Source organism: Adiantum capillus-veneris, chromosome 24, assembly GCF_014529385.1.
Source record: "Adiantum capillus-veneris isolate H3 chromosome 24, ASM1452938v2, whole genome shotgun sequence".
In the NCBI taxonomy this organism is placed as follows: domain Eukaryota; kingdom Viridiplantae; phylum Streptophyta; class Polypodiopsida; order Polypodiales; family Pteridaceae; genus Adiantum; species Adiantum capillus-veneris.
Window position 1 is genome coordinate 65,340,347 of NC_140954.1, and position 144,179 is coordinate 65,484,525.

The 144,179-nt window shown below is 42.3% G+C and overlaps 1 protein-coding gene across 1 annotated transcript; it reads right to left on the reverse strand.

Annotated features, from left to right (window-relative positions):
- Nucleotides 1–23,251: 23,251 nt before the first annotated feature.
- Nucleotides 23,252–74,310, reverse strand: PTAC7 (plastid transcriptionally active7). The gene is made up of 3 exons (XM_086498741.1): nt 74,153–74,310; nt 73,902–73,997; nt 23,252–23,774 (listed from the first exon to the last, which is right to left on the reverse strand). Exons 1-3 carry the CDS (start codon nt 74,198–74,200, stop codon nt 23,442–23,444), a joined length of 477 nt encoding a protein of 158 aa, XP_086354867.1. The 5' UTR covers nt 74,201–74,310; the 3' UTR covers nt 23,252–23,441.
- Nucleotides 74,311–144,179: the final 69,869 nt, after the last annotated feature.

Sequence of the window (144,179 nt, forward strand, 5' to 3'; positions counted from 1 at the left end):
GATAACTTGGACAAATCTTGATCAAACTCAACCAAACTTCTCCAGAGACCACAACAAGGTAATTACTTGGCAAAACAAGCCTAAAATGTGTAGAAACTGAGAAAAGTAAATAATCGGGATCATTTACTTTTGAGCCCCAGAAACAAGATTTTGGACTTTCGAGCTTGTACACTGCTAGAACAACATACTACAAGGCCACTGGTCAATTTTGGATTCCATCATATCCAAATTGGTATATGTTAACTCAGTTTCAAGTTGCAGATTAGTCCTTTAGCTCCTTGCAAGGATATAATTTGGAAATCTCATTTGCTGACTCACTTAGCTCAGATTGAAGAACCAGGTTGCAGGCAAAGAATTGGGAGCTTGACAAGAGTTGAATTCAAGTCAAGTGGAAAAAACGGATAACAAGCTAATGTGCAAAGTTAGGTTATTCAAGGTCTAGATTTTCATCATTTCAAAGGCTGCAATCAATTCTGACACTTTCGAGCTAGAGTTAATCAACTCTTGTGAGTCTAAGAGAAATCAACTACCAAAAGTACTTTGGCAAAAGCACTCTTATCAAACCCGAGTAGAAATGTTTCTGCTACATTTCTGCTAATCAATACCAAAATCTTCTAGGAGACAGTTTTTACAAAACCAGTCGACATGGACTCATCTCGAGCTGAGAGTTGAAGTACCGTAGAGCAAGCCAGTAGCAGTGGTAACACATGTACAAGTGCAACAGAGTAGATTTTACAACTATATGGCTACAATGGAGATAAAGTCTTGTATACAGATTCAAAAGTCCATAGATATTTGATGAACAACAAAAGCAACACAAGAGCCAAGATCCTACTGATCAAAGTGAACCCAAATTTAGAGAACTCCCAAATGTTCACAGACTTCATTGGAGCCAGGTATTGCAAGCTCAAAGATGAAGTGCAGATAGAGGTGCAAAAAATCAACCCAAGTGTTTATTCAGAAATCTGCACAAGCCACCAAAACATACAATTGGTGCATATGCAATCAGGGTCATTGTGCATGGATTACAGTGGTCAAATCTATAGTCGAGAGCCAGAATTGTAAGATCCAACAGATCAACCAATAGAAGCAAATCTAATTGGAGAACCAAGCCAAAGACAGTACAAAGGTCAAGATGGAGCATTCTACAGCTTGATGCTTAGTGTTTTAAAAGAAGATGCCGACAACCTGGCCAGCATAGAAGCAGAAACTTCTCAACTAGAGCTTGACATGACAGAACCAAATGAAATACCACCAGTCATGGTGTATTGCCCAGATTGTGGATGAAAAGGTGGACATTTTTCTTAAGATTGTCCAAGAAATCCAGACAACACGGACATATCAACCACCAAGCAAGGTACAAAGAAAATTGGAAATGTGAATCTCGATGTAACTGCATCTAGCTTGTCACTTTTAATGCAATCATATGATTTTGCATTACCATTAGAAGCACAATTCAAAACACTGCAAGTTCAAAATCAGCATAAAGATGCACAGGCAAGTGAAAAGCTTAAAATTGATTCTTTGAACAACAAATTCTTGCATGAATTTAGTAAAGGTGTCGCGATATCACCAAAGGTAGGAAAAACTGTTAAGTTTGCAAATGATTTTGCATCCACTGGCACAAGTGTGCAATCATTCATGAGTCTAAGAGACACATCAAACAGAAAGATGTTAGCATTGTATGGCCCCCATAATTCATATGCACACTATGTAGACCAAAAAGGAAAACTGTACAAAAAGAATCAACCAGTATCTGAATGGCCCACATACCAACTCATAGAAGTGCGTCCAATGATAGATCAGAAAGGATGGTTCATTTCAGAGGAAATAATCTATTATAGCCCATCATCTCTAGAGCTGAAGGATATTACCCGAGTGAATCCAAAAATTTGTTTAGACCAAACGAGCATATAATTTGACCAAAACAATCGTAGATATAGACGAGAGTCTAGCATCTTTGATGCCTTGGGTCATGAAACCACAGAAGCCCATATCATAGGAGACCCATGGGATAGAAAATATCATGGCAAAGATAATGCTATCTACAGCTTGACTTGGGGAATAATTTGTCATGTTTCATGGAGATACATAGGAAACTATGCAGAAGGTTTACATATGCCAAACATCAACAATGCTACCCAAAGTGTACCTTCACAATCCCAAAAGGTGAGACTCAACCAGAGCCAAACAGTTTTGAGCTCTCACAATGAAGCAAGCTAAAGTGATCACCCTAGGAAGGGGAAAGCTGCAAATTCATCACTTGCTCAGCTCTAGTACCAAAAAATGCTACACCAGTTAGAAGCCCAAGAACTTCTAGCCAGGAGACCCTTTCAAAGCAAAAACCATTAGAAAACCATATGGTTGTTGGAAGTTTTCCATTGACCCAGAAACCATCAAAATTTGCAAAAAAATTCTTCTATGAAGATCATCGGGGACAAAAGTTTCAGTTGATCTCCACAAGTCAAGTCAAAAGCCGAGAAATCCCATAGTGTTCAAACAGTTGCATGAGACCAAGCTCACATATGCGTATCAAGATACATATGGTAACGAATATCAGCAAGATCCTGACCTTGTACAAACCCATGTGGATCGTACGACTGAAGTCAAAGACTATCTGAAGATGATGTAAACCCTCAAGTTGCCAGAACAAGTGATAGAAAAATCAAGATCAATGAAAGCTAAAGTCTAGAAAGATACACAAAGGTCACCACCAAAATCTCCTCGGAAGAGACAGATTCTACCAGAAAGTACAGTGGATCTTCTAAGATCAAAAGTTACTCAAATGCAGGCACACAATGCTCAACAATTGCAAGAAAAAGGTGCGGTATTACAACAAAATGATCCGACATCAACGGAAGCAGGTGATCAAAGCAAAGAAAATGCAAATAAAGCTCAACCAAAGGACGCTGCCACAGCAAAAGCACTCAATTCAGACATGAATCCTAAGACAATCAAGTGCAACATTGTTGGTGAAAACGAAGAAAGGTAGTCAGGAGAAGTAAAGCTAGATTTTCAACTAGACAAATACCTCATGTCTTTTCGCACTTGGAAAAGATGTGGAAAACCACAATTGGAAGATGCTCCTGAATTTGTGAGCATATCAAGAAAAAAACAAGCAGAATGCTGGGGAATCATCTCCACTACCATTGAAGTAGGTTCACAGATCATCTTAGCTCAATTCTATGTGATCATAGCAAAAGATATGCCAGACGACATCATAATGGGAATCCCAATGTCCCGAAAGATGTTAGAGATACAGGATGTAAACAGGATTCAGTCTTCAGAGACAACAAAGAATGAAGAATCCTTGACTTAGGAATCCAAATCCTTGATGTCTCAAAGAATGAATTCTCATCAACAAATTCAAAGACAAATGCAGACAATCAGCCCATCAACAACCAGTCAAAACCTTCCACAGCCTCCATGGACACTTTTCAACAGTTCCCGAGGACGGGCACTAAAATCAGAAGGGGGGAATGTTAACTGAGTCAACGTTAGTTAACAGGAGCTGCTCAAGATCAAAGCCTTGTGAATGCACATCAAAGATGAATATGAAGAAGCAGTGAAGATTGAGCCGATGTCAATTAACAGGAGCTGCTAAAGATCAAAGCCTTATAAATGCACATCGAAGATGAATATGAAGAAGCAGTGAAGATTGGAGTTACACACTTTTCACATTTTTCCCAAATGGCCATGTATTGTAATTTCCCGATTTATTTAGCCATTGTGATAATTGTAACATGTTACGGGCTCAATAAGAGTTCCAAGATGTAGAGCATAGGTCACTTAGTGTACTTGGGTTGCAGATATAATAAGTGTGGAGCCTCAAAGGTCTTGGGCGCCAGACATTACACATTTTAGACCTTGGCTAAGATATAAAAGCCAACTTTGTAAACATTTTATTAACTTTTTGGATAAAAAATACACAGCATGAGCTAACGGCACTCACTCCTCTCCTTCTCGCACTTCCTACTCCCTCCCTGGTTATCACATTGCAATCGCGTTTGTTGCATTGCAACCATAGGTAAGAGCTCTACGCATTGACGTAAGCAGTTCACAATACTTCGTAGCTTTTAACGTCGCCGACCCGTGGCCTAATTTCATCATAACAAGGAATTTATACTTTCAAATCAAAAACTAAGCATAGGCGGGGTATTGGGACATCATTGCTAAGCATTTAGATGCATTCTGGGTCGAAAACGACTAGGTCAAAATCCCACTGCTGTTACTAATCGTGATTTTGGAACTTGACCTAAAGTGGGATTTGAGACCATAAGTATGTGTGCTTAGGTCTTGTAAACTTGTCTAGAAGTTTCATTACGTTTGAATGTCATTTGATGCTATAACGGATGTGATTTGTTTGTCGATGAGCGATTGGCTTTTGGTGATTTCAGCCACTTGAGTGTAGCTTGAGTTAGATGCGAGTTGTTAGTTGTTTTCTGAGAGATTGACAATCTCTTTTAGCCTCTATGCACTAGTCGAGTCAGCTTCGTCCCATGGATTGACAATTTAATTGTCGTTCTCGCTAATACTGCAATAAGATAGGATGGGATTAGACATGCGTCCCACAATGATGCACGGGGGAGAAAACCTCCTAAAGAAGGAAAAAATGCCCCGGAGGTCCTAATGTGTTCACACACATCACTACCACATGTATAAGGTAACATATGAAACAAAAACATTGGTCATTTGAAAAAAAAAATGTACATTTGCTTACTCTAATGTAGCATTGTAAGCATTGACAAGGTTCATACTATCCTTAAGTTGTATTCCTTGCATCCATCTAGCATCTTCAAAAGGATAATTCTTGAACTTAATAAGATATCGTAGGATAATCTTACCATGTCGTAGCACCTTGTCTTCATGCTGAAGAATAGCTTCTGGTTGTAGCACCTCTTCTTGGTCTTCGATTTTGGGAGAGTCTTCAATAATTGATTTACTTGGTGTCTCTCCTTTGTAGGGCTTAAGTAAAAAGCATTGTGTATGAGCCAATGGTTGGGCAACTTGAGTTGATAAACCATCTCATTGGTTGGCTTCAAGATTTGAAAAGGACCATGCTATCTTTTTGCTAGTTTAGCATAATACTTTTGATGGCCCGTAGGATTTTCCGTCGTCATTTTCCTCAATCAAGCCTTGGGAAACTTAAGGAAGATCCAACCATTTTCTTTGAACGTTAAGGATCTTCTATGCTTGTCAGCAGTAGCTTTTTGCCTTTGTTGAGAGATGGATATAGCCTCCTTAATCTTTTGAAAAGATTCTTGTAGGTCACGGCTATACTCATCGGCAGTGAAGATCTTCGCATGTACTTTTAATAACAAGGTACTTTTAGGTCTTGTCTCAATGATTTCAAAAGGTGAATTTCCCGTAGAAGTATGTACATTATTATTGTACGCATACTCTACAAGAGGTAAGTACTTTTCCCATTGTGAATGTTGATCTATTTCAGTAACATGAGCCTTTAGTAGATCGCGTATCATAAGATTGGCTATCTCACTTTGGCCATCCATTTTTGGGTGATAGGCCAAAGAGATTCAATCTTGTACCTAGATTTTCAAAGAGACCTTTCCAAAAATTATTGGTCAATCTAGGATCTCTATCTGACACAATGGATGTTGGTAATCCATGGTGTTTGAAAATTTGTGATATGAAGAGAGTTTCCATTTGGTGTTCCTTAATAGTCTTTTTGACAAGAATAAAGTGGGATTGCTTGCTAAACCTATCGACCATTGTCCATATTCTTGTATTTTCATGGATAGACTTGGGTAATCCAAAGATAAAATCCATGGATATACTCTCCCATGGTAAATTTGGAATAGGCAAAGGGTGGAGTAATCCAGGTTGCTTCCCTCTATCATACTTGGTCTTTTGGCATACCACATTTTGGAACATACTCTTGTATGTCCACTTTCATGGTAGGCCAATATAAATATGTCTCTACTCCTCGGAGAGTAGGTTGAATGCCTCTATGCACCGCATAAGGAGGAGCATGGGATTCATACATAACTTTCTTACGAAGGGAGTGGGCAATGCATAGCCTATTTTCATGGAGAAGATAACCATCCTGCAAGGTGAATGGTTCCTCTTTCTTCCCCAAAGCAAGGGCTTACATTATGTCTCTAAAGTCAGGGTCAGTAGCACACTCATCTATTATAGAAGATAGATCATTGTGAGTTGCTATAGACACTGCATAAACTTTTGGTCGTCATGAAAGTGCATTAGCCACTTGATTATGCTTACCAGCAATGTGAGCAATATGAAAATTAAATTGCGAAATAAAATTTTCCCACCTCATTTGTTTGTCGGAAAGCTTGGTTTGTGTCATGAAGTACTTGAGACTTTGTGATCGGTTCGTAGAATAAATAGAGTCCCTAATAAGTAGTGCTTCCATGTATCTAGGGCATGTAGAACAGCTAAAAACTCTTTTTCATAAATGCCTAAGACCCGTTCATCCGTATTGAGCCTTCGGCTCTCATATGCTATGGCATGCCCTTCTTGAAGCAAGACTACTCCAAGGCAATCACCACAAGCATCACATTGGACCTCAAATGGCTTTGAGAGATCCGAAAGCATGAGGACCGGTTGGGAGGTAAGCTTCTCTTTGAGCTTGTCAAAAACATTTTGCTCCTTAGCAGTCCATGCATACTTAACGTCCTTCTTTGTTAAGTCATGTAATGGTCCTGCTATTTGAGAAAAGTTTGCTATGAAGCATCTATAGTATGCACACATACCAATAAAGCTTCTTAGCTCATGTAAATTCCTTGGATTCGGCCATGCTTTTATTACCTCTAACTTTGATGGATCCATACGAATACCATCTTGAGAGATAATATGACCTAAGTATTGAATCTCTTGAAGGAAAATTCGCTTTTCTTTTGATTGAGAAAAAACTTGTTCTCCCTCAATGCTTGAAAAATCACTTGGAGATGTTGCTTGTGTTCCTCCAAGGACTTGGAGTAGATGATGATATCATCAAAAAACACTCCAATGAATTTTCGGTAGGGTCAAAATGTTTTCTCCATTAGACGATTGAACATGATTGGTGCATTAGTCAAGCCAAAAGGCATGACTAGGTATTCATAAAGGCCAAACGTTGTAAAAAACGCAGTCTTTAGGATATCTTATCCAATATCCTTATTTGATGATAGCCACTTTTAAGGTCAATCCTATTGAAGTAGGTAGAGCCTTGTAGCTTATCAAACATATCATCTACCCGAGGCATGAGAAATCTGTTTTGAATAGTGATATGGTTTAGTGCTCGATAGTCCACACACATACGGTATGTACCATGTTTCTTTTGCACTAAAAGGATTGGAGAACAAAAGGGAGAGGAGCTAGGCCTCACCATTCCTTTTTCTACCAATTCTTATACTTTCCTCATGATCTCCTCTTGTTGATCTTGGGAAACTCGATAAGGAGGCTTGTTAGGCGTTGAGCTTCCTGGTAGGAGCTCAATTTGATGGTCATTATCCCCTCCTTTTGGAGGTAGGTACATAGGGATATCATCGATGAACACATCTTGGAATCCTTTTAGAAAATTAGACAAGTCTAACTCTTCTTGGTTCCTACTATTTACATTTGATGAAACATTAGGACCTTTTAGGGACTCTTTGACAAAAATAATGTACACAAAAACTGAGCTCTTCATTGATTTATCAAAAGCATGAGGATTTACAAGTGGTATAGTACGACCAGACTCACTAGCATATATATACATGTTCTTTTCCCTGTGGGTGAAGTAGATTCTCCTTTCAAGAAACTTCATGTTGGCAACCATGGCGAAGCAACCATGGTGTGGTGAATTACTTTGGTGATAGAACCAAGCCGTTGAGAGTTGACGTACTCGGTCATCTCTTCAAGTAATCTCGCACAAAATTGTTGCTTTTGGTTGGCAAAGTCTATCTTTTGAAAGACAGTAGCCTTGAGATGTAAATCCCAAAACATGTCTACATATTTATTGATAGACTCGTGGGAGAGAAGCTTCAAACTGTGCCATTTGGTAAGCACGTTTTCCTTTGCATCGCTTGCAAGGAATTACTCATGATGGAAACTCCTAGAGTGTCCCATGTCATTGGGGCTTTGCCATTGCCACAAAGGCTAGTGCACCATTGGCGAGCCAATTTCTAGAAGTGCATACCTACATGATGTAGCCTGGAGGACTCCATGAATCCCTAGTCTCCAAAGGCCTCATCAAATTGATATGAAGGACAATACTTTGTCGGTAGCACCAAAGGCGCCATCATAGGTGAGAAAAGAGATACTCTTTCCTCCCTCTTTGAACTTCTTGAGATTTTGTGACCTTCGCCATGCAAGGTAAGATTTGTGATGTCTTCCCCTCTTGTATTTTCTAAGGGAATAGCCATAGCTTTCATCAGAAGAGGAGGAAGGTGAAGAAGAAGGAGAAGAGGGTGACCTCTTTCTTGTCCTTTTCTTCCTTTGTTTCCTCTCTTTCCTTTTGGACTGACAAGGAGAAGGACTGTGGGTTGACCGTCTCCTCTCGGGAGGAGTTGGCGACCGTTTAGACCACCGTCTTCGTGGAGCCACATCTTCAGAGGAACTTAGGGATTCATTACTTTCTTGTTCTTTGGATTCCTCCTCTTGTATGGGAGAGAGTCTTCTTTTGGGGTTCTCATCAAGAGGCCTCCTAAACTCTCTCTCCTCTTGGAGAGAAACGGAAATCCCATAAGCACGAAGTTATTGAGTAACTTTGGCTTGCAAAGCAAGGTTGCCCATAGCTTGCTGCAACCTAGTAACAAGATAATTGACAAACATGGGAGCATCATCATTAGCACCTTCATGTGCAAAATCAAAGTTATCAATGTTCATTATACTCTCTAGGTTATTGTCAGCTATGCTAATTAAACTTATGTGTTTACTTAGTGTATTCTTTGGCAATTCAAAACCTTAGTTGCTACACCTCTTAGCCTTTGAAATTCGGCACTTAAGTATCTACACTCACGGCTCAATTTGGTTAATTATAGAGAGTAGTGGAGTGGATCTAATATTGCTAAGTTGCCAAGGGATATCTCCTTTTGAACTTCTTATGGCTTAATAATGGTAAATCCATAGGCAAGTCTAAAAAGACCCCATTATTAAGACCAAAGCTCCCAAGGTGTGCACCATATCCCACATAGTGGGCTCAACAAAACCGATAATAGATCCCAGTTCCACTTACCCTAATATAATTAACAAAATCATCCATTTACAGGCTACTTAAGAACCTCTCTTCTTAAGCAAGAAAAGAGAAACCAAATGCTCTGATACCAATGTAATGGAATTGGCTATTAACTTGAGAGTAGCGGAAATTAGAGAGAGTACTTTTGTGAAATTACTTTGTGAGCATAGCGGGTGAACATAATTGATGGTAGCAACATAAACATAGCATTTAGTTAACTTGGCATGAACAATACTTTTGCAAGAGAGAGAATTTAGAGAACATGACAACAATTGAGGACCGAATTTATGTGGATCCGGTCCCCGCTCCAATAGGCATTTGTATTATGATTTCTCCCATCAAGAGAGACTTGTTACAATACAATCTTTGTGTTCCTTGTGACCTAGGTGATGCAATGAATATGGAAAACTTCATGCATCACGAGCATAATATAAACTTTTAAGAAAGCGTTAACTATCCCAAGCCTCAGTCCCAAGACCTCAAACACCTTCGAAGGTGGAGAGAGCTAGCAGGGAATGAGGGTAGGGAAGAGGAAGAAGAAACATTTCATAGGAGAAAGAATTAGTTCCTCACTTATCATCACTCTTCTTGCTAGCATACATAATAGCATAGTAATGAAGATGGAGAAGATGGCAAGCTTAGGCATTGAAGCATGGCTCTTGGTTGGATTAGCATTCCATAGCCAAGAGTGTTGTGTAGGCTCTCAACCTCTCTACTTGCTTGCAGAAGGAGAGGGAGCTCTTGCACTTTGCACTTCACACAATGAGAGAGTGTGTGAGTGTGTGTGGGAGATTATACCCCCTAAACAAGCCCCCTACTTGCTTTGGTCGACCCCCCCTTGTGGCTCATGCTTGAAGCTCATTGGACCCCTCCAAGCCTAGCTAATCACAAGCAGGAGGTAAATCAAGTAAAAAGAGTAGCCTTGGGACAAGTGTCCCCCTTTCCCCTTTGCAAGAGGACTTGATAAATGTAAAAACAATTAATTAAATCTTCTAAATTATCATTGGACCCCTTGGAAGGCCAACCAATAGGCTTTAGGCACACCATGAGGGTAACCTAGCTAGGGGCTTGACATGTGTCCTACTTGCCCCTTGGGCAAGGGATGCCCTTTGGGGGAGAGAGTGGTCAAGCAACCACCCCCCCTTCTTGCATGGATCGCCCCCTCCTTGTAGGAATTCACTTTGACTTTTGTGCCACCTCAAGCCCCTCAACCTTGGGCCTAGTTCTCACCACAAGCTTGGCTCTTAAGCCCCTCAAGCTTGGGTTGGGTTCTCACTTCAAGTACGGCCCTAGCATCTCAAACATGACAAGCACCTCAAGCATCACAATCATCAAGCATTTCAAGCATGTCAAGCACCTTAAGCTTGGGCCGGGTTCCCACCTCAAGCACAGCCCTAGCTTACCTAAGGTCAAAGGACTTTTAACAGTAACTATTGGAGGTCTTCAATGAAATTAACCCTAAACTCCCTAAGGTCTTTATGCTCCATTGGTTAGCATTGCTCTTTGATAGACCATCTCTCATTTGGGCCCATTACCATTGACCCCGGGTTGAGATAGTCCTATAAGCACATGTCTATATCCTAACCCTTGTTCCCATTTATTCTCCCACATTAAATGATCAGTTTAATACGAAGAAATCATTTGGGTTGGTTAGATATTAGATTTTATCACACACACACACACACACACACACACACACACACACACAAGCTCTTGTGGTCTTGATATTGTGGTCGCAATATCACTGGTGCTTGTATTTCTTGTGGTCTTAGGCTATGGTCATGCGAGGCTTAGTTATCATTTATTTGAACAAATAGCTAAGCCGCATTCTTGCTCACACGCAAAAAGGAGCATTAAATGAATAACTACGCCTACCCTTTGTAACTATGCCGATTTTGGCATAGTTGTGAAGTTCAAGGCGTAGTTGGGAGGATGAATGAAAAAGTAAGCTTCGCTTGACCATGCAAGAGGCTTAGTTATTCATTTAATACTCTGTCTAGGCATAGAACTGCCATAGTTATCTATAACTAATAACTAAGCCTCGCATGACCATAGCCTTAATATTGATTATGCTTGCACTTCTATCCAAGCTCACTTGACATACAATCATTCAAAAATTGTCGATATCACTCTAGCTTGCGATGCACAACTGAAGAGAGGAATTGCTCTATCACAAGAATAGGAAATCTTAAAAGATCCTAAGAGCCAGACATACTAGAAGAAGATTCGAACCCCAATCATTTTCCTACAAACTAGAAAGCTTAGTTCTGCTTTTTTTTTTTTTGCTTTGCATGGATTTCACCTGGATACTTATCACTCAATTAGTTTTCAACGATTAAACGAAGTAAAATAACATTATAACATGTCATCTTTGCGTGTAATTTCTTGACGTAACAATCCTAGATGAAACTTATTAATTATGATGTTTCTCGAGGAACATAACCACACTGGATTGAAAAGAGATTGTTATTTTAACTCTGAATTTGTCTAAATTAACTTTTCAGGTTCCTGGAATCATCATAAGACTTTGTTGAAATTAACTATATTGTATTGGCTACTTTTAATAATATGGATGAAGACTGATCAATCTTATGAATCCCGCTCACACTCATACGAGTTTGTTTTCTTGACAACTCATTGGCATAAGTCACTACTTTTAAGTGTATAGGGTTTTCCTTTTGCAAGTATTCTCTTGACTTAGCAATCCTAAATGAAAACTTTTTAATTATTGTTAGTCTTGATTGACCTAAACAGACGAGCTATAAACAAACTAGCTATAAATAGACCTAAATTATTATTAGTCTTGATTGACCTAAAAAGACTAGCTATAAAGATACTCTTGTTTTTACTCAAAGTTCAATCCTTTTGCCCCATCTAAATATATTTCTATGATTTGTGGCACATCATAAAATTAACTTTAGTTTTTTTGCCACTTTGATAATGGAAAAATATAGTGGACTCCATAATGGATAACTCACATGTTAACTTAGTAAGATCCCCTTAATGCCTTAGTGATTTTCATAAACAAATTTATACTTAAGCCACTAATTAGTTAAGTAACACAACAACTACTCAATTTTGTTGTCACTCAAAATCTGGTACTTCCCATCAATAACTACACCTACAAACTAGTAACTTTGTCTAAAAATGTACATAGGCATGCCATCATTCAAAATTGGATTATTGATAGCTTGCCCGGAGCATAGAAATACAAAGAGTTGTGAAATAAACATGAATGTGGAGATAATAGAGACATGGATGACAACTGCCAAGTCTGCTCTACACCTGCATTCCATGCTTAAACAAGCATGCCAATGATTTTTTTGTTTGCAGGACAATTTCATGTAAGGATTTTGCTATTTCTAGATTCAAAATTTGTTCATTTTTGCAAAAGACATTTGCTACAAATACAATACCTTTTTTATTGTTCAGATGTAGCTAAAACATCAAAATTCATTTCCATATGTATATATATTTATATAAAAATATATGCACCCATCTATACTTACCTCTATCAATTCTCTTTTTAAATCTTCTGATTCAAGTTGTGAATAATGTATATAAATTTATACTCCAACACACACATAGGCACACAGTTCTAAATTGACTTGTTAATTTGGCACCAAGAGGTTGACAAAGGCACATTGTTATTAGAAATTTAAGTTCTTTGATCTAGATATCTAATAGGGGTATCGACTCACAGTCATGAAATCCGTGGATTGACTGGTTTGAAGGGAGTAGGTTTTACCATTTAACTCTTTTTGTTACCATATACATGTGGTAGTGATGTGTGTGAACACACTAGGACCGCCAAGGCATTTTTTCCCTCTTTAGGAGGTTTTTTTCCCCGTGCATTGTATATAAGCCCATCACTCTAGGGCTACCCATCTTTTCCATTGCACACCAAGTAACACACTCTCTATTGTGTGCCTTAAGCTTCCTTCATCTTCTCCAAGCTGTGTGTGTTTCTCTGCAACCCTAATTCCAACAATTGGTATCAGAGCAGGTTACGTCCTCCCGGGCTTAGTCGCTAGCTGCTCCAACACACGCCTGCTCACTTTCTCCAATTACAATGAGGTTTGGTGAGCGTTCTCGGGTCGATAAATATTTCAGGAAGACTCGTAGAGCTCAGTCTGCTCAGATTTCTGATTCGGGCTCATTTCGGCCTCCGTTTCCACTACAGGCAGGCAATTTCGTCATTTTGTGCAAAATTTCTGTCAGTGTCGTTTTCTGCATAACAGGTGCCTTACAGTCTTCTACGGTTTGTGCTATATAGCACGTGTTGTTCCCACTCCGTTTCTCCTATTTTCGTGCAGTTTTCACATCAAGTGCCGCATTTACCATGCCTGACAACAACACAGATGTCTTCAAAATGTTTTCTGCTGAGGACAGGTTGGATGAGGACAATTACCCTATGTGGGCTTATATGATGCAACACATTCTTGTGTCAAAGGGTGTCTAGAATATTGTGCAGGGCTTTGATGTACGTCCTGGTTCTGAGGATGTAGGCGATGTTGAGAATGTTGCGGGTCTTGCTGCAAGGATTGCTGCTATTAGAGTTGTTTTGCCTACGGCAGAACAAGCTCGTTGGGATGTAAAGGATGCACAGGCTCATGCATTGATTGCATTGTCTGTGAAGCGCACCATTGTTCCTCACATTCGTTTAGCAAAATTTGCAAAACAGGCTTAGGATATTTTGGTTGGTCTTTATGCAAGTCGCAATGAGGCTAAAATTGCTTTGCTACGTAAAGAGTTGGAGTCGAAGATTATGCATGAGGAAGATGATATGGACAATTTCCTTGTTAGTGTCAAGGATATCAATGAGCAGCTTATTTTTGCAAGTGAAGTAATTTCAGACAATTCCCTTGTGCAGACTGTTCTTGATGCCTTACCAGATTCATACCCGACTTTTGCTAGTACTTGGAGACTGATGACCCAAGGCAATCCTGAAGTTGTCAAGTTTGATGCATTATGCACATTGTTGTTGCAAGAGTCACTTTCCAAAAAAAATAGGACTAGGAAGCGTGCAGTTGAAAAGGCTTTTATTTCTTCTCAAAGAAAGGGTGGTAACAGCAATACAACCACTTCTTATGGTTCTGCTGTGAGTGGGGAAAATTCTGTTCCTAATGCTTCTGCTAGTAGCAATTCGTCTGGAAATTCTGGTGATGAGGGCAAAAAGAAAATGCATTTCCATTATTGTAAATCTAATGATCACTTGATCAAGTCGTGTCCTAAGTTGAAGGCTAAAGAGGCTAAGAAGAAAGAGGGCGGTTCCACTGCAAATTTTGGTTCCACTACAAATGGAGCCATTGTTGAGTCTTCTGTGAAAGAAGACTGTGTTGCTGATCTTGATGCAAAATGGGCTTTCAGTGCAGAGTGCACTTACAATCCTGTTGTTCATGATGCATGCTTGTCAGTTGCTGTAGATTCACATGTGTGGTATTTTGACAGTGGTGCTACAAAGCACATTACATCACATCGTGAACTGTTTACCTCTTTCGAGTCTGTCCCTCTTGGAAATTCAGTCACTTGTGCCAACAATGCCTCTTATCCGGTTCAGGGAGTTGGAAAGATTGTGCTCACTGCTGCAAATGGCAGTTCCTTCACACTTGTTGATGCACTTTATGTACCTGGGATCAAGAAGAATCTCTTGTCTGTATCTGCACTTTCTAGACTTGGACTTATAGTCAAATTTGTGAATGACAGATGTACAGTTCATGATCTCAGCTTCGGTGATGAAATTGTTGCATCTGGCCTTTTGTGTCATGGGCTATATAAGATCACTTTGTATGACAAGTGTGGACAAAATTTTGCAAATGTTGTTGCAGATTCAAGGGCTATTTCAGATGCAAAACTTTGGCATGCACGTTTCGATCATCTAAATTTTGCCAGTTTGCTGCATTTGCAGAAATCTGATATGGTTGCTTCTTTGCTGCCTCTTGAAGCACCTATCAAACATGTTTGTGAAGGTTGTAATCTGGGTAAAATGCAACGTTCTAAGTTTCCAAAGGATGGTTCGGTTAGGGCCACATGCAGGTTGCAGCTTGTGCATAGTAATGTTTGTGGGCCCATGCAAACTCCGTCCTTGGGAAATTACCTGTACTTTGTGACTTTCATTGATGATTACTCCAAGCATGAATGAGTATTTCCGCTTAAAACAAAGTCCGAAGTTTTTATGTGCTTCAAACAATTTCTGGTTGTGGCTGAAAATGTCTCGAAATGTACTATGGGCACCCTCCGTTCCGATCGAGGGGGGGAGTATATGTCTCATGAATTCAATGCATTCCTGGCTAGTCATGGGATAAAACACCAATGTACAGTGCCTTATACACCTCAGCAAAATGGTGTTGCTAAGAGAAAAAATAGGTCACTTACGAAAATGGCACGATGTATGGTCAAAAGTCAAGCTTTGCCGCATTCTTTTTGGCTTGAGGCCATCATGTGTGCCACTTATGTACTAAACAGGTGTCCTACAAAAGCTTTGCAGTCTATTACTCCATATGAAGCATGGCATGATAGAAAGCCTTCTATTGAGCACATGCGTGTTTTTGGATGTTTGGCATATGCTTTCGTGCCACAAATACAGTGCAAAAAATTGGATGATAAGGCTGTCAAATGTATTTTTGTTGGTTATAGTACTGAAAGCAAAGGTTATAGGTCGTATCATCTGCAAACAAAACGTATTCTGGTTTCACGGGATATAGTGTTTGTAGAAGATTCTGTTCAACCCTTGCTGTCATGTACTAGAGATAGTAATGTAAGCTCACATGACATTTATGACACTTTGTTGCCTCTTTTCAGTGGTGGAAATATGAATGTAAGTTCCAATGAGGTAAATGTACAGCCTATAGGGGTTTCTGAAAATGTTAGAGATCAGCCTATTACTGATGCAGATGTACATGATGTACTTGATGAGGAAAGGGCCGAAAATGAGCAGGCTAGAGGATTGTCAAAATGGCTGGTGCACACTTTGCGTGACAGTAAATTGGATGCACCTTTGTCTAGTCGTACTCGTTCAGGCTCTCGCCATGCATCTTATGCATCAGATTGTTATGCTTTGGCTGTGTCTAGCTTACATGATGTTGAGGAGCCTCTGTCTTTCGATGAAGCACAGAATTCAAAAAATTGGATGGCTGCCATGCAATCAGAATATGATGCACTTATAGAAAATGACACATGGACTTTATGTGATTTGCCTCCTGGCAAAAAGGCCATTGGTATGAAGTGGGTTTACAAGTTGAAATGCAAGCCGGATGATGAGATCGATCGCCATAAGGCTCAACTTGTTGCAAAGGGTTATGCACAGCAAAAAGGCCTAGATTATGAGAGACCTTTGCTCCCACTTGTCGTATGAATACTGTGCGTTTTCTATGTGCATTGGCAACTCGTTTTGGTTGGGATGTACATCAATCAGACATTGTTACTCCTTTCTTGAATGGTGACATATTTGAGGAAGTTTATGTAACGCAGCCTCGCGGTTTTGTCAAGAAAGGACAAGAGGACAAAGTGTGCAAATGTAACAAGGCTTTGTATGGGTTGAAGCAATCTCCTCGTGCCTGGTATGAGAAAGCTGACACTCATTTCGTCAAAAAAGGCTTTCGTAATAGTCCAACAGAAAGCAGATTGTATGTAAAGCATGAGGGTGATGTACTTCTCATTGTGGTTCTTTATGTAGATGATTTGCTGATCACTGGACCAAATGAGAGACATATTGTTGAATTTAAGGCTGATTTGAATGCTACTTTCAAAATGAAAGATTTGGGGTTGTTGCATCATTATTTGGGTATACAGTTTAAGCAGTGTGATGGTGGTATTGCCTTGTGTCAGAAAAGTTACATAGAGATATGTAGGTTTGGACTTGAGGACTGCAAACCTATTGCCACTCCCATGGAAACATGTTTGAAGTTGAGTCTACATGATGTTGGCGATCCTGCTGATGTCACTCTTTACCAAACTGCTGTTGGCTGCCTCATTCATGTATGCAACACGAGGCCGGATATTCAGTTTGCAGTCTCACAGGTCAGCAGATTTATGCATAGCCCAAGGTCTAAGCATTGGCAAGCTATCAAGAGTATTTTCCTCTACCTTAGTGGCACTTTACATCTTGGCTTGTTTTATCCCAAGGGGGGATCATTGTGCCGCCAGACTTACATGCCTTTTCGGACTCAGATTGGGCTAGTTGTTTTGCAACGCGAGTGTCCACAAGTGATTTTTGTTTCATGCTTGGCAGTTCATGTATATCATGGTTGAGCAAGAAGCAACCTACTGTGGCCACTTTGAGTTGTGAGGCTGAGTACAGGGCAGTCTTCACAGCTACGGTTGAGTGTGTATGGCTCAGACGCCTTATGGCTGATTTGGGTGTTGGACATGACACTGCCAACACTATCTACACTAACAATCAGAGCGCATTGGCAGTTGCGAGGAACCTAGTTTTTCATGCTCGCGCAAAGCACATTGAGGTGCATTACCACTATGTCAGGGAGAGGCTCTCAGCAGGAGAGATCAGCTTGGCTTATGTGCCAACACAGGACAACCTTGCAGATCTTTTCACAAAGGCATTGTCTGGTGAGAAGCTCGAAGCTTTCCGCAAAGCTTTAGGCTTAGTCCCCTTTGTGGACAGATCATGTCCTTAGGTCATGGCACCTCCCTTTACTCATGTGCCAGCTCTTGTCCAGTGCATCACTCCAGGGGGGATTTGTTACCATATACATGTGGTAGTGATGTGTGTGAACACACTAGGACCGCCATGGCATTTTTTCCCTCTTTAGGAGGTTTTTTTCCCCCATGCATGGTACATACGCCCATCACTCTAGGGCTATCCATCTTTTCCATTGCACACCAAGTAACGCACTCTCTATTGTGTGCCTTAAGCTTCCTTCGTCTTCTCCAAGCTGTGTGTGTTTCTCTGCAACCCTAATTCCAACACTTTCTCTTGTTTCTCAGGTACCTTGCAATGGCAGGTATACTGGCCGAATTTGAATCAAAATATTGGACGCCATTGGCTCGTGCCAAGACTCACAAACAAAACTTTAATAGACTTCTTCCTTACCTATAAATCAAAATAGACCTTTTCTCCTCCCTAGGGCTGCTAAGAAAATTTGAATTGAATTTTGTAAACCTTTTACTCTAATATAAGTTGATCTTTTGACTTTCAAGGTAACTTCTTAGCCCTTGGAATGGAATTCTTTGTCGAACTTACTTCTTCTAAAGCAAGCATCTATGTCTTACGTTGCATTGAAGATGCAACTACTTCTAACCTTATTATCAATTCTACTGATGTAGAATTGTATCCTCAAGGTTCACTACTCCAACTTATTTCATTTAATGACTGGATTAAACTCTTAGAAGCTCTTGTAAAGAATAAGAAAGAAAGACTCAAACTTTTGGATGATGAATTGAAGGAACTCTCTCTTCTCCAAAAAATTCACACCGAATCACTAGTCACTCTCTTCCTCAAGTGCAGAGTTAACAAATTTCCTAAAAAAGCTATGTGGAACTAACCGTGCCTTTCTTACTACACCTACAGCTCCTTCTATCAATTTCTCACACAATATTTTTTGGTGCGCAATCTTGTAGTACTAGAAGCTATTAAGAACTTTCAACAGGATTTATGCTCTCTTAGTGTTCCACACTCCTAGAAATGGCACCTAAAGTTTCCAAATGCTTTCCCTTTCTTCCTCCAAAACAAGTTGAGGTCGAAGTAGCCAATGTTAACAATCAAACTTTGGACCCTCCCCAATAAAGGATTTTTGGCACCCATCTCACTTGAAAGGTGGATTTTTTTGGCTAACTTACCTGCTGCCTCCATGGATGAATGTCGGGTTAAAATTCTTAAAGGAACCCAATTTTTAGATAAGGAGAGCTAATCATATTCCCTTTGCCATGAACTTCATAGATCCATCCAAATGCTCCACCAATGCTGGAATGTATAGACACAAAAAAGGTATTATGGCCTTCTCTAAGTCAAATACAGATTATTACTCTGACTCTATATCAAATGTGCCTATAAATTTCTCGATAACATAGAAATATGTAATTCGAGTATCATCTAGTTTGATCATGTAGTTTGGTACATATTAAATCACTTGAAATTTCCTAGCAAAATTGTAGAGTTGTCAAATTTGATTATTAGAGGCTACAATATTCAAGCTAGTGCCACGATAGAATTTGGCCAAAGAGGGGAAGTAAAATAGGGTATTTGCTAATGGAAGGGGAGTACTTTAAGTTGCCCATCTAATTTAGAGAACACACACATGCTATATCTTTGAAAATGGGAAAGTAGTAAGTAAAATAAAAGTATGTTCTAGTCTTCATGTATCTCCATAAAGGTGGGTTTGAACGGGATCGTGGAAGGATTTTGTATCCATGTTAGGTGTTTCTCATTGGGCGAAAAAAGAAGGAAAATTCTCTAGACCCACCACGACATGGGCGATCCCCCCCCCCCCCCCCACCACATAAACAAGCACTATAGGGCTCTTTTTAGCGTCAATTGCAAAGAGCAAAACTTGAACAAAGATCGCAAGATCTCAAAACAATGATTGAATCGCTGCATCATCGCCCATTGGATGCCCATATGTGTTACTTATTGAGCACATTCTCCCTCGGCTTCCTGTGTACAGCAATCACAACGATAGCTTACATGCAAGCATCCTTCTGTCGGGGCTCGTTTGAACCCGGCCTAAGTGTAACCGAGAATGTTTTCACCTACACAAAAGCTTATAAATAGAAATTCTACTAATTTTACTCACCAAATGCATAGCCTTCTTATGTTCTACACCAAACATGTTGCTTCATTACAAAAATTGACTTGTAATTTTGTGATATTCCGTCATTAGATGTTTAAAATGAAATTGTGATATTCACATGTCTACAAAGTTAAACATTTCATCATATAGGTCATCCCCTATCTTGTTTCGAAAGGGCGCCTTATCTGAATGGCACCCTTCCACTGCTAAATTTGAGAAGTCTACAGTTATGAGGTCCACACACAAGCATGATGTTGGTTGTCCTTTTATTGTCATTATGCAAATAACATTGAATTCCTCTAGCACCTCCAATCCCATAGCCTTTATATCCTCTCGTTTTTGGATGGCCGTAGCCAACTCATTTGCTGGCATGCTAAGGACATAAATTGTCCCTACAAAGCAATCAGATATCTATAGTTACATTTGAAGTTGTAAATTCATCTAATGGAGTCAACTCCCTCAAAGGGACACAAAAGTAGCCATGGGTCCCAAGCTATCGTTTATCATGTTGACGTCGTCCCTTTCACCACCACTATTGGTACGTGTGTGTGTGTGTGTGTGTGTGTAAACACACACACACACAGGTATATACATACATACACCGCTAGTGCATAGTTGATGAGACTCCTCAATGGTGCCCTAACGCCCTGCCTTGCATCGTAGAGGATGAGAGCTTCACCAGATGGAAGCAATGGCACAGATCACACTCAAGAAGATAGGCAACATGTACAAGTGGGGGTGGTTCCCTTGTTGGTATGAAGCATGACCCCTCGAATTTCGCCTAATCTGTGATACATTGGCGCTGTAGAAAATTCTCGTTCACTTTGGAGAGGCACCATGAAGCAAGTATAATGCATACATCGTCCATACCACTTCTTGATGTCTTGCATCCATCCTGAATTTAAGATTTTTCTTGTGTGCATATTTTGGACTTTTTTACTTGCTTCCAATGTAATTCTTAGAAGTCAATGAGAAGCATTTTACTGCATCTTAACCATGCACTCCACAACTATCCATGCCCATGACCTCAATCAGAAGCGATCAAACCTCAAGAAGTAAGAGCGTGTATGGTGTTCGTGTCTTGACTTGGAGAAAGTTTGTGACAAATTGCTTTTGGACATTCTCAAACTCTTTCCAAGTAGACATAGAGATGTTATTGCCCCATACTTCAACTCCATAAAGAAGCACCAATGTCAAAGAGGTATTTCTTACCAACCCAACATTTATACTCTCCCGCATTGCACACGTTCTCAAATGCACAATTGGATCTCTTCACAGCTTCTTAGCGTCGCATAACGCAAATATTCCATTTTTGATTGGTCAGATCCTCCTTTTTTTTGTTTTCTTTTATTTGTGGAGAGAGAGAGAGAGAGAGAGAGAGAGAGAGAGAGAGAGAGAGAGAAGATGAACCCCTATATGTGTATTTCAATTATACCCCAATGAAAAAAGAGTATCGACTTATGTAGTGAAGCCACAAAATATCTAAGGATCAACGTGATGATCTGATCCACATCCCAATGGGCAAGCAAAATCTCACTTCACTAGGAGCAAGCCATTACACCGTCTATCCAAGCTAAATAATAGAGCCTACTTCCCTTCCCTCCATGACCTTAGCCTTGAAAGGATACCATGTATCCATCAATGCTAGGAATCAACACTAGCTGATGAGTTTAGCCTCGTGAAGGGTCATGTCATGTGTACATCACATCTAGCAAAAGCCCCCTAGCCGCACGAATCATCCCTTAGTCTTTTTAACTCAATCAACGAAATACCCCCATATCACTAACTCAATAATCCAAGATCCCGTTTCAGAGAGGAAAGCTATCACTAACAAAAAAAATCGAGTATCGGCGGGTACTAGCCCAAACCATGTGTCACCAACATATATGAGCATGACAATCAATCCAAATAGAACAACTATTACTGGCATCATAACAACCATACCATATCAGCCAATCCAAACCAATCAACAGCTCATTTTATTTGTGATTTACATTGTACCTATATAGCCATATCTGGAACTCCCAAAATAACAAGTCAACCATATCAGCCAATCTAAAGCTAATAAATAGCTCTTACAAAGAGCTTGCAGCATAACAAACTAATTAATAGTCCATCACCTAAAGTTGTAGCACAAAAACAAAACCATGTCAAGCAATCCAAAGATGTTCATCAATAGATTATCATCTGCAATCTGCAACATCAAAACCAAACCGTATCATTCCATCAACCTCTCATCATCTTCAACTTACATCATGACAATCAAACAATATCAACTAATTCAAACCAACCAATAGTCCATCTTCTAGCGTAACATTCGAACCTTATCAACTAATGCAAACCAATGAATAGCCCATCATGTGCAATCTAACCTTTGTCCAAAACATGTTAACTGTAACTTGATAAACCACCATCATCTCATCAGAACACTAAGATGCAATAATCAAATGAAAGACCTAATCATACACTGGTTCTTAGCATAACCACACTAGCCAATCCAACCACCGGCATAACATAAAGAGCACAAATTGAGAAGAAAAAAATCCAACTTTAATTAATCTAAACATAACAAGAATTCTCTCCCAACCTACTAAAGCTTTCATAATTGATCAAACAAGTTTTCATAATAGTAATTGAATATTATGCAATACTATACATTCACAATCATATCATCTAGTGATCCTCGACTAGCATCATATATAGCACAAAAATGAAAGCATACCCTAAGTTTTTATGCAAGATAAGCATAGTATGCTCAATACTGAATCTTGATAAAAACGGAGAGAATTGTGCATACGGTCCATGCATGGAATCAATGAAGCGAAACAAGATTGTGAGACAAGAGTTTGTGAGATTAATTGTGAAATTTGAAGTTCGAATAAAAGTACTTGCTCACCATAGCTGACGCTCAAGCAATCAATCATACCTCTTATCAAAATCTTTCAAAAGTAGACACAGCTACATAATTTCTGAATCATCTCAAAATTGGGGTGCAATCACAAAATCAAGGCAAGACAATGAAATAAGTTATAGAATTTTTTTACTTCACTTTCTAATAAAAATAATCATTAAAGTTGAGAGTTATTTGAAATGAACTCTATCCACCAACAAAGACTCGTTCACTTTCCACTAGTCAGACTTGTCATATACTACTATGACAGACGAAGACTCTGGGCTTCCCTAATCATACCCTCGTCATGCTGCCTTGACAGATCCCTTAAAAGACAACTTTGCCCATGACAGATGCCTGCATCAAGTGCTCTTTGCAAGCTTTCTTTGTTATAACCATCTCAAAGCTCCGTCTTTAAGAATGCTTGCAAGAGCTGACCCATGAGGATTAAACAGACTCTGAAATATATTCACAATGATGTAGCTACATAATACACAGACAAGTTGCAATTATCAGTAAAATTAAAGGAAGGTCCATTGAAAGTACAACATTTGCGAAGACGAGTGTATCCCTACTCTCATTCTAAACAAGAGGCAACAGCCTATCCATTGATGGGTACATGCCTTTCTACTCAGAACATGCCCAAGTCCTCAAGAAACTCAAATGTTGCATCACTATATGCGTCTGGTCTTTGTATGGTTCCTGACTGGTTCACCGCATCAGAAATTACCTTTAAAGCCGGCTTCTTATGGATTGCTTCCTCTGGATGATTAACCAGGAATTCATTGGCTTCCTCTGCTAGCTCTAATATCAGCTCAAACTTGTTCTCTCTTTGTAGCTTGAGCCGTTCCACATCATCATTGAGGTCTATGCCCTGGTCCCTCACTCTCCGTATGTGTCGCTCTATGAAAGGCTCCCAATAATTCTCCCTAATGTGGACCTTTGCCACTGAATCTTCTTGTTTCTGAAATAAGCAATCAATAAATACCTAATACCTTCACAAGGTAACACAGCCTCTTGATTTGCAGAATGCGGCAAAGAAGCAATAAAATCAATTAGATCCGCTCACCACAAAATATCAATACCAAAGTCTATCTGGAGTTTTAAAAAAGGAAATTAAAAAAGCTTCGGCTGAGCACTTGATAAGAAGGTGATAACTCAATGCAAGTGAATAAAGACAAAGAGGTATAAGTATGTCACTTCCTTTCATTCTTAATAGAAAACCAACCAGAAAACTGTGTTTGGGAAAGATAAGTTCACCTTACTCTAAAATTGTTAAGTGGTGGAATATCTAGCAGTTGCGTATATGGTCAATGTAGTCTAAAATTGTCAAGTGCAGCAGAATTGAAATGGTGATTTATACTTCCACAAATCCTTTACTTCTTTTCCTTGCGTTAGTGATTGCTTTTAGCTTGACTAATGGTTCCTTTTACTTTTCCCCGAAGAGAGGGAATGAGTGTAACCAGGACGGGCACCACGTGGAACAGACTTTTAGCACTTCAATAACAACTGAACTGAAAGAGATGCACGACACACAAGATGTGGAGTGGCAAAATTGCACCCCAAGAGAGCACTGGCCCCAAACCTCGGTGCCCCTTTCGGTTGTATTACTTGAACTCGGTACAATGCAGGTACTCATGCTCTACACCTTCACCCAGAAGAGTGCCAAAGGCGCTGAAAACTGTCCAGTGCAAATCACGGAAATCCGTACAAGCTGCCACATCATCAGGTCAGTGTGAAACGCAGAATTTCATACAAGCTGACACGTCAGCAGGTCAGCGCGTTTTGCGGGAGTTCTGTATAATAGTGCCACGTCATCACTTTTTACGCTATCTTTTGCGCGTGCGAGGGTCTAGCTTTATTTTAATGCCTTTATGTCATTTGGGCCCCATCAGACGGGTCCCATAAGTTGGTGGGAACTCTTCTTTAAAAATAGGCCACTCGGAGTCTGTAAAACTCTTTTTGCTTCTTCAGCTTCTTCACTTAGGGTTTGGGCCTTTGAGCCGGGATCTACAGGTTGGCTCTGTTCTTCAATGGCTTGACACGTCAGTAATTTGTGACATCCCCCCTTCTTGAAAGAAAGTAATCGTCCGCGATTGCAGCATATCAAGGTAGTATTTGTACGGTACGATACGTTCGTACTGTACGGTACCGTACCGTACGGATATGTACTGCACAATCTTTTTTTGGTTGGATAAAAACCCCAACAGATCGACAGATTTGGCTTCACATTTCTTAAAGCTATTCTAGCGCCTAGTTTTTGCAGGTATTCTCTGCAACAGTGAACAGTCACTATAGTTCTCATCTGCAAAAGCCTGCACAGGGACTACTCACGCGGTACGTGACCTCGTCTCAACCCTCTCTCGTCTCTCTCTCTCTTTCCCTCTCTCGCAGAGGTGTTCTCTCGCAAAAACATGAGCGTTTTTCTATCGTTGCTTGCCAATGTGTAAATGCACCATGCCTCACAAACCCAACCCAATCTAGAATGAACACACGAATGTCACTGCGGTGGTGAATACACAAGGGCAAGCAGGATCACAAACACGCACTTGGACTTGCAAGTATTATGGAAAGCAAAAGACAAATTCCGTGACGCGTGTGTTGAGGCACCTTTCTGGCGTCGATACTACTCGGCATTGCGGAGGATGTAAGCTTATTCCACCGGAGATTAAGAATGCTTTAAAACTAGAGCACTTCCCAGCAGGGGGCCTTCCCTCGTCCAAGGGTAAGAGATGCAACACAAGATTCCTTGCAGGATGCACTGTTTGCAGATTTGACAAATGCACATACACAGCAGGAAAAGGATACTAGTAGGAAAAGGGCTCGTTACTCTCAAGATGTAGATGAGGGTACAGATCAGAGGACTCGGTGTCCTCAACGGCCCTGTTAATCCTGTAAAACGGGAGCTTAAACTCCTAGTTAGCATATTATCCAAGTGACGGTGTTGTTAACAACCCGCCTTGGCTAAGGATTAAATTGTACTCAAAGTATTATTCAATTGATTGATGATTATGGTGATTTCCAGATCTACCAGTGTCTCTTGTTCTCTCTCGACACAGCCAGAGGCCCGGCGCTTCCCCGGCTCACGTTTCGAGCACATATTTCCCGACACCTGGTGACCCGACATGAAACCGAGCCGGGGTGGGAGGTAAAGATGGAGAATTTAGAGCAGATGATGACGAATGATTGCAGAGTTAAGTGCAAACGGTGCGCCTATGCACAGTCTACTTTCCCTCACGTGTCCATGCACAATCCTGGGTAAAAGAGCGGCAAAAGATTGCAGAGACAGAGATTGCTCGCACTCTCATAGAGTGCAATATTGCATTTAATGTCTTGCGGACAGAGCAATGGAAGAGAATGATCCAAGCCAGCACAAGTTGGCGCCACAGACTCCTGGAGTGGCTTGGACTATCAGAAGATGCGCACGTCCATGTTAGATGAGCAGCCAGAGATCATTGACAGAACATTGGTCCCGGTGAAAGCCGGGTGGCAGCAGTTTGGTTCTACCAATCATCTCTGACAGGTGGAGCGACATTCGTAGACGCCACATTATCAACATCCTTGTGTCCTCTTGTCTTGGTACATACTTCCTACGAGCCGTGGACGCGGGCAAGGCTGGTGAGCGAATTTCAGGGGCGTTTATTTTTTGGGCATATCAAGCAGACCAACAAGGAGGTCGGCAAGGAGAATGTGATGCAGGTATTCCACATTCCTTTGCTCCCTTAAAATCCCTTTCACTTCTAAGTTCTGATGATATCAATGATCATTTGATAGTTGTAAGTTATAACTAATAAGGTAAAGGTCATATGGTTTTGCAGGTTGTCACGGACAATGCGTCCAACTGCAAGGCCATGGGGGAGATGGTTGAGGCGGAGTTCCCTCACATAGTTTGGACTCCATGCGCTACACATTGTCTCGACTTGCTCATGGAGGATATTGGCAAGTTGTCTTTGGTACAGCCTGTTGTTTCTGATGCAACAAAGATAACTACTTTTTTCTGCAAGAAACATCAGGCACTTGCCATATTCAGGAGTCACAGTACACTAGACATGGTGCATCCCTTGAAGACTAGGTTTGCATACATGTCCCTAGTACTTCAGAGGCTTTGCAGGTTGAGGGATCCATTGTTGCAGACAGTTGTGGACCCTAAGTGGCGGTTGATGCACCATGCTTCGATTGAACCTACGAAGTACATACAAAGGAAAGTGCTCGATGCGAGCTTTTGGGCAGAGGTGCACTCCTTGGCATGGGCTCTCCAACCTGTCTACGTACTCTTGCGTGTGACAGACATGGAGGGGTCCACTCTTGGTCTTGTATATCATCTGTTCATGCAAATGCGGCGTCACATAGCAGCATGTACCTCTTTGACATCGGAGCGATAAGTCCACAGAGCCCTTGATCCTTGCCAGTTAGATGTTTTATTTTGTTTTAAGTCTTGAATTCAGTGTTTTGAACTGTAGACGGGAGGACATTCTGGCTATTGTGGAGAGCCGATGGACGTTTATGCGTCGTTCCATTCATAGGATGGCTGCTATACTCCATCCTCTCTACAAGACTCCAGAGCTTTTTGCGGAGAGCAGTTTGCTCACCTTGCGATCAGAGTACCTCGACATCATGTTTACTGAGGATGAGCAGCTGCAGATCGACAATGAGATGCGTGCCTACATGAACAATTTGGGACAGACCTTCTTGAGAAGTGTGGCCTTGAGGCAGGAAGCTACCAAGCTTCCCCTCAATTGGTGACAAAACTACGGAAGAGTTGGTCTTTCAAACTTGTGCAATCTTGCACGCATTCTCTCACAAGTATTTACTATTCTCTCGCTTACGCTACGTAGTACATAGTACGTACTACGCTTGGATGATTCATTGATTCCTATATATCGTGTAAATGTCCATATTACGATTAGCTGGTGCTTGTGAGCACAATTGGAGTGCCTACTCTCTTGTACACACGAAGATTCGAAACCGCCCGAGTACTATGCAATTGGAGAAGTTGGTGTACTATCGTGCGAACATGAAGCTCGTGCATAGTTTTCATGCTTTGGGGTCACCCAAGCAAGTAAGTCTTAAAAGAATCAAGATCATTGCTAGTAGTTGCAAGATTAGGAGACTCAAGTTTGTAGTTAATGCTTGGCTACTTATCCTCTTGTACAGGTAGATCCGACTCAAGTGAAGATGGTTCCTGACCCTACTGCAGAGGAGATAAGAGTGTCGAATCAGAGATAAGCAGGAGGAGACTCTGCGAGAGCTTCATAGAGAGCTGGAGAGCGTGGATCAGCAGGTCACTCGATCACGAGCACAATCTCACATCTTGTCGCCAAGAGGTTGCGGATCTAGAGAGAGCACGACGGGAGAGCATTCGGCGAGGCAAGCTACCTATGCGTAGTAGTCGTGGTCGAGCGAATGAGGCACTGCATCTCGTTCACACTTCGGAGGAGGATGACCCATTTGAGCAGGAGGCAAGTGCTTCAGGAGGTCCGACCATTCTTGAGCCAGAGTTTGACAAGGAAGGCAATGTCTTGACTGAGAGAGACATGGCCTCCTCATCTTCAGAGTCAGATGATGATGTTTGAGTTTCACGATTGTTCATTCTCATGTAGACAGTAGTATGTACTTTGCAGCTTCTACTAGCTAGCATGCTTTCTAGTTTTGTTGACTATTGAGGTCCAAGGATTATAAATTATTAGATGTCCTTTTTTTGTATGGTTTCTAGATTCTATCATCTTGGTATTTTGATGGATCAATGACCATAGGTTTACGATTTACCATCAATTTTTTTCGTGCAAATTGGCAAATCATGATCAATATGAACTTTGAAGTTCTTGAATCTCTGTAGTTACTAGTTTGTTATGAAATTTCAAATTTCAAGTTGCATATAATAGTTGAATTGTATCTCTTCTTGTCACTGACTCACTCGAATGTTGATTCGTGGAATGTCGAGCAAGGAGTCATGACTTGCTGGTATTCGTATGAAAGCTAAGAGCTTTGCCTTGGTTAAAAGGTTTGTAGAATAATGAACTAACATGCTTGAAGTGATACTTGTGAAACTTTTATCAAGTACAAACCATATTGTAGGTTTTTGGCTTTTAGGAAAAAAATTGTATTTACGTACCTAACAACTCTATCCATTTGGTACTACGTACAGGACGTACCATATACGTACCGTACCTTACCACCTTGCAACATATCTGCAAAACAACGATCAAAAATTTCCGAGGGTCATTCCGAGGGACAACCAATTCTCATTCCAAATCGGAGCTCTTAATTCCCTCGATCGTTGACTTCCTAGAAGAATTTCATCCAATAAGGAGTCTCATTCCAGATCAGAACTCTTGGGTCGTTGGTTTCTCAGAAGTATCTCATCCAATAAGGAATATTCAGTGGTTAGCACATCACAATGCAACACAAATGCTCACATATTCATGTTACAAGACACAACGAACAGCGCCGTTGAGCACTCACCCAAGATAAATGGCCTACGGTATGAAGCTACTCAACAACTACCTCGTCACTCCCCTGCAAATAGCCTAAAAAGGTCCGGGTCATGAGATCAGAGGATTGGTACAACCAACGCTCCCCAGACCACAACTTGCGTCGCTTGGAGGTTCAAACATACAACCAAACACTCCCCAAACATCCCGCCTGCGTCGTTCACAGGTTTTCCAGCATACAACGAAACGCTCCCCAAACATCCCGTCTGCGTCGTTTCGAGGTTTTCAAGCATACAACGAAATGCTCCCCAGACATCCCGTCTACGTCGTTCCGAGATTTTCAAGACGTACCAAAACAGCATTTCTCACTACTCCACCCAGGAGTAAAATCACCAAGCATTGAAACCAATATTGAAACCAGAGTCAAACAATTCAAATCGGCACAAGATAGGTTCAAAACAGATACCATCCATTTCAAAGAAATTCCAAACACAATCACCAAACAAGTTCTCACACAAATTCTCAGAAAAAATTCAAACTTAGAAAAATCAATCTCGACATCAGTTGAGCTCAAAAGTTGACTTGCTTTCCATCTTGAAATCTGCACCAAGACTAGGGTTAAATTTCTTCCATAAGGTTGTAGCCGACTGCAGCATGGTCCATAAGCTCTCGAATAGTCGAAACGGGCTACAACAAACAGTGTGCCTATGGCGGTGATGGCATCCCCAAGATATACCAATCACTCTAGGACTCCAAGGTTTTCGGTTTGAGAAGAGACACCTGCGTTATAATCTGCTAGGATTTTCATAGCAAGCATTTCACGATACCCCACTCTGCCAAAAGCTGCACTTTGAAGGAAGATGTCAGAAGGCATGTAACTTCGAGTAAGAAAAATTTCTTAAAAGCTTGCCGAGTCCTTGGAGTGTGTGGCTTGGTAGCTATATACATCCACCAATTCATGGCACTACCTCTGAGAAAAAAAACAGTTTGAAAAATCTTTATTCTTCTCTTGCAAGTGATCTTTATGGCTTATGCCCTGTAAGACAAAGCAATGAAGACGAGAGCACACCCGATGCACGATGAAGTAAGGGTGGGAGCGGCTAATAAGTTTGGGGTCAGGACACAAAGGTTCTTTAATAACAATTTTCAAAGTGCCCAAGTGCTCTATCTGCTCTTTGGTAGGACCGGTATGCTTTCAGAAAAGCACACGCCTAAAGCTCTGATACCACTGTAACCGGGACGGGCAAAGAAAAGAACAGACTGAACAGACTTTTAGCACTTTAATAACGACTAAAATGAAAGAGATGCACGACACGATACGTGGAGTGGAGAAATTCCACCCCAAGAGAGCACTGGCCCCAAACCTTGGCGCCCCTTTCGGTATTTCTTTATATTACTTGAACTCGGTACAATGCCGGTACTCACGCTTTGCACCTTCATGCAAAAGAGTGCCAAAGGCTGAGCCCTTTGCACATATTTAAAGGCCCTTGGCTTTGAAAAGCAATTACATGAAAAGCCCTCATACTCAAAAGCATATGGCCTCAAAAGCTGGCATTGAAAACTGCCCAACGTGAAACGCGGAATTTCGTACAAGCTACCACGTCATCAAGTCAATGTGAAACGCGGAATTCCGTACAAGTTGTAACAGACTTGGACACTCCAAGTCGAGATTCTACCGCGACACCATAAGAAGGCACTTCAAAACAGTTCACAGTTCACAATTGATTCGACACTAGCCCGGCGGAATTCCGTGCCTAGAGATATTGGTGGCGCCCCTTTCCGTATTTCTTTTTGTATTAATCTGCAACTCGAAGTACAAGCGAGTAGTCGGGACTCACTCTCAGACTTTGCGTCCAGATGCTCTAAGAAGTAAGAGCCCAAACTACTAATTTAAAGATTTACAAGGGATGCCAAAAGCAGAGCCCCAAAAGCTGAAAATCAAAAGCCTTGCCAAATAAAGCAAAAGCTCTCTAGCTCTCACAAGCTCTCTCTCTTTTTAGTAAAAATAAAGCAGAGCTTCTCTCTCTCTCTCTCTCTCTCTCTCTCTCTCTCTCTCTCTCTCTCTCTCTCTCTCTCTCTTTCCTCTTTTGCGTAGCCAAAATAAAGCAAAGCCACCAAAAAGCTGTCACTTTTTTGTACGTAAAATCTGCCACGTCAACATTACGGAATCCTGTGATATGTGTCGCAATTTCCGGGACTGCCCGTACGGACCTGCCATGTCAGCAAAACAGTGCAATTTTCGGTGCTGCATTTTTCAACCGGGCTGCATTCCATGCGAGGAGAGGTTGTGTGTGTGTGTGTGTGTACTAGGCAGCCACGTCACCAGTTTGTGACATACCCCCCTCTTGAAAGCATTGTAATCACCCTCGATTACGCCTGCAAAATAGACAGAGGCCATAAACTGTCTTAGCAGACACTGACTGTTAGTACCGACACACTAGGAACACACATCTAGCACGTGTACCAATCGACAGTCACATCACACGACATCACTTGACATCACAGGACTAATCACATTCAACATTCATTTGGACCTCAGATCATGATTTATCGGCAATGTAATTAGCAATCGCATATAGATCCACTCAGGACCTCGTAGATGTCCGATTGACTGATCCCTATTGCAACCATGTCTATCAAAATCATTCAGACCAAAATGCTACAATCATTTCGTCTATCAGTTCCTGCACTTAAACAAGTCAAGAACAAGTCAATTTCATATTTTCCGAAATTCCATTTCATAAAGTCATACAGCAGAATACTGTCAGCTCTCAGTATCCTTGAAGCTCAAAGAGACATCAATGACTCTAGTATTCAAAAATCGAGGCATCTGTTGACAAAGGAGCGGAGTAACTCCCCTCTTGTGCAAACCCACTACACCAGATCTCCGGCCAAAAGCTGAGTTCGAGGTTCTATGCTAAACCAAAAGCTTCAAGGTAAAGATTCACATTCCGAGGAGTTTCTGCCAAGTCCTCCTCCTCCATTCGCTTCGCATCCAATGCGGAGTAGGTCTTGAATTTAACCAAGAACCGTCATTTCGCTTTACCTTCTTTCTTCCTGTGCCAATTTCTGTTCTCGAACGAGTATCTGCTCGTTTTTTTCCATTTCGAGTTGCTCATCATCAGGCACATCGCCTTCAAAAGGCTTCAAGAGGCTCACATGAAAAACATTGTGAATCCTCCAAGTATTCTGGTAGCTTCAATCGGAAGGAGACATCATTGATCTTTTCAGAGATCTGGAAAGGTCCGTAGTATCGCATACTGAGCTTTGGAAAAAGCCTCTCCTTTCACTTTTTTTTTTCTCAGGCGTACCTTCTCAAAACGTAAGAGCACCCAATCATTCTCCTTCAACTTCAAATCGCGACGATGGCGATCTGCTGCCTTTTTCTGTCTTTCCTGAGATTTCTGCAAAGCCTTGCGGACTTTGGCAAAAGCTGTGTCCAAGTCGCGCGTGTACTCATCGGCTTCAAAAATCTTATCTTTCGTGTTAAGGAAGGGTGGAACCTTCGTAGCAAATTCAATAATCTCAGATGGCACCTTCCCCATCAAAGAGTTAGTCGTGTTTCTGTAGGCATATTCCACCGATCCCACAAAGAAAACTTCAACAAATCCAGTACCACTGAATTAGCAATCTCTGATTGCCCGTCGGTCTGCGGGTGGAACGATGACGAGAACTGCAACCGTGTGCCTATGTTCTCCCAAATAGCCGTCCAAAACAAACTCGTGAACCTGGGGTCCCTATCAGAGACAATCGTCTAAGGCATGCCATGTAATCTTTAGATCTGAGCAATAAACAATCGTGCCCATGCTGTGTTCTCGGGAGATCAAAAATGAAATCCATTGCAATACTTTCCCAGGGGCGGGTGGGTATGGGTAAAGACTGTAACAATCCCTATGCTTTATGCCTGTCAAACTTGACCTTCCGGCATACCAAGCAACTGCGCACAAACTCGTCCACATCCTTCTTGAGTCTCGGCCAAAAGAAGTATCTCTCTACCCCTTTCAAGGTGGTAGCATTGCCGCGGTGACCTGTAAAAGGAGGACAGTGGCATTCGGTTAAAACCTTTTCCCTCAACGGCTGTGTAACGCACAACATGGTTTTCTTCATCAAGTAGCCATCCCGAATGGAATAGTCCGCTACTATCTCCCCTTTCTGTATTCAACTGAATACATCTACAAAATTTGTATCTGTGGCGTACTGATCGACCATATCCTCGAAGTTTCTATGGTGTATCACGGAAATAGCCAAAACCAACGGCTTTCGGGACAAAGTATTTGCCACCAATTTCTTTTGTCCCTGCACATGGACAATTCGGAAGTAAACTGTGACAAGATGTTTGCCCACCACATCTGCTTTTCCAATAGCTGCTTCTGTGACAAGAAGTAGCGTAAACTCCAACCATCTGTGAAAGTCGTAAAATCGGCTCCGAGTAGGTAATTTCGCCACTGAGTAAGAGCATGGATAGCCGCCAAAAGCTCTCTCTCACATATCTGTACTGTCAATTCCGGCCTTGAAAACAATCGGCTCTCATAGGCAATGACACTGGCCTTCTTGCATTAAGAACGCATCCAAACGATGACCACAAGTATCACAATATACTTCAACGACTGCTGCAAATCCGGCAAGGTCAAAAACTGGTCCTGTAGTCAAAGTCTGTTTCAAGGCAGTCACTTTTGTGGATCCCCACGAGAAAAGGACTCCTTTCTATGTCGACGAATGCAAAGGGGTAAACAACCTCTGCAAACTTTCTGATGAACTGCCGGTAATAAGAACATAAGCCCAAGAAGGTTCAACTTCATGGACATTCTTCTATTCACGTCAATCACGGATAGTCTCTATCTTGGCCGGGTCCATCTGCACTCCTGTTGCTGAGACAATGTGTCCCGGACAGGTGTATCTCTCGGCTCAGCTCACACGATAAGGTGGCTGGTTCGGTGGTTTGATTCCAAGTATCAGATCAATGGTATGATCCTTAGGACGAGCTGGTGGCAACTCGCCTGGCAGGCCCTCTGAAAAGCAATTAGCATGAGAGTGGAGAAAAAAAATCTTGGCGTTCTTTGTTCAGGTCAAAACATATTCGACCTTCATTCATCGTTCAGTTCTCTCCCAAAAAAAAAGTAAGTAAAGAAACTGAAGTTCATCAAGTACAATCTCTGAGCCCTTCTTTTGTCAAAGTCGTTTTCTCGGCCCGATAGTCAACCACGGCGCTGTTCTTGTGGTACCAAGGGATTTCGAGTAGGACATCACAATCTCCCAAGGAAATTACGTAGAAATCCTCGTGCCTTAAACACCCTTGTCATTGCAAACGAAGTTTGCCAATGATCGGTGTAATGGCAACATCCCGTCTGGGTGCCACTCAAACTACCTCCACCTGTGGCCTTAGTCTGTCGGGCGTAATTCCAAATCGAGCCGCCAATTCCAAGTGAAAAGAAGTTGGCCTTGGCTCCTTCATCAAAGAAGAAAAGGGATTCCTGATCCTTCACTTTGCCCTAAAAGAGGCAAAGTTTGTACTTTCATTCATTTGATTCGGTTCAGGCCCCACGGAATGTAGTACCAGTTCTGCTTTTTATCTGCCTTTTCTGCCACGTCCCTCAGCTGCTTTGGAACTTTCTGGCCTTTCTTCATCCTGTTTATTCGGTGCCTTGTTAGGGCACTTCGCAGAGATATGCCCAGTTTCCCCACATTCAAAACACTTCCCCTCTTTGATATAGTTGATCCTCTCTCGACGAGTGAGCTGGGGTCGTGCATCCTTTTCTTTCGTTTCTGGGGTGCTCTTCTTCTTTCTACTTTCATTTCCCGAAGTCTGTTCAGTTCTCTGCGTCATGATCTCATCCAGGGCCGAAAATTGCAACCCTGCCCGCCCCTCCCAAGGCGTTTCGCCCTGCACATGCAAGGCAAAAATTTGTAAGCCCTTCACTCAGAAGAGCATGTTGGTCAAGTATCCCTTCCTCAATGAAGGGTCCTTGCATAGTAAACCTTCCCCGGGAAGGGCAAGCTCCCAAATTGCCCTACAGGGGTTACTTCATGCTAGCCACTATCCAACATGTACAACTAGGTGCCCACTTTGGAAATTGGGTGTCGACTCTAGAGTCGAGAGTGGAGACTCCCTTATTGAGACTTTCCTTTTCTGTTATTCAGAATACTACATTTTTATCATATATTACTTGGACTGATAACACGGCTACACATCACTACTTCTGAGCTTGGTCTTAGAAGGTTTATGATAATTGCCTAAAATTTCATTTGCTCTCGAGTCTACTGTGCTTTTGCAAACCTGAGATTTTTCACTAATGCACTGTTGTGCGCTCAACTCGAAGCGATTGGAGATGCTCATTGGGAGCCACTATTTAGTATAAAGCATGATAGCCAATCTGCCTTCTTTGCATGCAATCAATGAATGGATGGTGCGTTTTTGTCCTTAGCGGACAACCACTATTACTAAATAGCCCATTTAAATCTTCGGACAAGTTTTACCTCTTTGATGCCTGGCATATAAATTGGCATTGTGTTTTTTGTTTCAAGAATGGTTTGCCTACATTTAAATTGATTGGTCCCGACCTCCCAATGCAACAACACCAACCCACCGTCTACATCTCATTTTATATGTTTGATTGTACTAGGACAACACATTTGTGCTTAAGGCTAAGCTAATCGTAACTTGACATTCTATAATGCCAAGATTCGCAATCACAACTTTATTGTGTTTAGATTGGAAGGGTGGAAAATTTTTAACGTTGCATCGTGAAGGTTGGACCACAAGATTACCCTTCCCATGGGGCTCGCAACCATAAAAGTTCCCCTTCCCTAGGAAGAGCAAGGGTGCCCTGCAATTTCTAGCCCTGATCTCATCTGTGGGGTAGGTCAAACTGCCTGAGTGAATGGCAAAACCCCGTTTCGGATGACTGAATGGAAGTTGATTTTTGTTCTAAGCAGTGATCTCGGATCTCTGTAGGAAGACCCAAGGTAAACCGCTCAATCTGTTCTTTGAACGAGATCTTCTTAAATGAAGAGGTTGGTAGAAAAGAGCTCCAGAATCTCTCGCAATACGCGTCCACTGTATCCTTCTTGGTCATCAGAAGATGGTTCCAAGCAGTTCATACATCGCGTTCATACTCTCGAGTCAGCAAAGAAGAAATAAAAAGCCTTTTAAATTTCAGCCATTTAACTAGCGCTGTCTTGTTTAATAGAAGCGTGGACCACCAAGTTCGAGCATTCCCCTTTAAGTAAGAGGCAACCCTCCAAATCTTAGAGTGCTCTGAGTAACGCCCTCCTGAGAAAGCTATGTCAAGCTGTTGTATAAAAGACAAAGCCTTCAAAGCATCTCTATAACCAAAAAACGTGTCAAATTTAATTGACTGTCCACATTCCTCCAACTCTCCGACTTTCTTGCTTTTATCTTTCAGAAAGTCATACTGGTTGGCTTTATAAAAATTCTTCTTCTTTGCGTAAAATCTGTTGTCATCAGAGTCCGAACTATCTGAAGACGAGTCCTCTGTAGAACTGTCAACCACGAGGCGAGATTTAGGCTTCTTTGCCTTTTTCTTGCCCTTTCCGAAGCTTTGCTTTTTGCTTCACTTTTTGCCTTTTTTGTCTTCTTTGCTCGAGTCAGAGGAGCTAGAAGAACTCCCAGAAGAAGAAGAAAAAGAAGAATTGGGTACTCCTTCAAATCGAACACGCTTCTTTTGCTTTCTTGCCGATTCAAATGTAGACTGACGACCCAAATAACCCGAGAAGTCAGCGCTTTTCTTTTGCTTTTTGTCGTGCTTTTTAGCTTTGTTCTGCGCGTCAAAAAGCTGAGCAATTCGTGCACCAACCACCTCTTCTGATTCTTGCTCTCTGTACATCCTTGAAGTAGGAGGTTTTGTCACAAAGTGATGACGTGGCGGACAGCAGAAACCCTAATTTCTGCCAGAAACCCTAAAATTCCTGCAAACCCTAATTTTTGAAAATCGCGGAGGCTGAAAAAAATATATATATTTTTTGGAAAATGATGAGCGACACGAATTTTGCTTTTTTTTAATAAACAAAGAGAAAAGACTCTCTAAGAGAGAGAGAACTGATGCTTTTTATGTTAAAGGCTTTTGGGGCTCTGCTTTTGGGCATCCCTTGTAACCTTTAAATTAGTGGTGAGGGCCTCACTTCTCAGAGCATCTGGACGCAGAGTCTGACAGTGAAACCCTAGCCGCTCTCTTGTACTTTGATGATTGATTAATACAAAAAGAAATACCGAAAGGGGCGCCAGTCTTTGGGGCCAATATCTCTAGGCACGGAACTCCGCTGGGCCAATGCAAATCTATTGTGATCTGTGAATTGTTTTGAAGTGGTTATTTGTTGCTGTCGCGGTTGATTCTTGACTTGGAGTGTCCAAGTCTGTTAACAAGTTTCTTCAGGGCCGGTTTGAGGGGTGGTTCTGTGGTCTACCGCCACTGTGAGTGCACCTCGTTGAAGGAGGTATGGCTCTGCAAATTTCGGATCCTTGGCAAAATTTAGCATCATCTTTGTTGCATCGCCAATCAATCGTCGACGCTCCATCTCTTCGATCTCCGCCCGAGTAGGCCGAGGCGGGCCGTACTCCTCGCGTGCATCTTCGTTGTGATCTCTTCCCGCATCTCCGGATGCAGAGGAAGTCGATTGATCTCTGTCTGAAGCCATATAAGTGCCACGTAAAAAGGATCGGATTTCCCGTAGAAGAGACCACTGTAATAGACTTGGACACTCCAAGTCGAGATTCTATCGCGACACCACAAGAAGACACTTCAAAACAGTTCACAGTTCACAATAGATTCAACACTGGCCCGCCGGCGGAATTCCGTGCCTAGAGATAATGGCCCCAAAGACTGGCGCCCCTTTCGGTATTTCTTTTTGTATTAATCTGCAACAAAGTACAAGCGAGTAGTCGGGACTCACTCTCAGACTCTGCGTCCAGATGCTCTGAGAAGTAAGAGCCCAAACTACTAATTTAAAGATTTACAAGGGATGCCAAAAGCAGAGCCCCAAAAGTTGAAAATCAAAAGCCTTGCCAAATAAAGCAAAAGCTCTTTGTCTCTCACAATCTCTCTCTCTCTCTCTCTTTTTAGTAAAAATAAAGGAGAGCTTTTCTCTCTCTCTCCCCTCTTTTGCGTAGCCAAAATAAAGCAAAGCCGCCAAAAAGTTGTCCGTTTTTTTGTACGTAAAATCTGCCACGTCAGCAATACAGAATCCCGTGATATACGCCGCAATTTTCGGGATTGTCCGTACGGACCTGCCACGTCAGTAAAACAGCGCAATTTCCGGTGCTGCATTTTTCAACCAGGCTACATTCCATGCCAGGAGAGGATGTGTGTGTGTGTGTGTGTCTATTGTTTGTGACACAAGCTGCCACATCAGCAGGTCAAAGTGTTTTGTTGCCACATCATCACTTTTTACGCTATCTTTTGTGTGTGTGAGGGTCCAGCTTTATTTTAATGCCTTTATGTCACTTGGGCCTGCTGCTTCAACTTCTTCACTTAGGGTTTAGGCCTTTGAGCCGGGATCTACAGGTTGGCTCCGTTCTTCAGTGGCTTGACACGTCATCAATTTGTAACAATGACAGAATAGATGTGGAGGGAGAGAGAAGAGGAGAGCGACACTCGATGGGGTCCAACCAACCCTCTCAAGGGCCCCCTACACTGTCACAAACTGGTGACGTGGCTGGCCCTCGAATACAACCTTACTGATGTGGCAAAAGCCCGGATATTTTTCCGACAAGCTGACGTGACATTGTACGGACAGCCGGAAATTACATTGGCCTGCTGACGTGGCAACGTACAGACGTCCGTGAATTCCGCTGACAGCTGTATAGATTCTCCGTATATTGTGCTAGCTGTTTTTCGCACCTTTTGGAAGTTCAATTGCTTTTGGGAAACTTTGCTTTTAATTTTAAAAGATTTTGGGGCCTTGCTTTTGGGTATCCCTTGTACCAATAAACAAGTGGGTTGGGCCTTATTACTTAGAGCATCTCGACGCAAAGTCTGAGAGTGAGCGCCTGTCGACTCTCTTGTACTTTGAACACAGATTAATATAAAAAGAAATACCGAAAGGGGCACCAGTCTTTGGGGCCAATACCTTTGGGCACGGAACTATGTGGGGCCGTGTCGTTTGTTGGGTTAAAGGCCTAAATAACCCCTTTTTGTACATTTTTATACTTTGTCCAAGTTCATATTGAACCTAGACACATTTTTTAAAGATCACTTATAATAAACCCAAAACTCACTTATTGAGTTTTCCCCAAAAACGTGAGCTCTCTCTCTCCCTCTTCTTCTGCTAGCGCTTCCTCTCCTGCTGCTCTTCGCCTCCCCTCTCTGCACACACACTGCACTTCCTCGCATGCTCTTTCACTTGCACACACCGCCGCGCGCTCATCAACTGGTATCAGAGCCCGATTAGGGTTTGCCCACAAACCTGCAAACGCTGAATTTCAACCAAGAAGGTCAACTTTCTCGCGAGATTTTGCAATTTCGTCGCCAAAGGACTCGTCCCCGGACACTAGAGAGCTCCCGGCAACCCAAATTGACCTAAAACACGTTGAAATTAGGTCAAAAACAAAAATTACAGGTTATGACAACAAAAATACAGGTTTTGCAAATGATGTATTAAGGTGTGGGAATACTTTTGCTAAGTCCCCACTACCCGAAAACCCTGAAATTGCCGAAAAACAAGCCCTAAAACAGGTGTTTTAAGCAAATTTCATATTTATGCCAGTTTTTGCAAGTGTTTTTATGGTGCAATTACATTGGGGAAAGTGCAAATAGATGCAATCCATGCACATTTGACAAATTTTGTCGATGTATGACCATCTGTGGCTCAATTTCGTGCAATTTTGATGCTACAAATTGGGACTTTTGCACTTACATGCTTCTAAAGGCTGTGTATTAGCCTTATGTATGTCTTCTGAGGTTAAAAACAACTAAATTTGTTGTTTTCGAGCACAAATTTGCTCGTTGGAATTTCCTGTGCATAAATTTCAGAAATTGAATTTTGTGCCCAAATCGTCTTATTTTGCCCCAAATTGCTCCTGTGACCATTTGGAGCTGTAGTGCACATCTCTATGAGGCTATACTCCGATTTTTGCGCATTTTGCCCAAAAATTCAGCGTATTACCCCTCTTATTTCGTGCAACTATGGCCTCATCTTCTTCGGATGTGAAGAACCTCTTCGAGATTAGAAGGTTCGATGGAACAGGTTTTGATCTTTGGAAAGACAGGATTCAAGGAATCCTATTTCTTAAAGATTGCGAAGGGGCACTTGAACAGGTGAAGCCGCAGAATATGACGGATGAAGCATGGGTTAGCATGAACAGGAAGGCCGTTACATACATTAAAATGGCCATGACCGATGAGACCGTCATTGATGTGGTGCACTTGATGCGAAAGCTTGTTGGCATGCAACTAGATGAGTCCAAGAGCGCAACAGAGCACTTGTCATTGTTCGCAGGTACTTTGTCGCAGTTACAGGATTCTGGCTTGCCCCCTTTTGATGATAAGTTGAAAGCTATCTTCTTGCTTATGACCTTACCTGAGTCATGGGAAACTTTGGTGGTTTCGTTGTCCAATAACCCCAATTTGACCTTTGATGGTGTTAGGGGTTCTATCTTGAATGAAGAAATCAGGAGGAAAGCAAGTGGAGAGGGAGGCAGCTCTGCCAACATGGTTAGAGGCAGGACAAAAAAGAAGAATGCTTATGCACAAAGGAGTAAGAGTAAGAGTAAAGAAAGGGAAAATGCAAGCAAAGGCAAGGGTGATGTGACTTGCTATCAATGTGGCAAGAAAGGTCACAAGAAACCTGATTGCAGGTACTATAAAGCTGAGTTAGAAAGGAAAAAGAATAGCAGGACAAAAAGAAAGAGAAGAAGGAAGTCAAGGCACATACACAGGATAGCTCAAAGGACAAAGAGAAGGCCAATATGGCTTCTAGTGTCGTGATTGAGGAGCTGTCAAATGTAGAGGACATCTTGTGTGCCACTTTGTCAAATAATGATGCTTATGACTTTGATGCCTCTCTAAATGTTCTGTCACAGGACATGCAGATCACTAAGAGTGATCTTATTGATGCTTTGTTGATTGTCAATGATGCATTGTCCCACACTTGGATTGTTGATTCCGGTGCTTCATTTCATGTGACTCCTATCAAGGAGTGTTTCTCTACTTTTGATGTAGGCAAGCGTGGCCATGTATACCTTGGAAACAATCATGCATGTTCCATTGAGGGTATTGGCACTGTGCATCTCTCCATAGATGGCACAAATAAGCTTGTCTTGCATGATGTTAGATATGTGCCGGGAATCAAGAAGAGTCTGCTTTCTGTTGGTCAGATGGATATGCATGGTTACAGCATCTTGTTTGAGAGAGGATCATGGAAAATGACCAAAGGCTCAAGGCTGATTGTAAAGGGCACAAAGAAAGGAACACTTTACTGCATGCATGGAAAGGCCGTGTTGGGCAAGTTTATTGCATTGGCTGAAATTAACTCTCACATGGAGTTGTGGCACAAGAGGCTTGGCCATATGAGCCAAAAGGGCCTTTCTAAGCTTTGTACTTTGAACAAGCTTGATGCTAAAGGCACAAAGCTTGACTTTTGTAATGAATGTCAATATGGCAAGCAAGTAAAGCGTTCTTATTACTCTGGTGTCTCTCGTAAATCTTGTGTGCTTGATCTTGTACATTCTGATGTATGTAGCATGCCTACTAAGTCTATGGGTGGTGCATGTTATTTTCTCTCCTTTGTTGATGATCATTCTAGGAAAATTTGGGTTTATTTGCTTAAGTCTAAGGATGAAGCCTTTGCTTCGTTTAAGAGATTTCATGCATTTGTGACCACCCAAACAGGTAGAAAGCTAAAATGCTTGCGTACAGACAATGGGGGGAGTACACAAGTGCTGAATTTAACAAGTTTTGTGAAAATTTGGGCATTAAGAGGGAGCTTACTGTGCCATACAGCCCCTCTTCTAATGGTGTGGTTGAAAGATTCAATAGGACACTTTGTGAGAGGGTGAGATGCATACTGTCCACAGCTAATCTCTCTCATGGATTTTAGGGAGAAGCTTTGAAAACTGCACTGCATATATGCAATCGATCCCCTCACATGTCTTTGAAAGGTGACATCCCAGAAGAGGTTTGGTCTGGCAAGCCTGCTTCATATGATCACTTACACATTTTTGATTGCAAAGCTTTTGTGCATGTTAGACCTGAGTTGAGGAGTAAACTAGATGCGAAGTCCATTAAAGGCCTCTTCATGGGATATGGTGAAGAAGGCGAAATGGGTTACAGGATTTGGTTACCTCAGCTCAAAAGGGTTGTACGCAGCCGGGATGTTGTTTTTAATGAGACAAGGCTGCTTCAAAACAATTGTGCCTCAAAGCATGACCATAGAAGGGTGAAATTTCAGCATGATCAGCCACCTGTTAGGCCTATTTTTGACCCTCAGGATGCACCACAATGGCTGAAAATGTAGATGATCCAGTGGTGTTTGAGCCAGATTATGTTGGACAGCAAATTGAGGCTCCTGAAGAGCATTTGCAGCCAAGAAACAATGCTGAAAAAGGTGCTGAAAATGATGTACAGCAGCCCATTGTTGATGATTTTGTAGTGCCACCTGATGTAAACCCATTGCCGGATAATGTGGATCATTGGGTGAGGCGGTCTACTCGTCAAAGACGGCCTGTGAGTCGATATGACCCCTCTTTGCATTACATTATGTTGACAGATGAGGGAGAGCCTTTTACGTACAAAGAGGCAAAGACATGCGAGCACAGCGACAAGTGGGAGCTTGCTATGCAAGAAGAGATTAAAGCTTTGCATGCTAATCATACTTGGGATTTGGTTGAATTGCCCAAAGGAAGGAAGGCTATTCCTAACAAATGGGTGTACAAAATCAAAACTGTTGATGCAAAACCCAAGTATAAGGCAAGGCTTGTGGCAAAGGGATATGTTCAAACCAAGGGCATAGACTTTCAGGAAGTGTTCTCTCCTGTTGTGAAGATGACCACTTTGCGTGTATTGTTTGCCATCGTGGCTGCTCTTGATTTGGAAATGGACCAAATGGATGTACATACCGCTTTCTTGCATGGTGATGTGGAAGAAGAGCTTTACATGAAGCAACCCGAGGGTTTTGTCATCCCTGGCAAGGAACATTTGGTATGTATGCTCAATAGAAGCTTGTATGGGCTGAAACAATCATGTAGACAGTGGTACAAGAAGTTTGATCGCTTCATGATTAAACATGGTTACAAAAGAAGCCATGCAGACCATTGTTTGTATACCAAACGGGGATGGTAGCCCTATTATTCTTGTGCTCTATGTAGACGATATGTTGATAGCTCAAAAGAAAAGAAGCACTGTGGATGCTCTTAAAGGGCAGCTAAAATCTGCGTTTTCAATGAAAGACTGTCACCAGGAGGTGTATTTTTCCTGTTGCCTTCCGTAAATAAGTATTAGATATATTTATTTTATTTTTACTTGTTTGTCCCAAAACCCTTGAAAAGGTGCAAGTGGACATTGCATGGCCAGTGTGAAACGGCTGCAGCCAAATGGGTTTCTCACATCGGGGATCTAGGTTGGTCAGACAAGGACTGCCCGGGCCAGTTAGCACTGAATTCTGATGAGTATGGAAGCTCGTGTGCGCCAAACTGAAATTTGGGCCACTCGTCAAGTCACTGCAACTTTATAAGTTGAAAGGGCCTAGTAAATTAACCCACATTGTAGATGTTGGTCAAATGGTAGTCTTCAATGATGGTCAGGAGACCGATAGGGACGCCATGGAAGCATCTCCTAAAATTTAGGGAACTGCTATTTTTGACCAAAAAATGTGTTCGCGTCATTAGCTCTGGAATGACAAGGGGAACATTTTATTGCTCTACTGCCAAGTCAACTGACGCACTAGTTGAGATATTTTTAGCAGGGAAAGCCCAAACTCGGAAACTGGGCGACGTGTCAGCCTGTGAGCGATTCTGCCACTCTGGGAGGCAAAAACGAGCTGCATATCAACAAAGGGGGCGCCATTTTCAGCCTCAGGTGGATTGTAGCATGTACAGAAGCTATGGAATGCTTACCTTGCCCTCTATGCACAGTATGGTGACGGGAGTGATGCCCCGCACGCTACATACTGCTCTCTTTCTCCCCTACGTACAGTATGTTATGCCCCACTAGTGGGCTTCTCATTTGACCTATGTACAGTTCTGGGGGTTTATGCGCGTTTGCCAAGGCAATAGCCTTCTGAACAGGAACCGGATTAGCTAATTGCTGATCCCCCACAAGTACGCACAGTTCCATCACGAAAGATTGCGAGTTTGGAGAGTTTTCTCGCATGAAAACTCGTCCAATTCATAGGGGACTGTCCCATTGCGTGCAGGAGTCCTTGGGACACGCGTAGGCATGTTCGCTCCGCTAAAAACGATCCGAAACAGGGAATTACAGCCTGCTGTGTTTTTCTGCAGGTTTAGGGTTTCGCACCTAAACTGCAAGGGAACATCGGGGGAGCCTCGTGAGAGCCTTGGGATGCGTGTACAGGCTTTTGGGCTCCCGGCAGTGAAAAACAGAGAATTACAGCCCGCTGAATTTCTGTGACAGCTCACCAGAAAGCTTCCAGATATCGAGGGAATCCATCCTAGACAGGTGTTTTTGACCTACAGAGGTTTTTGCACCGTTATGCTGTCGAAATCCGGTCGAAAACCTGCGTTTTCAGCCCTCGCCAGGTTTGGACAGCTTTGTGAAAGCTTGTGCTAAGTGGTCGGATCGTCTACCTTAATTTGAATAAAGAAATACCGAAAGGGGCGCCAGTCTTTGGGGCCTACAGGGTGTTGGTCTCGTGTGCGCAGTGACATTCTAGTCGCTGGATGCAACTGTGTTCTCTTCCCTTCTCAGTGCTCTGTGTAAAGTTAACAGGTAATTGAAATAGTACCGCCCTCTACGTTGTATAGGCCGGTTATATGGTTCCATCGACGGGATAGTCACTTTTTCTTCAAAAAGTGCAGCGTGGATTGTTGTGGGTGAAAGCAACACAGAGCTTGTCGATATGGCAGAGAAGAGAGATCAAGTACCTGAAGAGGGATCTTCCTCACATGGCACAGAGAAAATTCCTTCAACTCTTCAAGAAGAGGACACGTTGTTTAGAACTCAACTGCGTTGCTGCATGGACATGTTTCAGCAGTTGGCTAACAACCCAAGGATGCACGAATTCTTACAGGCTTCGACACAGGGTTTTCAGCCTCCTACACAGGGCATGACCGAGCCGTTGCAGGAAAAGGAGATTTCCAATGCGCAGAGGACTCATGATGCTCGAGGGAAAGCCCATGTGGTTGAGCAACTAGCAGTGTCCAATGATCCAAAGCAACTTGCTTTAGCTTGACAGGAACCGTTTGTGAATGGTCAAGGGAGCAATGAACAGGCTATGCGTCAGACCCTTCCATTACCTAATACTTATCCTGGTTATTTTGGAGGTGGTTCAGTGTTTCAAGCTATGGCTGGACCTTTCACAGGTTATATGCCAGACAATGCAAAAATGCATGGGTAACCCTATGTACGCGAACATGGGTGTCCAACCAGGTTTTCAGGGTGCCTATGGTCAGTTTCGAGTGCCTGGAACACAATTTGGTATGGCTGGTTTTTCGCAACCATACGTACAAAATGCAGATATGACAGGGAAAACAGTTGATGCGAGTGCTGGAATGAACACTCATGGAGCACCACTGTTACAGGCACCTGTTTATGATAATGTGGCTCCTTTGAGTCAGCCTAAGGATTACAAGGAAGGTGGGCAGGGAGTGAAGTTTGAAACTTTCAGAGGAACTGAGGACCAATTAAAGGCTTTGACCTTCATACAGCAGTTCGATGCAGCTTATGCTGGAGGCAACTTCACTGAATCTTCAAAGATACGCAAGGCTGCCACTTTCTTGAAAGGGAATGCGCTCCAATGGTGGACCGCATTGTTGAGCCAGGGTCAAGCCCCAACAACGTGGGTCCAATTCAAACAGCTTTTTGCACCTGCATGGTTGACAAACACTTTTGAAGTGGATGTGATGACAGAATGGCACGAGTTGAATACTAAACAGTGTGCGAATTTGGAAGAGTACAATAAACAGTTTTGGGCCGCACTGTTGCCAGTCACCTCTTACAGGTTTGTGCCATTGTCAGAACAGATTGAGAAGGACTGTTGCGGATTGCCCAAGAAAATCAGGGACTACTACACAAACACTACTATCATGAATATGTTTCAGTTGATAGAGAATGCAAGAGTGGCCAGCAATCTTTCGAAGGGAGATTCCGATGGATTTAATAGCCACAAGAAAGGGTCCCAGGGCAAACAGTTTTCAGCCAAGGGCAATGTTGCAGCAAAGCCTTCTGAGCCTCCCACAAACAAGCCCTCCACTAAAGAAGCTGATACGTCCAAGAAGCAGTCTAAATCTTCTTCGGAACGAGGACAAGGACAAAAAAGGCATTTTTCTGGCAAAACTTTTCAAGAAAGGAAAGCTCTTAGGGAGGACAAGAAATGCTACATTTGTGAACAAAAAGGACACTTTGCAAATGAGTGCCCACAGAAGAAGTCACAGGATAAGGATGACAAGTCAGACCATAAAGGGAAGAAGCCAAAGCCGAGTGCAGGACTTGTTCCAGATTTGGTTGGAGACCAGCCAAACACATATGCCACGCAGCTGTGCAGAGCTTGGGGCAAAGTTAGAGACCAGACAGTGCTGGTTTTCTTTGATCCAGGAGCCCGTGCAAATTTCATATCACCAGAATTGGCATCAAAGTTGGGCATTCGTTCAGAGGAGATGGGTATGACAGGCGAAGCAGGTTTGGCATGCCCAGGACATTCAGAGCCTGTTACTCCCATTCTGGGAAAGCTTCGTCTGCACATTCAGAGTTATGTCGATGCGGAAGAGTTTCCTATTATGCCACTTGAGGGTTGTGATGTGTTATTGGGTATCCCATGGTGTTACAGGTTGCATGCTATGATGGATACTTACAACAAAAAGATTACCCTTGTACATAGAGGAAAGACTCATGTCCTTTATGTAAAGCTTAAAGACGAGTCTGTTCCAGTTGTTTCTGCTTCTGCTATTTCATCTGTAATAAAGAATCATCTTTCTGCGTACTTGATCTTTGCAAAAGAAGTACCTCAAGTTGTATCTAATTTGTCTACCTTAGATAAAGACAGGTCAACTTTTTTGAGTGGTTTCAATGATTGTTTTTCGGACTCTTTGCCAGGGGAGTTACCTCCTGAGAGACCTGAGGATCATACTATAGATCTTGTGCCAGGTTCTAGTCCACCGAATAGACCACCATACAGGGTTAGTGCAGCCCAGCAAAAAGAGATTATGGGTCAGGTCAATGAGCTTTTAGAGAAGGGGCTGATTCAGCCCAGTTCATCCCCTTTTTGTTCACCTGTACTCTTAATGCAAAAGAAGGATGGTTCATGGCACATGTGCATTGACTATCGCGCCTTGAATAAGAATACCATCAAGAACAGGTTCCCCATACCGAGGATAGATGACATTCTTGATCGGCTTGAGGGAGCGTCATTGTTTACAAGAATAGACCTAAAGAGCGGGTATCATCAGATACGCATTAGACCAGAAGATGTCCATAAGACTGCGTTCAGGACATCATTTGATCTCTATGAGTTTCTTGTCATGCCATTTGGTCTCACAAATGCTCCTGCCACATTTAATAGAATGATGGTCAGAATTTTTAGACCGCATAGAAACTTCGTGGGTACCTTCTTTGATGACATGATTGTCTACTCAAAGTCTGAAGAGGAGCACAGGAATCACTTGACTGCAGTTTTCAATGAGTTACGTAAGAACAGGCTACTCATTAATGCGAAGAAGAGTGAATTCTTTTTGCAAGAGATTCACTTCCTTGGGCACATTGTTTCAAAGGATGGGGTATGTATGGATCCCGCTAAAGTGGAAGCAATTAGGTCATGGCCAGACTTGAAGTCCGTACATGACATTTGAAGCTTTCTAGGCTTATGTTCCTATTACAGGAGGTTCATCCGAAATTTTGCTGAGATTGCTTCTCCACTCCATGCACTGCAAGGAAAAGGAGTTACTTTCAAGTGGGCAGCCAAGGAAATTTTAGCGTTCAAACACTTGAAAGAGAAGCTGACTTCAGATCCGGTAATTATTTTGCCAGATCTTCCTAAACCTTTTGCAGTTCAATGTGATGCGTGTGGCCATAGTCTTGGTGCAGTTTTAATGCAGAATGGCCGAGTAGTCGCATATGAGAGCAGAATTCTTTTGAAGACTGAAAGAAACTTGCAAGTCTATGAGAAAGAATTGCTGGCAGTAATTCATGCTCTCACTACTTGGAAACACTATTTGCTAGGGGCTGATTTTGTTGTCCAAACGGATCATCAAACCTTGCGATATTTTCTTACACAGACGAAGTTGTCTGAGAAGCACATGCGATGGGCAAACATCTTGTCAATGTTCCATTTTCAGATTGTGCATGTGCAAGGGAAAAAGAATGTGGTGGCTGATGCGTTGTCACGAAAGCCCCAAATTTCAGCAGTGTCAATTCCGTACCATTGTGAACTAGACGAAATGAAGACACAATATGCTGAAGATTCAGATTTTGCAAGGATCTATGACCAGCTTGTTGATGGGCAACATCATGAGCACTATATGCTTAAGAATGACTTTCTCATGATGCATGGAAAGTTATGCGTTACTAAACAATTACGGCCAAAGATTTTGATGGAAAGTCATGCTCCACCTTATGCTGGGCATCGTGGAATTGATGCGACAGTGAAAGGGGTTGAGGCATTCTTCTATTGGCCAGCTTTGCGTCAAGATGTTGACACATTTGTAAGATCATGCTTAGTATGCCAAAAAGTCAAATTTGACAGACAAAAGCAGCCGGGATTGTTGCAGCCATTGCCAATCCCTGATAGGCCATGGGAAAGTATAGCAATGGACTTTATCTTTGATCTTCCAAGGACGCAAACAGGAAATGATGGGATTTGGACTATCATTTGTAGGTTCAGTAAGCAGGCCCATTTCATTCATGTTAGGAAGAAGATAAAGCCAGAACACATAGTCAAGATATTCATGAGCAATATCTTTAAATATCATGGAATGCCTCAGTCAATTGTCAGTGACAGGGATCCACGTATGACGAGTCTTTTCTGGAAGGCATTGTTTGAGAACATGGGCACTACGCTCAAGTTCTCTTCTTCGTTTCATCCGCAAACTGATGGACAGTCAGAAGAGGAAAATTCTACTGTCTTGGACCTACTCAAATGTTATGTCTCAGAGCACAAGGCAACTTGGGAACACCATCTCCCATTGGTTGAATATGCTTACAATAACACTGTGCATACATCAACAGGTAAGGCACCATTTGAGATAGTGGAAGGAGGAAAGAAAGTCCCACCCATTTTGCAGACTAAGGACAAGATATTTGAGGCAGACAAGTATGTGCAAGATATGGATGAAACATACAGGAAGATAAAGATTGCTCTTGAGAAGACTCAGGCTAAGCAAAAGAAAGCTGCTGATCGTCACCGTCGTGAACTTGTATTTTCACTTGGTGATTTGGTACTTTTGCGCTTTGAAAAGGCCAGGTTAAGGAAAAGGAAAGGCAAGGAACGCTTGTTTCCTAAGCTCAGTATGCGATATTATGGTCCTTTTCAGATTTCAGAAAAGATCAGCGATGTAGCTTACAGGTTAAAGCTACCAGAAGGCTGGAAAATACATAATGCTTTTCATGTCAGCCTTCTGAGGCCCTTTGTTGGTGATGTGCCAAAGAATATGCTTGATGACGAACAACCCGAAGTGGAAGAATTGGATGAAATCCTTGTTCCTGAACAGATATTGGCACATAAAGAAAGAAAGGTTAGAGGAAAGGTTGCAAGACGCTATTTGGTGAAGTTCAAGAACTATCCATCATTAGATGCCAAATGGATGGAAGAGTCTGAATTGCTTGATTCACCTCAGCTATTGCAATTGTATCTTGAAGCCTTTCAAATGGACCCACAGTGACTTGATGCAGCCTTTTTGGAGCAAGACAAGAGCATGGTTCATGATGCTCAAGAGAGTAGTTAAGCAATTGTATCTACTCTTTCCATACAGAATTTAGCTAGAGAAGTTTGTGCTCAAGAGTACACTAGAAGACTTCTATGCTTGATATATGTGTCGTAGCCAGGTTGGTGGGATTGTTTAATCGTCCAATGCTACATTTCCGGAAGCATGTATATCTTGGATTTCCCATCATAGAATATATGTGATATCAGGAGATATCTGCATGTATTATTGGCATGCAAGCAAGGTCGCTTGCAATATTTCAAGGGTGGGGTGTGTCACCAGGAGGTGTATTTTTCCTGTTGCCTTCCGTAAATAAGTATTAGATATATTTATTTTATTTTTACTTGTTTGTCCCAAAACCCTTGAAAAGGTGCAAGTGGACATTGCATGGCCAGTGTGAAACGGCTGCAGCCAAATGGGTTTCTCACATCGGGGATCTAGGTCGGTCAGACAAGGACTGCCCGGGCCAGTTAGCACTGAATTCTGATGAGTATGGAAGCTCGTGTGCGCCAAACTGAAATTTGGGCCACTCGTCAAGTCACTGCAACTTTATAAGTTGAAAGGGGCTAGTAAATTAACCCACATTGTAGATGTTGGTCAAATGGTAGTCTTCAATGATGGTCAGGAGACCGATAGGGATGCCATGGAAGCATCTCCTAAAATTTAGGGAACTGCTATTTTTGACCAGAAAATGTGTTCGCGTCATTAGCTCTGGAATGACAAGAGGAACATTTTATTGCTCTGCTGCCAAGTCAACTGACGCACTAGTTGAGATATTTTTAGCAGGGAAAGCCCAAACTCGGAAACGTGTGAGCGATTCTGCCACTCTCGGAGGCAAAAACGAGCTGCATATCAACAAAGGGGACGCCATTTTTAGCCTCGGGTGGATTGTAGCATGTACAGAAGCTATGGAATGCTTACCTTGCCCTCTATGCACAGTATGGTGACGGGAGTGATGCCCCGCACGCTACATACTGCTCTCTTTCTCCCCTACGTACAGTATGTTATGCCCCACTAGTGGGCTTCTCATTTGACCTATGTACAGTTCTGGGGGTTTATGCGCGTTTGCCAAGGCAAGAGCCTTCTGAACAGGAACCGGATTAGCTAATTGCTGATCCCCCACAGGTACGCACAGTTCCATCACGAAAGATTGCGAGTTTGGAGAGTTTTCTCGCGTGAAAACTCGTCCAATTCACAGGGGAACTGTCCCATTGCGTGCGGGAGCCCTTGGGACACGCGTAGGCGTGTTCGCTCCGCTAAAAACGATCCGAAACAGGGAATTACAGCCTGCTGTGTTTTTCTGCAGGTTTAGGGTTTCGCACCTAAACTGCAAGGGAACATCGGGGGAGCCTCGTGAGAGCCTTGGGATGCGTGTACAGGCTTTTGGGCTCCCGGCAGTGAAAAACAGAAAATTACAGCCCGCTGAATTTCTGTGACAGCTCACCAGAAAGCTTCCAGATATCGAGGGAATCCGTCCTAGACAGGTGTTTTTGACCTACAGGGGTTTTTGCGCCGTTATGCTGTCGAAATCCGGTCGAAAACATGCGTTTTCAGCCCTCGCCAGGTTTGGACAGCTTTGTGAAAGCTTGTGCTAAGTGGTCGGATCGTCTACCTTAATTTGAATAAAGAAATACCGAAAGGGGCGCCAGTCTTTGGGGCCTACAGGGTGTTGGTCTCGTGTGCGCAGTGACATTCTAGTCGCTGGATGCAACTGTGTTCTCTTCCCTTCTCAGTGCTCTGTGTAAAGTTAACAGGTAATTGAAATAGTACCGCCCTCTACGTTGTATAGGCCGGTTATATGGTTCCATCGACGGGATAGTCACTTTTTCTTCAAAAAGTGCAGCGTGGATTGTTGTGGGTGAAAGCAACACAGAGCTTGTCGATATGGCAGAGAAGAGAGACCAAGTACCTGAAGAGGGATCTTCCTCACATGGCACAGAGAAAATTCCTTCAACTCTTCAAGAAGAGGACAGGTTGTTTAGAACTCAACTGCGTTGTTGCATGGACATGTTTCAGCAGTTGGCTAACAACCCAAGGATGCACGAATTCTTACAGGCTCCGACACAGGGTTTTCAGCCTCCTACACAGGGCATGACTAAGCCGTTGCAGGAAAAAGAGATTTCCAATGCGCAGAGGACTCATGATGCTCGAGGAAAAGCCCATGTGGTTGAGCAACTAGCGGTGTCCAATGATCCAAATCCAGGGTGTCGGTCTCGTGTGCGCAGTGACATTCTAGTCGCTGGACGCAACTGTGTTCTCTTCCCTTCTCAATGCTCTGTGTAAAGTTAACAGGTAATTGAAATAGTACCGCCCTCTACGTTGTATAGGCCGGTTATAAAGACCTTGGGACAGCGAAACATATACTTGGAGTTCGTGTTACACGGCAAAGAGACAAGCACCTATTGTATTTGTCGCAAGAAAAGTACATTGAAAAGGTGCTGGACAGATTTAACAAGGCTGAAGAAAAGCCTCTTGGTGTGCCGTTACAACCATATGTTAAAATCTCCAAGGATGATTGTCCCAAGTCAAAGGAAGAAGCCAATGACATGCAAAGTGTGCCTTATGCTTCAGTTTGTGGTTCACTTATGTATGCTATGGTTGCTACTAGGACTGACATGGAGTTGTGAGCCGGTTTATGGCTAATCCAGGCAGGTTGCATTGGGATGCAGTGAAGTCCATTATGAGGTACTTGAAAGGGACTAAAAACAAATGCCTCTGCTATGGTAAAGGACCAATGGAATTGAAGGGATTTTGTGACTCTGACATGGTTGGTGATGTGGATACACGGAAATCCACAAGTGGCTATGTATTTACTCTTGCGGGAGATGCTGTTTCATGGTGTTCTAGATTGTAAAAGATTGTTGCATTGTCTACTACAGAGGCTGAATATATTTCAGCCACTGAGGCTTCCAAAGAAGCTATTTGGTTAGCACGCCTATGCAGTGAGTTTGGTTTGCCTGCCAAGGCACCTATGCTTGGTTGTGATAGCCAGAGTGCCATATGTCTAGCAAAGAACGCCATGTTTCATGCACGCACAAAGCATATTGATGTGCGGTATCACTTCATACGAGAAGTGCTCGAGGATGGCCTTATTACATTGGTTAAGGTCCATACATCACAAAATCCAGCCGATGCTCTCACTAAGTGCTTACCCAAAGCACGACCTCATCTATGCATAGAGATGGTGGGAGTCACGTAGCTTAAAGGCGCCATTTATGCCTTTAAGTGGGAGGTTGTTGGGTTAAAGGCCTAAATAACCCCTTTTTGTACATTTTTATACTTTGTCCAAGTTCATATTGAACCTGAACACATTTTTTAAAGGTCACTTATAATAAAAGTGGGAAAACCCAAAACTCACTTATTGAGTTTTCCCCAAAAACGTGAGCTCTCTCTCTCTCCCTCTTCTTCTGCTAGCGCTTCCTCTCCTATTGCTCTTCGCCTCCCCTCTCTGCACACACACTGCACTTCCTCGCGTGCTCTTTCACTTGCACACACCGCCGCGCGCTAATCATCGTCTTTGTGAACTGTTTTGAAGTGAATCTCGGTTGTGTCACAGTAGAATCTTGACTTGGGGTGTCCAAGTTTGTTATAGTGGTATCAGAGCGCGGCCGATTTTCTTCTACCAGGAAATCCGATCCTTTTTTCGCGATACCTATGGATTCCAACAAGAATCAATCGACTTCTTTTGCATCTGCTAATGCGGGAGGAGATCACGAAGATGATCAAACAGAGGAAGAGTACGGGCCACCTCGGCCTACTCAGTACGAACTTGAAGAGATGGAACGTCGACAACAGGTTGACGAGTGCACAAAGCAGATGATTAAAATTGCGAAGGATCTGAAATTTGCAAAATTTTTGTCTCAGCAATCCATCGACGACACACCAAGTGGCAGAAAGCGACAAAACCACCCATCAAACTGATAATCAAAAAACCTCCCTCTCCGAGGATGTTTACAGAGCAAGAATTACAAGAGGTGGTTCATACACAGATCAGCCAGCTTTTGGACGCAAACAACAAATCCAAAAGGCAAGAGAAAAAGCACAAGAAAGGGACTGACTTCCCGGGTTATTTGGGTCGTCAATCTTCTTTTGCATCAGCAAGAAAGTAGAAGAAGTGTGTACGATTTGAAGGACTACCCAGTTCTTCTTCTTCTTCTTCTTCTTCTTCTGACAGCTCTTTTAGCTCTTCTGACTCAAGCGAGGAAGACAGAAAAGGCAAAAAGCGAAGCAAAAAGCAAAGCTTCGGAAAGGGCAAGAAAAAGGCAAAGAAACCCAGTTTTCGCCCAGTTTCCAACAGTTCTACAGAGGAGTCGTCCTCTGACAGTTCGGACTCCAACGACCACATGTTTTATGCAAAGAAGAAGCATTATTACAGAGCCAACCAATATGACTTTCTCGAAGACAAAAGCAAGAAAGTAAAAGAATTCAAAGAAGGGGGACAGTCGATTAAATTCAAATCCTTTTCTAGGTTCCGAGATGCTCCAAGGGCTTTGGCCTTCATTCAGCAATTTGACATAGCCTTCTTTGGAGGGCATTACTTAGAGCACTCCAAGATTAGGAGGGCTACATCTTTCTTCAAAGGAAATGCTTGAACATGCTGGTCCACTCTTCTTTTGAGGAAGGAAGCTCCACTTAAATGGTTGAAATTCAAAAGGCTCTTTATTTCTTCTTGGCTGACTCAGGAGTACGAACGGGATATACGAACCGCTTGGAATCATCTTCAGATTCTTTGGACGCTTATTGCGAGATATTTTGGAACTCTTTTCTACCAACCTCTTCATTTAAGGTCTCTTTTAAGGAACAAATTGAGCGGTTTTGTTGCGGACTCCCTACAGAGATCCGAGACTACTGCCTGGAACAAAAGTCTAATTCTATTCAAGAATTGATGGGTCATGCGAAACGGGGTTTTGCGATACGTTCGGGAAACTTGACTTACCCCACTGATGAGATCTCGACTCAGAGAACCCAACAGACCTCTCAGAATGAGAGTAGAAAGAGAAAGTTTGTAATAAACTTGGACACTCCAAGTCAAGATTCTACCGCGACACGATAGGAATTCACTTCAAAACAATTCACACTTCACAATTGATTCGACACGGCCCAGCGGAGTTCCGAGCCTAGAGATATTGGCCCCAAAGACTGGCGCCCCTTTCGGTATTTCTTTTTGTATTAATCTGCAACTCAAAGTACAAGGGAGTGGGAGGGTCTCACTCTCAGACTCTGAGAAGTGGGAGCCCTACCCACACATATAAAGGTTACAAGTGATGCCAAAAGCAGAGCCCCAAAAGCTTCAAAATCAAAAGCATTCTAAAAATAAAGCAACTTGTTCCCAAAAACTGCCCAATAATTTGTGTAGATTTTCAACCTTGCATTGCGTAGCCAAAAAGCAGCAATATTCCGTACGCTGTTGCCTTCGTGTAACGCGACGTAAAATGCAGAATTCCGTACAACGTGTCCGTACGATGTTGCCACGTCAACCACTACCAGTGCGTTCTGCGGTGGAATTTTCGAGACCAGCCAGCATTTCTGGGAGTCCTTGCTACGGGAGGGGGTGTGTGTGTGTGTGTGTGTGTACGTCACTGAGTTGTGACATACCCCCCTCTTGAAAGCATTGTAATCGCCCTCGATTACGCCTGCAAAACAGACAGAAGCCATAAATTGTCTTAGCAGATACTAATTGTTAGTACCAACGCACTAGGAAAACACATCTAGCACAAGTACGAATCGACAGTCACCTCACACAACATCACAGGACATCACATGACAAATCACATTCAAAATTGATTCGGATATCAGACCATGATTTATTGGCAACATATTTAGCAATCGCATTTAGATCCACTCGGGACCTCACAGATGCCCGATTGACTAATCCTTATTGCAACCATGTCTATCGAGATCATTCAAATCGAAATACTACAGTCATTTCGTCTATCAGTTCCTGCACTCAAACAAGTCAAGAACAAATCAGTATCACGTTCTGGGCTCGGCTCACATGGTAAGGTGGCCGGTTCGTTGGTGTGCTTCCAGGTATCATATCAATGGTATGATCCTCAGGACGAGCGGGTGGTAACTCGCCTGGCTGGTCCTCTGAAAAGCAATCGGCATGAGTGTGGAGAAAATCTTGGCGTTCTTTATCAAGTTCGGACATATTTGTCCTATTCTCATCATTCAACTCTTTCAAAAAGATTGAGTAAACAAGCAGACTGGATTTCATTAATTTGGAAACGGCCGAAGCCGATACAATAGGGACAGACTCGCCCTTAAGTTTCACATCAAGTACAATAGTTCGGCCCTTCTCTATAGTTAGAGTCGCTTTTCTTGCCCGATAGTCAACCACGGCGTTGTTCTTATGGTACCAGGGAATTCCCAGGAGGACATCACAACCTTCCAAGGACATTATGTAGAAGTCCTCATGCCCCAAATACCTCTGACAATGCAACCGAAGTTTGCCAATGACAGGTGTAATGGCTACGTCCCAACCGGGTGCCGCTAGAGCTGCCTCTGCTAGTGGTCCCATCCGATCGGGTGTGATCTCGAACCGCACCGCCAATTCAGGTGAAATGAAGTTGGCCTTGGCTGCTCCATCAAAGAAGATCAGGGCTTCTTGGTCTTTCACTTTGCCCCAAGCTCGGCAAAGTTATGTACTCTCGTCAATCGTGCTTGGGTCAGTGCCCATGCAATCTGGAACCAGTCTTGCTTTCATCTTGCCTTTTCGTCCACGTCCCTCAGCTGCTTTTGAAGCCTCAAGCCGGTCTTTCGGTGCCTTTTTTGGGCACTTCGAGGAGATGTGCCCCATTTCCCTGTATCCAAAGCACTTCTCCTCTTTGATGTAGAGAGCTCTCTCTCGAAGAGTGAGCTTGGGCCATACATCCTTTTGTTTCTTTTCTAGGTTGCTCTTCTTCTTTCTACTTTCATTGTTCGAAGTTTGTTCGGTCCTTTGCGTCATGATTTCATCTGTGGGGTAGGTCAAACTGCCTGAATGAATGGCAAAACCCCGTTTCGCATGACTCATCAGTTCCTGAATGGAATCTTACTTTTGCTCTAAGCAATGATCACAGATCTCTGTACAAAGTCACAAGGTAAACCCCTCAATCTGATCTTTGAACGAGATCTTAAATAAAGAGGCTGGTAGAAAAGAGCTCCAGAATCTCTTGCAATATGCGTCCAATGAATCTTTCTTGGTCATCCTGTTAGGTGCAGCGGAATGAATGTTTGCGCTTTGCTCAAGATGAGTGCTCCGAACTGTGCTCAAGGTTCCTTTTGTTCTTATGGAAGGGAGAGCCTTCCGTTCTTAATGAGAGAATGCTATGATCACAAACAAAGTGAATGAACACTGTGCGTGCAAGTGTATGAGACTGAGAAATAGAGAGAGAAGAGAGATACGACACCAGAGACGTTGTAAAACCCTCCTCCGAAGGCCCCACTCTCGTCGGCGAGAGTGGTCTATTTATGATTGCACAATCTGGTACAAATGGAATGCATGAGACTGATGCAAGTCTAGGCTATGTCGGTGATAACGACGAGGATGACGACGACGACTCTAGGGGTGAAATCTGCGGTCTTCTATCTGTTGTCCATAAAAACGTTATGGCTGAAATCTGGGACTGTTTCGGGGCGGCTGAAAACGCTGATTTGGCTGCATTTTAAGGTGCTGAAAATGATGATCTTCTGCAATGTCTAGGGCTGAATCCGCTGCTATCCATGAATGCTGAAAACGCTGACTATCTGCTGCAGAAATGGACTGAAAACAGAAAACGCTGGTTGGCTGGTAGCGTTAGTGAAAAACGCTGGGTCTATGGGTATGCTGGCGATGAGCAAAACTGAAAACGCCAGGGTTAGGGGGAGGTGTGGTTGATGAAGCAAAACGCTAGGCTGATGCTTGAGGAAACGCCAAGGCTTGTGGGTGCTGAGGGATTCTTGCTGAGAGAGAGGGAGTACTTGCTGCCTGAGGGCCTGTTGTGCTCCTTGCTCATCTGCCAAAGAGTGCTAGCTTTGGTTTGCTTATATATTTTCTTAGCAAAATTGCCCTACCTACTTTTGTTGGAAAGTCACTTAAATTAATAAGTGAAAAAATGTCAAAAATAGGGAAAATAGGCTAAAATCACTCGAAAATTCCCCTGATGGAATCGGATGGATTCTGATGGGAATGCTTATGATCATGCTGTGTGCAACCAGAGGATATGCATCTACACTAAGTGACTGGGCATGCACGGTCAATGAATAGACCCACAAAAAGTGCCAGATCACTTCTAAATCTAGACTGACTGGACTGACTGAGCCCTGTTCATGTTGTAGCTTGTCCACGGACAACTGTGTATGCAATGTAGATGAACATAGAGACGGAGTGACAACCCGTTCATCAAACACCTGCAAACAATGAGATCGAATCTTTCTCTTATGATCTAGAGCAATCAATTGTGGCAAAACACAATGGAAATGCCCATGCTTGGTGCTGATATTTTCATGTGCTCGTTCGGAAACAGTGTCATGCCAAGGAAGAGACATGGAATGTGACTTCCTTATATACATACTTTTCAGCTTTTCATGAAAAATCCGCATACATTCGTGCTCATCCATGAGAGAAGCGTGCTCAACATACAATATGTCATGCCTAGGAAAAGGGATCACATAAAGATGCTGACTAAAATACAGGAAATGATCATCCGAACACATAATACTTCCTGTGAGGGTTCTTTGGACCTAGGCTCGAGAGCCAAGATCGACCCTTCGTGATTGATCGAATCTGCAATGAGGTTAGCTTCGCTAGAAAAAGCATCAACTAACACATCATCCTTGTGAACAATCACATCTTCTTCATGCAACTCATCATGCTTGTGAGAAATCACATCTTGATCATGCAAATCATCATGCTTGTCTTTGTCATCCAAATCATCATGCTGCTCACAATCATGCAAATCCGGTGTCATGCTTTGGAGAAAAAGAGACTGAGAGAGTCTCCTTCTCCTGAATCAGTGCAATCTTGTCCTGCATATTAGCAATGAGAGATGGAGAATGAACAATGTCCTCTCCATGAATGAAAATATCTGCCAAAGAGTGCTAGCTTTGGTTTGCTTATATATTTTCTTAGCAAAATTGCCCTACCTACTTTTGTTGGAAAGTCAATTAAATTAATAAGTGAAAAATGTCAAAATTAGGGAAAATAGGCTAAAAGCACTGGAAAATTCCCCTGATGGAATCTGATGGATTCCGATGGGAATGCTTCTGATCATGCTGTGTGCAACCAAAGGATATGCATCTACACTAAGTGACTGGGCATGCATGGTCTACGAATAGACTCACAAAAAGTGTCAGATCACTTCTAAATCTAGATTGACTGGACTGACTGAACCCTGTTCATGATGTAGCTTGTCCACGGACACATAGGGTTGGATGTGTCACGTGACACATCCGAAGATGGTTCCAAGCAGTTCGTATGTCACGTTCGTACTCCCGAGTCAACCAAGAAGAAATAAAAAGCCTTTTAAATTCCAATCATTTAACTGGCGCTTTCTTGTTCAACACAAGAGTGGACCACCAAGTTCGAGCATTTCCCTTGAAGTAAGAGGTAGCCCTCCAAATCTTGGCGTGCTATTTGTAAGGTCCTCCAGAGTAATGTCCTCCAAATCTTGGAATGCTCTGAGTAATGTCCTCCAGAGATGTATAAAGGCCAAAGCCTTCGAAGCATCTCGAAATCCAGAAAACGTGTCAAATTTAATCAACTGTCCACCTTCTTTAAACTCTCGGACTTTCTTGCTTTTGTCCTCCAGAAAGTCATACTGGTTGGCTTTATAGAAATTCTTCTTCTTTGCATAGAATATGTGATCATCGGAGTCCGAATTGTCTGAAGACAAGTCCTCTGCAGAACTGTCAGAAACTGTGCGAAATGTAGGCTTCTTTGCCTTTTCCAAAGCTTTGCTTTTTGCTTCGCTTTTTCCTTGTCTGTCTTCTTCGCTCGAGTCAGAAGAGCTAGAAGAATTGTCAAAAGAAGAAGAAGAAGAATTGGATACTCCTTCAAATCTGACATGCTTTTTCTGCTTTCTTGCCAAGGCAAAAGCAGATTGACGACCCAAACATCACGAGAAGTCAGTTCCTTTCTTCTGCTTTTTGTCGTGCTTTTCAGCTTTGTTCTGCGCGTCAAAAAGCTGAGAAATCCGTGTATCAACCACCTCTTCTAATTCTTGCTTTGTAAACATCCTTGGAGTAGGAGGTTTCCTAAGTGCCGGTTTGAGGGATGGTTCTATGGTTTGCCGCCACTATGAGTGCACCTCGTCGAAGCCTGAAGGAGGTCTGGGTCATAAAATTTGCAAATTTCGAGTCCTTCGCAAAATTTATCATCATCTTTGTTGCATCATCAATCAATCGTCGACCCTCCATCTCTTCAATCTCCGCCTCAGTAGGCCGAGGCCATACTCCTCGTGAGAATCTTCTTCGTGATCTCTTCCCGCATCTCCAGATGCAGAGGAAGTCGATTGATCTCTGTCTAAATCCATAAGTGTCGCTAGAAAAAGGATCGGATTTCCCGGTAGAAGAGAAATCGGTCATGCTTTGATACCACGGTAACAAACTTGGACACTCCAAGTCAAAATTCTACCGCGACAAGACAGGAATTCACTTCAAAAGAGTTCACAGTTCAGAATTGATTCGACACGGCCCGGCAGAGTTCCGTGCCTAGAGATATTGGTCCCAAAGACTAGCGTCCCTTTTCGGTATTTCTTTTTGTATTAATTTGTAGCTCAAAGTACAAGGGAGTGGGAGGGTCTCACTCTCAGACTCTGCGTCCAGATGCTCTAAGATGTGGGAGCCCTGCCCACACTTATAAAGGTTACAAGGGATGCCAAAAGCAGGGCCCCAAAAGCTTCAAAATCAAAAGCATTCCAAAAATAAAGCAACTTGTTCCCAAAAGCTGCCCAATAATTTGTGTAGATTTTTAGCCTTGCATTGCGTAGCCAAAAAGCAGCAAAATTCCGTACGTTGCTGCCTCTGTGAAACTCGCTGTAAAATGCGGAAATCCATACAACGTGTCCGTACACTGTTGCCACATCAGCCACTGCCAGTGCGTTTTGCGGCGAAATTTCTAGGACCACAGCCAACATTTCCGGGGTCCTTGCCAAGGGAGGGTGTGTGTGTGTGTGTACGTCACTGAGTTGTGACAAAGTTCCCAAGAAAAGAAAGACAAGGATACACGACCACGGCTCACTCTTCGAGAGAGGGCTGTTGCTACGTCAGCCACTGCCAGTGCGTTCTGCGGCGGAATTTCTAGACCAGCCAACATTTCCGGGAGTCCTTGCCAAGGGAGGATGCGTGTGTGTGTGCGCGTCACTGAGTTGTGACAAAGTTCCCAAGAAAAGAAAGACAAGGATACACGACCATGGCTCACTCTTCGAGAGAGGGCCAACTATATCAAAGAAGGGAAGTGTTTTGGATGCGGGGAACATGGCCACGTCTCTGCAAAGTGCCCCAAAAGGGCACAGCAAGCACAACATGAAGACAGAGTTCGACAACAGTAGAGGAACGTGGCAGAAAAGGAAAGATAAAAGCAGGACTGGTTCCAGATTGCATGGGTATTGACCCAAGCATGATTGATGAAAGTACAGAACTTTGCCAAGCTTGGGACAAAGTGGAAGATCAAGAAGCCCTGATTTTCTTTGATGGAGGAGCCAAGGCCAACTTCATTTCACCTGAATTGGCGGCGCGGCTCGAGATTACACCCAATAGGATGGGACCACCAGCAGAGGCAGTTCTAGCGGCACCTGGACCGGACATAGCCAATACACCTGTCATTGGCAAACTTCAGCTGCATTGTCAGGGGTATTTGGGGCACAAGGACTTTTACATAATGCCCTTGGAAGGTTGTGACATTCTCCTAGGAGTCCCTCGGTACCATAAGAACAACGCTGTGGTCGATTATCGGGCAAAGAAAGCAACTTTGACAAATGAAAAGGGCCGAAAAATTGTACTTGATGTAAAATTGAAGAGCGAGTCTGTCCCTTTTGTATCGGCTTCGGCCGTTTCCAAATTAATGAAATCCGGTCTGTTTGTTTACTTGATCTACTTGAAAGAGTTAAATCATGAACACAGAACGAATAAATATTGAACGCCAAGATTTTCTCCACACTCATGCCGATGCTTCTCTGAGGGCCTGCCAGGCGAGTTGCCACCATCTCATCTTGAGGATTGACACTATTGATCTGATACCTGGAAGCACACCACTGAACCGGCCACCTTACCGTGTTAGCCGAGCCTAGAATGAAGAGATTATGAACCAAGAGAAAGACCTTTTGGAAAAGGGTCTTATCCAGTCGAGTACTTCACCCTACTGCTCTCCGGTGTTGTTGGTTTCAAAGAAAGACGGATCTTGGAGAATGTGCATTGATTACAAAGCTCTCAATAAAATCACCATCAAGAACAGATTCACGATTCCAAGGGTCGATGATATTCTTGACCGACTAAAGGAATCCTCTTGTTTCAGCAGGATTGATTTGAAAGCGGATATCATCATAGCAGAATCGCGCTGGGAGATGTCTACAAGACAGCTTTTCAGACGAGTTTCGGTTTATATGAAATTTTGGTGATGCCTTTTGCCCTTACCAATGCTCCAGCGACTTTCAACCAAATGATGGATAGGATTTTCAGAGAGTACACATCTTTTGTCGGCACTTTCTTTGATGACATTATAGTCTTCTCCAAGGATGAGGTAGAACATAGACACCATCTGCTTCAAGTCTTTTAGGCATTGCGAGATCACAAGTTAGATCTCAATGCCAAAAAGAGTGAATTTTTCTTGTCGAAGATACACTTTTTGGGACACACCATCTCAACAGCATGGGTACAGATGGACCCGGCTAAGATTGACACTACACGTGATTGGCCCGATTTGAAGAATGTTCATGAAGTTAGAAGCTTCTTGGGCTTATGTTCTTACTATCAGCGGTTCATTAGAAAGTTTGCAAAGGTAGCTTCCCCTTTGCACATTCTGAAACAGAAAGGAGTCCCTTTCTTGTGGGGACCCACAGAGGTGACTGCCTCAAGCCTGGAAATAGACCAAAATCGATAAGTCTGCCTCCTCCTCGAGCACGTCTGTAGTAGGGTCAAAACCGTGATGCCAACGTCGGAAGTAAGCTCGAGCTGCTCTGATGCCGAGTGGGCTCATCGAAATCACCTTGGTCGTCATATCTGCAGACTCGAACTCGACATGGTAGTACCCTCTCCCGAGGATCTAGACATTGGTGATCTTGCCCACATCGGAGAGAAGACTGGCCTGTAGTAAGTCCCGAACCTCGCCCCGACCGGGTTGAGTGCCAATGATCTTACAGATAACCAAAGTGGCTTGCAAGCACTCCACTTCAGCCATCAAGCTCGCTTGCTCTTCTTGCAAAAGAGCAAGTCGAAGGGTCGGCTCCGCGGTGTCACGAGGGGGCTTCAGTGGAGTCCCTCTGACGTGGAGCAGGAGCCGCCATTTTGTGTCTACTGCTGAAGAAAGGACGAGGCAGACGATGTCGGCGAAGAGACAGCAGTCGTAGGCCAAACCCAGCCGAGCCAAGTAGGGCCGAAGCTACTTAAATTACGAAGGCAAGGGGAAACACAGGTAGGAGGAAAGAGAGCGAGGCTAAACCGAGGCCGGGGGGAGGAGGGTTGAGTACAAAGTGCAGGGCTGAAGGGGGCGGCCTCTGGCGGTGGGCTGAGGATTGCACACAGCAGGTGGGCAGCTCGTAGGACACGCTGGGCAGAGATGGGGTTAGGGACTAGCGGGCGGACTGTGCGTGGGACAGCGCACGTAGGACAAGCAGGGGGGCAGCGGTAGCGGGAGGGGCTTGGGGGGGCGGGGTGGGGCAAGAGCAGGAGGGTGATTGAGAGCAACAGCGGCAACGAGCTCGCGTTTCGGTTTCCGAGTTCACGCTTTTACGTTTAGAGAAGGCACGCCTAAGAAAGAAAAAGGAAAAAAAGTGGCTTTTTCAAAAGCTTAGCATGAGATACTATGGACTATCCAAATTAAAAAAAAAGATAAATGATGTCTCCTTTAGACTGAAGCTGCCCGATTCACAATGCTTTTCATGTGAGTATATTGAAGCCTTTTAAAGGCGATGTGTCCGATGATGGGGAGCTAGATGAGCAACCCGAAGTGGAGGAAAGCGAGGAGATACTCATTCCGGAACAGATATTGGCACACAAGGATAGGAAGATTAAAGGTAAAGTGATTAGGCGGTTCTTGGTTAAATTCAAGAACTATCCTGCATTGGATGCGAAGTGGATGGAGGAGGGACCTAGCAAATACTCCTCAAATTGTGGAACTTTATGTAACAAACTGTTGAAGTGTCAAAGCCTAAAGAACGGAGCCAACTTATATATGTGGCCGAGGGACCTAAACCCTAAGAAGAACAAGTAACAGAAGAAGTCCTACCAACTTATGGGGACCCTGTTCGATGGGGCCCTAAGTAACATAAAGGAAGAAAATAAAGCAGGATCCGGACACACGCCAAAAACTGATGACGTGGCAAATTTCTGAAAATTGCGCCGACATGATGACGTGGCAGGCTGTACAGATTTCCGCGTTTTGCGTTGGCTGATGACGTGGCAGGCTGTACGGATTTTTGTAAATTACGCTGGCAGCTTTTGGCATTGCTTTTTGGACCAGAAGTTTTAAAAGCTTTTTACTGTAACTGCTTTTCAGGCCAAGGGCCTTTAAATATGAGAGTAGGGCTCATTCTCTGGCATGCTTCCTGGAGAAGGTGCAGAGTCTGGAGTACCGGCTTGTACTGTGTTGATGCAATATAAAAGGGGCGCCAAGGTTTGGAGCCAATACTCTCTGGGGTGGAATTCCGCCACTCCGTGTCGCGTGTCGTCTCTCTCTCTCTTTCAGTTCAGCTATTATAGAAGTGCTAAAAGTATGTTCAGTCTGTTCTTTTCTATTGGCACGTGGTGCCCGTCTTGTGACACTTTACCTTGAAGCATTCGGTTTAGCATAGTCTACTCCTATAGAACCCCGATTTCAGCATGGGTGAATCTAGTGCAGCGGGCTTGCACAAGAGGGGAGTCACTCTGCCCCTGTGACAACGGATTACCCCGATTTTGGAATAGTCACTGATGTCCCTTTGGGTTTCAGGGATATTAATGGGCTGAAAGTATTCTGCTATATGACTTTATGAACTGGAATTCCCGAACATGAAAATGAAACTGATTGATTTGTACTTGACTTGTTTGAGTGCAAGAACTGAAAGACAAAATGACTGCAGCATTTCGGCCTCATAAATCTCTAAAGACATGATTGCAATAAGGATTAGTTAATCGGGCATCTGTGAGGTCCCAACTGGTGGATCTAGATGCGATTACTAAATACGCTGCCGATTAATCATGGTCTGAGATTTGGAATAAATTTGTATGTGATTTGTCATGTGATGTCCTATGATGTCCGGTGATGTGACTGTTGATTTGTACAAGTGTTAGATGTGTCGTATCTAGTGCGTCCGTACTAACAATCAATGTCTACTAAGACGGTTTATGGCCTCTGTCTATTTTGCGAGCGTAATCAACGGCGATTACAATTCTTTTAAAGAGGGGGGTATGTCACAAACTTGTGACATGGCTCGCCCCCGAATACAACCCTGCTGGCGTGGCAGCAACCCAGATATTGCACCGACGAGACAGGCTGACGTGGCACTCTACGAACAACCGAAAATTACACTGACATGCTGACATGGCAACGTACAGACGTCTGTGAATTCCGCTGACAGTTGCACGGATTTTCTGTAAATTGCGTTGGCTGTTTTTAGCAGCTTTTGGAAGTTCAATTGCTTTTGGGGAACTTTGCTTTTAATTTTAAAAGATTTTGGGGCCCTGCTTTTGGGCATCCCTTGTACCAATAAATAAGTGGGTTGGGCCTCATTAGACAGAGCATCTAGACGCAGAGTCTGAGAGTGAGCGCCTGCCGACTCTCTTGTACTTTGAACACAGATTAATATGAAAAGAAATACCGAAAGGGGCGCCAATCTTTGGGGCCAATACCTCTGGGCACGAACTACGTCGGGCCGTGTCGTCTTTGTGAATTGTATTGAAGTGAATCTCTGTTGTGTCGCAGTAGAATCTTGACTTGGGGTGTCCAAGTTTGTTACACACACCGTTGCCGATGTGGTATTTGATTTTGATTGCCTAAATGGAATGTACACACGATGCAATACCTCAAGTGCAGACTCTACTAATTCAAATGATGACTGCTACCATGGTAACTCCTCAACACGAGGCACCTTCGGGGCTCATTTGATGTACCTTCGGATCCTTCTCGATGTGGGATTGCATATGGCCACCAAGGGGTAGATCTGGGGCTGATTTGCACTCCCGATGTGAGAGGAATGAAGGGCTAAAAGCTAGCTGCAAAAATGCAGATCTGCAACGTAAAACGCACAAGATCTCTCGCCTAAAGCAAGGCTGAAAACGCAGATCTCAATAACGGCGATGATGGGCAGCAATGGAGCACTCGATGCTAGCGAGGGAATGGCCGAGGGGAGGCTCGATGGGTTGCCAAAGTACCGGACCGCAACGAAGATGCAAGCGAGGTCAAATCCAACCGATTCCGCGAGGGAGATCGGCTGAAAACTGAAAACGTTGGCTGATCTGCTGCTGTGGAAGTAGAAATAGGGCTGAAGGCTAAAGATGGAGATTGCAAAGCTGAGGATGGCAAAAACGCTAGGCACATCTGCAATCGCCAAAAATTGCCACGCTTTGCAAAACCCTGGGGCTGCTCAGCTCTGATGACTAGCGCTAGGTTCTTCTATGGAGAAATGCTGGCTGCCTGGTTTCCTTTTTAGGTGAGGAATAGGGCTTATAAATTTATTAAGGCCTAGGTAGGGCAAGCTGTCCACCAGACCCAACAAATAAATGAATTTATAAGTTCAGCCAGGGAATTCCAATCTGGGTGAAATTGTCACACATCTACTCACCTCGGAATCCAATCGACACAGGGAATGGCTCGTTGGATTCCTCTAACCTAAAACTACATGCACGCCGTGCCAGATGCCCACCGTACTATAACAACATCTGTCAAAACGCATGTACAAACATTTATGCAAGAGGGTTCCCGAACTTGAAAACCTAATCTGATGGACTCGTCCAGACATGCAGGTCCTGCAAACAGACTCAAAAAATTGCCGGTACTAATCCTCCTAGGATTCTAGACACTCCTATCTAAGAAGAAGGGCTATAGGGCTATAGAAGTCGATGAAGCATGTCCACATGGCACAAAGAGCCATGTGCACGTGACATCCCCTCCTGCTTAAGGTGAGGTACGGGTATTGATCTGCATGGCCTCCTTGTATGAGGCTAGCAAATTTGGGTAGTCGGTAAAGAACTCCTCATCCACCCAAACTGCTTCATGTGTCCCTCAATCCTTGAACTAAATGAAGTATTGTCTTACTTGCTTCGGTGTTCCTGCTTGAATCGATGAAAAACGATCTGCTTCGGGCTCCATAACTTCGGCTTCATCAATTATCTCCGGTTGCTCCTCGTCAGGGACGCTCCTTGGAGGTTCACCCTTGTGGTAGCAATGTCATAAACTGCTGAAGTGTCAAGCCACTGAAGAATGGAGCCAACCTTCAAATCCCGGCCAAGGGGCCAAAACCCTAAGAAGAAGCAGCTGAAGAGGAAGAAGAAGTTTTACAAACTTACAAAGTCTTGAAGAGTGGCCTATTTTTAAAGAAGAGTTCCCACCAACTTACGAGACCCCGTTTGATGGGGCCCACGTGACATGAAGGCATTAAAAATAAAGCAGAACACACTCAGAAGACTTTGCACAGCAAAATATGATGACGTGGCACCTGTATGGACGTTCTGCAATTCGCGGCGGATTTAGGAAAATCCTGAAATTTTAGAAAAGTGTTTTTTTGGGATCAGCTTTTCATATTTGATGCTTTTAGGCTTTGGGCCTAAATATGAGCCTTGGGGGCTCTGTCTGGCACTCTTCAGCACGCAGATTGTAGAGGAGGTGCTCCCTGGCTGTTGTACTTTGCGAATAATAAAGAAATACCAAAAGGGGCACCAGCATTTGGGGCCAATGCTCTCTTCACGTGGAGCTTCGCCACTCCCCGTGTCGTGTTGTGCATCTTTTTCATTTCAATTGTTATTAAAGTGCGTAAAGTTGTTCAGTCTGTTCTTTTGTAGAACCGGTATGCTTTTAGAAAAGCACACGCCTGATGCTTTGATACCAATGTCACAAGTCGGACACGATTACGCCTCCAAAATCAGACATAAGCCATAAACAGTTCAGTAGACACTGACTCTTAAGTACCGACGCACTAGACGACACAAATTCAGCACTTGTACAAAGACGACAGCCACATCACATCACATTCATATCACATAGAATCCATCCAAATCTAGGACCATGATTCTTGGCAACGTATTTAGTAATCGCATCTAGATCAACATCAGACCTCACTGATGTCGGATAATTCTTATTGCAATCATGTCCATCGATTTCTCAAGACCGAAATGCTGCACTCATTTCATCAATCATTCCATCTTTCAATCCTGCACTCAAAACACAATCACATGTGTGAGTAATCATTTCTGAGAATTCCATTTCATCAATCGAACACTGAGTTCATACTAAACAGAGTGTTTCAATCATTCAGTTCTAGTAATCATATCGCTGTGTAGCCATCTCATCCCTCGCGAACTCTTGATGCGCTCACCACAATTTCATTCAATCATTCATCACCAGTCATCATTATCATTCAAATTCATGATTCTTATCTCGAATCCTGATCGGGTTCATTTTGGAGCTATCATTGCTCCCAATTCGTTATCATCTCATTCTCAAATTCACCTGTTATCTGTTTCCAAATAGCAGTATCTTCCTAAAAACATTAATTTCATACATAAATCAAAGTCATCTTCGGAAACTCCTATTTTCAAAATCATTCATTCATAAAATCATAAAAAAAAATATTGTAAGCTTATCTATATCTTTTTCAATTTTCTATCCAATATCTGTTTTAGAGCGAGTATCTCCTCGTCCAGATCGATTTCAGTCTATTAGTTGTTCTCATTCTTGTGCCTTTTGAAGGGACCATGCAGATATATATCCTTGTTCCCCACAATCAAAGCACTTCTCCGTTTTGAGGTATTCGTCTTTCTGTTCCTCTGTCACTCAGGGACATGTGACATGTATCTTTCTTTCTTCCGCTTCTGTTATCACTTGTCGAAGGTTGATCTGTTGGATAAGTCAAGTTACCTGAATGCATAGCAAACCCTTGCTTAGCATGTCCTATCAAAACTGTTGCATTGACTCAAATTTCTGTAACAAGCAATAGTCTCGTATCTCTTTGGGCAGTCCACAGCAAAATCGCTCGATTTGCTGCTTTAAAATGATCTTCTTAAAGGATGAAGCAAGTAGAAAAACATCCCAAAATCTCTCGCAATAAGTATTTAGGGTATCTACCTTCACCATCCGAAGATGATTCCAAGCGGTAATCACATCACGTTCGTACTCTTGAGTGAGCCACGAGGAAATAAAGTCTCTTGAACTTTAGCCACTTTGTCGGTGCTTCTTTTCTTAAGAGAAGAGTGGACCACCATGCTCATGCATTTCCTTTCAAATAGGATGCTTCCCTTCTAATCCTGGAGTGCTCTGAGTAGCGCCCACCAGAAAAGGCTATGTCAACCTGTTGAATAAAAGCGAAGGCTCTGTTATCATCTCTAAACCCTAAAAAGGTATCAGATTTAATTGCTTGTCCACCCTCCTTGAATTCTTAGATCTTCTTGCTCTTTATCTTTGAGAAAGTCGTATTGATTGGCTCTATAAAAGTGCTTCCTCTTTGATTAAAACATTTGATCATCAGAGTGCGAGCTCTCAGAAGAGGATGAATCCTCCTCAGAACTATCAAAAAAAAATTTGAAATCTGCTTTTCTTGGTCTTGTTCTTGTTTTTTCCTTGTCTGTGAGTCTTTCGTCGTTTCTTGTCCTTTTTGTCCTCATCAATAGAAACAGAAGAGACCTGACGGAACTGTCAGAAGAGGATGAGAACGAATTGTACACACCCTCGAAGCGTACACGCTTCTTCTGTTTTTCCTGCATTTGCAAGAGAAGATTATCGACCCAAATAACCGGGGTAACCTGTGATCACATCATCAAATTCATCTTCAGTGTACATTCGCTAGGCAAGTGGTTTCTTCAGTGCGGACTTTAATGGTGAATCGATGGTTGTACGCCATCGGGAATGCACCTCATCAATCGAATGCCGAGTCAAAAAATTTGTGTACTCGGGATCCTTCGAATGCTGTGGCATCTGCTTGGCACAAGCATCAACCTACTATTGACGTTACATCTCCATTCGTTCATACACCATAGGCCGCGGAGGCCCGTACTCTTGTTCGTATTGCCCCTTTGAATTTTTCGTATTTTCACCGGATCCGGAGTTGTTGGGTGGGTTTGTCTAATTCTTGTGGGATTCGTCACTTGAATCCATGTGTAATCTGGGGTTCTTTATGGCTTATGTCCTGTGAGACAGAGCGATGCAGACGGGAACACGTCCAATGCGCGATGAAGTAAGGGTGGAGTGGCTAATAAGGCCGAGGTCAGGACATGAAGATTCTTCAATGGAATTTACAGAAAACTTTGGAGGACCGGTATGCTTTGAGAAAAGCACACGTTCAATTCTCTGATACCACTGCTACAGTCTTGAACACCCCAAGTCAGAAATTTGGAACGACATACGTGAGAAACACTTAAAATACTTCACAACTTTATCACACTTCAAAAATTAGAGTCGACACTGCCCGGCGTAGTTCCGTGCCTAGGTCCCAAAATCTAGCGTCCCCTTTGGTATTTATTTTTATATTAATGCTTGAGCAAAGTTACAACTCCCTTGGCCCTCTCTGCTCATATGCTCATCAGCACACTGAGAAAAAGAGGGGCCTTGGGTTCTTATTTAAAGGCCATTGGCCATCAAACTCAAAAGCAATTTTACATGAAAAGCTTCTAACTCAAAAGCTGTTGGCCCAAAAGCAACCAATGTGATTCACATAAATCTGTACAACCAGCCATGTGGCACAACCCATGAAACCGGCCTGTAGGGCAGTAGACTTTGGCTTTCACCTGAAACTTTACTTTAGACTTTAGGACACAAAGAAACTTCACAATTAAACATGTGACTGGAATTTTCAATTAACACTTCAAATGAACACGGCCTGGAAGCTAGAGCGCTCCAAGCGGCACGCCTTTCGGTATTTCTTTATTCTTTTCAAAGAGGGAATAAAACCTACAATTTCCTACGAGTTGTCCCGCATAATCCGGGCTAAAAAAGACATGTTATGGCCCGATTTCGGCAACATAACCGTACTAGGAAACTTCACAAACAAAATCCCCACGCATTGAATGACTTTCACGGCACATACGGGCACTTTCCCAAACCTGACGAGAATCTGCAACTAGCTGAATTCTTTGTTTTCCGCCCCGAAAATGCACCAGATCACATGTACAGCGATCCCCTCGCTTCCCCAGACCTCCTGAAGTATTAGGGATCGTCGACCGATTAGGGTCAAAACCCTAAACCTCCAAAAATACACAGCAGGCTGTAATTCACAGTTTCGGACTCCATTTCGCGTGTTGGTTGCATCCATAGCAAGCCCTCAAGCTCCCGCACCTGTAGGGCTACTTGAACTTTGAACCATACGAGATTTCTCGCGTGAAATCTCTCCGAATCCACTTGTACCTATGGGGGGATTAGCAACTAGCTAATTTAGTACCTGTGGAAGAGGCTCTTGCCTCGGCAATCGCGCATGAACCCACACAACTGTACATACAAATTAAAAGCCCTTGAGCGGGGCATCACGTTTCTGTATTCAAAGGGGGAAAGAGATGCACGAGAGCGGAATTATCGCGCTACATAAGACAAGGGAGAAGGCAAGCTTTCCATTAAAGCTGTGAAACTTGCACCCACACTCTGTAGTCACTTATCGGTAAAAATCAGTCCCCCTCTCTCATTTTGGACTTGGCAAAATCATCGGTAGCCGCCAAGTCTCCACTTTGCCTATTTTGAGTTAATTTCCTACCCACCAACTTATAAGTGTAGCGAGGGGGCCTAAATGACTTTGAACTCAGCCTAGACACCCTTTTACTCCTCGGATTCCAATGCCAGTCGGCCCAACCAACTTGTGGCGACAAGGCCTCCCCGTCTGCGGGTGAAACTCTCGGCCATTGGCAGTTTCACACTGGCCATACAATGCCCATTTGCAACTTCAAAAAGAAGGTCCCAAAAATTAAATAAAAATCATCGAAAAGAAACCAACAACTAAGGTTGCCAGTTGCAAAATTCTCGTGACAATAATAAGCAGTTGCCACGTCCTTGTGACAACGCAAATCGTGAAAGTCCATACTACTGCCACGTCAACATTGTCAACGCAAAATGCGGGTCTGCCGTACGGTTCTACCACGTCATCAGCTCATACGTCTGCCACGTCATCAATTTGTGACAGGGGACTCTATACGAGTAAGCTGAGGTTGAGCTGCTATGCAAGAACAGCGAGGTCTGAGGACGAAGGATGCTACAGGCTGAATGTGATGAAATGGTAATACTGTATGATTGGGTTGGGCTGCGATGAGCGTAGGGCAAGAAGACTGCCAGCAATGGGAAAATGGGTAGGGAAGCTGCAAGCCAAGTAGTAGTACAGGGCAAGGAAGGAGTGACTAGATTAGTATGGTAATAGATTGTGTGTCATGTGTATTATCCATTGTCTCACACCCCGAGCCGATCAACTTTCCAACGAGAAGGATCTTCCATAGAAATGTTTGGTTCCCCATGCTTGCGACTTTGACATATAAGAAATATAATGGGCAAAAGTCGCTCATGCTTTGAAACCAAGCAATCCACGTAGACTTTGAACTCATCATCATCTTTATGCAATTGAGCACTTGTGTACAATTCAATATGATGGAGGATTGAATAACAACATTGACATGTTCACATCAAGCTTTCTCAGCCTTCAATTTGGCTATTGCAGCTCTTGCTTCGTGTAGAAGTCACAAAGCACACCATGGTTTTTCCATCCAACTCGCAATCAACTAAACCAGTGGAAGAGTAGGAATCTTCACAGTTTTTCCACCATACGCCATATAGTTTTGCCAAGACTCTGGCTCCAAACCGTGGATTACGATCAAGGTTTTTCCTTAATATTCTCCATCCATACGTAAAAATTGGTTGTGCAAAGAGGCCAAATATTAAAACTGGAAGAGATGGTATACTCCAAATCAGCCCGGAACATACCCAATCAGCACCAAAGGAAGAAAAAGCAGCAGAAACTAGGCATATTGTCCTCTCCGACGGGAGAAATCTGCACAAAAATCAGGAACTCCTCTAACAATGGAATAGGGGCTTCAATAATTTGTCAGAGTGGCGTCGGAAGAAGCACTTCAATGACACACAGCAACCACACTCTCAAAACAAAAAACGGTATTGGGCCAACTATGCATTGTACTAACGAAAATTCTATGACATGCATATCCATCATATAACATTCAAGAGACAAGCAAACCAATCAAATCCAACACTGGACAACGCCTGGAGGATGGTGATAAGGAAAATATTTGGTATTGCTGTTAAATGATAATTTAACACAAGCAAGAGCCTTACCAGGCGTCTCCTCCTCTGGGGCTGTCGCCTGCGAGGCTGTGGCCTGGAACCACCAGGAGGCTTGCACGCAAACACTCTCAGGTTGGGCGTGTATCCCTACCATCAACAATGCCCAGTTAAAAAGGGAATCTCTATTTATGTGCATGCAGAATACACATGTGCCCCTCTGTGTGTGTGTGTGTGTGTGTGTGTGTGTGTGTGTGTGAGAGAGAGAGAGAGAGAGAGAGAGAGAGAGAGAGAGAGACGCTCACATGAGGGAGCGTCGCCGCAGAGAATGCCACTGACGAAGCAAGAGCCATGATCTTTACTGATTAGCGTGTGTATCCATAGTGGCTTGCAGTAGGTCTTAGGATTTTAGGATGAAGGTCTCTCTATGGAGGTACTCTGGGGGCCTTGCCAACTGGGGTGAGTCCTAGCTAGAGTTATTGGTCTAGAAAGATGCTAGCAATGCAAGTCAGCAAGTGAGAACCTCTCCCACCTTTTCAAGGAGTGTCCAGGGATTTGTGGCATGGCATGAAAGACATGCAAGTGGGTCCAAAAAACATGGGAGATTGGGTTATGCAAGAACGATCTCTTTTTGGGTGGGAAGGTGTTCATGAGCCAACCACTTCTAATCATTACACAAATTGTCAGATCTTGTTACTTTAAACACGTATGGAAGGCCAAGAACTATCGACTTTTTGAGAATGTCATGGAAATGGCAAGATTCACGGAGATCATACAAGAAAGCAAGGAAGTGATTGTTTCCATTGGGAAACGGAGGAACTCTGAAGAGTGGAACAAGGTTGTGCATGCAGTAATATCAGACTTGCATGGGTAAGAGTCTCATCCTTAGACAGACAAGTGTTTTACCTCTACGGCGCGGTGGCACCCCTATTAACTGATGTACTGATGTATACTAGAAGAGGTCATGGCTCATCACGAGCATGACTAGTAATAATTGTAATTCTATTCGGTTGCTACTATAATCCACTCACAATTGTGAGTTTCACAAAAAAAGAAGGGGGATTTCAAGGCCCCGAGAAATAGTACCCGAAAACAATTTCCTTCTAAGGACATGGCGGTCTTGTGGACATTTGTAACACAATCGAGGAGAGGGTGAGAGTGGATCATGTCATGCTAAACAATGGAGGAGAGTGTGAGAGTGGATCATGCCATGCCAAACAAAAAGGGTTTGTTGTTCACCAAAGTCAGGTGATCCAATGGAAACAACTTGGACCCCATTGTCACTTAGATACACTCTACTTATTGTATTGTTTCAGAATAGGGGAGAATAAGTTCTTAATTTGTGGTTTCATCTAAAATATATTGTGTAACTTGATGGTATCTGCTTTCATGTGCTCAATGTCCTGCAACTCCTTTCAACTACTCTATGACCAACAACCTTGAGTTTGGAGAAGACCTTATCATTGACATGTGAGTGGACTTACAATGTTCTTTGTTAATTTTTTTGTCACAATATCCATGAGAGCATTTGAATCCCTATTTTAGAGTGCCTGAAGAAGATCCACTTACAAGGAAGGGAAAACCATGGAGGGGTGATTTTCCCTTCATAATTAAGTTATTTGATTGTTCTCAAGAGGATGTTGTTGCTATCATGCAACTGACTTTATAGATCAACATGTTGTCATATTTGAGAGATATGAGCACATTTGTGACAAATTGCTCAAGCCATTTGTTGCTCAGATATGGGGATTTCTGTTCGGGTCACTTGACATAGAGTACTGCCTTATTACATTCTCACCCAATGTGAGTGTTGTCTGCTTTTCACTCCACCTTTTTTATGCACACACAGAGAGCACAAAGTTCTCAAAAAGCAAGGGCATGCAGGGGGGCGGGGGGGCGGGACTCTGACATGAATCACTGCACATTTTGGGCTGCAAAGTAGTTTGAGTGGGGCAGACGAGTCGGCATGAAACATTATTTGTGCTTACAACACTATTTAACTTTAAGCTTATGCATTTCTTCCTTGTTTAACCTTGTTTCTTTTGGGCTTTTATGGTTTCATCGCCTAATTTTCTAGCCACTCCTCAACACTAGACTTATATGCCTTCTTTTTCTTGCTACCCTTATTTGAATCTACCTTTGCATTTTGAAATCGACTCTTTTTTGGCTTCTTGAGACTTGTCCTCTAGTTTTTAGTTTTCTTAACCCTTCTTATGTTTCATCCATGCATTGAGGAGTCTTTTCTCATTTGTGCTTAAGCTCTGACCTTGCATGGATAGCCTCTTCTATTTCCAAGGAGGATATGGAAGGAAACACGTTTAATAAGGCTAAAAGAACCTTTGATGTATTGGAATACTCATTGATCATGTTGGGTGGACTTTCTAGGCCAGCCAATGCATGGTCTTGTAGGCACGTGAAAGACGACGTTTGGGGCTTGTTCTCATTCGAAAGTCTTTTAAAAAAAAAAAAAAAATTAAGGTTGCCTTGTGAATCATGATGAAAGTTTGAGGGTTCTTGATTCTTGAAGTGAATTATGCCATAGTCACACTCCTCGTAGGATATGCATTTGATTCACGGTCATCATTGTAGTGGTTCAATATCGGCACTATCTCCTTGTCCAGGTCATCCTCTTAACATCCTCATACCTAAGCCACTAGTTCCTAGCAATGGAGCCCACAATATTAGCTGTGGATTTTTAGGGTTTGTCAACCATAAGAGACTGCTTGAACACTAATGTCAGATTATCGGTGCCACTAGTGGGTGTCCTATTCTATGGATAACTTGGAGGGAAGTTTCAAAAGAAATTGATCTATAAAATATTAATGCAAATATCAATGTTTATAGTATCGGTAGTATTGACACCCATACGGATGCATGTACCAGTGCACAAATCGACTCCTTGCTCTACAAACCCTCTGGCTCATTTTCTACAAAACATCTTGCTTATCATCGTATCTCTCCTCCTTATCTTACCCTCTCCAAATGTGCACCTCCTATTAGGAATGGACAACCATGGAAGCCGAGGAGGGGAAGTGTAGAGAAGGAAAGTGAAGCAGACTCTTGCATGTACAAAGGATTCAAGCCAAAAACTTGAGAGAGCTTTTGATTAAAAAACATTGCATATAAAGTGAATCAAACCCCTACATCCTTGCCTAGAAGGACTCTTGAAGGACTCCTCTTCTCTTGCATGTGTCCCTAACAACTCATCTCAAGAACCAATTTCCACACCTAAAGAATAGATCCTTGTTCTACTAGTTGTGTTACAAGACCCAACAATTTTCCCCCATCTCACAACTCCCAATGGTGTACCCAACCCACATAGTAGATCAATCATCACAACAATTGGCAGTATAATGAGTTCACCATGCATCACCATAGACTAATAAACTTCCATATGGGGGGTCTTACAAAAAATGGTAGTGTCTAGAACCTATAAAATTAGAGTTTATTGACCATAAATGGCTAATGTCTGACTCTAACTCAAGGTGGCATGGTCTTATTGATAGATTAACTCCTAATCAACAGTTGTCTGCAAGAAGGTTGAAAATACATCCCCTATAGATGTCAAATCTAACTTTGACAAGCAAAACCATCCATTGAGAGAGAAATCATATAGCTTTGATTATAATTTTTTAGAAGACCTATTGAAGAAAATACAGCCATAAAGCTCGTTAACATCTTTACCTTTTTAGCACAAGCACATGCAATCTTTATGTCCCAAAAGAATTCTCCAACACCAATTTTAATCTCAAAATGTTTTTGGCAATAATCATGAATAATTTGCAAGACAAATCAAATAACCAAAAAGAATTTGCTAGAATAAATCATGACATAAGACTGTCAAGTCATTACCTTAAAGCAAAGAATAAAATTTCAAAATTTTGTTGCGAGTTGGGGTTTGGAGCAAGCTTTTGGAGCGAGCGTTTTTTGGTTATTACTTTTATTACCATTTTTAGCAAGAAAAACTCGCTTCATAAGAGTATGGAGCGATCTTTTTTTGGTTATTACCTTAATTACCATTTTTAGCAAAAAAAAAAGTTGCTCCATACCCTTCTCTCTATTTCTATTCTCTTGTCTCTCTCTCTCTCTCTCTCTCTCTCTCTCTCTCTCTCTCTCTCTCTCTCTCTCTCTCTCTCTCTCTCTCTCTCTCTCTCTCTCTCTCTCTCTCTCTCTCTCTCTCTCTCCCTCTCCACCTCCACAGAACATATAAAGCCCTTGGTTTTTTGGCTTCGAATAAAGTAACAAAAATAATGAAATTCAAACACTCTAAAACATTGCACATCTCGGAGGAACAAAAGCAACTCCAACACATGCCTGCTCACTTTCTTCGATTTCAGTGAGCTTTGGCTAGTGTTCGCAGGTCGACTAAAATTTTTGATTTTTGATTTGGGCTCATTTTGGCTTCTGCTTCCACTACAGGTAGTATTGCACAAGGTATTTTGTCATTTTGTGCAAATTTTTTATCACTTACGTTTTCTGCATAACGAGTGTCCTACAGTCTTCTACGGTTTGTGCTATATAGAATGTGTTATTCTCGCTTCATTTCTCTTCTTTTTGAGCAGTTTTCACATCAGGTGCAACATTTACCATGGCTGACAACAACACAAATGTGTTCAAGATGTTTGCTAATGAGGAAAGATTGGATGGGGACAATTACCCTATGTGGGCTTACAAGATGTAACATGTTCATGTGTCAAAAGACATTTGGAATATTGTGCACAGTATTGATGTATGCCCTGGTTCTGAGGATGTAGGCGATGTTGAGAATGTTGCAGGTCTTGCTGCTATAAGAGTTGTTTTGCAGAACAAGCTCGTTGGGATATAAAGGATGCGCAGGCTCATGCACTGATTGTGTTGTTTGTGAAGCGCACCATTACTCCTCACATTCGTTTAGCGAAATCTGCAAAACATGCTTGGGATATTATGGCTGGTCTTTATGCAAGTCGCAATGAGGCTAAAAATTGCATTGTTGCGTAAAGAGATGGAGTCGAAGATCATGAGGAAGATGATATGGAAACTTTCCTTGTTGGTGTCAAGGATATCAATGAGTAACTTATTTCTTCAGGTGAAGTCATTCAGACAGTTCCCTTGTGCAGATTGTTTTTGATGCCTTAACAGATTCTTACTAGACTTTTGCTAGTACTTGGAGACTTATGCATTGTGCACATTGCTGTTGCAAGAGTCACTTTCTGAAAAAAAACAGACTAGAGAGCGTACAGTTGAATAGGCTTTTATTGCTTCTCAAAGAAAGGGTGGTAACATCAATGCAGCCACTTCTTATTGTTCTTCTATGAGTGAAAAATCACATGTTCCTAATGCTTCTGCTAGCAAAAATTCGTTTGGAAATTCTGGTGATAAGGGCAAAAAGAAGATGCGTTGCTATTATTGTAAAGCTAATGATCACTTGATCAAGCAGTGTCCTAAGTTGGAGGCCAAAGAGGCTAAGAAGAAAGAGGGTGGTTCCACTGCAAATGTTGGTTCCACTACAAATGCAGCCATTGTTGAGTCTTTGTGAAAGGAGACTGTGATGTTGATGTTGATGCAAAATGGGCTTTTAGTGCAGAGTGCACTTACAATCCTACTATCCATGATGCATGCATGTCAATTGCTACAGATTCACATGTGTGGTATTTCGACACTGGTGCTACAAAGAACATTACCTCACATCATGAATTGTTCACCTCTCTCAAGTCTGTCCCTCATGGGAATTCAATCACTTGTGCCAACAATGCCTCTTATCAGGTTCAGGGGGTTGGAAAGATTGTGCTTACTGCTGCAAATGGCAGTTCTTTCACACTTGTTGATGCACTTTATGTACCTGGGATCAAGAAGAATCTTTTGTTTGTATCTGCACTTGCTAGACTTGGATTTGTGGTGAAATTTGCGGATGACACATGTACAATTCATGATCTCAGTTTTGGTGATGAAATTGTTGCATGTGGTCTTTTGTGCCGTGGGCTGTAAAAGCACCCTTTGTATGAAAAGTGTGGACAAAATTATGCAAATGCAATTGCAGATTCAAGGGCAATTTTAGATGCAAAACTGTGGCATGCATGTTTTGGGCATCTGAATTTTACCAGTTTGATGCGTTTGCAAAAATCTGATATGGTTGCTTCTTTGCCGGCTCTTGAAGCACCTGCCAAATATTTTTGTGAAGGCTGTATTTTGGGTAAGATGCAGCATTCGAAGTTTCCAAAGGATAGTTCAGTTAGGGCCATGTGCAGGTTGCAGCTTGTGCATAGTGATGTTTGTGGGCCCATGCAAACTCCGTCCTTGGGCAGTTACCTTTACTACATGACTTTCATTGATGATTACTCTAGGTATGCATGGGTATTTCCGCTTAAAGCGAAGTCCGAAGTTTTTATGTGCTTCAAACAATTTTGGCTATGACTGAAAATGTATCGAAATGTACTATGGGCACCCTCCGTTCCGATCGAGGGGGGGAGTATATGTCTCATGAATTTAATGCATTTTTGGCTAGTCGTGGGATAAAACACCAATGTACAGTGCCTTATACACCTCAAAAAAATGGTGTTGGTGAGAGGAAAAATAGGTGACTTATGGAAATGGCATGATGTATGGTCAAAAGTCAAGCTTTGCTGCATTCTTTTTGGCTTGAGTCCATCATGTGTGCCACTTATGTACTTAACAGGTGTCCTAAAAAAGCTTTGCAGTCTATTACTCCACATGAAGCATGGCATGATAGAAAGCTTTCTATGGAGCACATGCATGTTTTTGGTTGTTTGGCATATCCTTATAAACTTAGCGCAAAAAATTGGATGATAAGGCTGTCAAATATATTTTTGTTGGTTATAGTGCTGAATGCAAAGGTTACACGTTTATCATCCACAAACAAAGCGTATTCCAGTTTCATGGGTTGTAGTGTTTGTGGAAGTTTCTTTTCAACCCTTGCTGTCATGTACTAGAGATAATAATGTAAGCTCACATGACATTTATGACACTTTTTTGCCTCTTCTTAGTGGTGGAAGTTCGAATGTAAATTCCAATGAGGGAAATGTACAGCCTATGGGGTTTTCCAAAATGTTACAGATCAGCTTATTACTGATGCATATGGACAAGATGTACTTGATGAGGAAAGGACTAAAAATGAGTAGGCTAGAGGTATGCCGAAATGGCTGGTGCATACATCACGTGACAGTAAATTGGATGCACCTTTGTCTGGTTGTACTCGTTCAGGCTCTGGCCATGCATCTTATGCATCAGATTGTTATGCTTTGGCTGTGTCTAGCTTACATGATGTTGAGGAACCTCTATCTTTTGATGAAGCACATAATTTAGAAAATTGAATGGCTGCCATGCAATTAGAATATGATGCTCTTATAGAAAATGGCACATGGACTTTATGTGATCTGCATCCTGGAAAAAAGGCCATTGGTACGAAGTGGGTTTACAAGTTGAAACGCAAGCCGGATGGTGAGATCGATCGCCATTATGCTCGACTTGTTGTAAAGGGTTATGCACAGCAAAAAGGCATAGATTATGAAGATACTTTTGCTCCCACTTGTCATATGACTATTGTGTGTTTTCTATGTGCATTGGCAGCTCATTTTAGTTGGGATGTACATCAATTAGACATTGTTACTGCTTTCTTGAATGGTAACATATTTGTGGAAGTTTATGTAACTCGCGGTTTTGTCAAGAAAGGACAAGAGCACAAAGTGTGCAGATGTAAGAAGGCTTTGTATGGGTTGAAGCAATCTCCTTGTGCTTTGTATGAGAAAGCTGACACTCGTTTGGTCAAACAAGGCTTTCGTAACAGTCCAATAGAAAGCACATTGTTTGTAAAGTGTGAGGGTGATGTACTTCTCATTGTGGTTCTTTATGTAGATGATTTGCTGATCACTGGACCAAATGAGAGACATATTGCTGAATTTAAGGCTGATTTGACTTTCAAGATGAAAGATTTGGGATTGTTGCGTCATTACTTGGGCATACAGTTTAAGCAGTGTGATGGTGGTATTGCCTTGTGTCAGAAAAGTTACATAGAGACATTGCTGTTGCTACTCCCATGGAAACAGGTTTAAAATTGAGTCTTCATGATGCTGGTGATCCTGTAGATGTCACTCTTTACCAAACTGCTATTGGATGGCTCCTTTATGTATGAAACACGAGGCCGGATATTCAGTTTGCAGTCTCAAAGGTCAGCAGATTTATGCATAGCCCAAGGTCTAAGCATTGGCAATCTATCAAGAGTATTTTCCTCTACCTTAGTGGCACTTTACATCTTGGCTTGTTTTATCCCAAGGGGGGATCATTGTGCCGCCAGACTTACATGCCTTTTCGGACTCAGATTGGGCTAGTTGTTTTGCAACGCAAGTGTCCACAAGTGATTTTTGTTTCATGCTTGGCAGTTCATGTATATCATGGTTGAACAAGAAGTGTGAGGCTGAGTACAGGGCAGTCTTCACAGCTACGGTTGAGTGTGTATGGCTAAGACGCCTTATGGCTGATTTGGGTGTTGGACATGACACTGCCAACACTATCTACACTAACAATCAGAGCGCATTGGCAGTTGCGAGGAACCTAGTTTTTCATGCTCGCGCAAAGCACATTGAGGTGCATTACCACTATGTTAGGGAGAGGAGGAGAGATCAGCTTGGCTTATGTGCCAACACAGGACAACCTTGCAGATCTTTTCATAAAGGCATTTCTGGTGAGAAGCTCGAAGCTTTCCGCAAAGCTTTAGGCTTACTCCCCTTTGTGGACTGATCATGTCCTTAGGGCATGGCACCTACCTTTACTCATGTGCCAGCTCTTGTCCACTGCATCACTCCAGGGGGGATTTGTTACCATATACATGTGGTAGTGATGTGTGTAAACACACTAGGACCACCATGGCATTTTTTCCCTCTTTAGGAGGTTTTTCCCCCGTGCATTGTATATATGCCCATCACTCTAGGGCTATCTATCTTTCCATTGCACACTAAGTAATACACTCTCTATTGTGTGCCTTGAGATTCCTTTGTCTTCTCCAAGCTATGTGTGTTTTCCTGCAACCCTAAGTCCAACATCATAAGACTAGTTCTCTACTTGTTGTGCACAATAAGTAGTATGCATGCTTAGAATCATGTTTGTGATGATGATGGATCTCAAACACCAAATAGAATTTGTCACTCTACTTGGGAGAATGAAATGGACTAAAGAGTAGACATGCTTGTCGCAACTATGTCTCCCAAGCACCAAATGGATTAGTCATCCATCTTAGAAAGATGCCGTAAGGTAAAAAGAGATCCTCTACCCGCTAAGAAAATGGACTAATGACTAAGGCTTTATCTCTTCTACCTCATAGTCCAGAACGATTATGATTTCAAGAGAGAGGTAATGTCAACCAACCCAAATGATTTTTTCATATTATTAAACTAATCATTTAATATGGGAGAATAAACGAGAACAAGGGTTAGAATATAGATATGTGCTTACGAGCCTATCTCAACATAGGGCCAATGGTAAAGGGGTCCAAATGAGAGATGATCTGTCAAAGAGCAAGGCTAGCCAATGGAGCTTAAATACCTTAGGGTTAGCTTCATTGAAGACCTCCAAAGGTTAGTGTTAAAATTCCTTTGACCTTAGGTAATCTAGGTTTGAGCTTGAGGTGGGAACCTTGCCCAAGCTTGAGGTGCTCGTCGTGCTTGATGACTAAGGTGCTTGAGGTGCTTGTCGTGCTTGCTGACTAAGATGCTTGAGGTGCTTGTCATGCTTGCCGACTAGGGAGCTTGAGGTGCTTGTGGGAACACTACCCAAGCTTGAGGTGCTTTGTCGTGCTTGTTGACTAAGGTACTTGTGTTCCAAAAGTCAACAACATCCCTACGAAGGAGGGAGTGAGCCCTAAAGCTAGGAAGATGAGAGAGAGTGCGCACACTCACGTGCACACACACACACACACACACAAGGTAAGCCAAGCCTCAAGAGGAAGCAAGGACACATGTCAAGCCCCTACCCATGTTGCCCTCAAGGTGTGCTTGAATCCTATTGGATAGCCTTCCAAGGGGTCCAATGATAATTTAGTTGATTTAATTAATTGATTTTGCATTTATCAAGTCCTCTCTCTCAAAGGGGAAAGGGGGACACTTCTCCCAAGACTACCCTTGTTGCTTGATATGCCACTTGCATGAGATTGGCTAGGCCTGGAGGTGTCCAATGAGCTTCAAGCATGAGCTACAAGGGGGGGTCGACCAAAGAAGGAAGGTGGGTTGCTTGGGTGGTATACTCTGCCACACTGTAACATTTAATGGTCCAATAACTTGTGTGTAGCAGAAAATAGCATGAACGTAGTGAGCATTTCATTAGAATAGATTCCTAATGAGAATAACAAGAGTGCTTGAGTGGAGAGAGCAACAAAAAGTATAACACCTAATTAGATAGCATGAACAATAATTCAAAAGAGAGAGAAATCAAGCAATTGACAAGAGTTGAGGACCGGATTTGCATGGAGCCGGTCCCCCCTCCAAAGGCTTTGTATTATGATTTCTCCCATCAAGAGAGACATTTTACAATGCAATTCTTTGTGTTCCTTCAATACTAGCTAGAGCAATGAAGATGGAAAGTTCAAGCACTAAGCAAAACACTTATAAAACACAACATCAATTCCCTCACAGTGTTAGACCCAAGACCTCACACACCTTCAAAGATGGCGAGAGCTAGCGGGGTATGAGAGTAGATTGAGAGGAAGAAGGAGTAGTCTTATGAGAAAGATGTACATCTCCTCACATAATCACTCATATTAGCATAGATTAGCTTAGTAATTAGCATGATAGAGGAGATGAGCATGCATTGAAGCTTGGCTCTTGGTTGGATTTGCATCACAAAGCCAAGAGTTGTTGGTGTAGGCCTCCCTTCTCACAAGCTTGGAGTAAGTGTAAGCTTTCCATTAAAGCTTGAGAAGGAAAGAGAGAGTCTTCTTGCTTCACACATAGATTGTGTGAGTGTGTAAGTCAATCATGCCTTCGAAAAATCAGCCCCCTCTCCCTCTTGGTCGACCCCTCTTGCTATTTTCTCATGCTCACATCCTATTGGACCTCCCCAGCCTCAGCCAATGGAAATTAAGCATCATAAGTGATAGCCTTCCGACATGTGTGTCCCTTTCCCGTTTTGTGAGAGCTTTAAGTAATTTAATAAATGCAACTAAACTCTCATTGGACCCCTTGCCTCCTGGCCAATAGGAATCAGGCAAGCCATTGGGCTACTGAATGCTCATTGGACCCCTTGGGAGACTGTCCAATAGTATTCTAGAGAGCTTAATTCTTATTGGTTCTTTTATTAAGTGTTTTAAAATTGATTAAACTAGATTTACTCTAGCCTAATTCTCATTGGTCCACCTCCAAGGTCATCCAATAGGATTTGAGTACACCTTGTGGGCATCTTGGTTAGGGAACGGACATGTGTCCCTCATTCCCTTTGTGTAAAGGGAGCTTGTGTGTGTGTGTGTGTGTGTGTGTGTGTGTGTGTGTGTGTGTAGGGATGCATGAAGAATTTTGGGACACACACAAAGCATCCAATTTCCCTAATGTTTGACCTTTGGACACAACCTTTGAATTTTGGAACCTTAACATTTTGGAAGTCTTAATGGGCTGAACCTTAGGGTCTTTTAAGCCCATTGTTGCACATTTCTCTTTTGCAGATGGCGCCCCCTTTGGATCCCTATTTTCCCTCCTTTGGATCCCTACTGTGGCCAGTCTGCCAGCTTAACCAATATTCTAGCTTTTTCTCCCCTGGCACTTCCCCATATTAAAGGATCAGTTTAACATGAGAAAATCATTTAGGAGAATTAGATATTATGGCATTACCTCTCTCTTGAAATCATAGTTGTCCTCGACTATGGGGTAGAGAAGATAAAGCATATTCATTAGTCCTTTTTCTAGCGGTAGAGTATCCCTATGTTACCCTACAACATCGTTCCAGAATGGATGACTAGTCCATTTGCTGCTTGAGAGCCTAAGCTGCCGCAAGCATGTCTGCACATTAGTCCTATCAATCTTCCATAGTAGAGTGACAAGCTCTACTTGGTGTTTGGGAGAAGTCGTCTCCGCAAACTTGATCTAAGCATGCATACTACTTCATTTTTGTGCACAATAAAGAAAAAGAGAGTCTTATAAGGCAAAAACTTTGTTCATTTTTAACATTTGTACATTTGCTTACTCTAGGGAAGCATTGTAAGCATTGACAAGGTTTAGGTTATCCTTTAATTGTATGCCTTGTATCCATCTAGCATCTTCAAAAGGATAATTCTTACACTTAATAAGATATCATCAGATAGTCTTACCGCCTCTTAGTACCTTGTCTTCATGTCGGAGAATGGACTCAGGTTGCAGTACCTCTTCTTGGTCCTCGATCTCCGGTGGGTCTTCAATAGTTGGTTCTTGAGGTGGCTCTCCTTTGTAAGGCTTTAATAGGCTCACATGGAAAGCATTGTGTATAAGCCAATGGTTGGGCAACTTGAGTTGATAGGACATCTCATTGATTGGCGTAAGAATCTGGAAGGGACCATAGTACCTTTTTGCTAACTTAGCATAGTACTTTTGGTGTTGCGTAGGATTCTTGCCCATCGTGTGCCTTAATTGAGCCTTGGGAAATTTGAGTAAGACCCAATCATTTTCTTTACAGGCTTGGGCTCTTCTATGCTTGTCAGCAGCAGCCTTTTGCCTTTGCTGTGAAATAGAGATAGCATCCTTAATCTTTTGGAAAGATTCTTGTAGGTCTCGGCTATACTCATCTAAAGCAAAGATCTTCCCGTGTACCTTAAGTAGCAGGGGACTTTTTGATCTTCCCTCAATTACCTCAAAAGGCGCTTTTCTCGTGAAAGTATGTACAATGTTATTGTAGGCATACTCCACTAAGGGTAAGTACTCCTCCCATTTGGATCTTTGATCTACTTCCGTTACATAGGCTTTTAGTAGATCGAGAATTGTTAGGCTAGCTATTTCACTTTGGCCATCCGTTTGCGGGTAATAGGCCGAAGAGAAATTTAGCCTTGTTCCTAAATTCTCAAAGAGACCCTTCCAAAAATTACTAGTCATTCTAGGATCTCTATCCGACACTATAGACATTAGCAAGCCATGGTACTTGAAGATTTGTGAAATGAAGAGGGTTGCCATTTGATGGCTTTGGTAGTCTTTTTCACAGGTATAAAACGAGCTTGTTTACTAAACCTGTCGACTATCATCCATATTCCCATATTCCCATGGATAGACTTAGGCAATCCAAAGATAAAATCCATGGATATGCTCTCCCATGGTGAATTAGGGATTGACAAAGGTTGAAGCAATCCATGTTGCTTCCCTCTATCAAACTTCGTCTTTTGGCATACCACACATTTAGAAACATACTCTTGTATGTTTGCATTATGTTCTCTTACCTTTCCCCAAGCACGGCATAGAGCAGATCCTTTGTGGTGAGTTTCCTCCTCTTGGATTTCAACCAAGGTAGCTCTAGGAGGCTCATGGCAGGTGTTCTTTTGGGGACAAGCACGGTACGCATGTCCTTGCTTGCTGCACTTGAAACAACGGTTATCCTTGCGATAACGCTCAAGATTTTCAGGAGAGAGTTTATTTTTGCCTTTATAAAGTCCCTTCTCTTTAGCTTTGTTGGAATTGCCCTTAGGAGACTTTTGGACATTGTCCTTCCCCTTAGGCTCATTGGAACCCTTGTTTTCCATGGGCTTAAAATTTCTTTTAGCCCCCGTTGGAAATTGATTCGAGAAAACCACCATAGTATGGTGTATAACCGCCCGATACGGTGCGTGGCCTTTGGGAGTTGACATAATCCGCCATTTCTTCAGTTAAGAATTGTTGCTTTTGCTCTCCAACTTCTTGAAGACAGTGGCTTTGAGTTGTAAGTCCCAAAACTTGTCTACATATTTGTGAATGGATTCGTAGGGAGAGAGCTTCAAGCTTCACCATTCGGTGAGTACTTTGTCTTTGGCATCAGTGGCCAAAAAACGTATCATAATGGAAGCTCTTAATGCTTTCCATGTTTGTGGAGCTTCACCGTTGGCCCATAGGCTAGACCACCATTGTCTGACGGACTTTTGAAAGTGCATAGCTACATGGCATAGCTTAGAGGACTCCATGAAGCCCTCATCTCCAAACGCCACATCAAACTGTTGGATAAAGGCTAAGACTTTGTTCGTAGCACCAAAGGTGCCATTGTAGGTAAGGAAAGAGATGCTCTTCCCTCCCTCTTTGAACTTCTTGAGTTTGGACGACCTCTTCCATGCGGCATAGGATTTCCTATGGCCTCTTCTTTTTGATGTTCAAAGGTTGAACCATCACTTTCTTCAGAAGGTGAAGAATTTGAGGAAGATGGAGAAGAGGGTGACCTCTTTCTCGCCTTTTTCTTGCCTTGATCTTCTTTGTCTTCACCATCACTTTCATAAGAGGAAGAGGATGAAGAAGATGGAGAAGAGGGTGTCCTCTTTCTCGCCTTTTTCTTCTCTTGGTTTTTGTCATCCCTCTTTGAAGTAGGGTATGGAAAAGTATGCAATGGTCTTCTCCGTTCTGTAGGTAATGGAGAGCATTTAGCCCACCGTCTTTGTGGAGCCATCTCCACCGAGGTGGCAGGAGACTCACTTCTTTCTCGTTCCTTTGGTGGAGGCTCTTGAATTCTCCTTTGAAAAGGAGATGCGTCATCAAGGAGAAAATTTTTGAGCCCTTCGTATGGATCCTCTTCTTCTTCCCAAATTGGAGAGAGGCCTCTTTTGGAAGTCTTGCAAGGAGGCTTTCTAGGTGCTCTCTCATCATGGTGGGAAGCTTGGAGAATCCCATGAGCACGAAGCTGCCGTTGCACTTCACTTTGGAGAGATGGATTGCCCATGGCTTGTTGAGCCTAGAAACAAGATAGTTAACAAGCATCGGGGCATCATTAGTAGCCTGCTCATTAGCAAAATCAAAGTTATCAAGATTAATTTCACTCTCTTTACTATTTTCAGCCATTCTAACAACCTTTAGGTGTAAACGTTTTAGGTGTACTTTGACACTTCAAGCCCTAGTTGCTACTCCTCTTTATTCGTTTAGAAAAAGCACTCAAGCTACTGTACCCGTGGCTAGAATAGCATTAATTGCAAGGAATAGAAGAGAGGGTCGTTCAACATCAAAACAACACCGGCTCGTGTCAAGCTTCTAATAGCTCAAAAGTGGTTAAGCCATAGGCAAGTCCCGTAGGACTCCACTATTAAGACCATAGCTCTCGACGATAATGCGCCATTAACTGCACGAAGGCAGACACACTGCAAGGCTCAAAAATCCCTATTCTACTTACTCACATGCAATTAATAATACCAACCATTCTACTTACTCACATGCAATTAATAATACCAACCATTTATATCTAGCTTGAGGACCTCCCTTCTTGAGCAAGAAAAGAGAAACCTTGTGCTCTGATACCAATGTAACATTTAATGGTCTAGTAACTTGTGTGTAGCGGAAAATAGGATGAACATAGTGGGCATTTCATTAGAATAGATTCCTAATGAGAATAACAAGAGTGCTTGGGTGGAGAGAGCAACAAAAAGTATAACACCTAGTTAGATAGCATGAACAATAATTCAAAAGAGAGAGAAATTAAGCAATTGACAACAGTTGAGGACCGGATTTGCACGGAGCCGGTCACCCCTCCAAAAGGCTTTGTATTATGGTTTCTCCCATCAAGAGAGTCATTTCACAATACAATTCTTTGTGTTCCTTCAATACTAGCTAGTGCAATGAAGATGGAAACTTCAAGCACTAAGCAAAATACTTATCAAACACAACATCAATTCCCTCACGATCTCAGACCCTAGACCTCACACACCTTCGAAGATGGTGAAAGCTAGCGGGGTATGCGAGTAGATTGAGAGGAAGAAGGAGTAGTCTTACGAGAAAGATGTACATCTCCTCACATAATCACTCATATTAGCATAGCTTATCTTATTAATTAGCATGATAGAGGAGATGAGCATGCATTGAAGCTTGGCTCTTGGTTGGATTTGCATCACAAAGCCAAGAGTTGTTGGTGTAGGTCTGCCTTCTCACAAGCTTGGAGTAGGTGGTAAGCTTTCCATTAAAGCTTGAGAAGAAGAGAGAGAGTCTTCTTGCTTCACACATAGATTGTGTGAGTGTGTAAGTCAATTATGCCTTTGAAAAATCAGCCCCCCCTCTCTCTCTTGGTCGACCCCTCTTGCTATTTTCTCATGCTCACATCCTATTAGACCTCCCCAGCCTCAGCCAATGGAAATTAAGCAGCATAAGTGATAACCTTCTGACATGTGTGTCCCTTTCCCATTTTGTGAGAGCTTTAAGTAATTAATAAATGCAACTAAACTCTCATTGGACCCCTTTGCCTCCTGGCCAAGTGATGATGCAATGATTCAATCATTGTTTTGAGACCTTGCAATCTTTGAAATTGACGCTGAAAAGAGCCGTGTAGTGCTTGTTTAGGGGGGGGGGGGGGGATATATCGCCCATCTTTTGGTGGGTCTGAAGAAGTTCTCTTTGAAATTGACGCTGAAAAGAGCCCTGTAGTGCTTCTTTACTAGGGAAGATATATCGCCCATGTTTTAGTGGGTCTAGAGAAGTTATTTTTTTTTTTTGCCCAATGAAAGCCTTCCGCTATCCCATTTAAACCCGGCCTTCTGGAGACACATGAAAACTAGAAGACACTTCTATTTTACTCATTACTTTCCCAATTTCAAAGATATAGCATGTGTTTGTTCTCTAAGTTAGATGGGCAACGTAAAGTACTCCCCGTCCATTGGAAGGTACCCTATTTTACTTCCCTTTCCTATAGAAGGGCAAGTTTTAGACAAGTCTATTTAATGAGAGATTCATGAAAAATTTTCCCTTTAAATGGTGGAAAAAATAAATAAGAAAGAAAGATGTACGTCAAATCCTATCGCTATATTATAGCCTCTATTAATCAATTTTAGTGTGTGAAATGTGTACAAATATTCTCCTAATGCTCTACATACGTCTTTCTATGAACCAAAATATTGTCCAAATAGACAACAAATTTTTTATATCAAGTAAATCTCAAGAAATCATTCTATCATCAAAGAACACTCCAATAAAGGTTCAGTAAGGCGTGAATAGCTTCTCCATCAAGTTGTTAAATGTGGCTGGTGCATTGGTCAAGCCAAAAGCCATGACAATTTATTCGTAAAGGCCAAACGTAGTGCAAAATGCGGTCTTTACAATGTCTCGATCAACTATCCTTATTTGATGGTAGCCACTTTTTAGGTCAATCCTACTAAAGTAGGTCAACCCTTGAATCTTATCAACAAATAGTCTTCTACCCGTGGAACGGGAGACCTATTCTTTATAGTGATCCTATTTAGTGCTCTATAGTTGACACACATATGATATGTTCCATCTCTGTTTTGCACTAATAACACGGGGGAACAAATTGGAGATGAGCTAGGCCTAACCATGCCCTTCTCAACTAACTCCTACACTTGCCTCATAATCTCCTCTTGTTGAGCTTGAGAAACTCTATAAGGAGGTTTATTAGGCGGTGAACTTCCTGGAAGAAGTTCAATTGCATGGTCATCATTGCCTCGTTTAGGAGGTAATTCACAAGGGATGTCGTCAATAAAAACATCTTGAAATCCCTTGAGAAAATTGTATAACTCAACTCCTTGTGATTGCTTATATTTTCTTTTGCTAAAGCATTAGGTTCATTTGAGAATCTTTAACAAACATCATGTATACAGAAATAGAGCTCTTTATTGACTTATTGAAAGCTTGGGTATGTACAATGGTTATGGTGTTACCCAACTCCTTGACATCTATATACATATCTTTTTCCTTGAACCTAAAGTAGATTTGCCTTTTAGGGAATTAAACATTGGCAGCCATGTGATGAAACCATGGTGCCCCTAGGATTACATCCTCATGCTTCAAAGGAGAGATAAAGAAGTCCACAATGTTGCTTTAACCAAGGGGTTTGGATTGCAAAGGCAACACCCAAGGTTACATGTGCAATCATGTGCAATACTACTTGCATTTTCCTAATTTTCAATTAGTGTTCCTAGGCCTTTGGAGGTGGGAAATTTGAACGGATACCTACAGATTGTGAACACTATGTTCACCCTCCAGGTACGCATCTAATTTGGTTTTATCTTTGTTGGTTTTTGTCCACATAGATTTGAACATGCAGCGTCAATTTCCCAATTTAGGGAGTGACTGAAGCTTCTTGCCCCTTGAAAGCACCATCGGCGGGTAGGACATCTCCCATCTCATAGGCTTGGATGCCTAGCTTGGCGGCCAACTCTATGGATATGAAATTGTGAGTAGAACCAGGGTCAAAGAAAATAAAAGCATCATGTTCTCTTACCTTTCCCCAAGCATGGCATAGAGGAGATCCTTTGTGGTGAGCTTCCTCTTCTTGGATTTTGACCAAGGTAGCTCTAGGAGGCTCATTTCATGTATTCTTGTGGGGACAAGCACAATAGGCATGCTCTTGCTCCCTGCATTTGAAACATCGGTTATCTTTACGATAACACTCAAGCTCTTCAAGAGAGAGTTTATTTTTGTCTTTATAAACTCCCTTCTCCTTAGCTTTGTTGTTGTTGGAGTTGCCTTTAAGAGACTTTTGGACACTGTCCTTCCCCTTAGGCTCGTTGTTACAGTCCTTGTTCTCCGTGGGTTTAAGATTTCTCTTAGCCCCTTGTTGGAAATTAATTCATGAAGTCACCATGATATGGTGTATGACCGTAGATATGGTGCGTGGCCTTTGGGAGTTGACATACTCCACCATATCTTCAGTTAGATCTGCACAAAATTGTTGTTTTTGCTCTCCAAAATCCATCTTTTTGAAGAGAGTGGATTTGAGATGTAAGTCCCAAAACTTGTCTACATATTTGTGAATAGATTCGTAGGGAGAGAGCTTCAAGCTTCACCATTTAGTGAGTACTTTTTCGTTGGCATCGGTGGCCAAAAATTGCTTCACGATGGAAGCTCTTAAAGCTTTCCATGTTTGTGGAGCTTCACCATTTGCGCGTAGGCTAGACCACCATTGCCTAGCGGACTTTTGAAAGTGCGTAGCACCAAAGGTGCCATCGTAGGTAAGGAAAGATATGTTGTTTCCTCCCTCTTTGAACTTTTTGAGCTTGGACGACCTCTTCCATGCGGCATAGGATTTCCTATGGCCTCTTCTTTTTGGTGGTTTGAAAGCTGTACCATCACTTTCTTCACAAGAGGAAGAATTTGAGGAGGATGGAAAAGAGGGTGACCTCTTTCTTGCCTTTTTCTTCCCTTGTTCCTCCTTGTCTACACCATCACTTTCTTCATAAGAGGAAGAGGATGAAGAAGATGGATAAGAGAGTGACCTCTTTCTTGCCTTTTTCTTCTCTTGTTTTCTCTCGTCCCCCTTTGAATTATGGTGTGGAGAAGTGTGCGATGGTCTTTTCCGTTTAGGGGGTGTTGGAGATCGTTTTGCCTGCCGTCTTTGTGGAGCCATCTCCACCGAGGTGGAAGGAGACTCACTTATTTCTTGTTCTTTGGGTGGGGGCTCTACCATTGAAACTTGAGTTCTCATTTGGGAAGGAGATGTGTCGTCAAATAGTAGATTTTTGAGCCCTTTGTATGGATCCTCTTCTTCTTCCCTTATCGGAGAGAGGACTCTTTTGGAAGTCTCACAAGGAGGCTTCATAGGTACTCTCTCTTCTTGGTGGGGAGTTTGGAGAATCCCATGAGCACGTAGCTGCCGTTGCACTTCACTTTGGAGGGATGGATTGCCCATGGCTTGTTGAAGCCTAGAAACAAGGTAATTGACAAGCATAGGAGCATAGTAGCCTGTTCATTAGCAAAATCAAAGTTATCAGCATTAATTTCACTCTCTTTTCTATTGTCAGCCATTCTAACAAATTTTAGGTGTAAAATTTTTAGGTGCTCTTTGACACTTCAAGCCCTAGTTGCTACTCCTCTTAACCCCTTTAGAAAAGCACTCAACCTCCTGTACCCGTGGCTCGAATATCATTAATTGCAAGGAAGAGAAGAGAGGGTCTTTTACCACCAAAATAGTACCAACTCTTGTCAAGCTTCTAATAGCTCAATAGTGCAAAATCCCCGTAGGACTCCACTATTGAGACCAAAGCTCTTGATGGTGATGCCCCATTATCTGCACGAAGCAAGTGCACTGCAAGGCTGAAAAATCCCTATTCTACTTACTCAATTGCAATTAATAATACCAACCATTTATAGTCATCTTGAGGACTTCTCTTGTTGAGCAAGAATAGAGAAATCTTGTGCTCTGATACCAATGTAACATTTAATGGTCTAGTAACTTGTATGTAGCGGAAAATAACATAGACATAGTGAGCATTTCATTAGAATAGATTCCTAATGAGCATAGCAAGAGTGCTTGGATGGAGAGAGCAACAAAAGCATAACACTTAGTTAGATAGGCATGAACAATACTTCAAAAAGAGAGAGAAATTAAGCTATTGACAACAGTTGAGGACCGGATTTACATGGAGCCGGTCCCCCCTCCAAAAGGATTTGTATTATAGGTTTCCTCCATCAAGGGAGACATTTTACAATACAATACTTTGTGTTCCTTTAATAACTTGCTGGTGCAATGAAGATGGAAGCTCCAAGCACCAAGATCACACTTGTAAAACACAAGATCATTCCCTCACGGTCTCACATCCAAGACCTCACACACCTTCGAAGATGGTGAGAGCTAGCGGGGTATGAGAGTAAATCAAGAGGAAGAAGGAGTATTCTTATGAGAAATAAGTATGTCTCCTCACATAGTCACTCACAATAGCTTAGCATAGCTTAGTAATTATCATGGTAGAGGAGATGAGCATGCATTAGAGCTTGTCTCTTGGTTGGATTTGCATCACAAAGCCAAGAGTTGGTGTAGGTCTCCCTTCTCATAAGCTTGCAGTAGATGATGAGATTTTGATTAAAGCTTGAGAAGGAGATAGTCTTCTTTACTTCACACATGAGATTGTGTGAGTGTGTGTGTGATAATGCCCTGCCAAAATTAGTCCCCTCTCTCTCTTGGTCGTCCCCTCTTCATTTTTACTCATGTTGGCATCCCATTGGACCGCGCAAAGCTTAGCCAATGATAATTAAGAAGCATAAGTGATATCCTTGTGACATGTGTCCCCCTTTCCCCTTTTGTGAGAGCTTTAGGTAATTAAATAATGCAATTAAACTCTCATTGGACCCCTTAGTCTTCTGGCCAATAGGAATCAGGCAAGCCATTGGGCTACTGAATGCTCATTGGACCCCTTGGGAGACTTTCCAATAGTCTTCTAGAGAGCTTAATTTCTATTGGTTTTTTTGGTTCTTTAATCAAGTGTTTTTAAATGAATTAAACTAGGTTTATTCTAGCATAATGCTCATTGGTTCACCTCTATGGCCATCCAATAGGATTTGAATGCACCTAGGAGGCAACTGGCCTAGGGAGCTGACATGTGTTCCCTATTCCCTTTGTGTAAGGGGAGCTTACTAGAGTGTGTGTGTGTGTGTGTGTGTGTTTCTCTCTCATCCCCTACAAGAAAGGCTCGCCCCCTCCTATCTAGGGATATGTGAAGACTTTATGGTCGCCACATAAGGGAGCTAACATGTGTTCCCTATTCCCTTTGTGTAAGGGGAGCTTGCTAGAGAGAGAGTGTGTGTGTGTTTCTCTCTCATCCCCTACAAGAAAGGCTCGCCCCCTCCTATCTAGGGATATGTGAAGACTTTATGGTCGTCACATAAGCATCCAATTTTACCTAGAGTTTGACCATTGAACATTACCTTTGAATTTGGAACGTTAGCATTTTGGAAGTCTTAATGGGCTGAATCTTAAGGTCTTGAAGCCCATTTTTGCACATTTTTATTTTGCAGATGGTCCCCCCTTTGGATCCCTATTTTCCCTCTTTTGGATCCCTACTGTGATCGATCTACCATCCTAACCAATATTCTAGATTTTTCTCCCCTACTACTTCCCCTATTAAATGATCAGTTTAACTTGAGAAAATCATTTAGGAGAATTAGATATTAGTTATCATGACACACCCCCTTTGACAAGGTTGAAAATCCTCACATTCTCCTACCTCCAAGGTTGATTGGTTACTCTTTAAAACTATGAAATCCATTGCCTCTCCTACACTAGGTTCTTTTGTGCTTTGCATACATGGGCCGTGCCAAATTGTTTTAACAACCTCACACAATTTTTGAAGTCCATCCTCACATGGATCTACTTCACACTATTATACTTTGTTTTGGGACTAGACAATCCATGTCCACAATCATCTCTTTATGGCCGATGTAGTCTATGATCTCCCCACCTATGATTTCCTCTCCTTGTTCACTCTTTTCTTTCAAACAAGAAGCAATCTCAAAAAATTCCATTGGGTCAAAGTTACGTGTAAGGTCTTGATTCTCCCTAAAGTGGAATTCCACATTAGCTTCCTTTGCTTTGATTGGAAATTGGTCCTCCAAACAAGCAGATTTGTTTTCCTCTGTTTGATCCTCCTTAATGTCATTTGTAGAATTCTTCTCTAATTGTTGGTTGGTTGTGGTCGAGCTCCGATACAAGACAATACAAAATCTTCACCACACACTCTTCAACATTTGGATCATAAGGTATCAAGTATTCATTGTGCTTTTCAAAACGTTTTTCTTCATTAGGGGTAGAAGAAAGAACCATTGCAAAAGATAAGACTCTTTAATAGAAACATATTCTTGCTAGTCTTCGTGGGCTCATGTGCAACTCCATTCTAGATGTAGAAGTATTTACAAAACTTCCTCTGCAAAATAGAGACCACTTCTTCAAAGGTAGAGGGTCCACTACAAGAAACCTTTGTCTTTAGAAAAGGAGACAAGCCATCAATAAATTGATCTATCTTCACATAATCTGGAAAAGTTGAAGTGAATTCACATCTTGCCCATTGACGAGCAAACGCTTCCTCATATGCGTAGTGGTCTTCACCATTTTGGTGAATTCTCTTTAGTGAAGCCCATGATTGCTCCATTGTTGGCACTTTGGAGAGTTCAATCTTCAAAGCTCTAGATATTTGGGCATAACCTTCTCCAATTTGAGAAGAAGTATTCAGAAACCATTGCTTTGCATTGCCTCTAAGACGTAGAAATAATAAGTCCCCCTTTTAAAAATCACCCCTCTTTCCAAGGATATGGCATATCATTTTAAAATTTGCAAAAAAATTGTCAACATCCTTGTCTAAAGCCCAAAAGAAGATTGGGATATCTTCAAAGATATAGTGTGTCATAGTTTACCAATGACGGAAACAACATGAATGTTAGTTCCAAATATTCACACTTTCTCATGACATGAAATTAGTCACACCAAGCTTGGATCAATGCATCTAAATACAAGAGACTAGTCCCCTCATTCACAAGGAAATGTTTGGCTCTAGTGGAATTCTTTGTGTGATTTTTTTTTTTGGGATAGTTCAAACCAAATCCTAGATCAAATACAGCTCTTTTGAAACAAAAGTACACACACACACACACACACACACACACACACACACACACACACACACACACACACACACACACACAAAATTTGTTTTAGAGTAAGATACAAAAATGCACATCAAACAAAGTGTGATAGTCATAAGAGGCAAAATAACAGGTTGTGGAGATGTAGGAATTTTTGCGACCTTTTGTGCACCAAACAAGAACACCATGCGTTGTTGAACTTGGATCTTTCTAATGATTGTGACATTGATGAATTGGGTAGAAATCTATTCCTGGCCTACCGTCCATAGTACACACATACACCACATAACCTAATGCATAGAGTAAAATAAAGATATACATATCCAAGTTAAGGTCGTACTACCTAATGAGAGGTAGAATGAAAGGATCTACCAATGCATTTATATCCACTAGTATACGAGGACCAAAACCTCCACAAATAACACGTTGGAGTTGCAATTTTGTGCTCACAATGACATGGATGGTTTGTCTTGCAAGTGAAATGGCACGCTCATACAAACATTCATGACTCATGCAACCAGCTCAATCATGTTAGAATGTAAACACTCAAACCACATGAATCTTTAGCATTCACACAACACAATTTTGAATTTTAAAACATGCAACACACTCGCATGAAAGCCCTCCTCCATGGGGGCACAAAAAAATGAGGCAGTCTAGGGAAAGCAACAAGAGAAGTGGCCTCTAGATACCCCTCTCAAGGCTCTTGTGTTGCTCATAGGGTTTGAGGGCCTCACATAAACACAACACACATACCCCATTTGGAAAACTTAGGGGCACCACCTAGTTTTTTTGTATCACAAACTAGGATGTGAGCAAGGGTAGAGAGAGAGAGAGAGAGAGAGAGAGAGAGAGAGAGAGAGAGAGAGAGAGAGAGAGAGAGAGAGAGAGAGAGAGAGACCATGTTTTGAACACCGTGAGAACCTTCAAGTATGTATACTCAATGCTTCAAGAAAATGGATGAGTGATATGAGCCCCTCAACTAAAACAAAACCACCACACATAGGCTAAACAAAACTGGTACCATAATGGTTAGAATTTCACATCCCATTCAACACAAGACACCCGATGTATTGTCTTAAATCCAAGGGAGCCCTCTCCACCTTGCAACCCTCTTACAATGGCTTACTCAAGGCAACGGCTACACACATAAAACATCAAATAAACAACCAACAAAACATCAAGACGCTTGAAACACTTACACTTGTGTAGATTCCATGAGGTTTAGCAAACAGAAGAAGAAGGAAAACCATCAAGACGTGGAGCCCAAAACCACCTCTTCTTTGATGAGACCACCAAAATGAGCATACAATTGTAGAAGAAACCTCTAATTCCTCTCCTCTCTCCTCTTCAGCATACACTGTATAAAGCACTTTGCATTTGCAGATTTAGCAAGCATTGGCTATTTGCACTCACAAATCTAGCATAGCATAATGCAAGGCTTCTTGCACAAAGCTTGTAGACTCTCTCACACTTCCTCTTGCACTCTTCTTCTCTACACTTCTCACTTATTCTTCTCATATGTCTTTCATTACAAAGAGAGGCCCTCCTTTTATAGGTTTTTTGAGGGATTAGAATTTGCATGATCACTTTTCATTTCACATAATAAAGCTTTGCTGAGGAGTAATCTGATGTAGGTGAGGAAATAGGTGGTAGGGCTAGGTTTGAGATTAGTAGGTTAGTAGGTTAGAACTCTAGTTAGTATTTTTACATAATAGAAAATGAAAATGTACAATGCTAAGTTCTGTAAATTGAGAAATTAGCAAGAAATCAAGTAGGATTACACTCTCTCTTGTCCGTCACAGTTGAGAAAATGAAAAATGACCGTTTTCATATTTTACATCTGGTGCTTGGAATCCATTTGAGTTGGTTGATCTCCTGCTAATTGCAGCCACTTGTCTGCTTTGTCATAGGTGGAATAAATTAAAAGATTTTGGAGCATTGGAGATGTGTGCATGAGAAGGAGAACATGAAAAAAGATGATTAATGATAGAGAGTTGCAAAAAATATGAAGGTATATACAATGGCAGCCATGGTTACTTCTAATAATCTTCTCCATGATAGATTTTCCCCATGCTACTGATAGCCGGTTTTCAAAAACAAGGGAAAAAAGAGAAACGCTTCTTTTTTCCTCTGCCCGAAGCACGGCGACACTGTCGAAGGGCTTGGCAATGCCTTGGTCAATTGGTAGGCCACGAATGGTGCATTTTCAACCCTTCATCCGTGAATATAGAAGACCTTGAGTAGCCCTGCTAACACTTTGAAAAAGAGGGAAATAAGATATCTTCTAGTTAGTGGAAGGCTCTTCATACGAGAAGACCTGCATGCTCCAATCCAATACACCACCCTCATTAATGGCATCACCCACCCCTTGCCACTTACAATCCAGGATCGCAGATTCCCTTGCCCTCTCAGCCTCGTCGGTGTTATCGGTCCGTCACTGCTTGTCATGGCCCGTCCTACATCATGCCCTCGTAGCTGGCTTTTACTGGCATGGCCTCGTCACATGGCCCCCTCACTTGGCCAGCCTTATCACCCTCATGGCCTGCCCCGTCAACCCCATTCTACAAAGCTTCACACACACACACCCCCCGCCAACTCACCCTCACCCTTGCTCTCTAACCTCTCACTCTCTCTGCCACTCACCTGCAAAGACACAATCTCTACCCCCCCCCCCCCCCCCCCCCCCCCCCCAAACACACACACACACACACAATGATTGTAACACAGAAGTCATCACCCACATAACACACACACATAATATGTAGAACACATCGTGAAGACTAAGGAACACCTTGTGATAGTATAGACACACAACTGCACAAAACATACACATACTCATACTCATGAAGTATTGAGCAAATAAATGAAGTAAAAGTTATTAACATGCCTCCACTAACCATGCCACAGGCTACGACATCATTGGCGGAGGAGTAATGGATGGACAGCTACCTCTAAAAGCAGGATGGATTTCAAAAAAACTCCCTTTTTATCATGTACAAGCCTTTTTTGTAACTGATTTTGAATCTTCAAAAGCATGTATGCACCCTTGATTGTATTCGGTTTACCCAAACAGTAAGTAAATAATTGGCATATCTCAAAGTCTACTTGTCAAATATCAGAATTCACGGACCATAACAAATTAAATGTATTGTTATCCGCAAAATTAAGCGGTGTACGAATGCATGTTTTATACCGACACAATCACTGGATTCAGTGTCAAGAGGACTCACTGTATGGGAAATGGCTTCATCAATTTATACCACTTGATGCATAAAAAATAATATTGGTAATATACCAAGAGAAGAAAAGACTGCAATAAATGAGTACAGGTCTATACTTGGCAAAATCTGAGAATTAAGGGCGTTATGTAGATACGATATAGAGAAGCGCTGGCAAGTTGCTCCGCAAGCTTTTACGGCTACCCACACAAGTGCCTTTAAGGCACCGCATACTCATTTCCTATATAAGAACTATACGGCATACACAAAATTGCTATGAAGCAGAGCCTAGAACACACTACTGTAGAAGCTTTGCTAAGGCAGTTTGGTTTTCTAAAAACCTGCGCTTTTATCAGCATAACACTAGCGCTGGCATGCTTATTATGAGTTGCGCTAATAAGCAACATATATTTGTGCTATATATCATGCCGTGTTAACACACCATAGAGAAACACTAGCGCCAGCAATCATACCGACGGCAAACCACTGTGCAACAACATCCTCCGGCAAAGGGTGGACACTCGTACCCGCTTCATATTCGCAGCAAAACAAGCAAGCAGGTAAAAGGTTCTTTGAAGAATTTTTTGCATACATAGTCAAGAGCTCTCCTTCTTTCCAGTCAAGTTACATGCACAATAGCAAAATGGTTGTGATGCTTTTGTATTTGAAAACTTATACACGTAGTAGATAAAGGTAAAACTGCATACACAAACGATTGCTAAATACACAAATGGGAGTAGGTAATACAGTTGAGTTAGGATCAAATAGGGAACCGACATCAAAGTGTACACACAGTTATGGTCAAGAACATACTCACGCACTTACTCATATGGTTTGCCATAATTATGTGTGTATACGGCTCTGCATGCGTATACTAAAGCATAAGCATATAAATCCATTATAGCATCATAAGTAAATACCAACGAGTTGGTCTCGAATATAGAACCAACATTAGAAGGTACACACATGGAACCATAAGTATGGTGATGGCCATAACCATAAGCATACATTTACTCATATGGTATGGCATACTCATATGGTGTACATAATGATTGGATAGTTGAAGAAGCAGTTTCAACTGGAACAGCAACGTGAACATTAAGTGGAAAGGCGTATCACTACGGATGGCTACTGCAAGCACTAACCAAGTGATCTGATACACAAAGCCTCGCATACAAATAATTATAAGCTATGGTGAAAAAACGTCTTTTCTTTTTCCTTGGAAGTATTATATGGCATAAAAATGTATCAAAAGTTTGAAAGAGGATGTATGACAACCTCTTGTGAGATTAGAAGTCATGATGTAAAACGGGATTTTTTGAAAAACGAAAGGAGTACAAACAGAATGCTGCCAAAATTTTTGAAATTTTTGGTTTTTAGTTACAAATTGGAATGATAACTTACAAACCATAGAGATATGAATTACCCGAAGGTAGCATATAGTAGAGAATCTAAAAAACATAAGCTCGTGTATGTAATCAGTGAGGGTTTGATGATTATGGTTTAAACATTCAATACGTATAAGAGTTGAGATGCATATAGGACAATCTCCTGTAAGGATATAACGCTTTTTCCTTCTTTTCCTTATCATTCTGTTGGAAGTATTATATTGCATAAAAATGTATCAAAAGTTTAATGACAACCTCTTGTGAGGTTAGATGTCATGAGGTAAAACGGGATTTTTTTGAAAAACGAAAGGAGTTACGAACAGAATGCTGCCGAAATTTTTGAAATTTTTGGTTACAATTTGGAATGATAACTTACAAACCATAGAGATATGAACTACCCGAAGGCAGCATATAGTAGAGAATATAAAAAACATAAGCTCGTGTATGTAATCATTGGGAGTTTGATGATTATGGTCTAAACATTCAATATGTAAAAGAGTTGAGATGCATATAGGACAACCTCCTGTAAGGATATAAGTCATTATATAAGATTTTTTGAGAAAAGAGTGGGTATACAAACAGAAGGCTGCCGAATATTTCACAAACTAGATATGAAAAATATGTCTTAATTAAGAACCATAGAGCTAAGGATGCCCATAAGTACAACAGGTAGTGTAAAGATCTATGACTACTAAACTCATGTGTGTAACCCTGGTGTTTTGATTACTACATAACATTTAAGAGGGTGAAGGAAGGTATATACCAACTTCCTTGGTGAATAGATTTCATATGCTAAATTTCGTGAATTTATGGCTTTTGTAAACAAGAAGTAGTTTTTAGCTACTTTTCTTTAAGAGTGTTATCTAAGAATGGGGTAATGATTTCAATTGGGATATAAGCCACCTTATGAGGACAGGTAGCAGTGTATAAGAAAGTTTTTTTGAAAAAGGAACTGTTTTTCAAACGAAATGCTGCCAAAATCTGCACAAATTAGATATAACTTGCAAAGCATAAATTAGGAACCACAAAGATAGGGCTGCCCTTACGGCAACATCTGATATAGTATCCAAGAATGCTCAACTCATAAATGTAACCATTGGTGACGAACAGGGATACAGGCAGACAACTAGGATGAGCATCACTCGAGATGAATTTAAGCTACAACAAATTCGGGACAAGCTCATGGCGGCCCATAAAGGAAAAAAGCGAACCAAGCCGATAGCAATTAGAGACCCCATCTCCAAACCTTGTAAACCCATTAAAAATTTCACAGACCGTGAACGACCCTACTTACATAGACAAGCCAAGGAGAACATATCATATAAATAGAAGTATGGTTGGGGTCCAGGGTGTGACAGCGATAACAAGCAGTGGGGATTGCTTGATATACCTGTCACCCATTTAGTGCAAATTAATTCTAATTAATTGTACTTGTGGTTGGTTAGCAGGTAAAGATCCCCGCTTTCATCTACTAGGAGTTCCGGCTAAAAGCTCCTCATGTATCGAAGTATCTTGTAATAAGTTTTTTGTAAAAAAGATTGTACTTTGCTTTGGTCTCTACACAACATGATAAATGCAAACAATATTTAAGTTCTCTTAGTATATGATTCTAAATGATGGGATTTTTCAATCAAACACACACAAAATTTTCCCAGGATACCTTTGATCGGGTACCCATCATATACTAAGGAAACTTAATATGGTTTGTCTCGTAAAAAATAATTGTTTGCTTATTTGATGTACTGTGATTTATTCAGGCTTTTTGGATTCCATCTCTTACCCGTCTGGGATATGGAATAGAGGAGGGAATTCCTATTCCACCTGTTGGTACACAGTGTATTATTTCTTGTTTCAAAGGTGTTGAGTTTCACAAAAAATTGCTGGACTTTGAAAAACAAGCTTTAAGCACCCACTCTATATCGGTATTAAACACTGCTTCTATAAATGGCTAGCTCTTGTTATTGATTCTTTCCAAAAAAGAGAAGGATAAGCTTTTAGAGTCCTTTAATACCTTCTTAGCTAAGCTACCCATTATTGACGCACAAGATAGTTCAGACCTTGACTTTTATTTTACTTCTCTACCTACTATTGTAAACAAGTTATATTTTATCAATAACCTTCCAGCAGTGCCTATAGAAATCAAGCACTCAGAAAAGGTGATTAATCCCCTTCTGGATCTAGAGCTATTGGAAGAAGAGGAGAAGGAAGCTCTCAACTTCTTAGCTGATTCAAATAGTGTATCCCCCGAACGAGCAGTCTCTAAACTCTTTTCCGAGGTAATCCCTTTACTACGACCCAGGCAGGTTGAGTTGGATGCTATTCGACTTGAACATAAGCTTTGGGACTATGAAATTTTAAACCATCGAGCACCTTTTACAATTTCCTCTCTAGGGTTATTGTGTAGTATTCCCATTGACGTTGTGGAGCAGTGTAAAACCTTGGCCTTACACTCCAAGCACCTTTTGGCACAAGATGTTCTATTCGAGCTCAAGCAGGTCGAATTGTCCGATGTGGATAGCAAAAAATGCCCAAGCTCTTCAATTATTGCTTGCACCAAGGGACTCTCTCTTATGGACAGAGTTAAGGATCAGAAAAGGTTTTTAAGAAATTGTTGGAATTCATATAGACCCTTCCTTAAATGCCAATGCAAAAGGGTGGATCCCAACTCTAGTTGTTCCTCTTCAATCATCTGGTTTGATCAGTTTTTGTGGTACGTCTTCTAGAATTTATCAAGGTTCTTTCAATTTTCATCCGGACCTGCCCATGTCTATGCCTTTATTGCATGGGTTGCTTCGTTTCCAACTGAATTAAGGCATGCAATAATCATCTATTATCAATTTCATGAATACATGCTAGAAGCAGCCAAAGGTTTGGTCCTATACACACCTGGGACGGCTCTTCTTCATAAACTACACAACACACCCGTGTCCAATACAATCGAAACCCTACTCAAACCTCCCAAAGGCAAGGAGCAACTAAAGAAGATCACACACACACCAAGCAGCATGGCGTCAACAAACAAGAAGCCAAGACAATTCAAAGGATCTGAAGATTATGGGGATACTCCCAAAGCACTTGAATACCCAAATTCCGAAGACCAGGTACGTCTACTTATCACAAGAAATAATGGGTTATTACATTTTGAACGCACTGCTAAGATGCATGGAAGATTTGTTCACATATTATTTTGTAACAAATTTATGGACTTTATCAATCCTCAGAAGTTTTTTCAAACATTGATAAATGATTTTCATATTAATAAAGACCTGTCTGAGATGAGGATTTGCTTTGGTTGGAAGTATACAAAAAACTTGAACCATACTTTATACAAACCATCTTCTATGTTTGCCCAAGAAATTCATGAAACACAAGCATGTGGGTGTTTAACTCATAAAAGGTTTTCCAACTTTTTGGTTGACTTAGAACCTTTTGGAAGACATGTTATCACCACGAACCCTAGCATAGCTAGACATAAAACTTTCCAAGAGTTTATCAGGGGGTTAAATCATATACCTTTAATACCAGTAAACCCTAAGTCAATAATAAAAGAACTTAGTAAGGCGTGGAAGACATTATGTAACCTTTTAGGATGTGATGATAGTAAATCTCATTACAATTACATCCAAGGTAGAGTTAATGAAATGTTCGCCCAAAGATTTCCCTTTTATAGGCAGAACCAAACCCCCTGGTACAAGAACACAGATTTGATGTGGATGAAAAAAATATATTTTACAATTCTTATTTATATGCGGACTCGATAAATGTGCACAGACTCCAGTATTTATATGTAAGTAACTCATTCAGGAAGCAGCAAAGAAAAGGCTAGAAAGCCCCGAATTCCGTATTCTTTCTTCACAAGAAGAGGAAATCTACAAGGCCATAGGATCTTATACCCAAGAGATTGGGTTAGATACACCTTCTATGTCCTCTCTCCCATATCTTATGGGAAATATTAAAATCCATAAAATGAATTTCAGATGGATTACTAATGCGCATAATTGCGTATTTACTCCTGTTACAACCATAATCACTAAATTACTCAAAGGACTACTACAAGGGTTTACAGAATACACAGAAACTATGCATTAAAAGATACAATTGTTTTCTGGAACACAAACTAATGGATATTGGATGATTAATAATCAATACAATTTTTTGATTAATCTACCAAAGCTTGTTACAAACATTCATTCTTTTGATATAACATCTTGCTATGAAGCTATCCCTCATAAAGGCACGCATGGTCTGCTCGAAGTTCTAAACAACATTGTTAAACTCATTAAAAATATGAAATATCTTGGGTTTAAGAAACACCGCAAACAAATTATGCTCACTAAAAAGAACAAAGAAGTGGTCTGGACATTTGAGTATTTACACAACATCAATGAGTTTGTTCTTGATAATTGCTTTACAAAATTAGGCATGAGATGAAATTGGTCACACTATGCTTGGGAGCGAACATCAATTCATCCAAATGAAAGAGACTAATACCCTTATTTGCAAGGCAATGCTTGGTTCTAGTGGGATTCTTTGTGTGAATGTTTGTTTTGTTACGATAATTCAGACCAAATACTAGATCAATTATAGCTCTTTTGAAACAGTCACACACACACACACACACACACACACACACACACACACACACACACACACACACACACAACACACAATTTTGCAAGGTTGAAATTTATTTTAGAGTAAGATGAAAACATGCACATTAGATGACGTGTGATAGTCAATAAGAGGCAAAATAATAGGTTGTGGAGGTGGAAGAATTTCTATGACCTTTTGTGCACCAAACAAGAACACCATGCACAATTTAAAATGGATCTTTATATTAATTGTGACATTGATCATAATTTGAGATGCAAAATGAAATGGGTAGAAATCTATTCAACCTATCATCCATAGTACACACATGCACCACATAACCTAATGCGTAAAGGAAAATAAAGATATACACATCCAAAGTTAAGGTCATACCTAATGAGAGGTAGAATGAAAGGATTTACCGATGCGTTTATTTCCACTAATCTACGAGGAACAAAAACTCACAAATGACACGTTGGAATTGCAATTTTGTACTCACAATGACATGGATAATTTATCTTCAAGTGGAATGGCACGCTCATACAAACATTTGTGATTCATGCAACCAACTCAATCATGCTTCAAATTAAACACTCAAAACACATGAATCTTTGACATTCACACAACACAATCTTGAACTTTCAAACATGCAACACACTCACATGAAAGCCTTCCTCAATGGGCAAACAAGAAAATGAGGTGGTTCGGGGCAAGCGATAAGAGAAGTGGCCTCTAGACACCTCTCATGGCTCCTGTGCTACTCATAGGGTTTGATGGTCTAACACAAAATACAACACACCAACCCATAACACAACAACACACCAAAATACCACACACAAAATTTAGAAAATATAGGGACACCACTTAGTTTTTTCGTATCACAAACTAGGATGAGAGAGAGAGAGAGAGAGAGAGAGAGAGAGAGAGAGAGAGAGAGAGAGAGACCACATTTCTTAGCCAACTCCGTGAGAACCTTCAAGCATGCATATTCAATGCTTCAAAAAAATGGATGAGTTATATGAGCATCTCAACTAAAACAAAACCACAACACATAGGCTAAATAAAAGTGGCACCACAATGGTTAGAATTTCAAGTCCCATTCAACACAAAACACACACTCAAAACCTAGCCACCCCGTGCATTGTCTTAAGGCCAAGGAGATCTCTCCACTTAGAAGCCCTCTTACAATGGCTTACTCTCGCGAGACTACACACACAAAATATCAATCAAATAACCAACAAAACAACAGGATGCTTAAACACTTACACTTTGCAGATTCCATGATGTTTAACAAGCACAAGACAAAGGAAAACCATCAAAAGGGAGAACCCAAAACCACCTCTTCTTTAATGAGGCCACCAAAATGATCATACAACTGTAGAAGAAACCTCCAATTTCTCTCCTCTCTTCTCTTTGGCATACTCTATGTAAATCACTTTGCTTTTACGTATTGAGCAAGCATGGGCAAAGGTTATGGCTATTTTCACTCACAAAGCTAAAATAGCATAATACAAGGCTTCTTGCGCAAATATTGTAGCCCCTCTCACACTTCCTCTCGCACTCTTCTTCTCTCAACTTCTCACTTCTTCTTCTCATATGTGCTTCATTTAAAAGAGAGTCCCTCCTTCTTCAGGTTTTCAGAGAGATTAGAATTTGCATGATCACTTTTAATTCCATATAACAAAGCTTTACTTAGAAGTAATCTGTGATGTACGTGAGGAGATAGGTGGTAGGGCTAGATTTGAGGTTAGTAGGCTAGAACTCTAGTTAGTATTTTTACATAATAGAAATAGGAATTGTACAATGATATGTTGTGTAAAGTGAGAAATTAGCAACAAATCGGGTAGGATTACACTCTTCTTGTCCGTCGGTGTCGAGGAAATGAAGAATGACCGCCCTCATATTTTACATTCGGTGTTTGGAATCCAATTGAATTGGTTGATCTCTTGCTAATTGTAGCCTTTTGTTCGCTTTTTCATAGGTAGAACAAATTAGAAGATTTTGGAGCATTGGATATGTGTGCATGAGAAGGAGAAAAGGAAAAAATACGACTAACGATAGAGAGTTGGAAAAACATGAAGGTATATACAATGGAATCCGTGGTTAATTTTAATGATCTTCTCCATGCTAGATTTGACCCATGCTACTAATGGTGGTGGTGTGTGTGTGTGTGATGAGAGTGTGTAAGAAAATAAAAATGTGTAAAAAAATAATGGGCTATTTAGAAGTACGTAAATGAATTTTAAGGCCCTAGAGAAGCCCAAATAAGCCCTTGAGGTCATGGTCATGGGTCCTTGGGTCTTTTTTTGATGTGTAAGAGGTGAGAGAGAGAAAAATATGGCTCAAAAATGAGGAGAGAGAGTGAAATTCGAGCTAGAGTTTTGTGGAAATGTCATAAAAACTAATATCTAACCAACCCAAATGATTTTGTCATATTAAACTGATCACTTAATCTGGGAGAATTGTTAAGTATGGAGCCTCATTTACCCTTGTAATTTTCTGTGGTAAAAGCGCACATTTGTAAGGCCCCCATTATGAGGAGAAGCCATCGTGCGTGAAGGAAAATCACTCACCGGAAACCAAAATTTTCACGGATAAGAATCAGGGGCAACTTCTCAATTATCTATTTAGCTACGTCTTATTTCCTAACAACTGGTATCAAAGCAAGGTTTGCTCGTAGCTAAATTATCTCAAGGAAAGGATTCCTTGAATTGAGTGGGAGTTATGGCGGAGGAAGGGAAGCTCAAGATTGAGAAGTTCAACGGCAAAAACTACCAACATTGGAAGATGCAGATTGAAGACTATCTCTACCAGAAGGACCATTCCACTAGGCGGTCTTGCGAAGAAGCCCGCAACAATGGCAGATGAAGCATGGATTGTCCTTGATCGAAAGGCACTGGGAACAATCCGGTTAAGCTTGGCGTCAACGGTGGCCTTCAATGTTTCGGAGATGAAGACCACGGAGGACTTGATGAAGTCACTTGACGATTTCTACGAGAAACCATCGGCATCCAATAAGGTATTTCTTATGAAGCGCTTGTTCAATCTAAAGATGGCAGAGAATGGTTCAGTTGCAGAACACCTAAATGACTTTAACACAAACATAAGTCAACTTCGATCAGTGAAAATCAATTTCGATGACGAAGTGCGAGCTCTCCTTATACTATCATCTCTACCGGATAGTTGGGACAGCCTTGTGATGGCTGTAAGTAATTCTATCTCTGGCACAAATACTCTTAAGTTTGATGATGTTGTGGGTGTTCTCCTAAGCGAGGAAATGCGAAGGAGAAGCACAGGAGAATCATCAAGTGCTGCACTATCAGTGGAAACAAGAGGAAGGCTTAAGGAGAGGTTTAAAAACCAAAAGGGTTGTGATCGCTCAAGGCGGAGCAAGTCACGCACAAAGTCAGTTCTTGAATGTTGGAACTGCGGTAAGAAGGGCCACGTCAAGAAGGATTGCTGGTCCAAAAAGAAGAAGGAGACAGAGTCTCAAGACAACAAGCCAACATCGGAGGCCAATGTGGCAGGCAAAGTAGAGCAAGATGCTCTAATTCTCTTATTAGACAATGTGTCTAATTCCTGGATAGTAGATTCCGGGGCTTCATTCCATGCGACACCACACAAGCAACATTTCCAAGACTACACCAAAGGTAATTTTGGGTATGTATACTCGGGAGATGATGAAGCTTGTGAGATTGTCGGCAAAGGTACAGTTTCTGTTAAAACTGCTAACGGAAATGAATGGAAGCTTAAAGATGTTAGGCATGTTCCTTCTCTTCGCAAAAATTTGATCTCTACAGGACAATTGGATGATGAAGGTCACAACATTGCATTCGGAAACAAACGGTGGAAGATCTCAAAGGGATCTTTGGTGGTTGCCAAGGGTGAAAAAGTCGGTACACTTTACTTATGTACTGTTAGCACGCAACCTTCAGCTTGTGCAGCAACTACAGAAGTTGACAGTGCGGTGTGGCACTACCGACTTGGGCATATGAGTGCCAAAGGAATGCAAATCCTTCAAACAAAGAAGCTTCTACCAGGTTTGAAAGAAGTGGACTTAGAGTTCTGTGAAGATTGTGTTTATGGTAAACAAAAGAGGGTAAAATTTCAAAAATCAGGAAATGAAAGAAAAAATAAAAAACTTGAATTCGTTCATTCTGATGTTTGGGGTCCTGCAAGTACACCATCACTTGGTGGCTCATTGTACTATGTAACATTCATAAACGATGCGACTAGAAAAACATGGGTTTATGTCATGAAGAATAAATCCGATGTATTTTCCATATTTCAAAGGTGGAAAGCCTTTGTGGAGAATGAAACAGGTACCAAGGTTAAATGCCTCAGATCCGACAATGGAGGTGAATATTGCAGCCAAGCTTTTGAAAGATTTTGTGCTAGCAATGGCATTCGGAGGCAAAGGACAACCCCAAGGACACCTCAACAAAATGGGATTTCGGAAAGGATGAACAGGACAATCATGGAACGAGCACGAAGCATGCGGCTACATGCAGGCCTACCGCTTGAGCTTTGGGCGGAAGCTGTAAGTACGTCTGTGTACTTAATCAATCGGTCACCCTCAACGGCATTGGATGGGGGAGTTCCAGAAGAGGCATGGACAAGTAAACCGGTGAATTATGCATTTCTCAAAGTGTTTGGGTGTGAGGCTTTCATGCACATAGATAGAAGCCTAAGATCAAAGTTAGATGCAAAGTCCAAAAAGTGTTTCTTCATTGGCTATGGAGAAGGAGACTTTGGGTATCGCCTATGGAATCCTGAAGATGGTAAAATCTTAAGGAGTAGGGATGTAATTTTTAACGAACAAAATATGTACAAAGATTACTTGGAAAGAAAACAAACAAAAGAAACAGGTGATGAGTACATGGAGCTTGAGGACGGTGAAGACTCAAGGACTGCAAACGGTGACAATGTGTAACAACGTCAACCAAATGAGGAGCCTCAACCTATTCCCCGAAGATCTACAAGAGCAAGTAGACCTCCAGAAAGGTTTGTTCCTTCCTTCAACCATCTCTTGATCTTAGATTCTGGAGAGCCGGAATCATATGAAGAAGCTATGCAACATGAATCCAAAGAAGAATGGACGAAGAGCATGCAAGTGGAGATGGACTCACTACATCGCAACCAAACATGGGAGTTGGTTGAGTTGCCTAAAGGTAAGCGGGCACTTCAAAACAAATGGGTGTACAAGCTAAAGGAAGAAGAAGGTAGGAAGAAAAGGTACAAGTCTAGGCTTGTGGTAAAAGGTTTTTCTCAAAAGAAAGGTATTGACTTCAATGAAATATTTTCTCTTGTTGTAAAAATGAACTCAATTAGGCTTGTCTTAAGCCTTGTGGCTGCTCATGATCTAAATCTCGAGAAAATGGATGTAAGTACGGCATTCCCTCACGGTGACTTAGAGGAGGAAATCTACATGCTTCAACCAAAGGGGTATGAAGTAAAACGTAAGGAGAAAATGGTTTACAGATTAAAGAAGAGCTTGTATGGTTTAAAGCAAGCATCAAGACAATGGTACTTGAAGTTTGATCGATGGATGTTGGATCATGGATTCACAAGATGCAACTCGGATCACTGCGTCTACACGGAGAATTTGGGAGATGGGAAATTCATCATCCTAATGTTGTATGTTGATGACATGTTGATTGCAAGTGCTAACATGCAGGACATCAAAGACCTAAAAGAGGAGTTGCCCAAATCTTTTTCAATGAAAGATTTAGGTGCTGCAAAGAGGATACTTGGTATGAAAATATCAAGGGACAGGACGAAGAAGACAATAAAGCTATCTCAAGAAGATTACATCAAGAAGGTACTAGAAAGGTTTGCAATGCAAAATGCAAAACCAGTTTCTACACCTTTGGCTGGTCATTTTAAACTAACGAAGGATATGTGTCCAAAGACACAAGAGGAGATAGCCTATATGTCTAAAGTTCCATATGCTGCAGCGGTAGGTTCTCTAATGTATGCTATGGTCTGGACAAGGCCAGACATTGCACATGCAGTGGGAGTTGTGAGTAGGTTCATGGACAACCCAGGTAAAGAGCATTGGCAAGCTGTGAAGTGGATACTTAGGTATCTAAAAGGGACAACAACAAATGCTTTGTATTTTGGAGGAACTGATATTTTTCTAGAAGGGTATGCTGATGCAGATATGGCAGGTGACAAAGATACTCGAAGGAGCACTACTGGCTATGTATTCACGATTGGAGGCACAGCAGTAAGCTGGGCTTCAAAGCTGCAGAAAGTGGTTTCACTTTCTACCACAGAAGCAGAGTATGTAGCAATGACGGAGGCAAGCAAAGAAATTCTGTGGCTTCACAGATTCTTAGAAGAGCTTGGATTCAAACAAGACAATTGTGTCTTGTACAGTGATAGCCAAAGCGCTATCCATCTTGCGAAGAACTCAGCTTTTCATTCAAGGACAAAGTACATTTAGGTGAGATATCACTTCATACGCACTCTTTTGGAAGAGGGACAACTAAAGCTAGGAAAGGTGCATACAAGTGAAAATCATGCAGACATGTTTACAAAGGTGGTCAACAAGGAGAAGTTGAGCTTTTGCTCATCTTCAATCGGCATTCAAGGATAAGAAGCCAGAATGGAAAGCAGTCACAGGTTTGGTTTGGAGATCAGTCTCCAAGTGGGAGATTGTTAAGTATGGAGCCTGATTTACCCTTGTAATTTTCTGTGGTAAAAGCGCACATTTGTAAGGCCCCCATTATGAGGAGAAGCCATCGTGCGTGAAGGAAAATCACTCACCGGAAACCAAAATTTTCACGGACAAGAATCAGGGGCAACTTTAAAGGCCTCAGGGGCGGAGGCCCCCGAGACTTTTTTTTCACCAGAATATTCTTTTTCGCCGGAATATTATGGCCGGACGGCAGCCGGAAAGTGCTCGGAAAACAACCGGTCGGTTGGCCGGTAGTCAATGGCCGATGGTCGGAAGTCAATGGCCGGTGGCCGAATTCAAAAGCGGACTTGTCTTCTCAAGGGCGGCCACACATGGGCGGATTGGAGGGTCCGATTTGGACTTATTCGCACAAGGGCGGCTACACATGGCTGTCTCTCATAAGAGAGGGCAGCCCTTTTGTCCTATAAAAGGAGGCCATTTCTACACACATTTCATAGTGTGAAGTTGATGCAACAAGGTGAGTGTGAGGTGGTGAGAGTGAAGCAAGGCGGGAGCTCCATTAAGGGTATAATCTCTTTGTAAACTACTTTTTGTTTTGAAGTACTAAAGCCATTGAGTGGCTGCTTTCCCATGGACGTAGCCCACATTGGGTGAACCACGTATATCGTGTGTACTCTCTCTCTCTCTCTCTCTACTCTATAATCTCATGTATATAAATCTGTCTCTCTCCATTAAGTAATCTACTCAATTATCTATTTAGCTACGTCTTATTTCCTAACAAGAATAAACGGGAACAAGGGTTAAGATATTGAGATGTGCTTATAGATCTATCTCAACATGGGGCCAATGGTAAAGGGGCCCAAATAAGAGATGGTCTATCAAAGAGCAAGGCTAACCAATGGAGTATAAGACCTTAGGGTTAGCTTCATTGAAGACCTCAAATAGTTAGTGTAAAAGTCCTTTGACCTAAGGTAAGACCTAAGGTAAGCTAGGTCTGAGCTTGAGGTGGGAACCTGGACCAAGCTTAAGGTGCTTGATGATTAGGTGCTTGAGATGCTTGATTAGCTTGACATGCTTGAGATGCTAGGGCTGTACTTGAGGTGAGAACCCAACCCAAGCTTGAAGTGCTTAAGGGCCAAGCTTGTGGTGGGAACTGGGCCTAAGACTGAGGGGATTGAGGTGTTAAAAGTCAAAGATCTAATCCCTACAAGGAGGGGGCGAGCCCTACATGAGGGGGGATGAGAGAGAATACCCACACACAGACACAACACAAGTCATGCTTGGTACAAAGAAAGCAAAGGGGACACTTGTCAAGTTCCTACTTATGTTGCCCTCATGGTGTGCTTGAAGCCTATTGGTTGGCCACCCAAGGGGTCCAATGATAATTTAGGAAAATTAATTAATTGTCTTTGAATTTATCAAGTCCTCTCTCTCAAAGGGTAAAGGGGGACACTTGTCCCAAGGCTACCCTTGTCGCTGGGTATGACTCTTGCTTATGATTGGCTAGGTCTGGAGGGGTCCAATGAGATTCAAGCATGAGCTACAAGGGGGGATAGGGGGTTGATTAGGGTAGGGGGTATACTCACCCACACACACTCACAAACACTCTCATTGTGTGCTACGTGTTAGACTTACTCCACTACTCTCTATAATTAACCACTTCGAGACGTGGGTGTAGATACTTAAGAGCCAATTTTCAAAGGCTAAGAGCAGTGGCAACTAAGGTTTTGAATTGCCAAAGCATACACAAAAGTACATACATAAATTTTGTTAACATGGCTGACAATAACCAAGAGAGTAGAATGAACATTGATAGCTTTGATTTTGCACATGAAGGTGCTAATGATGATGCCCCCATATTTGTGAATTATCTTGCTACTAGGTTGCAACAAGCTATGGGCAACCCTGCTTTGCAAGCCAAAGTTACTCAAAAACTTCGTGCCTATGGAATTTCCCTTCCTCTCCAAGAAGAGAGAGAGCTTAGAAGGCCTCTTGAAGAGACTCCCAAAAGAAGACTCTCTCCATTCGCGAGGAGGAATCCAAAGAGCAAGAAAGCAATGAAAGTTTAAGTTTCTCTGAAGATGTGGTTCCATGAAGACGGCGGTCTAGATGATCGCTTACTCCTCCCAAGAGGAAAAGATCAACAGACAATCCTTCTCCTTGTCATTCCAAAGGGAAGAAAGGAAACAAAGGAAGAAAAGGGCTAGGAAGAGGTCACTCTCTTCTCCTTCTTCTTCACCTTTCTCCTCTTCCGACAAAAGCTATGGCTATTCTCCTAGAGAATATAAGAGGGGAGGACATCGCAAATCATTCCCTGCATGGCGAAGGTCACAAAAGTTTAACAAGTTCAAGGAGGGAGGAAAGAGTATCTCTTTTCTCACCTATGATGGCACCTTTGGTGCTACCAACAAAGTGTTGGCCTTCATCCAGCAATTTGATGTAGCCTTTGGAGACGAGGGCTTCACAGAGTCCTCCAAGCTACGCCATGTAGCTATGCACTTCCAAAAATCAGCTCGTCAATGGTGGGCTAGCCTTCGTGGCAATGGTGAAGCCCCAAAGACATGGAAAACTCTATGAGTTTCCATCATGAAAAATTCCTTGCAAGCGATGCAAAGGACAAAGTGCTTACCGAATGGTTCAGCTTAAAGCTTCTCTCTCATGAGTCTATCCACAAGTATGTAGACAGGTTTTGGGATTTACATCTCAAGGCTACTGTCTTTCAAAAGATAGACGTTTCCGAGCAAAGACATCAATTTTGTGCGGGATTACCAAAAGAGATGGCCGAATACATCAACTCTCAACATCGTGGTACTATTAGTGAAGTAATCCATCACACCATGGTTGCTTCACGCATCAATTTCCATCAAGGGGCTAGACGAAAATTTCAAGCCCATGGAAAACAAAGACAAATATGATGCCAAGGAAAAAACCAATGTTCAAAATTCTTCCCAAGGCACTTCCAACAACAACAACAACAATCGGTCCAAGGAGAAGGGAGTTTACAAAGGCAAAAATAAACTCTCTCCTGAAGAGCTTGAAGCTTTTTACAAGGACCATAAGTGTTTCAAGTGTGGGGAGCAAGGACATGGCTATCGTTCTTGCCCCAAAAAGAATACTCGCAATGAGACTCCTAGGGCTTCCATCATCGAAGCTCCAAAAGAGGATGCTCATTGCAAAGGATCATCACTTTCTTATGCTTGGGGAAAGGTAAGAGAGCATGATGCCTTCATCTTGTTTGACCGTGGCTCTACTCACAAATTCATATCAATGGAGTTGGCCACCAAGTTGGGCATTCAAGCTTTTGAGATGAGAGATATGGTAATGGTTGACACAACTTTCAAGGAACAACAAGCCTCCGTTACTCCCTTGATTGGGAAGTCGAGGCTTCATGTCCAAAGCTATGTCGACAAAGAAGACTTTTTCATCTCTCCTCTCCAACATGAGGATGCTATCCTAGGGGCGCCATGGTTTGGTCGCATGCCTGCCAATATGAAGTTCCATGAATGGAGAATCTACTTCACCTACAGGGGAAAGAACATGTATATAGATGCTAGTGAGCATGGTCATACTATTCCACTTGGAAATCCTCCTGCTTTTGATAAGTCAATGAAGATGCTAGTGAACATGTATATAGATGCTAGTGAACATGTATATAGATGCTAGTGAGCATGGTCATACTATTCCACTTGGAAATCCTCCTACTTTTGATAAGTCAATGAAGAGCTCAATTTTTGCGTACATGACTTTTGTCAAAGAGTCTCTAAAAGATCCTAATGTTTCATCAAATGTAAATGGTAGGAATCAAGAAGAGTTAGACTTGTCTAATTTTCTAAAAGGATTCCAAGATGTGTTCATCGATGATATCCCTATGGATTTACCTCCAAAATGAGGGGATGATGACCATCATATTGAGCTCCTTCCAGGAAGCCCACCACCTAGCAAGCCTCCTTATCGAGTCTTTCAAGCTCAACAAGAGGAGATCATGAGGCAAGTACAAGAATTGGTAGACAAAGGGATGGCGAGGCCTAGTTCCTCTCCCTTTTGTCCTCCAGTCCTTTTAGTGCAAAAGAAAGATGGTACATACCGTATGTGTGTGGACTATCGAGCACTAAACCATATCACTATCAAACATAGATTTCCTGTGCCTCGGGTAGAAGATCAATTTGATAAGCTACAAGGCTCTAGCTAATTCAATAGGATTGACCTTAAAAGTGGCTATCATAAAATAAGGATAGTGGATGAAGATATCCTAAAGACCGCGTTTCGCACAACGTTTGGTCTTTATGAATATCGAGTCATGCCTTTTGGCTTGACTAATGCACCAACTACGTTCAATCGTCTAATGGAGAATTTTTTTAGACCTTATTACAAATTCACTGGAGTGTTCTTTGATGATATCATCATCTACTCCAAGTCTTTGGAGGAACATAAGAAACATCTCCAAGTGATTTTTCAAGCATTGAGGGAGAACAAGCTTTTTCTCAACCAAAAGAAAAGCAAATTTTTACTTCAAAAGATTCAATACCTAGGTCATATTATCTCTCAAGATGGTATCCGCATGGATCCATCAAAGTTAGAGGTAATAAAAGCATGGCCTAATCCAAGGAATCTACATGAGCCAAGAAGCTTTATTGGTATGTGCGCATACTATAGATGCTTCATAGAAAAAATCTCTCAAATAGCAGGACCACTACATGACTTAACTAAAAAGAACGTTAAGTATGTATGGACTGCTAAGGAGAAAAATGCTTTTGATAAGCTCAAGGAGAAGCTTACCTCCCAACTAGTCCTCATGCTTCCGGATCTCCTAAAGCCATTTGAGGTCCAATGTGATGCTTGTGGTGATTGCCTTGGAGCAGTTTTGCTTCAAGAAGGGCATGCCATAGCATATGAGAGCCGAAGGCTCAATACGGATGAACGAGTCTTGGGCATTCATGAGAAAGAGCTTTTAGTTGTTCTACATGCCCTAGATACATGGAAGCACTACCTACTAGGGACTCCATTTATCCTATGAACCGACCACCAAAGTCTCAAGTATTACATGACGCAAACCAAGCTTTCTGACAAACAAATGAGGTGGGCAAATTTTCTTTCGCAATTTAATTTCCATTTTGCTCACATAGATGGTAAGCACAATCAAGTGGCCAATGCACTTTCATGACGACCAAAAGTTAATGTGGTGTCTATAGCTACTCACAATGATCTATCCTCTATGATATATGAGTATGCTACTGACAATGATCTATCCTCTATGATATATGAGTATGCTACTGACCCTGACTTTAGAGACATAATGTCAGCCCTTGCTTTGGGGAAGAAAGAGGAACCATTCACCTTGCAGGATGGTTATCTTCTCCATGGAAATAGGCTACGTGTGTTAGAAGTAGGACACACCCTATGGAGCTCGGTGGAATATTGTTTTCTGTAATTATTCATTTATTGAGAAAAACCAACATTTCACCTTTGTAAATATTGGGGCTTACAGAAGTTTCCAGATTGTATCCCATTTTTGACATTTAGATTGAGTAGATGGTCAAATTGGAGCATTAGGGTTTGAGATTGTAAGGTATTTATACCACTTTTTGACCTTAATAAAAAACCTTTGTCATTTTTAAAAAAGTTATGTCTGTGAGTGAGCGTACTGTGTACCAGAGAGAGTGAGAGCTTCATCTTGTAGCTACGCGTGCACCAGTGGTCGAAATCAAGTGCGGAGAAGCGCAGCGTGTTGCCCCCGACGAGAGCTACGCGTTAATACCTACATTTGTACGGTCTGGTTTTGTGAGCTCGACCTACGAGCTTCATCTGGTGATTCGGTGAGCATACGTTATCCGTTTTTGCATTTCAGCATATCCATGCGTTCGCATTGAGTAGAGCTACACATTAGGCACTTTAGTTTTCGGAAGCGACGACCTGAAAATTTTGGCCAGACATCCTACGTGATTTTGCACCGGGTGTTTAGGGTTGGGATTTTGGTTCATAGACCTTAGGGAGAGCGACCTATTGGTGTTAGTAGGGTCTCCTTCAAGTTCTATGGTGTTTCGAGAACGTTTGATGGGTATTTGGCTCTAGAAAGCGTTCTAGGAAATCTCCTCTTATGCACTCCTGAAGGCTGTAGCTTAGACATTGGGTAGAGACCTCTGTAGGAATTAGTCGAGAGTCCGTTGAGTGTAGGTTGACACCCTATGCTTGCTTCCATGTGCCTGCGGATCGAGCTTCGTCCTTAGCTGACAAATCTTGTTAGGCGCGTGGAAGTAAGCATAGGGTGTCAACCTACACTCGACCGACTCTTGACTAATTCCTATAGAGTTCTCTACCCAATGTCTAAGCTACAGCCTTCAGGAGTGCATAAGAGGAGATTTCCTACAACGCTTTCTAGAGACAAATACCCATCAAACGTTCTCGAAACACCATAGAACTTGAAGGAGACCCTACTAGCACCAATAGGTCGCTCTCCCTAAGGTCTATGAACCAAAATCCCAACCCTAAACACCTGGTGCAAAATCACGTTGGATGTATGGCCGAAATTTGTAGGTCATCGCTTTCAAAAACTAAAGTGCCTAATGTGTAGCTCTACTCAATGCGAACACATAGATATGCTGAAATGCAAAAACGGATAACGTATGCTCACCAAATCACCAGATGAAGCTCGTAGGCCGAGCTCGCAAAACTAGACCGTACGCTCGCAATGTAGGTATCGGCGCGTAGCTCTCGTCGTGGGCAACACACTGCACTTCTCCGCACTCGATTCCGACCACCGGTGTGCGTGTAGCATCAAGATGAAGCTCTCACTCTCTCTCATACACAGTACGCTCACTCACAGACATAACTTTTTAAAAAATGACAAAGGTTTTTCATTAAGGTAAAAAAGTGGTATAAATACCTTACAATCTCAAACCCTAATGTTCCAATTTGACTATCTACTCAATCTAAATGTCAAAAATGGGATACAATCTGGAAACTTCTATAAGCCCCAATATTTACAAAGGTGAAATGTCGGTTTTTCTCAATAAATGAATAATTACAGAAAATAATATTCCGCCGAGCTCCATAGGGTGTGTCCCGCTTCTAACACTCCCCCCCCCCCCCTTGTTCATGTCATCCCCGACATGGCTGTTGAGCTGCTTCTTCAGCGTAGGCTTTCTCTCATCTTGAGAAGTGACTCATATCTCGCATGTTGAGCTAGTAGCATCGGGCTGAATATGTCTGTGCTAATTGTGAAGAAGCCGGTGTAGAAGGATTCTTCAAAGGCCTGGAGGTGATAAGATGGTAAAAACATGATCCTCTGATACAATGCATGTATCACCTCGTGGGAAGGCTGACCAAACAGATCGTATGCACATCTGTATGTATCTTGAAAGAAGAAGATACTGTCTGTCGCCTGGCCTGGTTTGAAGGTCTCGAAGACTGCCAAAAGTGTTTTACATATCTTTCTCATCATGATGCAAGATAGGTCAGGTGAGCCAGTGAACAATTTGATGGCGCCCATTAGGGTTTTCACCATGTATTGCTCACTTATTCTCTTGCCTGCCTTCGAGCCTGGCAGCTTCGGGTAATTTAGCCAAGTGGGTTGGCTTCTTTGCAGCAGCTTGTGGGCTTTCCACGTCCTCATCCTTGGTAGAGGGCAGAAACTGAGGTTATCTCTGATCACTTTAGGTGCCTCTACCAGATGGATTAGATATTGAGGATACTTTGTCAGCCATGCCTTTCTCCACCTGGGCTGAGAGTCCACTATCAGCTTGACTCCTTCAGGCTTGGAGATATCTGCTTTGTACATTGGCACTGTTGGCTCTTCTTTTATTCGTTTGTTGATCGTGGCAGCTTCATATTTGAGTAGAGGATATGGGAGAGAGGGCTATAGCCATTCACGTCGAAGGTTACTGGCATCTATCTTCTGAATAGTCATGGACTTAAACACCCTCTGCTCCCATTCCAAGGCTTCTTTGGCTGTGTCTCTGACTGCCGCTTCTATGGCCTTTTGCAGCTTCTCTTCTTCTTCTTGAGTCAGATCTTGTGGCTCTTGTGAGGGTCCCACAAGGATTTCCTCTTGCATGGTGGTGTCCACTGGATCTTCCACATTCTCTATGTCTATTCCCTCCATGGCTGCTAGCCCTGTGCTAAACTACTGCTCTTCCGTTTGCTGCTGGCCTCTCAGCTCTTCTATCTGATTTTGAAGTGTCTTCTTTTCCTCTTCTGCTTGCTCTCCCATGTTTACTAGGAGGTCGTTTAGATCTGCATTTATCTTTTCCACCTCCTCGAGCTTTCTCTTGATGGCTTCTAGCTCATTCTTCATGGATTTGTTCTCTTCTTCCAGGCGGCTTTGCATTACCAATGACCCTTCAGCCAGCATCAGCCTTTGCCTTTTCTCTAATGTTAACTCCTTTTGGAGCTCCTTCATTTGTTCTTCATAAAGCTCATTCTCTGAAGAGGTGCCAGTCGAGCTAGTAGCTCTGACTCTGGCAGGAGATCCCTGTAGCCTTTGGATGGTTTCATCTTTGACTTTAATTTGATCTTTCAGCTCTATTACCTCATCCTGGCTTGCCTCATGCTCAATCTCTTCCTTTTCCTTGGCATTCCTCAGTGTTTCCAGTTCTTTGGACTCTTCAACAAGTTGTAGAGTCAGGTTGTCCCTTTCCCTCTTTGCATCTATCAATGACTTGCTGATTTTCTTATATTCTTCTTCAGCTCTTTGAAGTCTTTGATCTGCTGCTTGATTTTCTCGTTCCATCTCTTGGCATCTTTGTAATGCTGTGGCCAGACTAGCTTGCAGCTCTGCTTGTTTCTCTATATGCTCTTGGCTTTGTTTTTGTAGTGTGTCGACTTCAGATTTGATAAGAACTTCATTGGCTTTGAGATTGTCAATCTCACTTTCTGTGGCCACTGATCTTGCCCTGAGCCCGGTTAGCTTGTGCATCACCACATCCCAGTCATTGGTAGGTGGCTGTAGGTCCACTGTATCAGTGGCCATCTCTTTCAGTTCTACTAGCCGTAGGCTCTGCATCTGTTCCTTGGGCCTTGTGCTTGCCAGCTCAAATGCTACCGTAGCTGCCTCTTCTCTAGAATAACCCGCAGCTAGTAGATCAAGAAATGTGCTAAAATTTCTTTCCTTTGGCTCTGGCTGCTCATCTTTGGGCTTAGCTTCTTCTTTCTGCTCTTCCCCTTTGGTCTTCTCTTGCTTGGAGTCTTCTTGATCATCAGATTTGTCCAACTCCTCCTTTTGTTGGGTTTGTGGAGGGCTATGAGGAGGTGGTGATGGCGGTGGGTTGGACTCCCTGCTTGACGGTGGAGATGCTGGCTTCTTCTTGAAGTCTTGGTCAGCCTTGGTCTTTCTCTCCCTTTCTTGGCCTTCCTGCTCTTCCAGCAGCTGCCGTCGTACTTCATCCACTTCTTCTTGTGTGAAAGGGACATTAAGGATATTCTCTGTTGTAGCATCTAGGATCTCGAAGTTTTTGATGTAGTCTTCAAATCTATCTCGGTGCACCCTTCGAGATGATCCGGACATGGCTTCCAAGGATGGCTTCCACAGCTCACTCAAATCTCCTTTGAGTGCTCTTTTGGCTCTGAAGCTTTCCATTAGCCATTCTAGCCGTGCTGCTTTTATGACTTGGTCTCTTTGATCGACACTTGTAAACTCTCTTTCTTTCCTTTCTTTGGCTCTGGCGGCTCTTCTAGCACGGTCTCTAACCGGCGCTTCAACCTTGTGGCTACTCTGGGTGCCTTGGGCGGTTCTTCTTCTTTATCTTCTTTCAGCCTTAGCCAATCATTCTGTGAAGGAGGTTCTCGCCAGTTTCCCTTGGCATGCAGTGCTCCATAAACCACTTTTGTTATTAGCTCACCTGGTACAATGTAGGTGGGATTTTTGTTGCCCATCTTCACCAGGTTGTCATGGATATAAGAAGCATAATTTATCACCTTTGGCTTGCTCTTATGCATCCCCAGGTGAAGGTGGTAGCAATGGCTCCAGGCGGCATTCTGTACTTCTGTGGCCGCTTTGTGCACATGTGGAAGTACTGGTTGTAGAGCTGGCTCATGACAGCCACTTTAGGGTTTGCAATGTCTTCAAAAGTGTAGTTGTTCTTGTTTTTGGAGTACACCTTGACTTCATCTCTTCTCTTGGTCACACTATCTCCATTGTTGGAGATGTCTAGTGCGGCTGCCACCACTCTCTCTGTGATGACAATCATGGTATCTGGCTTGCCCTGCAGATCAATGACTCTGGCCACTCCATCTTCTTTGATAGTGGTTACAAATTCCCACACTCGTTTGATGTCAATCTCCGCTGGCAAAGCTTCAAAGTAGTCATGAAGGTCCAGCTTCTCTAAGTACTCTCCCATCTTGCTTCTGACAAACTCATTGAGCTCCCATGATATCATGGGTAGCTCTACTGCATTTCCTTCAGGATCTTTGAACACGCCTTGGTAGATCTTCAAATCTTTGGACTCTAACAAATCATCCTTAATCCATGTGCTGGTTGGCTTTAGGGTTCCTTCTGGGATGACAAATGGCTGTACTTCTTCCAAGTAGTCTTTTATTGTCATTCTCTTCTTCTTTGCCGGTGATTTTGCGGTTGCCATGGATCCTGTTGCACTCAGTAGTCCAAAGTTAGTTTTTTTCCATATTAGATGAGAAACTGAGTTTTAACTATCCAAATGACTTGAAAATTGAAAATAAAACTTAAAAGGAACTAGGGAAACTGTGCATGTGCTCACAGTATCATTTAGGCCAAAATTTATCATTTAAACATCCTACGTGTAGCATGTCTATTTCATCAGTTTTTGGTGAAACTTGGCAGGCTGGTGGCCCTTGGCCTATGCAACATGGCTATGTGATTGAAATTGGGTTTGGGCATCAAAAGGTGCATTTTTGGGAAGATTCAGGATTTAGGCTCACAAATTGGTAGGATGTCCTCAACAGGTGGAAAATGATATTCAAATGGGTTGAACTTTGATATATGAGCTTCTTGCATCAAGATAATGGCTTTCATGAAGTCATTTCTTAGAGAGAAGGTCAAAATCATGCTGGAGACATCCTACGCGTAGGATGTCTTTTTCATCAAAATACCTTGAAGTAGGTTCTGTGGGTAGCTCTTGGCATGTGGAACATGGCCCTACTCTTGGATTTTGATTTGGACAAGAATTGGTGTTGGTAAGAGCATGTGTAGTGTTTTTGGGCTCAAAAAGTGCATCTTGGAGGTGTTGGGGGCCAAAAGAGATGGGAATGGCTTGAAACTTGATATATGAGCTCATGAAGCGGTAATAAAGAGATCTGGAACTGAAAAATGCAAGCTGGGGCCAAAAATGTCAAATGGACATCCTACGTGTAGGATGTTTATTTCATCATTTTTCACATATGACCACACAGATAGGATGTGCTAATGAATGTATTGTGCAAGTTTCATGTGATTTGGACAAGTTTTGGTAGGTCTATGGTTCATTATTGCCTCTATGCCCTGACTTTGCATTTTTTTAAGCACATGAGGTCAATTTTTGTCCAAATGTGATGAAACTTGGTGGCTAGCTTGTACAGGCTATTCAAAAACTTTGTGTGATGAGAGATGTTGGGGTTGGTGCCCAGAATTGGCCTTGAGACATCCTACGCGTAGGATGTCTCCTGATGAAATTTTTATGGTGAGTGCTACTGGTGCCTGCCCTGAGCTCCCCTGAGTCCCTTTTAAGCATTATTTCAAAAAAGTCAAATTGATAGAAAGAAACTCCCTGTGTAGATTTCAGAGCCTCCGAGCCGTTTCTGAATTTTGGAGTGCTTTTCGATGATGCAATTTCTTGATGTTGGTCTCCATAGCTTCCCGATCCCTTGGGGATCCTCGCCATATGGTTTTTGTCGACTTTGGCTTCACCGGAGCTCCGTTTGGAAATTTGTCGCTCTGGAAGCACTCGTGGTTACGTTTTCATGTCTTCGATGACTTGTGGTGGTCTACCACCATAGGACTTGGTTGTTGATGGTCTAGGAAAGCCGCTCGTGAAGTTTGGTGGCAAACGGACATGCGGTTTGGCCGCGGGAGCTATTTGACGCTTTGTGTGTCTGATGCCGTTTCTGAAGTTTAGTGCCGCTTTGGGTCACAGTATGGCCATGTGGACTATATAGACTTGTCGAGCATGTCAAGATGCTCTTACCCATGAGTTTTGGTAGCATTTGGGCGCCTTTCCGCTGATTTTCCATTTGGTGGCCTCTTGAGGGGCTCTAGGAATTAGGGTTTTTCCCGATGGTTTTTTACTGCCTTTGGTCATCCAAAAGTGGCCTCCTATGCTAGGGTAAGTTGCTGATGAAGTCTCATTGCTTTTGGGTTAGCCGTTAGGTGGCCACTTTCACTTGTAGGTCTCTACCGCTCGCTTTCTGTGTGAACCCTACGCTAGTTTTCGCGACAAAACAACAAACATGCGCGAAAAGCTCAAGGTGGTGAGGCTACCTCTCATGTCAGGAGCTTGTCGGGTGGTCGTGCGCATCGTAGAAGCTGTTGGAAGTCCCGTTCGCTATAGGTGGCAGGAGCTCTCTCTCAAAAGGCAATAGTAGAAATGAGCTTAAAATGAAGTGAAAATTTCTTATAATGGAGGTCCCCGAACCACTTTCCATGAAATTTGACATGTGCTCCCAACTTCTTGCGAGATGCGGTTTATGCTAAAAAATTTCTTGATTTGGACTCCATTTGCCCAGTTTACGAGAAATTTGACGTTTCGATCAAAATCTGGTCAAAACACGCTTTCCGCTCCATTCACATAATTGCACCCCCATTGTACCATAGGTTGTCCTATAGTCATTGATCATCCCCATATTTTTTTTTCATTACGACCAATTTTCACCTGCTTTTTGTATTTTTGAAGTTTTTCTGTCGAAAATTAGTAAAATTAAAAGGAAAATAGAAAATTAAACTCTGAAAATCCCCAAAAATCATAATAAATCAAAAACATCACCGCAAAACACTATATACACTCACATGTAATTTTTATGGCCGGATTTCTCCGTTCTTTTAATATTTTGCCAAAAAAATGGCTATTTTTTACTTATATACACACACACACCTATGGGCTTGATTTGGCGTTTGGCCCCATATTCTTGTCTATTCATGCTGTATAAGGGCATATGTACTTAGGTTAGTTCAAAAAATTTCACAATCAAACGACAACCCTTTAAAATAGTCAAAAAACATGCCCTTTTTGATCTTTTTTCCATTGGGCCCGCATTTGAGAATGCCTACCCCCTCCTAGCCGGAGACCTCCCGGAGGACAAGGTATCGCGTCGGTGTATGTGCCGTGTATGGGTGAAAACTCGTGCTAATGCTCGGCCGTGTAATGTGGCCCTATATGATGCATACTCGGTCAATGCATGGAAAAATTAATGTTGTGCAAGAGGAGGTATAAGCAAGATGCTTATTGGCATTCGTCGTCGAGGTTTCCTGTTTGTTGTTGATTTGGGCGGCAGACTTTCTTTGCAAGTAAAAGTTGTAACTCTACTGCTCTCTGTTTGATCGTCTTTCTTGCAAAAGTCGCTTGGTTTGCCGCTATTGTCGATATGGCCGTAGTCTTCTCCTTGGAGAGAATTTTCGTGGTGGAATTGGCCATAGTCTTTGTCTTTTGTGCTTTCTATTTGTAGCTTTGCTTCGGAGGTTTTTGTAGGTTTATTGCTACTTCCGCGGTTGTCATTGTTTTGCTGCTGATTGGCACCCACATAGATCGGTTTGCCGGTTTCATATGTAGTGTGTGTCTATATGCCGATTTTGCTTGTACTAAAGGGAGTTCCTGTTGCTTCGGTTTCGGGATCCAAATGGGAGTCACATTTAAGTTGTTTCTGAGCATTTTCTTTGGGATCCATATCTGTTTTATTCCCTTGGTTGTTGGTTGAACTGTCTACTTCTGTTGACTTCTTCTATTGTGTTGTGGTTTGTTTGCCATGTCATCTCTATCCTTCCGCACCCATACTTGTTTGTCGCGTGTTGCTAACCTTGATCTTGGCCATGGTTGGCAGTTCCCTGTTTGTTCGCCATGTTGTTCTTTAGTGGCACCCATCCTTTTGGCTCTTTCTCCCTTGATTGTGTTGCTCCCAGTTGGTTCTTCTGGTGTTGCTGAGCAAAGGCTACCACCTGTTGTTCTTGTGCATGCTGAATTTTGACTGCATCCGCATTCCAATGTATCTGTACATTATACTCTTTTTGCCAAGGTTGTCCCAAAAACATGGGGTGTTGTGTGCTTTCATCCTCAACCACATAAAACTTGTGTGGGTAATATATTGATGTACTTGTACATACAATATAGTCCAGTCCACTGTTTTTAGCGAATGTGATTTACTACTTTCCAACACTTGTGGAGTAGGATGTAGTTGACCTTTGAACTTGAGCTGTTTGTATAATCTGTAAGAGATCAAATTTTCTTGAGCTCCAGAATCAAGCAATGCCGTCAATTCAACTTGATTGCTACCCACTTTGACTACAATTATTGGCTCCACTGTGTCTTCATCAAAATGCGTTAGTCGAATAGCATTTATTCGAAAAGGTGAGCCACACTGTTGTTGTTGTCGTAGAAGCCGTCTTTTTGCAATGTGTTCTTTTGCTTCTGCTTGAGCTTCTTCTCGTACCCGTTGTTTCTCCTTCATCCATTGTTTGTCTTGATGGATTTGTTGAAGCATATCCTGTGTTAGTGGTAAATGATATTTCTGCCATCGACACCCACTAATCCAATTTGGCATTTCTTCACCTGCTAATGTAGCAAGCTTGACGACTCTACTTTGTGATAGGTCACTAATCACAAAGGGTCCCATCCCTCGCCTTTTAAGTTTCTTGGCATGTTGTTTCAAGGTATAAACAAGTACATTATCACCTGTTTTGAACTCTTTTGTGCGCACATGCTTGTCAAAAAATTCTTTTTGTCTTCTCTTTTTAGCATAGATCGAAGCTACAGCTCTCAAGCGAAGTTCATCTAGCTTTTCAAGATCATCCACTCTTGAAGAGAGCTCATGCCTTGTCCATTCTAAGCGTTTCGCTACTCGTAGAGTTGGAATTAAAAACTCTATGGGTAATATAGCGTTTAGACCAAACACCATGTTGTATGGTGTTGTTTCTATTGATGTTTTGTATGCTATCTTGTATACCCATAGTGTTGAGTGTAGCTGCTGATCCCAGTCTGTTCTTGACTTTGATATAATTTTAGTCAAAACAGTGCATAGTGTTTTATTTGTGGCCTCAGCTTGTCCATTTGTCTGTGGATGATATGGAGCAGATTTTCTATGTATGACCATGAATTCCTCTAGCAGATATTCAATGAATTCATTAAGAAAATGTGTTCCTCGATCACTGACAATTTCTATTGGTAATCCGTATCTTATGAAGACATTCTCATACAAAAATTGTGCAGTGGTTCTTGTGTCTGCTTTTTGTGTTGCCTTGGCTTCCGCCCATTTTGTGAGATAGTCCGTAGCCACAATGATATATTGGGTATGGGTGCGATATGCAGGGGGTGAAATAGGCCCCACAAAATCAATGCCCCATTTTGCAAATGCCCTTGCTCCCATCATTGGACGTAGTGGCATCTCATCTCTCTTTATCGACACCTTGGTGCGCTGACATGCATCACAATGCTTTACAAACTCTTCAGCATCCATATGCAATGTAGGCCACCATATTCCTGCGGTTAAGACAATTTTTGCCGTCTTATCGCCTGAAAAATGGCCTCCACTTATGCATCCATGTGCGTGTTCTAGAATCAGTAGGTATTCACTTTCACTTACACAGATTCTAAGTTGATTGTCCTTTCCTCGCTTATAGAGTTGGTTCCCAATTAAATTGTAGTCGCGAGCCTCCAGCTCTATAGCCCTTTTCCGTGCTTTTGTTACGTTTTCAGAAGATGTCCTTGTGGTTAAGAAATCAATGATATATTGACTCCATGCAGGTGCAATGTTTACCTGAAACAATGTCGCGTGATCCACTGGTTGTTTGGCACTACATATAGTACAATTGTTAACATAAGCATGTGTGTCAGCATACATAGTTGGCCAGTAAACCCCTAATTGTTTCAGTCTCTGGTGTGTTTTAATTGTTGAACAATGAAATGCACAATCCTAGACATATGCTTCTTCAAGATAACACTCGAATTCCTCCGGATTTATACATAATCGTAGAATTTGGTCCGAGCCTAGGTGATACAGTCTTCCTGCAATCAACTAGAAGTTTTTTGTTTGTCGAATTGTCTGTTGTTTGGATCTGTCTTCCTTGTTGTCAAATCTACCTCCAAAGAAAAGAATGCTAACAATTTCCTGAGACCATTTGGGTATGATTTCAATATTGAAAAGATACGCATCAGGTAGGTCATCATCTACTCGTTCAAGAGCTTCCCCGTTTTGCAGTCTTGAAAGATGATCCACCCGTAGATGAGTTTTACCCTTTTTGACCACCACTGTGAAATCAAAATCTAGCAATATAATAAACCAGCATACAATTATTCCAGTATTGCATGGTTTATTTACTAGATGCAAAAGAGCTTGATGATCTGTGAAGAACACAAATTTGTTTGCGAGCAAATAATGCCAAAATTTCTTTACAGCATAAATTATTCCTAACCCCTCTCTTTCGGTGGTCGTGTAGTTCTTCTCTGCACTATTTAATTGTCGACTTGCATAACAAACTGGGAACTCCATTGTTCCGTCTCCAAGTTGAGCCAGAATACTCCCGATTGCATATGCAGATGCATCAATGTGAACATGGAATATCTTTTTTCAATCTGGTGCCTTAAATACAGGTGCTGATACAAGGTTTTCCTTCAACTTTTGGAATGAAGTTTCACACTCCCGAGTCTAGTCAAAACTGACTAACAAATGATACAGAGGTTGTGCAATGACTGCATACATATATATGAATCTTTAATAATATCCGCAGTGTCCCATGAAAGATTGCACTTGTTTCGCGCTAGTAGGCTTGGGCAGGTCTACTATGACTTTGATTTTGTCTAGGTCAGTGGTTATGTCATTTCTTGAGACAATGTGTCCTAAGATGCCGCCTTGCCTAACCATAAAAATGCACTTTTCCGGGTTAAGACAGATTTGATATGTTATGCACTTCTCAAATACCTGTTATAAATGGTCAATATGTTCTTCTCGTAGAAGAGAGTGTACACAAAGATCATCCATATATATTTCTAAGAATATTCTCAGGTATTCTTTGAACGCATGAGTCATTAACCTTTGAAAGGTAGTTGGGGCATTGGTTAAGCCAAAAGGCATAACTCTATACGCATAGATTTCCCATTCTGTGGCAAATGCTATTTTGTGTTGATCCTCTATTGCATTTGCCAGTTGGTTATACCCTGAAAACCCATCTAGAAAGGAATAAGCCCGTTTTCCGGCCACCCTCTCAAGTACATGTTCTGTATTTGGTAAGGGATAATTATCCCTTATGGTGGCTGCATTTACCTTTTTGAGGTTCACACACACTCGTAGTTTTCCATTCTTTTTGGGGACAACCACAATGGGTGACACCCAATCTGTATGCTTGATTTCATAGATGAATTCAACATCCATCAGCTTGTCAAACTCCTCTTTGATTCGTTTAGCAAATGTGTCATTATATGTAAAAGGACGCTGTTTACTGGGTTTCGCATCTGATTTCAAAGGAATTGTATGTTGGCATATAGATGGATCAACTCCTTTGAGGTCTTTGTAGGACCATGCAAACACATCTTTATACTTCTTGAGAAGTTGTGTTAGCCGTTCTTCTTCTTCAGGCTCTAAATCAGTTGCGATATAGACCGGTTGAGGATTTTCACCTGGTTCAGCAAGGTCTATCTGTTTTGCATTTTCCGGCCCATCATAAGATTCCTAGTTTATTCTTTCCCTGACTGGTGGTGTCATTATGATTCTGTCCTGGATGGTGAATTTCTGATAGTGTGATGGTACATTCATGTTTCCTTTTTCTGACTTCTCCTTACCATCACTTTCTCCCTCAGTCGTCCATACCTCTCGTAATGACCGTTTTAGTTCTTGGTATTTCTTTTTTCGCTCCAATTTGGTCCACTCTGGGTCTTGTGTTTTTTCTTGTTTTGATTCTTGAGATTTTTTTGCTTTTGTTTCTGTTTTAGCTTTCCGTACTTGTTTTATTTTCTCTTGCGTCCGTTCCCTTCGCACTCTCGAGAATCTTCCTGATATTTGGTCTTTTACACAATCCTCTGCTTTGACAAGCATTAGATAGCGAGTTTTATCTTTTATCCTGGGCATCAGGTTCTCTCTCATTTCGTTTTCTGCTCGTTTTTTCCTATAGCGTTCTTGGCGTCTAGGGTGCTGATTGGAAAAATCATAAAACTTGATATTCGCTATTTTCTCCCCACACTCACTTGAGCTGTCTGAACACTCGTTATCTGCATCGTTATTTACCTCCAGATGCTCAGAGGAGTTATAAAACTCTTCTTGTTCTGGCGGTTCTACAATCTCATCTCCTCCTGGTATAAAGCTTACTATGTAATAGGGTAGCACATCATAGCCATCCTTACCGCAAAATTTTATCGTTGGGCTATCTGTAATGGTACAGACATCCAATGTTGCTAGTATGTGTTCCCATTCCAGAGATTCCAAGGCATCTTCAGGAAAAGGTTCCGGAATATAATCCTTGTCCTTTATAGCTCTTTCTAAGATGCATTCCTCTCTTTTTAAGCTCCCACAATGTGAAGCTCCACACATCGATAGCTCTTTTTGTTGCGCTAACCATGCTGGGAGTTTTGACCCTGCCAATGTAGTTGAATCAAACTCCTCCACTGGTGTTTGGTTTACATCTTTGTAACTATGGTCTTAGGTGTATTTTGGTCGTAGTCTCGCCATGTCTGAGGTATATGTTGTCGTAACCCCAATCCTGGACCATCTTTAATTGTCTCATGAATGGTCTTCCCAAGATGATCTCGTAATTGTTCTTTTTGCCGAAATTGACTATTGCAAATGTGTGCTCATACTCGATTCCGCACGAGGTGAAAATTACTTTTTCTAAGAGTCCTAGAGGCTTTTCCATGAACCCATCTGTCAATTGCAATTTCATTTTGGTAGCTCTCAAAGCCGGTTTTCCCCATTTTTCCAGATTTCCTTGGTGGCAATAGCGACTCCTGCTCCACTATCAAGAATAGCTTTGGAAACTACTCCCTGGAATTCTACTGGTAGCATGGTGTTTCCATCTTCTCCCTCGCAATATTCTTCAACCTTGTTTAAAGGTACTAGCTTAGTGTTTAGTTGAGGCTTGTCCAATTCTCTGATCCCTTCTTTGAAGCTTTGAGGTGGGGTCTTTTACTCCAAATTTTTCTAAGCATTTGCCTACACTGGTCCACATGTTTGGTCATAGCCTTAGGAGTTCGGCTAATGTGATTGTGCATGCCACACGGGTGGACAACAACTCAATCAACCCTTGTGAATCCATCACTCTATTAGAAGAAAGTCTTTGAGATGGGATTGCTCTCACCTCAGACTTGCTTCATACTCTCCTAGGTAAGAGGGTAGAGTTTTTAGCGAGTCTGGTTGGCTGTGCCCCGAACTAATTGATCCCTGGTCTCCCCCTTGTGAATGCATATCAAAGTTCATTTGTGATCTTGCCTCAAATTATTCAATAGGAGGTAAGATCTCATTTTTCTCATTTCTCGTGCTATTCATTTGGTAACTTACCCTGTTAGCTTTGTTGGCATCACGTATTTGCTTCCACAGGTCATATAGACTGTTACAATCCTTACCCATTCTACCAATGTTTTAGGCTGGAACCCCTCACTCATCTCATCTGTTGTATTTGGCATTATGATAGGCTCTCTCCTAGACTCAGAGGCATTCGTGAGTCTCTCCTTCGTGTCTACTTGTTTCTCTAAAGTTGGTTTGATAGGGGTTGGAGCTGGTACTTCATGCTAGCTTGCAGGTTTACCAAGCGGGTTTTCTACCAAGGATTGAGCTGTTTCAATCATCTTTCTACACATTTCCAACCTCTGTTTTTCTTTTTCAGCATATGGATAAGTCTTCCATCTTTGCTCTTGGGTTTGGTTGTTTTTGGTCTGGCTTCGTAAGCTTTTAAAAGTGCGTCTAACTGCTCATTTTCCTTTTCTGCTAGTACCAATCCTCCTGATCCTGCACTTTTGGATTCTGCTATGTCCTTGGGTGCTATGATTGCCGCAGTGTGTGAGCTTAGACTAGCTAGATCCTCTGACCGCTCTAATCTATCCTTTGTGTGTTTTAACTCCTCGGATACAGCCGTTTGCTCTCGTTCTCTCCTGGCTTTCATACGCTCCTTTCTAGCTTTCCAAGTGCTTCTATGATTCTTCACTTCTGAACTTGGGGCATCGGTGTTTGGCTCTTCAATTATGGGTTCGTTCGTCATTCTTTGAGCTTGGGCTTGTGTCACTGCTTGAATAGGCATTATTGTCTCGTTTTCTGACCCTCCATTGAAAGGCAATGCTTCTAGCATGTTCAAGGTAGTTTTTGCTCCTTTGCTTGGGGTCTTAGGGAAATCAGGAATCAAATGAGTAACTCCACACTCGTTGCAATATGCGTTGAATCTAATGATTTCATCATGAGGACAATCTCTTAGCCAATAGTCTCCACCACACTTGTAGCAGGGTCCCTTAGGCTGTTGAGGTGCTCCTTGAGCTCCTCTTTGTTGGTATGCATATCTCTGCCCGCCCATGCCCCCCTTGGCTATGAACAACAATGTTCGTTCATCCAAGCTATATCTTCCTTCTCCTGCTGCCTGTGCAGCTGTTGGTGGTCCTGCACCTCCTATCATGCTCCAAGGTTCTGGTGTTGAGGGTTCTTCCGGTGGATAATATACAGGATTTGCAGCATATCCATTGGGATCTTCGTAATATGCATGCATACGTACCAAAGCCTTCTCTTGTGGTTTGGTTACTGTTGATGTGTATCTTATGCCGACTGGTCTTAATCCTGGTAGGGGTGGTTGTTGCCCCAACACTGGTTGTGGTCTTTCTACACCTACAGGTCCTGGTAGGTTGCCTGTTTGATACCTAGGCATCGGTGGAAGTTGAGGAGATGCTACCTGAGCCTGGGGAGCATAAGGTCGTTCTCTCACATACCCCTTGTTATAATAACATTCCTCCATCCCATTGTTTGTCCATTTTTGTTCAATAGCACACCACTTGGGCTGTTTAGCCTGAGGTTTGGCATACATGTTAATCTTTTTTAGCACTACCTCTACAAGCTGCTCCTGGCTTACAGCTACTTCTCCTTTCGGTGTTGTCTTAGCGGGCTTGATTCCACTTTGTTGTGAGGATGAATCGTCGTGAAGATCCTTGAATTCACCCTCTTTGTAGACCGCACAATTGTCTACAAGGTAAAGAGCCTCCTTAGTTAACTCGTTTAACGTCGTGCTCCTCTTCATATGTAAGTCCTTCTGGAGATCTGCATTCCTTAGTCCTTGAATAAATATAAGTATAAGTCTGGACTGAGTTGGCAGTTCTTCCACAGGTCAGAACTTAACATATCTTTTTAGTCGTAAGGATGCCTTTCGCATAGACTCCCCTTCTTTCTGTTTGAATTTATGGATTTGTGAGACTGTATTATGAGCTATCCCCCTTTGCGAGAATTCCTCAATAAAATCGTCAAACACTTCCTCCATAGACTCAAAGTCTCTACGCTTCATAGAGTCAAACCAAGTAGCTGCATCCTCTTCTAGGGTTAGTCCAAACCTTGCAAATTGGGTAGGGAAGTCTAACACCCCTTCAGATCTAATTACACGCACAAAGGCTGCTACATGATCTCTAGGATCTCTGTTTCCCGTGTATTTCTTGTTTACCCATTTTTGCACTTGAGAAGGTCTAATTCTACGATGGTCTACAAATCTCATCATTGGATCTCCTCGTCCCAATCTATATACCTCCTCTGGCCTTCTGTAGTGGGTGGGTTCCTCTCCCAGTGGTGCTCCTAAGCCGTAATTTCTGACGGTTCTTGCAAGAGATGGTTCATCTTGTCAAACTCATTCTATGGTTGGTCTTCCAAGCTCTGTTGACCCTTGAGTTTTTGGCTTACTCTCACCTTGATACCATGAATAGAGTGGTGGTTCTTGTAAATCCCTTAGCCCTCATGCGGATGGATAACCATCTCGGTTTAGGTCCTGTTCTAATGTTGCACTCTGTCGCGAAGCCATGCCTGCAATGATGGTTGGGTTGCTGGTTGGTTTTGGTAGTTGAATGTCTACTGTCAGGTAGAATGTGAGGTCGCGTCATATTTGTCTGAAAATGGATTTGTCGACTTGCGAGGGGTGTAGGTGGCTCTTGGCATTTCTTGGGGGACATATGTTGATGCTTCTAGAATTGTTGCCTTTTCTACCTCATCTGGGAGAATACGTTTGTATTCTCGCCCGTACCTATCAACAAAAACAATATCCTTCCCCATAGCAATTTCATAAGAGAATAAGTAGAGAACCTTGTCTTTGCTTAATCCATTTAGGTAGGGTTCTTTGTATCAGAAGTAAGAGACTATTCCCTCGCCCTCATGCTTGTAAATTCCCACATTCTCCTTATAGGTTGAGACCTTGGTTGTTTTCTTATCATACATAAAAAGAGCTCCAAGTCGATCAATGTTTGGAGGCGGTTCTTGAGTTTCTGAAACCATTTTTTCTTTTGCCACGTTATCTCCATATCTATTGTAATCCTCAGGGTTACTAACTATCAGTTAGTGGTTCCCCTTTTCATCTCAAAATCTATCCCCATCATCATAGACTCGAATTATCTCTAGTCTCTGAGCAAATATTTCTTCAATACAAATACACGTGCGTCCTCGATAGTCAGAATAAATTAGGGCTCCCCTTGAGTTTGTTCCTTCTAAGAAGATTATAGTGAACCTGGAATTGTTCAAAGGATTTAGGGAGGTGCTTCCTCCTGGCATTGGTCCTTCATTACTGAAACCCATCATGAAGAAGGACTTATCGGATGAAGTGTCAGTTTCACTACCCTCCTCAATAATCGGTGCTAGTGGATCTAGCCTTGCCTGAGTTACACTCTCCTCGGTGGACACTAAGCTACCATGATCACCTGCCACCTTTTGGTCTCTAAAAATGTGTCTTCCTGATCTTAAATTCATCAAAATTAGCAATGCAACTTAACACAATTCCAACCACTCACCTGGTAAGGATCAGTTTTCGTACAACTTCTTGCTTTGTCGCTGAATATGCCTATACACAAGCGTTTAATTTCGGCACTTGAATCAAAGCATTTAACCGCTAGAGGTGATTTTAGTAATGATTGGTATAACTGGAGAGTTAACCTCAACCACTAATGTATTTATACACTTATGATGCTAATTTGGAACTGTACTTCCCTCGGATGTTGGTCAACTTACTTGAAAAGTCTTAATTCCATCTTTGCTCTGTCAAAAGGTCAAACAAGGTCCAAATTCACTCTCGAGAGAAGTTCTGGAATCCTCAAGTCAAATGGAACATTATTTATAACCTCAGCCAGTTTTTCTCTTCACTAAGCCCCAGTAGACATCCTACACGTAGGATGTCTCTGCTCTGTTTTACCTGGATTTTTGCACTATAGACTCCCCTTGATGTGCTGAGTTCATAGCTGTTTTTACTTTTTGATTTGGACACCTATAAGCTAGTCAATTGATCAGAAATCTGTTCCAGCAGCCTAATGTTGGTCTGACAAGTCAAATCAACTCCAATTTGGACCAAAATTGACTAGGAGGCTTGCCTCAGGCTATACAACACCTTGCTATGCCTACAGTCAGTTTCTCACTACAAGACGTGCTTAATAGTAGCGACGCTCATAGTGCGATGCTCAAAAATGAAAAAGCACATGCATATAGCGACGCCGCCAAGGCTAAAAAAAATAACCGAGAGCGTCCAAAAACTCAGATCTCAGATCTAAGTTTTTGACGCGCGCTCAAGCAAGCAAGGTAACGCTCTCCCTCTCTCTCTCTCTCTCTCTCTCTCTCTCTCTCTCTTTTCCACACACACACACACACACACACACACACACACACACACACACACACACACACACACACACACACACACACACACACGAGGAGAGGAAGGAGAGCCATGTATGCTCCTTCCCTCTCCTCACTCTCATGTTCCCTTCCCCTCTTTCTCTCTCCCTCTCTCTCTCTCTCTCTCTCACACACACACACACACACACACACACACACACACACACACACACACACACACACACGAGGAGAGGAAGGAGATCCAGGTATGCTCCTTCCCTCTACTCACTCTCATGGTCCCTTCCCCTCTTTCTCTCTCCCTCTCTCTCTCTCTCTCTCTCTCACACACACACACACACACACACACACATACACATTGTGTTTTTGAGAGAGAAAGAGATAGAACACGAGAGAGAGAGAGAGAGAGAGAGAGAGAGAGAGAGAGAGAGAGAGAGAGAGAGAGAGAGAGAGAGCACAAGCATAAACAAAAAAACACACACACACATGCATAAACAAAGAAAGCACACACACATTGAGAGAGGAAAAGAGAGAGAGAGAGCATGCATAAACCAAAAACGCGCACACGCACATGCATAATCAAAGAATGCACACACACATTGAGAGAGGAAAAGACAGAGAGAGAGAGAGAGAGAGAGAGAGAGAGAGAGAGAGAGAGAGAGAGAGAGAGAGAGAGAGAGAGAGAGAGAGAGAGGAAGAAGAAGAAGAGAGTCTTAACATCGTAGGAAACTATCCCAAGAGACCTTAAAGATCTACTCGACAGGAGTTGAACTCAAGACATGTTATTCATAAGGGAAATGGCATAACCAATCTATCACACTTCGGTGATAGAAAAGTTATACCATTTTTCTCCTTTTCTTATTGGCGTGCACACACACCCACACACACACCCGAGAAGAAGAAAGTTTAATTTAACGTCGTAGAAAACTAATTAAAGAGACCTAAAAATCTAGCCGACGAGGAGTTGAACTCAAGACTTGTTATTCAAGAGGAAAATGGCATAACCAATCTAACACACTTGGGTGATAGAACTCATTTACACATATATCTAGAGTAGCCAACATTTGATTCTAGCCAAAAGGCTCAAACAATTCCTCGAGAAACAGTTTTTGGATATTATCCTTATCCTCTACTGGTCTATCTAGGATACAATCTTCTCTCACCAAGCTTTCACACTCGGAAGCTCCACACATCCACATATATGAGTTAGTCTATAGGCATGGAGATATCTCTTGCTCATTGATCGTTGTTGAGTCAAATTCTTCCACTAGAGCTATGGTCTTTTACATTGATACTTGTCGTAATCTCTCCTGCGCTCACAGCCTCGATAGTACATGCGGACCAGCAACTCCACCTGCATGTTCGACTGCTGCTACCATACAATAAGCCGTCATGTTCAGCTAATGGAAGAGCAAATTGAGCCTACATAGAAATTAGTGATGCAAGTTGATGATTCCAAGGGTCACACACACACACACACACACACACACACACACACACACACACACACACACACACACACACACACACACCACATCCTGCCAAATCTAGATTAAGAATTAAGTTCCTTGAGCAGACATCAGCTACATTGCAAGAATGGTGTACCTGCATGCTACAAACAAAGATCTACTTTGAAAAGATGTTCAGATTCTATGAAATGCTACAGCTAGAGAAGAGGCAAAGGGGTTTTGTCCACTACATGCAGTATTATGTAGACGTGGGTGTGTAGATTTCTTGTACCCACAAATATAGGCATTGACTAATAAAAACGAGATTATAACCCGGTGGTTCTGATCTCCGTGCACCTCTAGACCGAGGTGTGCAGGGATTGGACATGACTAGAGAATGTGAGGTAGTTTACAGTGTGAACAAAGAGAGAGAGAGAGAGAGAGAGAGAGAGAGAGAGAGAGAGAGAGAGAGAGAGAGAGAGAAAGAGAGATAAAAGATGAAGAATGCCAATAGAAGATTAAATTTGTTGTCCAAGTTATAAGATTTTTACCCTCATTATGAGTAGTGACGAGGATGTGGGGCCGTCCAACCGAAACACCTATCTCTCAACGAGGATCTTATGTCCTTGTAACCATTGCAAGCATGCTGTGCAACGGACAAGACGCGTTTCTTTGCAGCAGGTTCACAAATTTGGCGAGTTCGATCCATGTATTATAGATCGAGTTGTTGCCAATTATAACTCGTCGGACTCTGACGCTGGCCAACATGAAGCAATCTTGCAACCCAATAGACGTGTTCGTAGGCGCTTTGGTTAAGCAGCATATGTGAGGCCACAAGATGTAGCCTTTGACAGCTCGGGGGATGATCATGCAGACCACAATCCCAAGGCAATGTTTGAGCCTGAGATTGATGAAATGATCAAGACGATCATGGATTCAGAAAAGGCTTGTCTACGATGATATGAAAAATGAAGCCGATACGCCATTGTATAATGGAGCACGTGTGTCTAGATTGAAAGCGCTCCTGGTTCTTCTCAACATGCAGAGAAAGTTTGGATGGAGTGACACTAGCATCACAGCGCTTTTCAGGTGATCTATTACAATTAGTTTACTTTAATAAAACTCTAAATGTATAATGATCTGATAGATTTTTACACAATTGTACCGTATTTTTATGTTTTGTAGATTGCTCAAAGAGCACATACTACCAGCTGATAATGTGATGCCAGATTCTCGAGAGGAGGCAAGAAAGATTTTGCGAAACTTGGGGATGGATTACAATTCGATCCATGTTTGTCCTAATGACTGCATTCTTTTTAGAGGGGAATACATAGACATGGAGAAGTGTCCGAAATGTGATTCCGAAAGATATCGAGTAGATCTCCACGGAACAAAAATTCCGCAAAAGGTTTTGCGACATTTTCCTCTGCTTCCTCGCATCAAGCATTTCTTCGAATGTAAGTCCATGGATGCCCTAGCATCATGGCATGAGGATAATAAATCTTCGCATGGTGTGCTACGGATTCCTGCAGATTGTGCAGCCTGGAAACATATAGATGGAACATGGTCGGATTTTGCCTGGGAAGCTTGAAATTTGCGCTTAGGCTTGGCTATGGATGGCGTAAATCCATTTGGTCAAAGATCAACATCTTACAGTTTATGGCCCGTTGTCATCGTCAACTACAACATTCCCCCGTGGTTGACTACGAAGAAGGGGCACCTATGGCTAAGCTTGATTGTGCCAGGGTGATATAAAGTGAAGAATATGGATGTGTATCTTCGTCCACTATTGGAAGAGCTACAACAATTGTGGATTGGCATAGAGGTGGTGGATATGAGCCGACACACAGGTCAACGGAATGCTTTGATCAGAGGCATTCTAATGTGGACCATGCATGACTATCCTGGACTAACAGAATGCTCAAGTGATCTATTTACACTCCTCACTCAGACACTATAAATCTTGGTTTTTCTCAAGCTGATCTATTATCATGTGTATACATGCAGGGCTTCAAACAAGCGGATATAGATGATGTGTCACATGTGGACCTAGACTGAATGCACATAGGGTGCCCTCACTGAAGAAGAAAATCTACGAAGGTCATCAAGTGTATCTTCCAGAGAATCATGTGTTATGCGACGGCTTTTTGGGAAGAGAGCCACCGAGGATGTCTGCACAAGCATGGTTAGAGCAGAAGGAGATGTGTGATGACGGATTGCCCCCATGGATGAAGAGACTATTTCTATGGTACGAGTTACCATACTGGCCCCGACTCATGATCAATCAGTTGCTCGATCCAATGCACATATTCAAGAATGTGGGTAATCTACTATGGGACCATCTGACCGGCAAGAAAGATACTTTGGGAGCCAGAGTTGACCTTAGAAATGTGGATCGTATGGAGCAATATTGGCCGCAAACAGCGTCCGATGGATCGATAAACTCCCTAAAGCACCATGGATTTTCACAGGAGCCCAAGAACGCAAAGTAAAAGAGACCATTCGATCTTTGCGGAACCCCACTGGCATAATGCACTCGCTTCAAACGTGTTTTACTACAGAAGGAAAGCTTACCGGCTTGAAGTCACACGACTGGCATAAAATGTGTCAGGTATGTTCATAGTGGAGTATATCATAGTGAGAATTGTGAAACAAATTCGTGTGTGGACTTTAATATCATTGCTGCACGTGTTTTGCAGTTTATTTTACCGGTTTCCATTGAGGAATGTTTGTCTCTTGACGTCGTAACACAATCTACAAACTTGCAAAGTTGGTGCAATGGATCTCACAAAAGGAGATCCATGTAGGATCCATACCATTCGCCAAACTAAACACTGCGGAGGTTGTGTGCATGTTTGAGAAACATTTTCCTACTACCATGCTAACCATTCAGGTGCATCTTCTTGTTCACATAGTTGATGAGGTGGAAATAGCTGGCATAGTACATTCCAGATGGATGTTATTTTTAGACGTTTCATGAAAATGCTCAAGGGATATGTGTGCCAGAAGGCATGTCCGGAGGGTAGCATGGCAGAAGGTTGGCTGGTATCAGAGTCCCTAGTGTACATTGGAGAGTGGCTAGATGGATTTGATAAAGCCCGGGACACGCTATGGCGAACCATAGATGATGAGCACATATCTGGAATTGTCATGTGCAATCTGGGTGTTGAGAAGAAGATGACGGAAGATATAGAGGCTAAAATCAACCGATTTTGCATGCTTTATAATCTAGTCATGCAGAAGTGGATTTCACAGTATGAGGATGCAAAGCAAAAGCAACAAAGGGCAAGAATCAAGTGGAGATGGGGAAGACGACCACCGATGCACTATCTGACGGGTCTGGAGAGCCTACCAACATTCATGAGCTTAAGATGGTTGCACAACCAATTGAAAGCGCACAACAGTGCGGTGAAGAAGTGACTGAGGAAGAGTGGGAGTACTCTAGGGGTTGTGCGACCAAGGTAAGTTTGCAATGTACGACTAGTAACTTTCTAGATGTTTGAACGGCCTCTCATAATCTTTGTTGGTTGTAGTATTAGTCATACACAACAGCATGCTGTAAAGGTCGACATTTTAGGGTGGAGCGGATCGACAAAAAACGTTTTACTCAAGATTGTGGAATCATGGAAAAATTTGAATAGTCTAGTCGACAACGGTCCTCTGATGCAGATCCTGTGGTGGCGGAACTCACTTACTTCGGCACGCTACAAGAGATTTTGAGGATCGATTATAGAGGATTTTTTGTCGACTTGTTCGACGTGCAATGGTTCAAGATAATCATGGAGGGTCGCAATGCTACTGTGCGTAGAGAAGAGTCTAGTTTTCTTGAGGTGGATTCAACTAAGAAATGGACTGACCTAAGAGACACTTTCGTACGACCCAAGCATTGTGAACAAGTAAGTATGTAAATAGTTAACATCCCATTTTAGAATTTATGTCCTTGGAAGCTCTCATGTAAGTTATGTGGCTCTGGCAGATGATATTTCATCCTACAAAGTCTGCATCAAACTAGTGGTACGTCATAGAGGTAGCCCCTCGTAGTGCACGGACGTATGAAGGCTACCATATGCCAATCATAGCGGCATCAATGGAGGAGGTCGGAGAAGATGCTTAGTCAGAAGCCGTGGAGGTGGTGCCAGATGAATATCAAGCTGCTACTCTCTATGGGGTGCATGCAGAGGATCTATAGAATGAAACAGAGGACATCTGTTTAAACAGAGAGCTCTATATAGATATAGGAAGTTATGCTGAGCTATGCGAGGATGAGAGAGAGATCTCTTAAATCCATAAATATTGTATTTGAACAATTTTGCTCCGTTTTGTAAATTCAGAGTTATGCACTTGCCTCTTCCATCACTCAAGTTGAATAGAAGAAGAACGCTTTCTGTTGCTGCTAGCCTTTGAACATTCCAAAGCTACAAGCACATTCAAGTTCTTGTACGATTCTCCGGCTCTTTAAGTATTTGAGTCATTGCGTCATTGTATTTATATGCATCATTGCGTCATTGTATTTAATGGTCTTTGCGTCCACTCCAGGTACGTATGCTCTAGGTATGTTCTCATAAGTAGAGACGAAAAGCACCTCCTCCTCTCTCTCTCTCTCTCTCTCTCTCTCTCTATCTACTTGTCCATGTTTTCTACTCCATTCATTCAATATTAAGTTTAAATGTTCGTGTGTTTAATGCAGGTATGGATGATGAGGACTTTCTTTCTTCTTTGTCACCCCAGCAGAGACAGTGGTACGTGGAGCATCATCGCTCTGGTGCACCGTCGCGCATTCCTACTCATCCGCATCTCCCTCTGTTTTGGAGTCCTCAGCGCGCTCCGAAGCTTCGTTGTCGACGAGACCATCTTCACACTTGTCTAGGCACTGGCGCTATAGTGGTGGCGGTGGCGGTTGTTGTGGGGGTGGCGCCACCGATGCTTCGACACCGCCTCATGTTTGACGAGGCTTTTTACCCTCCCCTTTTTTTCCCGTCCCGACACCAGCCACTGCATTGCCATCGACACCAGGTTTTGCGTGGCTGACTGCCGTTCCCCGCAGCTACACACCACTAGCTACTCCTCCAGGAGTCACTCCAGTGGACACTCCTCGCTTCGGGTCTCAGACTCCAGTGGAGACACCTGGTGTCCGTACCCCCGCTGACACGCCGCTAGAGACCCCTGCCGAGACACCCAGGTTCACGCGTCAGCGGCGAGAGGGCTTGCCTTACTCCGTCGACTTCAGCGGCGGCATCATCTTGGATGATGAAGGCAAGAAGGTGATTTCGCGCATGCGCGGTCTTTGTTCTCAGGTGTTTAGACACTACATACTAAACACCTGGAGTGAAGTATCGAATGAATTAAAAGACAGAGTCATCAGCATGCTTCATGATGAGTTTCCCGTTCCAACACATGATGACCGCTTCAATGAAGATGTGATGAAGGTTCGAATGCGCGAATACTGCAAGCATAAGCGTTCCAAAGTGCAAAAAGCAATCAAGCATGGGTGGAGCAGACCAGATTGGCTGGCGAAAGAAGATTGGAAGCATGCAAAGAAAGAAGCGCGCGAGAATCCCGCCAAGTGGAAGCAACAAAAGGAGGCAGTCAGAGCGCGAGTAGAGGCAGGGAGCTCTCACCACTTGGGGAGCGGCGGGTGGGCATCATTTGAGGCCGATTTTGTAAGTATTTTCG

What these genes read in the sequence shown, in the direction of transcription:
- PTAC7 (XM_086498741.1), bottom strand. Translation starts at nt 74,200, where the DNA reads ATGGCTCTTGCTTCGTCAGTGGCATTCTCTGCGGCGACGCTCCCTCAT. An exon ending in CTGCGGCGACGCTCCCTCAT is followed by an intron (nt 73,998 to 74,152) that starts GTGAGCGTCTCT and finishes TGTTGATGGTAG; the next exon opens with GGATACACGCCCAACCTGAG. An exon ending in CCCAGAGGAGGAGACGCCTG is followed by an intron (nt 23,775 to 73,901) that starts GTAAGGCTCTTG and finishes TGCTTATTTCAG; the next exon opens with AAACAAGAAGATTCAGTGGC.